General features: G+C 32.3%; 12 protein-coding genes, 2 long non-coding RNA genes and 1 other non-coding gene across 35 annotated transcripts; 5 read left to right on the top strand and 10 right to left on the bottom strand.

Moving 5' to 3' along the window:
- Window positions 1-5,433: 5,433 nt before the first annotated feature.
- On the bottom strand, window positions 5,434-6,732 carry LOC127904351 (uncharacterized). The gene is made up of 2 exons (XR_008057418.1): window positions 6,598-6,732; window positions 5,434-6,508 (listed from the first exon to the last, which is right to left on the bottom strand). It is a non-coding gene; the product is annotated as an uncharacterized LOC127904351 (long non-coding RNA).
- On the top strand, window positions 5,547-7,305 carry LOC7481816 (NAC domain-containing protein 7). 2 transcript variants are annotated; one of them, XM_024586351.2, is made up of 3 exons: window positions 5,547-5,706; window positions 5,806-6,077; window positions 6,206-7,305. In XM_024586351.2, exons 1-3 carry the CDS (start codon window positions 5,547-5,549, stop codon window positions 6,863-6,865), a joined length of 1,092 nt encoding a protein of 363 aa, XP_024442119.1. In that variant the 3' UTR covers window positions 6,866-7,305. The 2 variants fall into 2 exon arrangements, with proteins under 2 accessions (XP_024442119.1, XP_052303392.1); XM_052447432.1 differs by having other exon boundaries at window positions 5,806-6,081; window positions 6,210-7,305.
- A 3,804-nt stretch (window positions 7,306-11,109) lies between these two features.
- LOC7481815 (monocopper oxidase-like protein SKS1) lies at window positions 11,110-16,001 on the bottom strand. The gene is made up of 9 exons (XM_002321796.3): window positions 15,634-16,001; window positions 14,694-14,803; window positions 14,304-14,574; window positions 14,066-14,204; window positions 13,315-13,681; window positions 12,208-12,573; window positions 12,046-12,124; window positions 11,595-11,794; window positions 11,110-11,510 (listed from the first exon to the last, which is right to left on the bottom strand). Exons 1-9 carry the CDS (start codon window positions 15,781-15,783, stop codon window positions 11,405-11,407), a joined length of 1,788 nt encoding a protein of 595 aa, XP_002321832.1. The 5' UTR covers window positions 15,784-16,001; the 3' UTR covers window positions 11,110-11,404.
- A 6,964-nt stretch (window positions 16,002-22,965) lies between these two features.
- Window positions 22,966-27,821, bottom strand: LOC7476741 (acid beta-fructofuranosidase 1, vacuolar). 2 transcript variants are annotated; one of them, XM_024586006.2, is made up of 7 exons: window positions 27,159-27,821; window positions 26,945-26,953; window positions 24,351-25,210; window positions 24,066-24,227; window positions 23,750-23,967; window positions 23,459-23,546; window positions 22,966-23,353 (listed from the first exon to the last, which is right to left on the bottom strand). In XM_024586006.2, exons 1-7 carry the CDS (start codon window positions 27,538-27,540, stop codon window positions 23,153-23,155), a joined length of 1,920 nt encoding a protein of 639 aa, XP_024441774.1. In that variant the 5' UTR covers window positions 27,541-27,821; the 3' UTR covers window positions 22,966-23,152. The 2 variants fall into 2 exon arrangements, with proteins under 2 accessions (XP_024441774.1, XP_052303647.1); XM_052447687.1 differs by lacking the exon at window positions 26,945-26,953.
- Window positions 27,822-32,603: 4,782 nt separating this feature from the next.
- Window positions 32,604-34,166, top strand: LOC7481814 (stemmadenine O-acetyltransferase). Its single transcript, XM_002322361.4, has one exon. It carries the CDS (start codon window positions 32,676-32,678, stop codon window positions 33,981-33,983), a length of 1,308 nt encoding a protein of 435 aa, XP_002322397.3. The 5' UTR covers window positions 32,604-32,675; the 3' UTR covers window positions 33,984-34,166.
- A 428-nt stretch (window positions 34,167-34,594) lies between these two features.
- On the bottom strand, window positions 34,595-39,947 carry LOC7481813 (trehalose-phosphate phosphatase A). 3 transcript variants are annotated; one of them, XM_024586060.2, is made up of 14 exons: window positions 39,792-39,947; window positions 39,566-39,631; window positions 37,580-37,678; window positions 36,982-37,495; window positions 36,741-36,881; window positions 36,562-36,633; window positions 36,325-36,450; window positions 36,170-36,226; window positions 35,988-36,089; window positions 35,794-35,871; window positions 35,605-35,674; window positions 35,439-35,509; window positions 35,236-35,328; window positions 34,595-35,066 (listed from the first exon to the last, which is right to left on the bottom strand). In XM_024586060.2, the coding sequence occupies exons 4-14, from the start codon at window positions 37,276-37,278 to the stop codon at window positions 35,013-35,015; spliced, it is 1,161 nt and encodes a 386-aa protein (XP_024441828.2). In that variant the 5' UTR covers window positions 37,279-37,495; window positions 37,580-37,678; window positions 39,566-39,631; window positions 39,792-39,947; the 3' UTR covers window positions 34,595-35,012. The 3 variants fall into 3 exon arrangements, with proteins under 3 accessions (XP_024441828.2, XP_024441830.2, XP_024441829.2); XM_024586062.2 differs by having other exon boundaries at window positions 36,982-37,365; XM_024586061.2 differs by having other exon boundaries at window positions 39,566-39,627; window positions 39,792-39,935.
- Window positions 39,948-52,610: 12,663 nt separating this feature from the next.
- On the bottom strand, window positions 52,611-57,055 carry LOC7481812 (BAG family molecular chaperone regulator 7). The gene is made up of 3 exons (XM_002321793.3): window positions 56,252-57,055; window positions 55,847-56,137; window positions 52,611-53,109 (listed from the first exon to the last, which is right to left on the bottom strand). The coding sequence occupies exons 1-3, from the start codon at window positions 56,948-56,950 to the stop codon at window positions 52,879-52,881; spliced, it is 1,221 nt and encodes a 406-aa protein (XP_002321829.1). The 5' UTR covers window positions 56,951-57,055; the 3' UTR covers window positions 52,611-52,878.
- Window positions 57,056-62,636: 5,581 nt separating this feature from the next.
- LOC7481810 (acetyl-CoA-benzylalcohol acetyltransferase) lies at window positions 62,637-63,929 on the bottom strand. Its single transcript, XM_002321791.4, has one exon. The coding sequence runs from the start codon at window positions 63,927-63,929 to the stop codon at window positions 62,637-62,639; it is 1,293 nt and encodes a 430-aa protein (XP_002321827.4).
- A 1,771-nt stretch (window positions 63,930-65,700) lies between these two features.
- Window positions 65,701-73,259, bottom strand: LOC18105924 (uncharacterized). The gene is made up of 3 exons (XM_006374599.3): window positions 73,096-73,259; window positions 72,421-72,597; window positions 65,701-66,293 (listed from the first exon to the last, which is right to left on the bottom strand). Exons 1-3 carry the CDS (start codon window positions 73,121-73,123, stop codon window positions 65,914-65,916), a joined length of 585 nt encoding a protein of 194 aa, XP_006374661.2. The 5' UTR covers window positions 73,124-73,259; the 3' UTR covers window positions 65,701-65,913.
- Window positions 73,260-78,424: 5,165 nt separating this feature from the next.
- Window positions 78,425-86,472, top strand: LOC18105927 (uncharacterized). 17 transcript variants are annotated; one of them, XM_052447480.1, is made up of 18 exons: window positions 78,427-78,752; window positions 78,983-79,048; window positions 79,167-79,232; window positions 79,351-79,416; window positions 79,535-79,600; window positions 79,731-79,926; window positions 80,019-80,133; window positions 80,218-80,268; window positions 80,450-80,526; window positions 80,674-80,785; window positions 83,690-83,758; window positions 83,994-84,082; window positions 84,190-84,277; window positions 85,021-85,143; window positions 85,221-85,343; window positions 85,421-85,543; window positions 85,621-85,791; window positions 85,899-86,472. In XM_052447480.1, the coding sequence occupies exons 1-18, from the start codon at window positions 78,734-78,736 to the stop codon at window positions 86,316-86,318; spliced, it is 2,040 nt and encodes a 679-aa protein (XP_052303440.1). In that variant the 5' UTR covers window positions 78,427-78,733; the 3' UTR covers window positions 86,319-86,472. The 17 variants fall into 17 exon arrangements, with proteins under 17 accessions (XP_052303445.1, XP_052303446.1, XP_052303455.1 ...); XM_052447485.1 differs by lacking the exon at window positions 85,221-85,343 and having other exon boundaries at window positions 78,425-78,752; XM_052447486.1 differs by lacking the exon at window positions 85,421-85,543 and having other exon boundaries at window positions 78,425-78,752.
- Window positions 86,473-88,809: 2,337 nt separating this feature from the next.
- Window positions 88,810-90,186, bottom strand: LOC7481808 (uncharacterized). Its single transcript, XM_002321789.4, has one exon. It carries the CDS (start codon window positions 89,992-89,994, stop codon window positions 89,038-89,040), a length of 957 nt encoding a protein of 318 aa, XP_002321825.1. The 5' UTR covers window positions 89,995-90,186; the 3' UTR covers window positions 88,810-89,037.
- A 587-nt stretch (window positions 90,187-90,773) lies between these two features.
- LOC112324390 (U1 spliceosomal RNA) lies at window positions 90,774-90,933 on the bottom strand. The gene has a single exon (XR_002978248.2). It is a non-coding gene; the product is annotated as a U1 spliceosomal RNA (small nuclear RNA).
- Window positions 90,934-95,201: 4,268 nt separating this feature from the next.
- On the top strand, window positions 95,202-96,380 carry LOC127904405 (uncharacterized). The gene is made up of 3 exons (XR_008057545.1): window positions 95,202-95,503; window positions 95,585-95,637; window positions 96,277-96,380. It is a non-coding gene; the product is annotated as an uncharacterized LOC127904405 (long non-coding RNA).
- Window positions 96,381-105,093: 8,713 nt separating this feature from the next.
- On the top strand, window positions 105,094-110,527 carry LOC7481806 (coatomer subunit delta). The gene is made up of 12 exons (XM_002322358.4): window positions 105,094-105,268; window positions 105,591-105,622; window positions 105,711-105,750; window positions 106,217-106,440; window positions 106,740-106,982; window positions 107,077-107,248; window positions 107,555-107,862; window positions 108,523-108,718; window positions 108,810-108,963; window positions 109,506-109,568; window positions 109,679-109,775; window positions 110,218-110,527. The coding sequence occupies exons 2-12, from the start codon at window positions 105,620-105,622 to the stop codon at window positions 110,305-110,307; spliced, it is 1,590 nt and encodes a 529-aa protein (XP_002322394.3). The 5' UTR covers window positions 105,094-105,268; window positions 105,591-105,619; the 3' UTR covers window positions 110,308-110,527.
- Window positions 110,528-110,660: 133 nt separating this feature from the next.
- LOC7476737 (uncharacterized) lies at window positions 110,661-111,997 on the bottom strand. The gene is made up of 2 exons (XM_002321786.3): window positions 111,781-111,997; window positions 110,661-111,212 (listed from the first exon to the last, which is right to left on the bottom strand). Exons 1-2 carry the CDS (start codon window positions 111,832-111,834, stop codon window positions 110,895-110,897), a joined length of 372 nt encoding a protein of 123 aa, XP_002321822.1. The 5' UTR covers window positions 111,835-111,997; the 3' UTR covers window positions 110,661-110,894.
- Between the last annotated feature and the right edge of the window lie 2,060 nt (window positions 111,998-114,057).

Raw genomic sequence — 114,057 nt, 5'->3', positions numbered from 1 at the left:
TGAAGAGAATATTGATTTGAGTCCTATCTATTTATTGATGAATTTTATATAAAAAAACACAAAAATGAATAAACTTTCGCTAAAGAATTTATTTTAAATTGGATTTTTGTTGGTTATAGACTAGAACTAGAACTATGGTTTATTTATGTTCCAAAAAAATTCTCTTTTCATTTTTTTATATCAAATCATGAATTCAATTGAAAACACAATAGAAGAACTAAATCTTAAAATATCCAAATTAGACATAATAATAAAATGAAAGTTTGAGTTCAAGAACTAATTAGGTATCGAACATGAAAAAACTATGGTTAAAAAAACCCATTGAGAGACAAGAAAAGAAAATAACAAACCAACCAAATCCAGCCACCTATGACACTACTTGCCTAGTTAATTGCCAAAAACACTCTGAAACCAAAACGGAACGGGGTAAAAGGACTGGCTGGAACTTGAACGGGGCTTGAGCTCCCGTGGCAAGACACCAAGCTGAAAGACTATTTTATACGTTAAAAAAAAAAAGTAAAAGTAAAAGACATTATGATTGTGAGCATGGAAACGTATCGGTCACAAGCAAAACCGGTACGTTAAATAATATTAAATTATAATGTAAAAGGGACTAAACTACTCCTTAGCATAGATATAAAACTTAAACCCGTCCAGCATGTCAAGACCTAGATTCTTGCTGATTTCTAGTTGGGGTTGAAAAAAATAATAAAGAAAAAAAAATTATTTGGTTCAATAAAAAAAAAATATGAGTTAATTTGGTGACTTAATGGAATCATGCTTGATCTAGTTAAAATTCAGATTTTTTTTTAAAAAGTTATTAAAATAATATTATTTTAATATATTTATTTTAAAAAAAACTTTTTTAATTAACCTGTAACCTAAGTTTTATCCTGGTTTAAGTTTTATACAACTATGCTTCTTAGTATGTCAGCAAATTAATTTGCATTATACAGTAGAGTTATGATTTTTCACATAATAAAAAATAAAAAATTACGTGAAGTTCTATTACGGTATAGTTTTATTAAAATGGTGTTTTAGTATCTTTGAGATTTGATTTTTATAACGGTGAAGTTAGAAACTTTTAGTTGGAGGAGATGACGATGAGTGCGTGCTCAAATAAGAACTTCATTCGTACATCCAAAAGGATTGATGGATACAATAAAATTAACACTAAAAGCTAGGCTAAAAAATAGTTGAAAATTCTCAACAGTTCTTACAGCAGGGGGGACTCTTATAGTAGTTTCCTTGAGGGCTGTGGCATGCCTTCATTCCCATATATACTTTATTAAAAATCGATCGAATTCTTATTAACTTAGTAATTTTTTAAATATATAAATAACTTTACCAAAAGGAACGGTATTTAATTTTTTTTACGTAAATCATTAGAGTTAAGATTTATATTAGGATGGAAAAACAAGTTATAAATTAAACAAATTAGCATTCAAAATTCAAGGGATTGGTATAGTTTGAGCACCGGCTACTTCAGCCAGAACACCAGTAAATTAAACCTCATAAATAGCTAAAAAACAGCACGACTCCTATAGACATCCTAGCATTCAATGAAGTAAAATGAAATCTCCTTTCATGTAAAAAAAAAAAAAAGGAAAAAGCTTGAGGTTACCATTTGGTATGTGACTAGCAATACTTAGTGCCTAGCTAGGAATTGGATAGGAATTGAAATCTGCTCATAGAGGTCATAATTCAGCAATTCCAAATAGATCATATTTAATGAAATTAACCATAATGTATAGACAAATTGGATGGTTCAATCTTATAGAAAAAAAAAACATTTGCATCACATAAAGAAATTAAATATCCATATCTTGCCCAGACTAAGAATTATCACGGTGATGATAAAACTCACCAATCTATTTACCCCTAAGTTTAAAGAAAAAGAGTAGCCAATTCTATGGCCACACCTATTGGTGCCGGACCACAATACTGTGATAGAGAGACCATGGTAGATCCAACATCATCATTCTGGTTTTATCACAGTTAAGACTTCTAAGAAATGGTAGGGACTAGGAATGGATTTTAGGGCTAGCAAGGGCCACCATGCCACTTTCATGGAAAAATAAAAGAAATAGAGAGTGATGATATGTAGTTTGTGTGTAACTTTTTGGCTGGTGGCTGTTCCATTACGTCACCACCAATATCATCACCATTTTTTTTCTTCTCTTTTTGGGGCCTTCTAGCTACTCTTTTAAGCTTTCTTGATTGGTCTGTTCAGTGAGTTTATCCCTTGACAATTCCACCATTTAATCACCCCTCTATATATCTCTCTCTCTCTCTATTTCTTCGTGTGTGCTGGATTCTCTTCTCAGTAGGGTCTCTATCAGTTGCGGGTAGAGGAAGAAGTAGAGAGATCAAGAGAGGAGGCGTTTGGGGGTTACCTAGCTAGCTAACCTTCTATTTTTGCCACCTTTTTCCCGCCCAAATCTTGTCCACCAATCTAGCTCAATTCGATAACGAGAGCTTATGATGTTGAATAACATTTATGAATCATTGATGATAACAATATTTGGCCTTTAGGGTTTTCTCTTTTCTTGGTCGACTCTCTCTCTCTTATTTAACCCTACTCGTTATCCCTTCTTCCATTCCTCTCTTCCTCAGCTTTTTTTCCTTGTATAGAGTGTGTGCTGTTCTTTATTTGACTTCCTTGGGATCCAATCCGACAACTAGACAAGCACATTTTTTTGGCTGGAGTAAAAAAGGGGGTTCAATTTCCAAGGAGAAGTTATAAAGTGCTTTTGTTGTCTTGTTTCCTTGTCTGATTTTAGGAGCTTCCTCTATAGTTGGAGTGAAGTTGAGAGCTAGAACAGCCAAAAGTTTCTGTCTTATCCTTCTACTTTTGGAGAAAAAAGGGTTTTGCTTTGTTGAATTCAAGGAAGTTTCAGTCAACAATACAGATCTCTGCGGGTTACAAGGACTAGAGATCGATCTTGGTTTTTTGATCCGTGAGCTCTCTCTTCTCTTGATTTTTTTTTTTTTGCTTATGCATGGAATATTATAATCCGAGGATCATTTCTAAACAAAATCAATGATATTTCATGTTTGAGACTTGATGAAAATGAAATTTGGAAAAAGGATTGATGAAAAAATCAATAAGGTGGATGTTCATACAGATCTTAATAATCTGAGAAATATTTTTTTCTTGAAAATTAAAAAGAAAAGGATATATATATATATAGCTAAAAAGGATTTTGTCATGATCTTGAAATACCTAGTGCATTTTATTAATCATGATTAACAGTACAATTTCATTCATCACAAATGTTTGATCTGGTATTTTATATTTTACACCTTTTTATGGGCTAGATTGCTTGTTTTTCTCTTGTTCCATATAATGGAATGTCCATAATTCTGCATCACAAAAATTATCATCACATGTGTGTTCATTGAAGAGGAAAGTTAATTTTTCCTATGCCAGAAGATCTCAGCATATTCAGTGGCTAAATCTTCTTTAGAAATATTTCATGTGCTGAGACTTTTTTAATTTTGTGTTGAAATATTACAGCAGTTTTTTTTGTTCGCCTTACTGCAATCATTTTTGGTATGATAAAAATGGAGCTAGAAAAAATAAACTTTTGGTCTCTGTATATATAGTACTAAATAAGAAAACCTAAATTCCGTACTTAATTCATTCAACCAGTTGAATATTATTCATGATTACATTATCCTTTTTCATAATTACACTGAAAAAATTGATATTCCCTTCCAATCTTGCCTTAATTTTCCATTTTGATAAGAACCCTTAATCCAATAATCATTTGTACAAAAACGTGTTTTCATATCATTTGACCTCAAGAAGAAAGAAAAATAGAAAAAGTTGGAGATATTTTGATTTAATTGGTCTTAACATATGCACACGCGCGGTAAAAGTAGTGTTTTCCTTTTACTCGGTTCAATATTTTTTAAGCGCGAGTTTACTATTTTTTTTTTATTGGTTACACACGGTAAAATGATAGAAAAAAAAAAAGAAAAAAAAAAAAAGATGGTACTTTATATAAAAATGGGAGCAACATGATTTTTTTTCCTTCTTGATCTGCATTAAAGATCTTCTACATGTGTGTGTGTGTTTTTGTTTGTGTGAATAAAAGTTTATATATGTTTCTACTATCAATGACCAATAAATTTCATTTAGTCGTCGTTTATTTTAATAGCATTTAATTACTATTTTGAAATAGAAAAAACAGGAAAATAGAGCAAATGAGATATGATTTTTTATATTTTTATTTTAAAAATACATAAATTCATTCCAATATTATATCATAAATATGTAAATGATTGTTTTGCCTCTATGTATTGAAACAAATATGTTTCTATCTTTTTTATATCTATATTTTCAATTCTTGGGCCAAAAATATTGTGTTTTGGATAGTTCTTGAAGTTTCTTATGTTTTCATATTATTTGTAAATGATTGTTTTTGTTTCTATGCCAAAATTATCTTTTAATATAGAAAAATAGTTTACGTTATACAATATCTCCCCAGCTAGCTTGCCCTTTACAAGAGAAGTGACCAAGAAAATAATGCTTCTATGGCCAGAAAAGATTGCTCAGTTTTTGGGTGTTCTAATAACATTTTTTATGATTTAATCATGTGGATATATGGTAAAAATTTAAAGACTTCTTTTTTCATTTGTCAAAATTATATGGTGGTGCAGAAGAGAGAGCTGAAATAGTGAACTTCTTACATATATAATCATAAACTAATTCATTCTCCAGCATATGGCCTGAGGTTTTTCTCTCTTCATCCAAGCTTTCCAATCTAGAAATCAAGGGAACAAAAGTGTGTGGCGGCATGCATCATAGTTACCCTGATTTTTGTTTTTATAGCAAGTTCAAAAAAAAAAATTAGTTTGAGATGATCTAGTCAAAATAAATTTACAACATGAAAAATGCACTTCAATTAAAATGAATTTTGAACAATATTGAGATGTGCATATATATGATAGTTATGCAGATGGAGATGTGATCATTTCTGCCACAATATTATTGTACAAGAACTTGAAGAGAAGGATAGACTTAATTTTATATTCATTTAATGCTGCTCCTGTTAAATTTCTTCTTGGAGAATTATTGTTTTTCATTTTAAGGGAGGGAGAGTCAGCCAATTAACATGCTGGCAAGTTACACAAATTCTTGGTTTTTCATCAGGAACAATATTAAGAAAAGCTGGAAAATCTATGAAAATTAGTCCTTCAACCCAAGTATAATTTGATATTTGAAAAAAATAACTTTCTACGTCTTACAAGGAAATTGCTAGTATATATATACATTTTTCTTGGATCTTCACCCCTTTCAGAATTTCTAATAAAAAAAGGAGAAGGTTTAATTTGCAATGCTATGCATTTCAGTAACTATCAAAGATATTGAATCTTTAAAGTAAAATTAAAACCCAAAATAAGGCTTATAATTAAATCCATTAATTATGAAAATGGATTTTCTTCTTGTATAAATTTGATAATTGGATAAAAATATGCACATGCTAATGTGGCGTGATAATTGGATTGCAGGACTCAAGGCCTAGCAGGATCAGAAAATGAATTCTTTTACACACGTTCCTCCTGGTTTTCGATTCCATCCTACCGATGAAGAACTTGTCCATTACTACCTTAGAAAAAAAGTAAATTCAAGAAGGATTGACCTAGATGTCATTAAGGATGTCGAGCTTTACAAGATTGAGCCATGGGATCTTCAAGGTAGTACTGCATAAAATTCTTGTAAATACCCTATTTCAAGAATATTTGGAGACCATGAAAGTTCACTAACTATTATATGTTTCTTTTGCATATAAACAGAACTGTGCCGAATAGGAACCGAGGAGCAAAATGAATGGTACTTTTTTAGCCACAAAGATAAGAAGTATCCTACTGGGACTCGCACAAATAGAGCCACTGTTGCAGGATTTTGGAAAGCAACAGGTAGAGACAAGGCAATTTATTCGAAGCACGACTTGATCGGAATGAGGAAGACCTTAGTCTTTTATAAAGGTCGAGCTCCGAATGGACAGAAATCGGACTGGATTATGCATGAGTACAGACTTGAAACAGATGAAAATGGGACTCCACAGGCAAGTATAATCATAAAAATTTCTTCATTTAGTGTTTTCTTGCAAGCCATTAATTTTTAAGTCTTAACCATAGCTGCACAATTTTTTTCAAGTGTGAAAGTTTTTTTTTATATGTAATTTTGTTGCAGGAAGAAGGTTGGGTTGTGTGCAGGGTGTTCAAGAAGAGAATACCAACGATGCCAAAAGTGAGTGAGCATGAATCAGTTTGCTGGTATGATGATCAAGTTGCATTCATGCATGACTTGGATTCACCAAAGCAAAACTTCCAGCCTGACTTAGGTTATCAATTCCCTTACTCCTGCAAGAAAGAGCTGGATTTTCAGTACCAAATCCCTCATGATCACTTCCTCCAGCTCCCACTTCTACAAAGTCCTAAACTTCTGCAATCGGCTCCTACATTAAGTTGCAATTCCATCAATGCTGCATATGGCCTAGACATAAACCAGACAAGCACTTTTCAATCCTCAACACTCACACAAGAAGATCACGTTCAACAAACACATGAGCAAAGATTTCCCACCATCTATGGTAACAACAACAGCAATCATGAGCAAGCAGTTGATCAAGTCACAGACTGGAGAGTGCTTGACAAATTTGTTGCTTCTCAATTGAGCCACGAAGATGTGATCAAGGAAACTAACCACCCAAATGCTAGCAACAACATTTTCAACACATCATCAGTCCACGCAGCAAACATACTTGTTAGACACTTGAATAAGCAAGAAGCATCCGTGCAGGAAAACGCCTCGACGTCAACCTCCAGTTGTCAAATTGATCTATGGAAGTGATGATATCCAGCCAAAATCTATGATTCATGGCATAAACTGATCATAGGATGTTTCAGTTTGAAAGCCAAGGGAAATTATTATGATTTTAATTAAGTTCCTGTACATAATAAAACATAAAACAACATATGTAGCTTTAACTGTTGTTGTCCTAGCTATAGCACATATATAAATTAAGTTAATTAATACAACAAAACTAGACTATCGAAAACCATTATGTTTAATTTCTTGTAAGATGAAATGTTTCTTAAGTGGATTGTGGGAGCTGAGAGTTGGTGTGAGTAAAGGGGTACTTCAAGCAAGTACGTAAAGGTTTAATATTGTGTAGCCTATGGTCTAGCGGCCATGTACGTGCTGTTTATGGAATCTATGAGATTATCGATATCAAATCTGCCTGTAATTTCAACTTTGAAATATTAGAATGAAGCCTTTCTGTTCTTCTTGCCGCATTTGTGCGAGGTAGTATTTTCGTATAAGATCACTCAAGCTCGAGACATCACCTTCTTAATTATATATTGGCAGGATATGAGTAGCATTAATTAAGCCGAAGGCCCTGGCCTTAGATAAAGAAATACATTATTGGACCGACCACCTTATCTTGGAATTTCAGCTATACAAATCTATGATATAGCATGATGAAAGCATGCATTTTTACAATATATATCATGATATCATAAATTCATGATAAGTTCATGCTTTGCTGAGAAGTTTGGCAAATGCACGTATGTGAATTATATATGCTCCCTTTTTAAGCGTGGACGGCACTCAAAAAATCCAATCAGCTGGATTTTTGCATAAAATCGGTACCACTAGGAAGATATAGCTTTTGTTAGAGCTGGGATTTACTATTTATGCATGCAAGACAAGATTAATTAACAGATAATTATTGAGCAAGCTCTAACTTTACTTGGTCAATAAGAAAAATATCAACAACTTAATAAAGGTAGTGAGATGCGAAGGGACGCATGGCAGACAAGTACAATTCAAGAAGTGACTTGTCAATTTGTCACTAAATCAAATCTTGGTCTGGCCCATGTTATCGATAGACAAACCAAATCAACCTAGCTAACATAAATCAGTAAGGAGGTTGGTCTCTACTTTAGTTTTGATGACAGCTTACCTTGAAAACTTGTCGATTCGAATCCTATCCTTGATCGGGCTAATTTGTTTTTTTTAAAAAAATTATATATATATATATATATATATATAGATAGATAGATAGTTGACCAAAAGAAATTCAAATGATTTACCATTTGTTTGATAATATTTTACTGATTATTTTTTTTAAATTGTTATTTTTGAAAATGTATAGAAATAATATTTTTTAATTTTTAAAATTTATTTTAAATATTAGTATATTAAAATAATTTAAAAATACAAAACAATTATTTAAAGTAAAAAAAATTTATTTTTTTGCAAAAACTTTTTTCAACTGCAAAACAACGATGTCTTATCATTTCAAATTATGCTCCAAGTGACCCGATTGACTTAAGAAAAAATTTAAAAGAAAAACAATTAATCTTGATTAACTGTTTATTAATGAGTTGACCCATAAAACATATAACATGGCAAAGTCATGGTTAATACATGGTTTCAAAAAATTGGTTTTTGTTTCTAAACAAACCTTCAACATCATATTATGCTGAAACACGCTTGTCACTTTTATTTACAATCTTGAATTTCATGGAACTCTAAATCATGCATATCAAACGGCCAATTAGAGGTGATTTATGTGCCTCCAAGAAAAAAATTTGAATTTTTATGTATTTTTACAAAATAAATTTTGATTTGAATTCTTGTAAGTCACCTTCGAAAGCAAATAAAATCGCTTAGTACCCTAAGTAGGCATTGAGTCAAATTTTGGTTCACTGGTTCGTTCTCTTTCGAACTAGCTAGGAAACTATTTTTTTTTTAAAAAAAATATTTTTTAAATTTAATCTTTTTAATCTAGAAACCAGTTTAACATTCTCAAATGTTTGTTCCTATTTGTTAAATCTACAACACATAATTCCAAATAAATACGTTTGACTCTAGCATATGTTAAAAATTGCTAAACTTAATAATTAATACTATTATTTTTCTCTCATCTATATTACATTTAAAATAAATTCTACGAATAGAAAAACATGACAAGTCATGTTCTTTTCAAACATAAGAAACCCGAATCTAGGAAAAAATTTCATAGTTGGTTGCATGATGTGTAAGAGCAGACCATACCATCGTGCAAAAAATATTAGAACTATAACAAGAGAAGAAAACGAAAAAAACAAATTATCTATAATTAATTAAGCTAAAAAGAATTTATTATTATCACCACAAAAAGAAAGCAAAAACCAATGACTCTTAACGTCAAACTGTCAAACGAAAACTCTGTACCAACCTTAACGTGCATGAATATGGTCTCATAATTTGACAGGCTGAGAGCTGCAGGAAGCAGCAGCAGTACTGAATGTGAAAGCACGAAAGAAGAAATACTAACACTACTGTGGATTAAGCAAGAAGGCGTGGAAAATATTGGGGTGCAAGTTACAAAGGAAGATCCAAAATATTGGTTTTGAAGTAAAATCTTAGGAGTATATATAGTATTTTGCACTAATGGAAAGCTCATTTACTTGTGGAGTTCTGGTGAAGTCAAGAGCATGAATGGAATTCGAAATATAAATGGATATGTCCAAAGAACATACTTATTGTGCTATGTCTTCTCTACTGATCATAGAGCTAGTCACAAAGGGACAGAAAAAATCCTAGGAGTAGAAAAGCAAGTGAAGTGACTATGTTTTGACATGGACATTTCCTTGTTTCAACAAGCTGGACCCTTTTCTTTCTTTTTTCTTGTTCGTGGTTGCACACAATCAGTGTGTTTCCTTTGCTAGACAGAGCGGGCGCCTGCAAAGTTGAAGAAAGATTGTCCATGCGCATGCATGAAATTTGATCAGTGGCTGGCAATATTTGAGGGGTGTGAGTGAATAATTAGGGTTTTGTTAAGAATTGTTGTTTGTGAGGGAAGCTAACATCATATAATTTATGAACTGCTTGAAACAATTCCATGTGACTGCTAATTATGTTCTTCTTTCCACCCACAAATCCCCAAGCCCATGCTTTTTTTCTGCCCCACCAGTCTCTAAAGTTTTGGGCAGCAAACCTGTTTTCTGGCTAACATCAAAGCAACCGTTGGTTGATTGATGTTCCCTTCCCTTTATTGTTTCCCTTAATTCTCACATAATGATTTCATCAGAAAGTAATGGCTCAACTCTTGGGACCAAGATCCATGGTGCTTTCATCCCTTCCGCATTGACTCTCCCTTGACCAGGGTTCCTTACAAAACAAGTTGCAGTTTGGTAGCTTTGTGGGGGGTTTAGCTTAGAAAGGCCTAGCCCAACCCATCTGAAAGAAATTGGAAATTTGGTCCCCATCAACCCAAACCCTACCGAATCAAGGCTTCCATGATCTCCCACAGGCAAATGCCAGAAAAATTTATGATACCACATTTTGATGGAACATTGTAAATCTTCTATTATTTTCCTTGTGTGTTGTATAATTTTTTTTTAAAAAAAAAAGGAAGAAGAAGAAGAGCCAGAGCAAAAGGTAGGATTCCAAAACTGGAATGTTATTTGTTGCATAGTTTATCTTCTTTTTAATGTATTTTTTTTTTATCATTTGAATTACTTTTTAATATTTCTTAGTAATTCTAATGCATTGATATAAGAAATTAAAAATAATCTCAAAAAATTACTTTTAAAGAATTCTCCATCACGATCACAAACACGCGATTAATAGTCAATCAAGAATTACGGATATTTCAAGATTTTTAGATGACTGTAATCATTGCAAACAGAAACCTGTTTTACAATCCAGAAAAACAAGAAGACAGTTCTTGGTTTAACTGGTCCTACAACACTTCCTTTTAACCTACATCTTCAAGTGAAATTAAAATCCTTAAACCACCCAAGGTACCTCAAAGCATACAGGCACCCAAATGATTTAGCAAACTTGTAGTGGAATCAAGAAAGGAATATGTTCAGACAATTTGATAAAAAAAAGTCAAGATCCGCCATCATAACATAGAATTCCACTTGAGCGCACGCATTATCCTCTTCGGTGATACAGTGGACATTAATGAACAGAATAATTTCCATATGGCAAAAGGTATGATTGTGCTCTTCGTTAAGGATAAGGGGCACAATCGATTCAAGAAGCCAGATGAAACACAAAATGCTATCCAAGAAAATGGATACAATTCTTGCATGTAAAGTCAAATGATATTTAAGAAAATGGATTGATTTAATCATGTTCAGTATGTTGCTTTGAGATGAATGAAGGACAACAGATCCCCGATGACCTGAATTACATAGAAATGGGGGGCCAAGCTCCCCAAGGAATTAATAAAGAAAAAAAACAAATGAAAAATGACACCATGAAACTTTCTACTAACAAGAATGAAGTTCCATGTCTAATCTACACAGCTAAATGGGGGGTGTGCTACGAGTCCACACTGCTGACAACAAAAACAGAGTCAACTTCTAAAGCAATCAGAAGAAACCTTTAACTGAAAACCAAAACTGCGGCGCAGACCGCCATCAGCACAGTGAAAAACAGATTAGGATTGCCCTGGAGAATCGATCCTGCAGAATCTTTGTGACTTCGATCCCTGAAGATGCAAACAGAATATTAGCTGTTCATATGAGAAAAAGCAAGAGAGAGAGAGATTTATGAAATGGTTTCTGATACGTACTGCTGTTTGGAAGCAAGAGCACCACAAAATAGAACATTGTCAGGGGGGGCCATCTCTGTTTCGCCGTTTTCCTCGGGATTGGTGATTTTCATATATGTTTCTTGGCCGAGATACCATCTATCAAGATTTTCTACTCTCAGATTCCATATTCCAACATTGTCAAGGGAAGCAAGGACTGCTGTCCATCCCCCAGGGTAAACCTAAACAAAACACAAAAAAAGGGGGGCTTGCTGAAAAACTATATAAGGTTCATCCCAGAATCTCCAAAAATGAATAAGCCTCTTAGCATGCTAATCAATTAAAGCTGCTTTTACAACAGATGGATAAGCAGATAAAAGATACCCAAGGAAAGAATGTAGAAAATCTCCAGAACTAAAATAGTCCTGCAACAACATAAAAACATATGCATGCAACATATACGGTAACACATGATCCTGATAGAAAAACCAACCTCTATTGTGCTGCGAGAAATAGAATCCCACTTATTGTATGAACCTCTGCTGTTCTCTGACCAAATCCCCCAGTCCATACTGAAATTGGAACCACAAATTGTTACATGACAATTCCAAATTCCAACAGCTAGCATATTAGAAGAAAAGGAGTGCATTCTTACCCAACAACAAAAAAGGAGTAACCATTCATGTGAAAGCTCTGCATTTTGGTATCATTGTTCTGCAATATGACTTCTATAAATCCCTTATATGTAGCATTAATGACAGAGGTATCCCTCCGAAGAGGTCTGTTAAGTGGCTCACTGGGAAAATCAAGCTTGTAAGATCCCTTCACTTGGTTGAGGTCAGCAAGCCGGATTGGTGTGTCTGGATTGACAAATGATATCCCATTCAGAGTTGCACGCAGCTTCCCATCAATGGTAGATGGTGGCAAGCTCCTTAAGATATATGTGTCCGTCACATTGATTGAACCATAGTGAAAAGACCCCTGTGGATTTGGGCGAGCTCCACTTGCAGTTGTATTTTGCCTAATGCATGTGAAAACAGCAACACTTGTCTTAACTAAATAGCTAAAACCATGACTTCACTAAACCTAAATGAAAAATATGCAGAAAGAAATAAAACCAGCTGGCTCTTTATCCATATGCATCAACACACGAATGACACCTAGCCTTACGTGCTATAATGCTGGCTGTCCAAAGGGCAGAAAATCTTAATAAAGTGTTCCAATTATCGATGAGAAAATATTTTCCAACCAGTGAAATCAGAAAAATGCTAAATTGAAAGCAATCTTCTCCTCTTCTCTAAGCAGATAGTTTTCTCCTGTCCTGCTTTAAAACATTACTAGGGAGGTATCCTTTCCTTTTTTCAATTGTAAAAACAATATAAGACACATATATTTATAAACATAAAAACAAAAATTTGCATTGAAAATGCTTACTCAAAGATGTTTCTTCTTTTACACTCTTAAAACAAAATAGAACATTATCTCCTTGTTCCTTCTTCACTAAGTAGATGGTTTTTTCCTCTCTTGCTTTAAAACATTCCAGGGAGATGCTCGTTCCTCTTTTCCAAAGTCAAAACAAAAGGATAGACACACAAATTTATAAACATAAAATGCAAGAATTTACATTGGATGTGCTTGCTCAAAGATGTTTTTTCTTTTACATTTTAAAAACAAAAGCAAAATCGTATCTAGACATGACATATCTGAGACCATATATAGATGAATTGTACTAGAAAATGACCTCCTGAGTTAAAGAACTAACCTGATGGCCTTGGGCTGGTTCATGGCTGACCACTGGTTATAAATATCACTTGGTGCTTCAGGCAGAGGACCAGTTGCACTCCCTTTTGAATTTGAATATTGCAGAATTCCTACACCTGTGACTTTTTGCCAAAGTGATTCATTCACAAACCGAGCACTTGCTACAATATAGTAATCACTAGTAGCATTCTGATCCATGGTAACCAAAAAGGAACAAGACTGCCCCACATGAATATCAAAACTAGAGAAATTTTGTTGCACAGTATAATGTCCCTCTGTTTCCACAAGCAGCAGATTGTGTCCCTGGATTCTAAAGTTCAAACTAGTAGAAGTCCCAACATTATGCACACGAAATCGATAAGTCTTGCCTGCAAAACATAATACATTGCCAATTAAAACTTTGAGCAGATGAGCATATTTGACACAGTATGAACATATAACAAATAGTTGAATCAATTCAACATGTATAGTAGTTAAACGTCTAATTATGGACATGTACAAAAAGTTCTGGGCTTGAAAATGATTGTATGAAACAATATCACCAACAAAATCACCAAAATGAGAAAAATTGAAATCGAAAGAATAAAATAGCAAGTAGGCTATAACCGATTATCAAACATGAAACAATTCAATTACGCTACTAAGAAGACAGATAATCAATGGACAAGAAAGAAAACTGTTTCACGCGCAATCAAAGGCAAACAAAAATATGGTTTAATGAGCATTTCACTTTCCATTCCTGAAGAACAAACCTGGATCAACTTTGATGGTTTCATAAGGTAACCCATCAGGCACAAGAGTTGTGTTGTATCTGTAAGGCCCTTTCCCATTAATTAAAACTCCATCAGGCATTCCAAGGTCTTTTCCAGAGTCAAGATCAGCTCTCAGCGCCTGAAATCCAATGTAAAATATCACCATTAGAGAGTTCAATCCTGAAAAACATCAAAGCATGGGGAAAAAATAAAAGTAAACCTCCTAACAAATACTAACCGAATGGTTCCGTGTATACCAGTCACCAATCAGGAGTACAAAATCACCATCTGGCTGAGCGAAAGGAATTTGGATAATTGCCCTGTTATTAATAACAAATGGACCAAAGCCACCGGATGCTCTTTGAAGATTCAGAGACGGGTAGTAGAAAAAGCTCCCAATCTGATCTTTTAGTTGAAAGCTGTAAGTCCAGTCCCAATTCGGAGGGATTGGACAATTTGTGCCCAGAACACCATCCTGCCATGAATTGCGTCGCATTTGGATCCCAGGCCTGTTAAATAGTCAGCCATCAACCCAAAGTTTCAGAAAATCACTCTCCATGTGAATTATGAGGGAAGAATAGGAAACGAGACAAAATCCAAAACAAAATTCTATTGCATAAAAACCTACCATGTCATTAGGAGGTTTTCATCCAAATCATTTCGTACATTTATAACAACATTATTGTTAGTAGTAGCATTAACAAGAGGACCAGGAAACTGTCCGTTGACAGCTATAACCTGCAATTATATGTTAACAAATAAGTAAATAATGCAGCAAAATACAGAACGCAGACCATGGATTACTTGAAAAGGAGAGCACAATTTTTTATCCCCAACACATTTCCACAATATCTTAACAATTTGAATAGAATGAGCATAAGAAAAACACGTAAAGGGGGTAAAAAACAAAACACTAAAAGCATTAACCTCAAAATAACGATGACTTGAAAATAAGCTGTGTAAAGCCATATACCATAATGCCCAGTGTTTGACTATACAGCAACAAAACAGATAAACATGGTATAATTTTTTTTTTTTGGAAAATAATGCAATTTACTGCATAGAGAAAACAAGAACTAGCAAATAAGCCTACATGGAGAAATCATCTTGAGCTAGCCAAGAATCATTGTATTAATCTAGTTCAGCAACAGTAAAGAGACTGTTTGGTATTGTAATCGCGCGCCGGTAATGAAATGTACGTTTTATTTAAAAATATATCAAAATAATATTTTTTTATTTTTTAAAAATTTATTTTTAAATCAATATATCAAAACAATATAAATACACTAAAAATAATTTAAAATAAAAATCATTTTTTTCAAAAAAAAAAGGTTTTTGAAACAAAATAAACAGACTACGAGAATTCAAACTACTTCAAAGCACCTTGAAAGAAACAAACTACTTCAAAGCACCTTGAAGTAAACAAAACCCATTAACGCTAATGTCCTAAAACACCATACTGACCAGATCTCATAAGCCAAAAACAACCACTAAAAGTCCTAAAAACCCCAAGAACAAAGCTTTAAAAAATGGAAAAGATAAAGTCTACAGAGAGACTCAAGGGGAACCTTTTGAGGAACACCAAGAGGAGAGACAGTGATGTAAGAGAGCTTGAAGTCAAAAGAGACAGTTGGGTCTGCTGCAAGAGAGAGGGTTGAAAGCAGAGCAATGTGAATCAAAAGAAACAGAGAAGTTGAAGAGGACTGGAACAAAGCCATAAAAAAGCTTGAATCTTTTTCAGTGTTTTGGATTTTTAGAAAATACTGGAAGAAAGATTTTCAAGATTTTTGTGAAATGATTGTTACATGATCAAAAGAAAACAGGAACTGATTAAGGAGATGGAGAGCGGGAGTGAGTGCTCTGCTGTGGAGTAGAGGAAAGTTGAGGTTTTTTGAGGAAGAGAGAGGTGCCTCTATTTTGGTTTTGTAAGAAGAGAAGCCCCCTGAATAAATTAATAATATCATCGTTTTGGAGACTTTTCGTGGGGTTTGGGAACAGGGTACTGGCTAAGCCGGTTTTAGTGACTGTTTGGAATTATAGTTATAATGTTGGTTTAAAATGTTTTTTTTGTTTAAAAATATATTAAAATAAAATATTTTTATTTTTAAAAAATTATTTTTAAAACATCAAAACAATATAAAAATATATGCAAAGCTTAAATAACAATTAAATCCAAAATAATTTTTATAAATATGTAATATTTCATTAGAATATTTGTCTCTTTTATAGTTCCTTTAGTGTTATGATGACTACATTATATATTAAAATCTGAAGATATAAATTTCAAATATATCTATGTATTATATTTGAAAATGAATGGACAAATTAAAACATAAAATAGAAAGAATATATATTTTAAAAAAATTAACCCATCTATCTTGGCTTTTAACTATTTTATTATTATTTGAATTATAGTATAGTTATTAAATTAAACCCGTTGATCCAGCAATTCCAAACTTAATCCTAGCCGGATTTTATTTTAAACTATATTAAACATTAATCCAGTCCAGTCAAACACAAATGGTACTCGAATGATACGGTACACGCAAAATTCGAGCAACTTGTGACGTGGGCTAATTATATTACTGGATATAGCAGGTGACAAGGGAAAGTGACAGCCATTAGTCAATCCAGCAGAACGCGCAAGTACCGGCTTCTGGTGCTTTCCTTTTCAAATTATTTTCAAGAACAGCCCACGATTTTATTTTTATTTTATTTTCTATCCTTTCAAACGTTTCTCAACGTTCGGATTTTGCCACGGAAAGCGCCACACAAAACTGCATCCTCGGCCCCCACACCTTCTCTATTGTCTCACCATTATTTTAGCAAATTACACTCTGAATGGTCCCTGAAGTTATTGGGTTTGGTCGTTTTAAGCCTTATATTACAAATGTGAGCATACCGGCTTATTTTACGACTGTTGATTTGTGGTTTTTTTATAAATAAATAAATTATGATAAAAATAAGTAAAAATATTCTTAGTAAAAATGACCCAAAATAACCTTTTTAAAGAATAAACAGAAAGAGATATGTACCTATTTGCATATTTATAACATATATATATATATAGATGGATTAATTCCAACATAAATAGGTACATGGATCTTAAATTCCAAAACCATCACAAATAATTATTAGTATGAAAATCAAGCATGGCTGTGCTGGATAATCAAGCGGGTGGATTTACTTTCATTCTTAAGATTGAAGGATCCAAACCAATTTGCACAACATTTTAGTGAAAAGGTTAAAGTGATCAAAATATGAAACATTTGGGACCATATTAAACATGACCTCTCAATTTCTATACACCGTGGACGGTCCTCGTGGCCCCATCACTAGCTAGTCCGGCTCATTATACACTCCACGCGGTGGTGCTTTTGCCCATTTTCTGGTTCCTTGAACACGTAGAACAACATAAATTTCTTAGTTGGAAAGGTTAATAAATGACTTTTAGCTGGCAAGAATTATTTGGATCCATTTTCCTAGTTCGTGTTGGGTAATCAAGCATCGCATGTAATGTGAAAAACTTTGATTAATCCATCAATCCCTTGATTTTTGCATGATTGGGAAGACTTTTAATGTAGTTTGAGATGGTTGACTCGAATCCCAATTGGGTTGATTGACTAATTGAAATACATGGGATTTGAATTGCAATTTAATTTGATAACGCCTCTTTTCTTAAACATAATTTAGTGCTAATGTTTTTTAGTTTAACGTGGGTGTCCGGGCCAGCTTGCGTGCACCTCAACTAATCCCACGGGCCTTGAAGTTAACAACTATGTAAGCCTGCAGTGGCCATTATATGAGCAACTACAGGGCTCAAACTTGAAACCACAGAAGGAACAAACCTTTTAATCTCAAATTTTTATCACTGAACCACTATATAGATAGTTAATTTAGTGCTACTTTGCTATCCCAAGAAGATGAGAGAATAGAGGTTTTAAGATTAATTAGCTCTCAAAATTAGCAATGAATTAATTTAATTTCGCGATGTCTTGTATTACAAACATGATATGGAACCCAAAAGGAAATAGCATAGAGCTTCTTGTACACCATCGAGTGATATAAAGAAGGCTAAAAAATCAAGGTTGACATTTCTTAGTTTAGTTGATTGATCAATGATTAAAATACTCTTACTTTTCTAAAAAAAACTACATTTTTTATTGTTATTAAATATAATTTAGTACAATATGTGGAATGTAAATTGGATAAGTTAGTTCAAATTTATCTGAATAAATAAATAAAATTAAAATCATATTATTTTATAAAATACAATAAAAAAATCAACTTTGATTTTAAGCTCTAAATTAATTTTTTTAACATCTAACATGCAACAAGAGACTAAAAATATTAAAAAAAATTTCCTATCTATCATAATAAAGATAACTTTCAACTCCCAATCACTTCATTCAAATCCCAATTCAGAATATTTTTTTAATGTGGTACTTTTTTAAGCTATGCGTTTGACATGCCGAAACTTCTTCTTAGTCTAGGATTTTTGTTATGCTCTCCGTGTTAATGCTATAAGTATCTATTAGTTATAACTTTTATATATATATATATTAAAAATTCAATATTTAAAAGGTCAAAAGTATGGTATTAACTCAATGTACTTAAACTTGGTAAAATATCATATCAAGATAAGATAGATCTACTTGCTTCTAAGCCTAACACTTTTGAGTTCAATAACGTGTTGAGTCCAATTACATGTGGGTCTGACATCCACATCCTTAAGTTTAGTATCGTGTTAAGCTCAAATCCATGTAAGTCTAACGAAATGTCAAACCCAACACCCCTAGTTTTAACCACGCATTGAACCCAATTACATGTGAGTATGACGAGATCCAGATCCAATATTATTAGGTTTAGTTACGTGTTGAGTTCAAATGTATTTAAATCTGATACGCTATCAAACTCAATATCATTAGGTTCAGCTACACAGTAAACCCAAATACATATAAGTTTGGTGAGATGTTGGACTCAATATCATCTTTAGGTTCAGCTACATATTAAGTTTAAAGCATGTGAATCTAGTAAGATATCAGATCCAATATCCATAAATTCAGTCACTTGTTAAGCTCAATCACATATAAGCTTAACAAGATGTCAAAACTAATATTTTTGGATTTAACTACGTGCTGAATTTAATTACACATGAGTCTACTAGGAGATTCAGCATTCTTGGTTTAGTAACATGGTAAGCTTAAATACTTATAAATTTAAGGATTGCAATACCCTGCGCCCTTGGCTGTAGAGTAACCCACGCAAATCATCCTTAACTTTAATTACCTTGATCATAACTTAACCATTTGGATGCCACCTTGAATCCTATCCTCCCCTTTTACAAAAACATGTGAGGAGTTTGCTTTGCAAGAATGATTTGCTGTGATTCGATATTAGACATTGGAATTTTTAAATTCCAATCTTAATGCATTTGAGATTGCTAAGCTCATAATCTTCTAATTTAGTCACAAGTCCCAATTGTACAGATATGCTACATGTACATGAAGAAAAGGTGACAGCTCCAAAATTCCATGAACATGATATTGGTTCTAGTTCTTGAAGGTCCCTCCATGTGCCGACGAAGTCATATTGCATTAGTTTATTTATTTTTAATTAATTTGGACAAGTGGAAAATCAACCACCAAATATAGAACTACCCATATGATTAAATAAGTCGCCAAGCTCGTCTTCTCTGTTGAATTTGATTTCTTGGGGGCAACAACTACCTTGCACATGGGAGTTGAGGAAACTTATCGGTGTCCCTCTATGGATCCATGCATCTTTAAATATTGTGTTTTTTAAGCGAGATATATATTAAATTTCATGTTTTTCAATGGTAATATCATTAAATGTTCACAATAAATATAAAATTATAATATTTTATTAATATTTGTTTTATATTTATGTTATTCTGTCAATATTCTTTATTTCTTATGCTAATAAGCCATTTTACCCAAGAGTTTTAACACCATCCACCTCGTAGGTGATAATAATCAATTCATTGAGATGCCGACCAAACTTTTTTAATAAAACACTTTTAGAATCATAGCAATTTATGAGGTGGTCTTTGTGAGTGTATTTTATGCTAATTTTAAAAATAGTTTTTTGTTTGAAAATATATTAAAATAAATATTTTTTAGATATTTTTTATTTTTAATATCAAAACTATAAGAGAATATTAAAATAATATTAATTTAATATTTTTTAAAATCAAAAATACTTTTAAAAAATATCTAAAAAATAAAAATAAAAATAAAAATAAAAGGTTTGCAAAAGTCGGTGAGAGCATGTTTGTAACAGCACGAAAGAAACAAAAAATGATATACTTTTGGATAAGAAGTAAATAGGATACAAAAAGACAAAAAGTGCAGAAAATCGAAAAAATAAATTAAAAAAAAATACTATTGGCACGCTTATGGCCATGGGCCAGAGGCAATATTGCCCATCAATCATGCACTAAAAGGCTGCATTAATCCTGACAAAGTGGTAAGTATTGAAATAAGTAGAAACTGCATTTTTTTTTTAATATAAAGTTCTTCAGAAATACCGAAGCCCGAAGTCGAATGGTCTGAGTGCATCCCTAATAGCTGCCAGCTCATATCTGGGTAGGATTGACTTCAAATATCGTCATGGAATTTAGCATCATTTTGTAGAAGAAACACACCCCACGTTCTGTTTATTTCGTAATTTTAATGCCTCAGCACCTTTGTGTTAGTTATGGTTTAAAATATTTTTTTCTATAATAATGTTCATTGGTTACGTGAATCAGTTATTTGTATTTCTAGCATCAACCTTTAGCTTCTGGTTATGAAGTTTCTTCAGGTGATGCGAATCCTGTGAAAATTTTATGAGTTTCCACCAAAATTTCTAGTCATTTAATCATCAATCTTAAGTTTATGGTTATGAAGTTTCTTCAGGCGATGCAGATCCTATGAACAAGTTAGCCGACTGACTGTCCAGTGAAACCCCAGAGAGTGACATCCCGGGAGATGATTGAGAAATTAAGTAGGCGGCAGCAAATTCAGGCAACGCTTGCCATTCAGAAACGGCAGCAGCAGCTTGTTCATCAAAAGTGTTCCCAAGAAAATCAAATCAAAACAGCTTCAAATCTATGCAATCTCGTAATATAATTTATGTTAAGACTCGAGTAGGTAAATCTTCTTTTGGGAAAAGAAACTAAATTAGGGCAGCCCTGGATTTTCAAAGAATGGAGAGAGGGGAGATCGTTTAGAGGCCTTTTATGTGCACAAAGTGATTCGAGATTTGGACAGTCAACGATAGAAATAGTGTTTAACTTTGGGAACAAGTCCAGTGGGAAGCATTTGAGAGAAGCCCAGCTAGCCTTTGATTTCAATTTCTCCTACATCAGTGGATGAACAACCTATTTGCTCAATTTCCTTGAGCAAGGACTCTAGGAATTGTGGAATTGATAAACATCAAGATGGGGAAACCTAGAAGGTGATTTCATCCTGTGTAGCCAACGAGAAGAATCCTCCGACTGGATACCTAGGAAATGAAGGATTTTATTTCCGATTTGGGGGTTGACATAATTAAATTTAATCGATTTAATTGAACCAATCAAATTTTAATTTGATTAATTCATAATTATTTTTTATTTTTTTCTAAAATAAAATCAATTATGGGCTCGAAACTTGGCCTAAAAAGGATTTACTTCTAATTAATTTAAGAGTTGACTTAATTAAACTTAACTGATTCAATTTAGCCAATCAAACTTAAATAAAACTTAATTTAATCAATTTTAATAATTATTTTTTTAAAATGATATTATTTTTCATGTTGATTGGTCATAGGTTTGGTCTACTAATTATAGCTACAAGAGAATAAATATGTGTAAAAACATTTCAAGATTTTCATGGTTTCTTCAAATTCTTTAATGAACAACAATTTAAATCATAAATTAAAAAATTCTTAAAATTCATATAGAATAACAGGTATATAATAAATAAATAATTACATTATATTACATTTCAGAGGGCTATCAAGGTCTTGTATCAAGAGCATTGTCCATTGGTTATAGAGTCACGCAAATGACAAAATAAATAGGTAACATACAAATCATCTTATATGAATTGAATTATTTCCTTACTCCATAATCAAGCAATGATGCATAAATTAATTCTTGGAGATCCAAATCATGTTAAGGCACTTGGATAAAAGAGAAACCTTTTATAATCCCTCGTATGTTGGCCTTACCTCGGATGATGTACAAAAGAAAAATCTTTATATTCCTTCCTCTACATGGACCAATGCCTAGGGTTTACAAATAAAATTCGGTCACGATGCTGAAGCTGATCCCCCAGCTCACAATCCACTAACGTGATCCATAAATCCAGCCCCTGGCAAGTTAAAGTCAAGGCAAGTGAATCCTCCCCGAGGCAATTGACTTTGTGGACAAAGATCACAGAAGCCGCACCTTCGACATTGGCTCAGAAGTTCCTCGAGGTATGATAAAGATGGAAATCACAAAGCTTGCTTTCCGAATAGGATTCCTGAAAATCACCCACCACCTGATTGGTGGGTTTAAGACGGTGGTTAATTTGTGGGAATACTGCAGAAATCTCTCTGGGCTTGCGTAATGGTAAAATTGTTGTCCCAAAAACATTTGAGCTCTGAATTGCCAGTGGCCGAATAGAAGATTGAGGCAGCTGGGCCACACCGGCCCAAATGAGACCCATGTTTTAGATTTGTTCTTTGATTCTGTTTCCAAGTTTGGCATCATTTAGTTCGTCAAGAAGTGAAAATCTATCAAATAAGAACAGAATTTTCATATTAATTGCATAAAAAAAAATGCTCAAGACATTATACACCATAATATCAAACACACACTAAAACTAACAAGGCTAATGATAGTCTTTAAACAAAGGGCAGGTACAAAATTTCAAAATTGTGACTTTATTCCGGGAAGAAATCCAGCTTGTGCAAACTACAAAACCAAGGGATTAAATTACATAGACAAAAACAATCTCATGTGGTTGCCTCAAGGTTTTCACATTTTTTTTACAACCAAATGAAACAATAAAAGAATATAATAAATAGGCTTAATGGAACTGAGAGCAATCCATTCTAATTTTGGTCAAATAGGAAAGGATGGATAAATGCAGAATTCAATTCCCAAATCTTGAGTGTGGCCTTAACGTTCACCCCAGTTGCATTGTTAAACAAGAACAGCCTTGCATCCCCGTAAATTGCTTTTGTTGGATAAATTCTTGATGTTATCACTCTTCTTCCTCCTTGAGCAAAACTCTCAACAATTGAATGATCAACCTGCATAAAAAATCTCATCAATCATCTTCTAAGTTTGATGTATTTTCTCATAAACCTCATTTAACTTGTTGTGTGGCAATCATGAAGAAGGTCTATCTCCCTTACCAATACCCTCATTTGAAACTTTTCGTCTGTGAACACAGGAACTGTGCTTCCATAAACTTGTTTGTAAACGTCTGAAGCTTTTGATGACCTGCATTAAGCAACTTCTATCAGTTTACAGCACAATCTTCTAGTCAGAACATTGAATTTTCATCATCATTCACCAGCCTGCCTCCCGAGGCGGCGCGACACCGAAAACCCCACAGACAAGTTCATATATTGAGTGTGCATAGATCAATCTAAAGAAATCTCTTTTCAGTAAGTGAATTCAATAAATCGATCTGAGACACAAACCTTGTTTCATCAGCACAGAAATAAGTTTCGACAATGCCCTCAGTTGTATTAACTGGCCGGAAAAATATAGGGGTAAGCTCTGAAAGTGTTTGGTCTGCTACGACTAGAAGACCAAATGGTCCCAAAGCACTCCTGTCCACAGCACCACCACTGCAACCATATTTTTCATGTTTTGTCTCTGATATTATCTCTACTTCAAACTCAGCGAATATGTCTAGCTGCCAACATTGTCAAAAGAAATTGTTGCTGAGAAGACATTAATACAACGTTACAAAAAAGATGTAATGTCCAAGTTTTAGACTAGAGGTGAACAAACCTGTGTGGCCTGTCCTATGTCAAGTGGCACAACCGAACCAGGTCCAACCACAATCTCTGTAAAATCTGTGCTCCTCAACCTCAAGCTCTCAATCTCTTCCACCGGCCATTGAAGTATATTAGTTCCAGTCTTGTTATCATACAACACCTTCCTTGGAATAGTCTGCAGAACAAACATTGTTAGAATTTTTTTTCCCTCTAAATAAATCATGCCCGTCTCCAAAATTCTATTATAAAACCAATTAAAACTCGCAATTACATCAAAATAAAATTAAATAAGGGGTACCTGAACAGAGGCCCATCCCTTGTCAAGATCATCAGTTTCAGTATCAGTTTCATTAATCCAGCCCCATAAGATCCTCCTTTGCGTGTTCTGGTCATAAAACGTTTTTGATGCATAATACCTTCCATAATCCACCTGTAACCCAATGCCCACATCCTCCTTCGGATTATCCGGGGTCCATTTATCGGTTACAGGGTCATAAACCCCAATTGCATAGTGGTCCCTCTTTGTGTCATCCAAACTAGCCTTTAGCACGTGTTTGATACCCGCTCCATAAGCCGAAGTATCCAATCCAGTTGACCCATTTATTGCAACCGGGTAAAAATCCACACATTCCCACATACCCGTACCCGGGACCGCATGCAAGACCCCTTCCAATAACTCGTAGGTTGTAAAATTGGAGGTTTGGTACACAAGCGAAATGCCAATGCTTTTATTATGTCTTGACCCGATTGTGATCCGCCATGTCCCATCGGGTCCCATCCATGCTGTTGTCGGGTCCCTAAATTCGTCAGTCTCGGTCCCGTTTGGTGGTGTTATAACCGGATTATTCGGATACTTAACCCAGTCAATAAGGAGAGGATCGGATAGATTAGCAGGGTACGCAAGATTTTGGACCTGTACTGACTCGTTAGTTGACCCGGTATAGAGCATCATGATCTGACCATCAGGAAGAAGCGTGGCAGACCCGGTCCACACGCCATTTATATCGTACCAATGATCCGGGACCATGGCGAACGGGAGGTAAAGCCAATGAATCAGGTCCGTTGATACGGCATGGCCCCATGTAATGTTGCCCCACACGGCTGAATCAGGATTGTATTGGTAGAATAGATGGTACCATCCCTTGTGAAACAACGGACCTGCAGGCAGACAATGGTTAGCCCCATCACAAAATCACATGCTAGCTTTTCTTGTTGAACCGAACCAAGTTGAGCTAACCACCGGTCAAAAGAGATAGCACCCATCACTTCACAAAAGGGTTGAAATCATGTGCAGAAATTTAATAAGACCCCATCTAAGTGATAGCGATGCTTGCTCCAATATATTATGGTGCCTTATAACTTACTTTTAATTAAAAAAAAAATATGTATGTAACTTACTTTGATTAGTTTTTTATATAAAATAATAATAATATAAATGTATTGATATTTTTAAAATATAAAAATGACAGTAAATGCGATAAATTTCGGTTTTTTTTTTAATAAAATAAGAAATGAGAAAGTTCGACCTGCTCGTGTTGATGAGCGTATGCACACACATCATCATCATCCATGAGCAGGTTCACTGGGAGACCCTACGGACCCCATCCAACATAATATATGGTCATTGTCTTAGCCAAAACTGCACCCCCTTCCTGAATGCTCGGCAACTTCTAAAAGCCACTCGTTATCATGACGAGTTTTTTTTTTTTTTTTGATAAATTTGTAATTTAGAGTCTTGAATAATTGGAATGGGAAGTTAACTTGGTTAAATCTAGTTTTATCAGCACATAATTTTTTTATTTAAAAAAATTATATTAGTTAGATAAAAAAAAATTAATTGGTCAAGCCAGCAACTCAGTAACCTAAACTTTTTTTTTTTTTTTAACCACAACCTCGAGCTCAGTTTCACAACTATTTTCAACTCCAAATATATGGCCATGGTAGCAAGTTAATGGTTGCCAAATATTTATTGTAATATATACTATTCGGACAGTATCAGCCGACCAATCTTCTTTCATTCGCTTTCTACACAATATGGACAAAATTTCCACATAAAAAAGTCGAATTATTGCAAGATATATATGGATACACTGAGCATATCATCAAATCAAAGCTGGGACATGGACTAGAAGTTGCCAACCCCCACATGTGCATTATTTCGAGCCAATAAAATAAATAATATAAAGATGGTCAATTCCTTTTTAAATGCAAAACACTTCTAAGCTTAATTTCGAGGGTCACCTAGTCTCTCGCGTGATTGCGTGTGTATTTAGTAATGTTATATAGAGTACTTTTTTAAAAATAATATTTTTAAAAGATTTTTTTGTTTTAAAATAATTTTTTAAAATTTTTAATATCAACATATTAAAATTATTAAATTTTTAAAATTTAATATTTTTTAAACAACTATTACAGTCTCAAACACACTTTAAAAAATAAATAAAAAACCTACTTTGTAGCCGGAGTTAAATCACCCGTTTAAAAAAACGCTGCCTGAGCATTCTATTCTTTTAATCAACTCTTACTTTTATAAAACACAAATCAAATGAAATATTGTCTCTTCTCTCATAATTTGTAAAGAAGAGTAACATCAAACTTGAGAGTGTAGATTGAAATTAAATTTTAATCCCATATAAAAATAAGAAATATTATTTTTTAGAGGTATTTAATTAATTATGCTGCAAAAAAAAAAAACTAAAAAAACCCTTTAACATAAGAAAAAGAAAAATCTACTAACCCTTTTTTATTTTAATGAATAATGTGTTCCATTAAAAAATACGATTCTACCCATGAAACTAAGCAAAACGCATAATAAAAACATGAGCTACTTTAACTTTGGTTATAATAATAAAAGTAAACAAAGATGTAGTGCTAGTCATGGAAAGGACGTACCATCAGGATCTGAAGCAGCAGAAACGAAGCGATCCCCCCACCAAAGACAGCAATAATGAGAGGAAGAAATGACAATAAGGATTTCATTAAAACAAAGCAACAAAACAAAGATGAAGATTTATTGAAATATCGAGAAAATAAAAAGTTCTACAATGTTACCTACCATTAATAGCTAAAAATGAAAAATGAAGTGAAGAATTAATATTGCACCTACCATTCATCCAATTCTTCTCAGGTTGAAAGTGGTAGGCAGTTCTTTGCCATGAAAACATAGCATTTGTCCAATTATAGGAGACCTTATCACTGAAAAATGATGGATTTGACTTTGGTGATACCCCTTGAGCCACTCCTCTTGGCTCTGGCTTGGAAAATGACTCTGTAGGTCTTGGCGTTGAAGGTGACCGGTTTTGGTTTTGCTCAGGTAATGACTCTTGGCTTTGGTTAATGATTAATGCGACTAAAGATAGCAAGAAAATGAGTGAGGCGAGTATCGCAGCAAAACCATTAAAGGGTCGCCGGATTCTTGCCGGAGAAGGGTTGTCTAGCAAGGGAGTGTATGGTGGGTCAGAAGAGGTATGGGAGGGGTTAGTATCCATTTCTTTTGGTGGGAGTTTCGAGGGATGCAAAAGTAAAGTGAAATGAAAATGGGCTTAAATAGAGAGAGAGAGAGAGAGAGAGAGAGAGAGCTTAAATAGAGAGAGAGGGAGAGGGAGAGGGAGACGGTGTTGTGTCAGAGACCCATTTGCTAGGTAGATCACAGTAAGGGTTGAAGTGTAGTGGAGGCTCGAGCATGATCTGGTTGTTTATGGGCGTGGATTTGTGGTTGTCCGTCCAACTTACTTGGAGAGAGAGGAAAATGGTTCTAATCAATGGAGCATGTTTATGAGTGAAAAGGGAAACAAATAATGTTTAGAACCTAAATAGTTGCTTTCGAATAATATTAATTTACAATACTCAAGATATTTACGGTATAGAAAAGAAAATAAATTTTTATTAAAACAAAGACATGAAATATACAGCGGAAATTCAAGCTTTGAATGGTAAATTTCAGGGAATTAGGAAAGTGTATAATTGGGGGTAGGTGTCATCTTAGCTTCATACCTTCTAGTCAAACTCCTTAAGCATATCTTTAGGGATTGAGATTTTTTACAAGGAATAAAGACACAGAAACACCTCACGCTACCCTACAATAACACACAGTAAAAATAGTAATTTCTGCATACCAAGATTGAATTTTTAAACTGGCTAATTATATTCATGTAGAAATTCCTGTTTTATATGGCAAGAATTTGTTCCGAAATGCGTACTGCAAGTTAACAAGCCATTGATCTGCTGCAATTCTTTGAAGAAACGTGATTATGTCAAGTGTTATTAGGAGTGGAAGGTTGTAAGGTAAGTAAAAAAACCGAAAAATTGATTAAATCGAGAAAATTAAAAAAACCAAACCGTGAAAAAAAACCGATTAGAATTTTAAAAAAACCTACCGGTTCGGTTCGGTTCGGTTTCAGTTTTATAGGCCTGAAACTGAAAAAACCGAACCGAACCCAAACCAAAAAAAATTGAAAAAAAACCCGAACCAAATTGAGCCAAACAAAAAAAACCAAGTTAAACCTGAAACTGAAACTGGTTTGGTTTTTTTTCAGTTTTTTTCGGTTTTGGTTCGGTTTCAGTTTTATAAGCCTTAAATTGAAAAAAGTGAACCGAACCCAAACCAAAAAAATAAAATAAAAACCGAACCAAACTGAACCAAATAAAAAAAAATTAAATCAAACCAAAAAAATTAAATCAAACGATTTTTTTCTAAAATGATCACCACTGGTAGGTTGGGTGATCTGAAGAGTACTTCGGCTTTGATGGGCCACGCATTCATAAATTGGATGTGGACATATGGGAATGTTTTTCTAGCATGTGTTAATTTGTATTTTACTTTAATTTAGTAAGGACCAATTACTAGCCATTTGGAAGTTCGAATACATCAAAATAAGATAAAGCGCTAGTAAACCCAGTTTTTATGTGTTGAAAATCTGCTTGATAAAAAAAGATTTCCTTTTAAAATAAAAAAAAAAACACTTCAAAATAATATTAAAAGATTAAATAAAGTTTTGATCAGACCTAAATTAATTCAACAAATTGATTAAATTTAAAAATATTAATTTCCATCAATTTAATATGAAATCCGGCCAACACCAATCTTGAATTATGTGGCCACCGGGTTGATTTGTCGGTGGGTTTAATAACATAACATTTGAGTTTTCATTTGGTTTTGTGATTTTGAATAACCGACAAGTTGTTTAAATATGTCTGGCCATAATTACTGCGAATGATATATATATTGTCGTTCAGAATAATTACAGATGGCCTTAAAAGCTGGACTTCTTAAAGAAGGAGCATATGAAGATTGATGCTCATCATCATGATTTGATTTTCAAGAGATTGGGAGATTCAGATCCAACATACATGCTGGGGTAGCTGATTAATTGGTTAGCTAATTTTGACCTAACCAAGAATTCTTTTGATGATATTTAATATTTAACATTATATTACAACTTGATTAGGTCTATTTTATCTCATTTAATTTAATATTTTGGGACCATTAGACCTCGATTTTGACAATAAATGAATAGATAGATAGATAGCTTCAAAAGCTGGCCACAAAATGTTATGAGCTATTTGGGAATATGGCCCAAATAATAATATTAAATAAAAATTTAATTTTTTTAATATTTTTAAATCGTTTTAATGTGATGATCTCAAAAATATTTTAAAAATTTTAAAAATATATATTATCTTAATAAACTTTTAAATAAAAAATATATTTTTTTAAAATAAGCATATCATATCCTCAAACAATTCTTTGGTAAGCAAGCATGTCCTTTTCAGCAAATTGCAAGAAAAGAGAGCAAAACTGGGCCTCTAATGATATATTTGAACTTTTGTATGTTAATATAAGAATTGTTGAGTAGGTTCTACAACAGTCTACACATGTGCTCCATGTGATAAGAGTAAAGTGTTAAATAATGACATGGAAATTAGAATTAACTCCAATTTCTGTGATTGATTTTGACACCTACAAAGTCAGGGGGCATTAATATAGGCTTTTTTTCCTCCTGGGAAAAAGTAATGAAGAGAGCTCCTACAACCTTGACTTTCACAGCATAAATCAATTTAAAAAAAAAAAACTTCAAATGTATTAATTATTAAAAGAAACTAAAAGGGTAGAAGATTTACTGCAGCAATAAATATTGTGGTTTTATATTTATTTGCATAGTGGATTAGAAAAATGAAATTATTATTTTGGAATTTTCAACGAAAACAAAATATTAGGAGATGTTTGGAAGTATGGTAGTAATTTTTTTTTAAAGTTTTTTTTTTCTCATAAATATATCAAAATAATATTTTTTTTTAAAAAATATTTTTGACATCAAAATGATCTAAAAATAATAATAAAAATATTAATTTGAAGTAAATAATAAAATCAAAAATTTTCAAAAATAATTTTGAAACGCAAAAACAAAGGGCTTTAAAGTACAATAAAATAACTAAATTAACCTTAAAATCAAATTATTTTTATCATTCAGGGGCTTTATCGTATTTTCATACTCTATTTTTTTCATATCAAATTTGATTATCATTTTTTTTATTGTTATTTTTTTTATTTGACAAAATTTTAAAATTGATATTTCTTTCCTATTTTATCATTCAACATTAAATTGATTGAGAATAAAGTTTTTTGATTGAATCCGGGTTTAGAATTTCTTGGGTTGCGAGTTATGAGATTAACCTAAATTTAAGAGATTTGTCTGGGTTTGCTTGATTTTTATAAGCTTTTTTTTATTTTATTTTATTCTTCAACATTTATTTGATTGGAGATTCAGCTTTAAAATTTTTTCATTTGTTTTCTATAGAATTTTTTATATTATACCACTATTTTTTTTTTCGCATTAGATGAAGATCCAAGATGTGATTTATATTATATCACTATTTTTTCCATGCTTAATTTTATTGATTTAATTACTTAGAACAAGAATGGTGATATTCAAACTCTTGATTACATAGTCATTACTCATTAAATATTCGATATCATATCAAAAAATAACATCAATCTAATAATTTAAGATACTATGAGGATATAATTAATTTATATTATACTTTACCGGAAATTAGCTTAGAAACACTCTTTATTGCAAAGTAAAGTAAAAAAAAAAAACATATATTTTGTATATATTAAATTTGATAATGGTAAATATACGTGGAATTAATTGATCAAAGACATACATACACACACAGTAAGAAACATGGGGATGCATGAACTCCCTTCGCTATCATGACAGCAATGATATAGGTTAAAGTGAGTGTCTGGTAAACATGGGAACATGTGAGATGACTAGACGTGTCCAGATTTATTGTCTCTTGTAGCCCTTTCAGCAAAACCACCATGTGAAGATGAAGCTACACCATGCATGTATCCAGATTTTGGCCACAGCATTCTTAGATCTTGAGTTGTTTGCAGCATTTGCTCGAAGAATGGTAGCTAGCTAGCCATGAATTTCAGTTAGGAGATCACATGATCTAGCTAGCTAGCTAGCTGATCATGGAATTCAATTTCTATAAAGGCCAAAACAATCCCATCCCTGGCATATATATAATTCCCGTCCTCATGAATGCCCACACAAACTCCTATGATCTTTTATCTGTCATCTCATCATCGATTCAAATACCATTTTATATTTTGAATATTCATAGCTTGAGGATATATAGCATTTCAAATAATATTTTACTTGAAAAGTTTGAGCATTCCATGCCGTAAGTGGCTGTTTCTCGCAATCAATCTGCACCTCTTGCTGGTATTGGTTTGCTTCAAATAATTAATTACTCTCTTGGTTTCATTATTAATTTAATTGGTTCATATGTACTTGATCGATATTCCTCCATTAGATCATCCATTTAAATATTGACAATCCATTTGCTGGATTATCATATGAAGAAGATGTTTGGAATCAAAAGACTCTTGTGTTACCCTTGAAATTAAGGTTGAAAATCCAGCCCACACTTCAAGATATTATTATTCTTGAGTCAAAATTTGAATTCTATGATGTTATTCAATTATTTTCAAACAAGTGTTATTTTCTTTTAATAGTGTTCACCATCCTACCATCAAACTTGTAATCAATGAAGTAATATTTATTTTTTTATATTAGAAAATAATATAAATTTTATTTTAAAATATTATCTAACCATTTTAATTTTTAAACTAAAATAATTATTTAAGATATTATAGAATTTTAATTATTAAAGGATTGTATTTGCATTTTTCAATATCTCATTTTCATTTGATGAGATATATTACAAAAAAAATATTATATAAATTATATTTAATTTAAAGCTTTAACTCATTCATCAGTTTAATTTCTTGAGTCAAGAGAAAAACTTTCACTAAATTTAATCAAATTTATTTTGTCTTCCGTTCATTCTTATCTCATATACGTTAATTTGCTTAGTTTTTTCAAGAAATGTTTCTCTTCCTTTATTAAACCTTGTGTTATTGAATACTAATATTTAATACTAACATGTTACGAATAAATTGCGTACTTGATCAGCCTTGTTGATATATATACGATCATTTACCTTCTTCCAAAAAAAAAAAAAGCTGTGGCTTGTGCAAGAACACAATTTTTAATCCTTTTTTTTTTTTTCATTCCTTGTTGATATAGACCTTGAAAAGAATTTCAATATGAACGTTCAAATCCTATCTAGAAAGCTGATAACTCCATCATCTCCAACTCCACACCATCTTCAAAACTTGAAAATATCATGGCTTGATCAGTTTCTCTCACCACATAATTATTTACCTTTCATTTTCTACTACCCATCCACTGGTGATGAAAATAACGAAGAAAGAAGCAAGCAATTACAGAACTCTTTATCAGAGATATTGACCATCTTCTACCCACTTGCTGGAAGGTACATTGATAACAATCTCATAATTGATTGTAATGACAAGGGAGTTGAATATACAGAAGCCCAGGTAAGCGGTGGCCTCTCACTGCTTCTCGAAGGAGGAGAACTTGAGACCGAGCTGCGGAACCATTTGGCTCCACATCCAGTTCAACCTGACAACAGCCCTCTAGTACTAATCCAATTCAACATGTTTGAATCCGGCGGGGTGGCCATTGGCTTGTGTGTGACACACAGGGTGGCTGATGCATATACAGTATTTACATTCGTTCGTACTTGGGCTACAGCATGTAAATTAGGGGTTGATGAAGTACTACATGCCCCAAGTTTCCAATTACCTTCCTTCTTCCCATCAAGAGATACAATATCTTCTCCTAATCGATTCATCGGCCGCAACCATCACAAGATTGTGGTTATGAAGAGGTTTGTGTTTACTGGTGCAGCCTTGTCGAAACTGAAGGCTGTTGTTAGTGCCAGTGTCAATGGATCACACCAGCCGACACGAGTCGAGGTCGTGACAGCAGTTATATGGAAGACACTAACAATGGTGGCTCAAGCGAAACATGGTCGGTTAAGGCCTTCCCTCTTATCGCATACGTTTAACATGAGAGGGAAGATAGCAATGCCTATACCTGATAATTCTTGTGGGAACTTCATAAATGTGGCACTTTCACACTTTACAGCAGATGATGAGACCAAGGTGCAACTTCATGACTTTGTAGATAGAGTTTACAACGGAATAAAGAATATGGTATCAGATTGTGCAAGAGTTTCAAGTGATGACGAGTTATTTGTTATGGCGGAGAAGATCAGGATCGAGACGATAAAAGCATTTACCAGAAGCGAAAATATGGATCTCTATATGTTCAATAGCTGGTGTCGGATGCCAGTTTATCAAGCAGATTTTGGCTGGGGAAAGCCTGGTTGGGTTAGTGGACTGTATGTGCCTGGTGTTGAGATGGTTTTTCTTGTAGACACTAAAGATGGTGATGGAATTGAGGCATGGGTGAGCTTGGAAGAAGATACTATGCTGCTTTTTCAAGAAAATCCTGACATTAAGGCATTTACTGGCCAAGAATTATAGTACCATCAGTACTGAACAGAGTCTTGATTGCGTACCTCATGATAGCTTTAAGAGTTTGGATTTTATCGGATCATGTCCCCGAAGAGACTACTCAAAGGGAATTGACTTCGAGAATAAAATTATATGATACTAACAAATTTCAAATAATATGAGTGGAATAAACTTGGGGTGTTAAAAGTTTTGCATGAGTATGGCTTCAACAAGAAATGGAGCCCTTGCATATTGGTGCAAGAGCATTACACAAGTAGTGTCCTCCCAAATCTTTTAGTTGTATTAATTTTATTACAAACATTTTTATTACCCCAACTTGCATTCTCCGTTAGTGGTGGTTAATAGATCCGTCAAGTATGCATGCGTTTGCCATCCCCTTGGCATGTTAGTGCGCACGAAACGAAACCCCAATTTGGAATTGAAAATAAATTATACCTTATAATTTGGATATTCCAAGAACCTTCTATCGGAATTATGCTGGTTCAGGTAGCTAGTAGCCTTCGTTAGTATTCTCTCTACAATTTTTTTTTAAAAAAAATGCTCCGAAAACTTGAATAACATCGTAAATGATGAACATTGCATGGCATTGACTGACTCTACCTAAATATTTAGGATTGAAATGCACAAAACAAGAACAATAACTTAAATATTAGGTTTAAAACTAGGAGGTACAAGAGCATGTATTTCTATATTTAAAAGAATTAACAAATATTTAGGATTGACTGACTCTACCTAGAGGGTAAACCGACCAAAACTGAAGAACGAAGGGAGAGGGGGGGTTTAATATACTCAAGACATGATGGCATTTTTCTGAAGATCATTAAAGAAGGGGATTTACAATTAAGACAAGAAGATTCGAGCAGAAATAGTTATGTAGGATGATGATGGTCCTCAGGTCTCTAATGGAAGTCTTCTCTTCTTTGCACCTCTGCTTCAAAACCACTTGCGAGTATTTCCTAGAAAAAAACATATAAAGTCTTTCATGTTGTATGTGTATATTAGAGTATTCTCCTCTTCCTTGTGTATTCCTTGTAGCATTTATTGAGCACTCGACTTCTTCCACATCACAAGGGACTTGAGAAACTCCATGACCTAAGATAATGACAAGCACATTAAATTGCTGGGGACTACAGATCATTTCTAACGTAGCGCAAAGGCAGAAAAGAAACCTCATGGGGACACAGAATTAAGAGATCCACGAGACATGTTTCACGAAGCATTTCTAAAGTTAAAAAGTAATTCGAATAAAAATAAATTGTACCTCGGATGGGTCCCTGAGAGAGTAATATGCATTGCTTTCCTTGGGTGATTTTGATACCAGAATCCCATAACCACAGTTCCTCTCTCTCAAAATCTATTGGATGTGCATCAAAGTAATTCAGCAGATAACTAAAGAACATGTCATAAAAAATTCAGCAGCATATACTAAAAAGAAGATGTCGGGGTATTTTATCCATAGATTACCTTAAATGCATCTTCATCTGTCCGGTCATCTCCAACATAAATAGGGAGCACATCATCACAATTGCTGAGACCTAAAACATATTTTTGTTGCAACTCAGTATAAAGCAAAGCTTAATATTCTATAAATCATTTGTAACAAACAGTTCAGGAGTAAGAAGTTGCTCACCTAGTGATTCAAGTAGAAACACAAGAGCTTTCCCCTTGTCCCAATTGATCGTGGGACGAATTTCTAAAACCTAATCATTATGAAAATAACAGAACATAAATAATAAATTCTTTAAACCAAAAGGTGCGGAGATTATCGAAACTAAAAATGTAAGTACAGATGATTTTATATGATGGATCTAAAATTTACCTTCCTCCCAAAAGTCAATCGCAGGCGAGGGTACTTCTTAATGACATCTTCGACACACTCCCAAACTGCTTTCCATTTCTGAAAACAAATTCAACAAAGAATGATTAAAACAGGAATAGCTCCTTTGGGTGGCAAATAACACAAGAGAAGTGGATTGAAAATTCAAGATTTAAATGCTCAAAAAAGAAACATACATCTTCATCAACATTTCGGTAATGTACAGAGACACAGAATTTATTGTTCTCAACTGTTGCACCTTTAATTTCTTCGGTACTCTTGAGAAGGGAGCTAAAAACCTGCAAGTAAGAAATCAAGAATAAGCAAAAACAAACAAAAGCACATCAAAATTGGCATTAAAGAGAAGATGTTCCCAGACCTCGTCGATCATAGGTAAAAATTCTCTAGCTGGCTGGAATAAATTAACTTCATTTCCCTACATTCAGAAAAATCAAATGAAAAACTCAATTTAGAAAATTATGGGCAGATGTGAAGACACTGCAAAGAGATGTCAAGATTTTCATGGAGGTTTACCTGCATGTCCGTAGACTCGATACAATTTGGGTGATCATCAGATGTGGAGTGCCTAACAGGGCCCACAATATCCATTCCATGGCTACCCGCATAATAGAGTTCTGTGAGTCCTACAAACTCGTATACCTGAACAACAAACCCACCAAGGATGAATGAAAACATGAACCAAGGAAAATAAATGCTGACAAAGTCATCAAAAAGTGTTTTCATTTATTTTAAAACAAGTTTGTTAGTTACCTTGTCACGGCTTCTTCCACTAATTATTGCTGTGGGGAAATATTTTGCCACTTTCTTTACAGCAGAACGCATCTATAAAAAAAATGCAGGACTTCAGTGATGACGGTAAAAAAGAACAGGATAGGAAGTGAATCTCAACAGTAAATTTTCCATATATGCCATTCAGAAACTATTCTTACAACATCAGACATGAGGGCATTGTCGGGATTTTCTACAATCGGCGATAGAGTACCATCATAATCCAGGAACAAGGCGATTCTCTTGCCTTTTGCAAAGTTTGCAATTTGCTCAAAAGATGCAAGAGCAGATGGATATTTAAGCTGCATGATGGAGAAAGATGCACAAGATCATAAAAATTAATCATCTACCAATATAACAATAATATAAAACATATAAATGAACTTGAAGGAAAAGAATTACAAGCCAAGTGCGGTAGGCAGCTTCCGGATCAGGCGAGGAAAGCTCCATGTTAATATCCTTGTTAAACTTCTTGTGAGGAGGAGATGATGATTTCATTGCGTCCAGCCAACCAATGGAGCGAACATCATCAAGAACTCCAGTTTTCTTCTTAGGAATAGATAACCATAGATTCGGCGAAAAAGCTGCACCGCCTGAGGGTGAGCATGGGAACAAACCATGATGCCCACCTAGTCTTGACTTGCCTAGGGGTGCAGAATCAGTGAGCACAGGAGCACTGTGATTTGATTTGAGGTCCATCGGATCCAGATGATCCAGATTCGTAAGATAATTTATAACGTCCAAAGAAAGCAAATGCTAACAGTAGATTGTCCTTGCAAATTGAACCTACAACAGATTTTATTGGATGTCAGGTATCTCTTCACCCAACCCTTTTATCGAGGAAGAACCACCTCTTCAGAGTTAACTTGTCACTGCTGCTTGGCAAGCAGTCCATCAAGCACTGGGCTCCTGAATGCTAATGGCCATAACAAATGCTCATAAAAATATAAACAAGTACAATGTCAAGTTTCTCTTCAAAGAAAACCAATATCCAATTTACCTATAGGTTTTCATCGCCTTAAGCACGATGGGCCAAAAAAGGGCTTGAAAATGCTGTTAATATTTTTGCTTTCACGTTCCACAGGAAATCTTCAATCCTCTGCAAAGCATGGAGAAACAACTAAGTGATGCAAGAGACACCAAAATAAAGCAGTTTTAGTAAATCCTAAAATAATCTACTGTATGTAGCAGAGATGTTCAAGTTGAATGTGCAAATGATTGTGCAAAACGAAACAATCATTAAAAGAAAAGGAATAAAACCCACAAAGCAGTTCCCAAGTAGGCTTGAAAAACTTTGGTGTGGCAAACAGAACATTCTCAAAAAATAATGGACTCGGTAATTTGCAAATCACTACCAAACCACAGAATTCAACACGCATGAGAACTGCCACTAGACAGAACAGAAATATATCTTACAATGAGTTATCTATTCTGTATCCATGTTAACTAGAAAGCCAAAACATTTTCAACTGGTTGTTAAGACTCTGATTGTCAAGCATTCACAATTTCCTAATATAGAATCCGTTTCCATAAGCCATAAATCTTCCAATAAAGGACTCTAGTTTTACAGGAAACAACTCCAGATAAAATCAGCAGTGCGGCATCCATCAACGAATTCAAAACGCCAAGATTAAACTATTTTAATCATTCTCCCTAAATAGTGTACTAATAACATTATTAACCTAAATAGTAGGTGAACATCATGGAAAAAGAACACTAAAGCAAATCCATGTAACCCGACAAACATTAAAAAAAAAAAAAAAACAGTGTTCACTGTTCAGCATTTAAAAACTGGCCCACAAAGATGATATCTGGTAAGAGAAAAATATGAGCAAATGGTAGTTGTGTACAATAAAAAGCTGTCAATACTCATTTATCCCCACATGGTAGAGATTGAAGCATACCATATGCAACCACACATAATGGGCCTTTACAAACACGGAATCATTAAAACACATGGGCCCGGAAGATTTATCAACTGATGTAAATATATATCATAAATGCAAATTAAAAATTAAAAGAAAATCATTTATTTTCAATAACAAAGATATCTCCATACTTTTGTTGCTATTGCTATCACATTCTTCTACTCTAAACTCAACAACCCAACAGCAACAGCAACAACAACACCAAGTTCCCTCAAAAAAGAAAACCAGTCATACACAAAGTACTCAAAAACCCATATAACAAAACCACTCAAAAAACCAATTTTTTAAAAAAAGAAAGAAAAATAGAAAATCCCAGAAAATAAAACCACTCAAAAAAACTCTTTTTTTTCAAAAAGATAAATCCCAGATAGTAAAACCACTTAAAAACTTATATTTCTTTAACGTGGAGGAGGAGAATCTGTGTGGATTTATTATGGTCAATATTCCAGCAAGGGAAAAATAAGGATTCATGAACACGATTTTAACGCAAAAAAGAAAAGAAAAGAAAAAAAGAAATTGACATTTGACGACGACCATTTAGCGAATAAAAATTCGGAGAGATAAGAACAAAGGCTTCGATCACCATTGTCATTATTGCTTTATCAAACACACAGCTTTGAAAAATGTCGTTTTTGCCGTTACGAAACAAAAACTGAAAAAACTGAAAATAATTTTAATTTTAATTTTAATTTTAATTTTGACCAAAGAAAAAAGACACAATAACAAACTAATAAAACTAACACCAAAACTTAAATCAGATTCAATTAATTAATTATTTTTTTTTAAAAAAAAAGAGAGAGATGCAATCAATGAAACAAGCAGCAGAAATCAATTTTTTCCCTCCAAGCAAAAAAAAAATGACCGAAACGTTTCTCGCGTAAGTAAGAATATAAAAAGAATCAATAACACAGACATGGAGAATTTGACGACAGAAAACGCTGTCGTTTATAAAACAAACAGCATTCCAGCTTGCAAGACAGCAGAGAAAGATGAGAAACTAAGGAAGATTGGACAGACACGCCGTCGTTTTATACAGAGATATAAGAAAATTAACGTACCTAACAGAATCTCCAATACGAAATGAAAACGTACGCTAAGGAAATCTTTAAAATGCAGTCGCCTTCCTTCAAGAATAAAACGCAAGGAATCAGATGAAACGAAACCGTTTAGATATTTTACAGTCGTCGTAACGAAATGAAACGAAGAAAGCCAGCCCCAGCCCCCAACAACAGAAAATAGATTTCCTTCGGAAGAGAAAGAGAAGAAGAAAAAATGGGAAAATACCTTTTTTTTCTGAAGAATCGCAGAGAACGAGAATCAAGCGATAGAAAGATTTCTCTCTCTTTGACGCAAAACAAGGAGGAGCTAGAGATAGGGAGGGAGGGAGGAGAGAGGAGAGAAGAACGTTGGTGAGGAGAGCAGGTATTTATAAACAAGAATATAGTTTTTTATTATTTTTATTTTTATTTTATAAATGAATGTGTTTTATAAGCCTAATTTCACGGTATTTAAATTAGAAAAGTAGAAAACCTCTCAACTGTCAAACTGTTGAAATAGTAATTTTTAGCAAAAAACTATAAACATCAGTTGGCGCGTTATTATTACGCGTACGTTCGATGACTTTTGAGAGTGGTCGTGGTGATGGAGGTTCGTTTGTCAGGCAGCGATGCTGGAAATTTGATTCGATAGAAATGAAAAATCTCTCTTTAAATGAAAAAAATACTAAAAATAACTTATTTTAATAATGCAAAAAATAAAACCTTGGTTTGGTGGTTTTCTCACGTGTCAAGAGAAGAATTTTGTTTTACATTTATCTTAAGATTTAATTGGTAGGTGAAATTTAGTTAAAAATATTGTAATTCTATTCTAAAAATAATATTTTCTTTTAATTTCATTGATTTTTTTAATGTAACTTATTATCTTGATATCATAAAACTTATAGTAATAATCCCGGTGAATTAAGAATATGACTTTAAAATATATGTTTTTAATTAATAATAACAGAAAATTTTATTCTTTTTAATGAAAATAATTTGAAAATATCATTTATAAAAAATAACTTATCATAGTTCCAAACAATATTAGAATAATCAAACAATTAATTAAATTTATTAGTAAATATTAGAGGTTACATCACACACGGTATCTAAGTATTAATCTTCATCTCTTTTAAGTGTTACTCAATTTTTTTTTTTTATCAATCTCTATTAACTTTTCACAAAAAATCAGAAACATAATTAATATGATGTTACAATATTACAATATTATATTTTACTTTTTTTATAAATATAAAAAACATAATATATATATAATTTAACAAGATATATAATAAAAAAACCTCAATAATTTGTAGTATATCTAGACAAGTAGTTTAAAATACATAAAAATAAAAATACAAAACAATTATGCATGTTTAGAGTGGTTGTATAGAGTATTTTTTGAAAATATTTTTACTTAAAAATATATTAAAATATTTTTTATGTTAACATATTAAAATTTTAAAAAATTATAAATTAATTTAATATTTTTTCTATAAATACATGTTTTAAAAACACTTTTAAAAAATATACTTACAAAACTCCAAAAACAAGTTTTTAATCCTTCTTAATTTTTTTTAATTTTTTTTAATTTTTATTTTTAGTTTAACGTGGATGTCCAGACCAGCTTGCGCGCACCTCGACTAATCTCACGGGCCCTGAAGTTAACTACTATGTAAGCCTCTAGTGACCATCATATGAGCAACCACAGGGCTTGAACCTGAGATCATAAAAAGAGCAAATCTCTTGGTCTCAAACTCTTATCATTGGGTCGCCACCTACTTAATTTTGTTTATTCATTTGGTGATTATTAAAAAAAAAAAATGTTTAACCAACGCTGGGTCCAGGGGGATCTTAGAGGGTAGACAACACGTGAGAGCACCTATAAGTGAGTCGATTCTGACGTGGTCACGTTTCAGCGCGGGTCCTATTATAAACTCGTTTGCTCCGTTTTAAACTTTTTTTTTAAGTATTTTTTATTTAAAAATTTTAATTTTTATATCACATATCAAGCGATTTAAAAATATTTAAAAAATTAGTTTAAAATTAAAGAAATCATTTTTAATTTTTTTAAAATGTAAAAATAAACGGGTTATAAAAAAAAAGTGGGGCAACCGAAACGTGCCGTCGCTTTCGGTATCAGAGTAACAGCTGGTGATGGTCATCGGTGACGGTCGTTTAATGTATAAGGTCCCACGTGGCAGGAATTGCGGATAGTGGGCCTAAGATGCTCTAAGTAACTGTTGCCACGCGATGATGTGAGGTGGCAGGAGATGGGGTAATGATGTGGGGTCCAGTAATTTTAAGGTCCAGTTAATGTTAACCACGTAAATAACTAAAGGAGGCGTAGATGACTGAAATGGCACCATAAACCTTTTTTTTAAAAAAAAACATCTGCCTCGTTATCATACTCGGCTGTTTGTTTTAAAATGTTTTTTATTTTAGATTATGTTAAAATAATATTTTTTATTTTAAAAAATTATTTTTAATATCAGCACATTAAAATAATTTAAAAATATCAAAAATATATTAATTTAAAGTAAAAATATAAATAACAAATTTTCAAATTTTTTCAAAAACACTTTCAAAATACAATGTGAAACACACTGTCTAAATTAAACCTAACCTGCGGTTCAATTCGAAACAAGCTCGATCAATTTGCGCCGAGTTTTAAAAATATAGTCTAAAGCTGATTTATTAATCCAATTAAATTAACTTTTTTAATTAAAAATATAAAATGAATTTGTTTTAAATTTTATTTTTTTTTATGATAATTTATCTAACTTTTAACGTGAATTTTGCATCAACTCAACCCATGATTCTAGTTTTATATCTATATTAAATCGACCTTGAGACTAGTGTAACAACTATAATTTTTATTGCTGTTTATAAATTTTTGGCGCGCTGCTTTTTGTAAGAGAAAATATTCCATTTTATTTTTCTATGTACAATAATTAGGTGTGAAGAGGTTTATTCTATGACCATACTGTGTATTGCTTCTTTATGGTATTTTTCAAATAATTTACATTAAATAAAATTTATTTTTCAAGTAGTCTTAATGGTATATTTTTCAAATTAGTATAGCATATTATTTCATATATAATCATGAATATTTTAAAAGATTATAGTATAATCTATATTGGAGTAAATTAATTGAATATAGACACGGCAAGTGTTTAAAATATATATTTTTTTAACAATAAAAAAGAAGTGATTAAGATATTGAATGTGATTTTTTAAGGAATCAATGTTCAATAGAAAATGTATTTGGAATAAACTAATCGAATATATATACAAAATTTCTTAAAATACATCATGTCCCAGACAATTTTGAAGAAGTTATTATTTATTAAGGTATATAATAAGTTTTTTTTCCCCTTTTCTATGGATGGGAGCACATGTTTGATAGAAAAATGGAGACCATGCACGTAAAAGGAAAAAGTTGCACACGAAGTTTCATGCTGACAATTAAACTATGAACAAGGCTACAAGTCAAAACTTGTGCCATTACTTGCGGTAAAGAAAGTTCCAGGTTTCAAATTTGTATATTTAATATTTCTATCGAGAGAAAGTTTTGATTTCCACGGATCTCACCAAACAAATTAATCTCGATAACATATAGTTTTATTGCCACGAGGTTTGACCAAACAGGTTAATCTAATAACATATAGTTAAGACCAGGATAATTTACTTGTGCTACTTCATGGGTCAAATTAATTTTTTTTTAAATGTAAAAAAAATATCCAAATATTGCTAAATATTTTTTTCCTAACAGAAAATAAATAAATCGTGTGATGGTTTACCCAATGTAACTCGGTTGACTTTACTGGTATAAAAACAACTTATACAACTCATAAAAACAAATTTTAACTAAACAAAATTTTAAGATAATATATTTTTTAATATTAAAATAACAATATATTAGATTGATTTTAGACAACTCGGGTTAATATATCAAATTCATAACTCAGGTTATGAGATTATGATAACTTTATAGTAAATAGATCAAAATAAAGTATTAGATCTATAGAAAATAGATCAAAATAAATTAATTCTAAAAAAATTGGACTTGGAGTCTAACCTAAATTAAATTTTTTTAATGAATAAAATAAAATATTAATCTAGTAAAATTTAATTAGACTTTTAGTATTACAATTAATATGGTTTCTCAAATTTATTTTAAACTTGATTAGGTAAATATGAAGAAAAAATCGGTTTTATACCTTTTTTTTAATAAAAATAGTTAAACCAATAATTATCAAGCAAGATCCTTTTCAAGTCAATTCTTTTTAAATTAGATTTGATTATAACCACAATCGTGGAGAAAAACTCCCCCGTCGATGTCGATAACAATAATGTTCATTGCTGAATCTTTGTAGGCGGCAATGAAAAGGCATGTGATGGGACATGACCCGCTAGCTACTCAATTTTTCAAAATAATATTTCTTTATTGGTAAATTTGTTTAGGTGTTTTAAAAGCATTTATAAAGATTATTTTTTTTATTTTAAATTAGTTTTTTATGTTTTTGTAAATTATAAAAAATAAAAAAATTTATTTAATATATTTTTAATAAAAAATAATTTAAAAAATAACCACTACATCAATTTTCTTACTAGTATTAACTTCTCCGTTCTCCAAAATAAAATAAAATAAGAATTAATTATGGTACCAAAAGTTATAGACACGTCATTTAGATTTAAGCACTTACTGAATTTTCTTAAATAATCTTCAAGCCTGAGTTGGAAAAGTAGATGCAATGAAAGGGAATTTTAGAGAATATTTTGAATTATAATAGCTTGTGTTTATTTTTCCAATTACAAAGAAAAATATTGTCCCGTAAGTTAAATAATTTATGTTTTTTTTATTAGACTCCATATATAATTGTATTTTAAATCTTGATTTTATAAAAGTTAAAATAACATGTATTTTTATTTATTTTACATGTAAAAGTTCATCTTAGATAAGTTTTAATCAGATATATATTTTTAAATTTTTTTTAAAAAAAAATATCAAAAACAATAATAATATAATAACAGAAATTTCACACACACACACATATATATATATATATATATATATATATTCATGCCATGTTATTGTATTTTATTTAATTATAAGAATAAAACTTGAGTATTTGAAAGTGTGATAGCCTGGTTTTTAAAAGTGTGTTCTACTTTAAAAAAAAATTAAATTTTTTTTTAATGTTTTTAATAAATTGATAATAAAAAAATTATTATATTTTTTCAAAAAAATAATTTTTAATTTAATATAAACACACAGGCGCAGACGCACATGATAGGAAAACGCACAAAAGCAAATCTCTCGAGGCTCACACTTAAAAAAGAGGCTCCTATGTGTAGTGGACCGCACATTTTACTTCTCTTCGTACGTGCTGGACACTTCTCAGCCACCGTCTAACAAAAGTTCAGTTTTTTGTTTTTTTAAACTGTCCGCTTGTTTTTGTATTTAAAAAGTTTTTTAAAAATATTTATTTTTTTATTATTTTAAAATAATTTTTTATATTTTCATATTATTTTCACGTGCTAATATTGAAAGTAATTTTTTAAAAGTAAAAAATATTATTTTAAATAAAAAAATAACTTAAAAACTATTCATGACACGCAATGCTGACTGGAATCTTAACTCTACACCATGGACTTTTAGGCTACAGTGTGGAATAAAGAAGGTGGAGGGGGGGGGGGGGGGGGGGTGGCTGCTCCGTTGAATAGCAAAACAATGGGGGGCTGTGTACGGTCATTGGAAGCTGGCAAACATACAAAAGGCTAGTTCTTCAAAAAGAACAGAAGAGGGTCAAAGACGCTGACAAGAGAAAAACGGAAGGAAGTAACCAGGAAAGGAAAACCAATAATATTTGTACATTGAAAAGTGAAAAAGCAACTTAGATTTTTGCACTTTTCAACTCTCTCTCCCGTGCTCGGGGGGCCATGATCTGTGGTAGGTTACCGAACCTTCTTCTTCGATGCCGTAGGTTGTGGTGAGATGGACCTCCTCTTAATAAATTTATGCATTAAATAATCTTGCTTGCTTTCTTTTTCTTCTAGGTTTTTTGACATTGACATGCCCTGAATATTTCAAAGATTCATCGAGGAAATATACGAGTAAAATTATGAGAGGGGAGGTGGAAGTAGCAGGAGTGTATTACTCCTGTTTTTCACTGAGGCCAACTCATTTATGGACGTAGTAGTAGGTTAATTCAAGTTTTGTTTTTTTATAAAAAAAATTAAATAATATTATTTTAATTAAAAAAAATTGTTTTTAAAGTGACCTTGTCTAAATCAAATCTGACGGCAGCGACTCGTCGGATTGACCGCCAGGCCAATATTATTACGAGGATTCTAAAGCTTACTCTAGACTTTATTTTTTCAATTTTTTTTTCATTTTAAATTTGAGGTTAGAGTTTATATTATTTAGGTTTGGTATAAATGAGGCAGCTAGCACCTAGATTTAACACCAAACCCTTTATTGATGCTGGAGTAGTTGATAATTAGGAAGGAATTAATCTTGACAGTGAGATACATTGATTATCTGAGAAAAACCACTCTTAATCCAGGAGGAAATGAAAAGAGGCAGCACCCATAGTTTTGCTTCGGCATTTAAGATTATTTTAGATTAACTTGTTCGTTAGTATAAGATCCTAGCTAGGTATTTTATTAACACATGAATTCTTTTGAGAAATTTTATATTAATTTCACGATGTAATTATTAGATACTTTCATCACGGAAAAGAAAAAAGGAGAAAAAAAAATTGAAAAGGAAATTTTTTTGTCACATTTTGGTGGCCACATGATATAATTTTCTATTGTCATTTTGTGTTAATATTTTGAATGTTATAGGTATATTTAGTAATTATAGTACGATCGAATACTATAAAATTTTCAAAGAAATATAAAATTTTCATCTCAATTTTCTCAATTCTTTTGCATTCAATTTTTTTTATAGACTTTTCAAATTCAAATATAAAGTGATAGTATTAAATTTTTTTATTAAAAAGCTCTTATAGTTTGATTGTGTTTTTATTTTCGAGTTGTATTTTGAAAAAATACACTTTACTTCTTGAATAGAACAATTTTTTTAAAAAAGTCAAAAGATAAAATTATCCTCGTATATAATTTTTATAGTATATAATATACTATAAAAAACTATATTGAACTTTAAACTTACATAGATTCACACTACCTTATACTATTAATTAGAAGAGAGAGGATGGTGAGACTAAAACTTGTAATCGTTTAGTCATCAAAACTATAATATCATGTTAAATAATCAATTCAATCCAATAGTTTAATTTATTAGGTGAGACTCCAATATATAATTTATATTATTTTTAAATGATATGTATATAAATATTGAGAAATTGTAGTTGGTTTTCAAACTGTTTAATAAAAGTTATGAGATATTTTTAAATTTTTAACAAAGTTGTAATATTAGTATTGCAAGAGCTTAATTAAATATAAAATAATAGTAATCTTATAAAAAATAATATTTTTTTGTTGATTTTTTTAGAAAGATGTTAAGTATTGACGCCCTTGTAAATTCAGGATATAAATGTAATTTTTTAAAGCACAACAAAAAAGTAAAAACATAAATAGATTTCAGGATATTTCTTGTAATTATTTAAAAAAATAAAAAAAAAATGTCTTGTGGAGCACTAGAAAACCAATACCTTTGATTTTTTCCTCAGCATCATAGAGATGCTTTTGAGAAATAAAGTTCATATTTTTTACATGATGGCGTGATCAAATTATGAGGAATTAAAAAAATAATATTGACATCTGTGCCACGCGCGCCTGAATTCTAGCGTGAAAAATGTTGCCATGTGATGTCATCAACTTAACCATAATCTGGCTGGTTGTTTTTTTCAATTCACAATCATCATTTAATAATTGTTGAATTTATAATTATTTAATAGTCGTTCACCCAACATTTTCTTGTGCCTTTTCGTAAATGTCGGTGAAGTGACATTGACCCAATTGTATACTAATGATTTTAAGTCCATGATTTCAATGTTTTCACCATTGAAATCATGACAAGAGAAACAGTTGTGATTTATTAGGGATTTTTTTTATTAAAAAAATCACTACAGTAAATATAAAAAATTTACAGAATAATTTTTATTTTAAAAATATTTGATAAAATATCATAGTTTAACTATATTATACTTTAAAAATACAATATTCAGTAAATATTGTTATTAAAAAGCGTCAAAGTCAAATATCAATGCTTGAGAAACACAATATTAATTAAAATTTAAACTTTTCATATAAAAAAAGAATAACATGCTAATGATGTTTTTGTCTTAAAAAAAACATTGATGCACTCAATTTCTTTCTAAAAAAACCTATTAAACACTTAGATTTTGCCCTTGAAATACAGAAAATTAAACTTGTCAAATTAAACTTGTCTTACTGGCTAAGCATCCTTGGATGTTTTTGTGGTAAATCTTAGATTAACAAAAGCTACGGTTTTATGAACTTCTTAAGGATCAAAACACTGTTTTTTTTTTTCAAAACTGGACAGTAACCAAAATAGTCCACCAATTCATGTTGCGGTTCTCAACCGCGACATTTAATCAAATTGTGCTAATTCACAAAAAAAACATTTTTATCTTATATTAACTCGCCACTTATTTGTATTTCGTGTGTTAATAATCCAATTCATCTATTTATTATTGTCTTGGAATAGAAAATATAAAGACATTAAAGTTATACTTGTGTTTTTTATTTTAAAAATATAAAAATTTATTTTAAAAAAATATCAACCAACCTAATCAATGTTATATTCCTTTACCAGGGATAATTAAAAAACCTACCAACTATTTTTAAAAATAATAATAAATGGACTCCTCCTCCAATTCAGATTTAAGAAAACTCTTATTGAATAAGGTAATAAAAAACACAAATAAATTGTTTGGAATTCAATCACAGAATTATTAATTAGAGAACACTTGAACGTGAAAGGACAATTATAATAGTTCTTAATTCAGAAGAAATATGGCTATTTGACTTGGACTTGGTTGCCAGTATTTGCCACGTTAACTAGAATCTGAATCTTGCAAGGTAGCTAATAAAAAAACATAGAAAGCTGAATTAAAATATTATGGCAGTGATACAGATGCCTTTAAACATAAGGCAATGACATAGTCGATGAGGTCGCGATAAAAAACATGTTGTTTCCTTGGGAAAGAAGCTAAATCGAAAAGATTTGGCCATGGCAGCGGGGAATGATGGCCACAAAGATTAAAAAAAAAAAAAAAAAACTAGCAATATGGCTTTTCGAGTGAACTCTAGGTGGGCATGAGAGGGCACTACAGGGACCAGCTGGGAGCGAGGGCTCATGTGACCATGTCAAGCCATGAACAAATTTGATATTTCATGTTAGAAGAAGCACAGATGACAATATATGCATCTAATCAGTAAAAAGATTGCCCTTGTCGAGAAGTTCATTGAATTTGGACTGCCTGGAGTGGAGATTTCTTTCCTAATCTCTCTTATTTTGCAGGGAATTATAAGAAATCTGAACCTAATGTAACAAGAGATTAGGGCCACAAATTACACACAAGTTAGGTTTAGCTAACCAATCTCTCGTGCTCTTTCTCTAGTCTGGAAGATGGAAAAATACCAAACTAATTAAAAAATGAAAAGCAAAGAGATGTTTATAAGACTCGTTTTGCATTGCTTCTTAACCTACTTTTTATATATATATAAAAATAAAACATGTTCGAAAGAAATACTCATTTGACATTGCGTTTCAAACTAATCTTTTATATATATATATATAAAATACTTTTCCTATACAAGCTGCAATCTAAACTGTAATCCTAAAATTTTATTTGTTTTTTATATTATTTTAATATATTTTTAAATAAAAATCATTTTAAAAAATAATTATTATCAACACAAAATAAAAATGCTTTTTTTAACACAATCCATAATTTTATCCATGATTTCAAACAAAACATGGAGGTGGATACAACTTTTTTCTGTACTCATCTTTTTTATATCAATGTAAATATAGTATAAATAACTAATAATGAGAGTTATGAGTTTGAATTTTTTTAAAATCATTAAAAATTTATATAATTATTAATTTTAATGTTTGTAAAATTAATTAAGATATAAACTAGCATATAAATCTATATTTAAAAAAATTTAACTAAATGTTGAGTATCATATATAATTTTCGCACGATGTCAGAATTATTTTTATTGTCAACAAAATGCTGTGAAATTGTTGAAAAAAGTTTTTTATTTTCGCATGTCTTGCCTCCGATCCTGTCTTTCAAAGCATCTGTTTCTGACCCGCTGCAATAAATTCAGGCAAGGGGTGACAGATGTGAGGGCACATCAGTTGGTAACCCAGGCACAGCTTTCAAGAACTCATTTATTACCATAAATGAGGCTGCACTTCTTCTTTTTTCCTTTACGTCTCATGCCTGGCAACAACAGTTTCCCTGTCACATGGAGGTTGGAAAAGTACCCATAGATAGCAGTCAGATTAAAACGTTCAAACTTCGAAGTTTCCACTCTTGACCCAAATAGATTCTCGGCAGAGTTAGGAGACTTGGAAACTGCATTCTATGCTTCTCCATTAAGGAATTCACCCTCGAGAGGGTACACAGTTAGATGCTAATTTTCCTTTGGGATATTCTGTCTCGAAATGAAAGCAGCTGTTCTTTCTAGATGGATCGGACATATCATACCCCCATAGTTATTGAACTCGCTTGCGGTTGATATGTCTACCCGAAGTCCAGCAAGAGCTTAGTTTGTTTTTTTTTTTTTTTAATTGTTTTGATAATTGAATTTCATCTTATTTAGTGGTTGACCTGATTAAATTATTATGAGATTCAATTGGGTTAATTTAATTTTTTTTTAAAAAAACTAAAATTTTAAATATTTTCTAAAAAAATTAAAAAAATATTATTTTAAAATAAATATAGATTAACTTATGGATACATAAATTAACTTGAAAAATACATAATTCGAGCCGTTTCGAGAACTATGTTCCCACTCACAACATCGGGAATGAAACTTACAATATCTCGGTTTATGGAAACACAATATAAAATTTTTGGTGGTTGCCAACTTGAACCCAAAGTCATTCCTTATGAACAAGATGGTTGCTTATAAATTTATTAGGCCTGGTTCCATGTCAATTTTCTCTTGTTTTGAAGAAACAACTTTCTACGGGTGCCTCCAGAGAACTAAAGCCAAGTCTTTGTCAAACAAGAGGCCGCATTTGAATTTTAAAAAAGGCCCCTTTCTGAATTGGTTTAAACCTAGGGCTTCTTTCTTTGACTTGGACAAAGTATCCCTATAAAGGCGACCTCCATGAACATGGAGCACTGTCCGGCTTCTGAAACATACAGTAGACTATGATTAGAATACCCGTTAGTTCAAACTTCAAAGTAAATTATAAAGGGCACTTGAGGGTATAGTTCAGTGGTCAACATGTGAGAGGCTTGCTTTGTCTCTCGTCTCGAGTTCGATCCTTCATGTGTATGTCTGTCACCCCCGCGGTATCTTACTTGTCTACTAGGCTTGCAGGATGTTCAGTAGACCCGAGAAATAGTCATGGTGCCCGCAAGCTGGCCCGGACACCCGGGTTATATATATAAAAAAGTAAATTATAAAGGTTTTTATTTTAAAAAAAAAGTGGACAACACTTTCTTGTTTGAGGTAACAAGGTAATTTTATTTTTTCTTTTTAAATGTAGTTTTTATTCTTAATTATACATCTGAATATTTTTTTTAAAAAATTATTTTTAACATCAGCACATCAAAATGATATAAACATATAAAAAATAATACAATACCAAACAGAGCAATAACTTTTCTTTAGAGCATAGTTATTAAACCCAGATCAGCCTTACGGGTCGACTCAGGACCCAATAGCTAGACCGGTACGAGTAAGTCAAAAGACCGGGATGAGAAAAAACCAGCAAAACCTGGTTGACCTGCTAGGTTGACTCGACCTGGTTGAGATCTAATTTTTTTTTCAAATGTGTTTTTTCTCCTAGCCAAAGACCATTATAGTTGATTATTAATCCTTTTCAAAGTTTACTATATAAATATTAGAAAAATATTTTATTTTTTTAATGTGAATTTGAAATCTTTTAGTATATATACTCTATGTTTACAAGAAAAAAAATATTTTTTTAATGTGAAATTTGAAACTCTTTAGTATATATACTTTATGTTCATAAGAAAAAACTTATGTTTTTTCAATGTGGGATAAAAAACCTTTTTAATTTAAATACTTCAACTTAAAAGGATAACATACTAACATCGTATCTTTTCGATGTGAGATAAAAAACCTTTTGAAATAATACTTTAAATTTTATTATTTATAACATGTATAACTTATATTCACATTGTTTAATTTTTTCATATGAAATATTAAAACTTTAATTTTTTTAAAAATTTTCTGGGTCAACTAGGATTAACTTGTATAACTTGGAATCCATTTTCTTGTTCGGGTCAATCCTCAAGTAGACTTTGCTTTAAGTGGAAAATGCCAATGGGCTTTCTTGTGGTGGGGATAGATAGAGAGCCTATTTTGGTCAATCTTGGCGCCTAGAGGGGCAGAAAATGGCTCGAATCATTCAAATCAAGCAAGCCCCACATTCGTTGAATCGCAACTCACTACAAGTCCCTGTCCAGTTACAGAGGTCTCCATCGCTTGCGCGGCCCCGTCAAAATCCACTTTGAGTTCTACTCTTGCGAATGAACTCACTTCCCCAGCTTAACTCGTCCGCTACAGCACTGCACGAACGAGTCAATATACACAGCCTAACATCCATCCTTTATGCCCAATGCCACTGGCGTATCTAATCTAATCCCATTCGCTCCCTCTACCGCAACCGTATTCTACCCTCGCAGTTTCCATCGCTTGTATTCTGAACCCTGGGATTTGACTTAACAGACACGGATTAGTCCGAAAATGACCCATGACAGACACATTAAGAGAGATAAAAGGCGAAGAGGCCAGATCCACCGCGAGTAATGAAAATGCATGCAAGTAATGCACAAGAATTAAGAGACATGATCTAATTTTTAACCGTGAAAAATTAACTGGAATTTCTAGTTTGAGAAAATAAAGAAACTTGAAACACCAAAGACACGTTTGGAAGAGCATTAGTGTACACAATCCTCGTAAAAAATAGAACATCAAGCTAGCTAGGACAACCTCATCAAACATAGCATGACAAGTTAGCTTTCAAATTCTGTTCCATATTTTACAGCAACAAAATAAGCATTTGGACACCCAAAACCCCAGGAGGTGAATGGGTTTATTTTATTAAATTTAAACACGTCCTTACAAACATGCCTCAAAGGTGTTGGTGCCATTCTCTTCATTGTCAAGCATTTGGACAACCTGGGCCACACTTTCTGCAATTTCCTTATGAATGACACCATCAGGCATATCAAATGTCCGTCTTCTCATGGAAAGTGATCTACCGGCAGGTTGGGGGTCGACCACATCCAGCATTGCCTCCAGCTCATCCACCATTGACCTCTTTGCAGATCGAACCATTAGCTCAGCTCCCTAAACAGTGCAATGCATCAGAGCCCATTCAAGAACCAATACAAGTGATGCCATGTTAGACAGAAAGGCAGGTGCTTAGCTGCCATGGCCGCTCCCTCCAAAACCAACATACTCTCACAATTGAAAGCAAACATCCTAGTACTCTACATCAACTAGCCTAACAATGAGATCTAAGATATCTAGCCACTGTACTTTTCCCCCTTTAAACATGGAGTTTTTTTTCAAAGTAGCAAAGTCCCAATTTTTTTTTTGGGAAAACAGTAGAAATTTATTTGGAAAAATAACACCTTTTTTTATAAAAAAATCGCAACAATGCCAACGCCACAACAATTAAATTTCAAAGGCTGAAATTTCAAAAACTTGAAAGGCTAAGGTAATGTCAATGCCACAACCTTTGAAATTTAAAGGCAGTGCTATTTTCAAGCATATAAACCACAGATTTATTATCATATGCAACCTCCAATAAAGCTTTAAAATAAATTTATGTGGTTTGTATGCTTGAAAATAACATTGTCTTTAAATTTCAAAGGTCGTGGCAGTGTTAATGCCGCAACCTTTAAATTTCAAAAAAAATAAAAATTTAAATGTTGTGGCATTTCCATTGCCACAACTAAAAAAAATACAATGCTATTTTCCCAAATAAATTTCCTATTGTGCTATTTTCCCAAAAAGTTTTGGAACCGTGCTCTTTTTTTTTTATATAAAAAAACCTCTTTAAACATGGTCACCAAGGAACTCATTTTTTTTTTCTTTTATTCATATGTCAATAGGACTGCAACATGAGATGATTCATGTTAAGGTTATAAAAATGTGTGGTGATGAAACTTGTGAAAACAGACCAGCTATATAAGCAAAGTTCATCACCATTAGAGTGACACTTCTAACGTCTAACTCAATAACACCTCAATGATTTGTGGATGAGACAACAAAACAACATGGTCACACCTCTCTTATGGTTCATCAAATGTAAAGCATTTCATTTATTTTTCTTAGACAAGTCTTCTACATGGAAACCGACCGAATTAGACAAGGAAATATTACTTGTCATGAAATTCTGAGTTAAAAGTGAGATAGTTAGCACCTCAAATGTATAGGAATATTTTTGTTAGATAAATGAAATGCAAGGGATTTTTATAACATAGAAGTTCAATTCTTAACATCAAGATTTAACACTCCATAACAATCATCATCAGTTTTGTGAAGCAGAGACATAAAAAAGGTATCGAATTGGTTAAGTTTATCAATCAACTAGACTCAGCCATTGTGCCTTAACTTGAGCGATAAAAGTATGGCGTGAGTCTTTGCCTTTGTTTGATAGTATGGTGGGAGTAGCTACAGCCACAAACCCAATTATTTGGTACCATTACAAAAGCATCAAGATCATACTTTTGCAATTAGTACATTTAACTATTATAACAGAAGGAGCTAGTCCAACCACACTACCAACCACAGGACTATATTCAAACCCTAAAGCTGAAAAATAAAATTTGTGCAAAGTTAGATTGTAGATGCAGAATCATACATGGTGCTCTTAGAGGATCTATAGCAACTAGCAGACTTCATATATAGTTTAGCTAGGAAAATAAAAATAAGAAAATTGTTTAAAGAAGCATTTCTAATTAAATTATTATCATGTGAACTTGAGAAATAAAAATTGATTAATGATAAAAGATAGTACAAAGTTGTATCATTTGTCTAATCCTTGTACAAAATAAATGTAGGAGGTTAAACAATGCACCACATTATACCTATTTGCTAATAGCATTATATTATCATTCACACCCTCCAAGTTCATTAATTTTTATTCCAAAATGAGCAACCAATTAACAAGCTGAATTTTAATTTGAGGACAGTGAACAATTCAAAAGCTATTAGGTGGACCAGGTCAAGCACCCGGTCATGGACTAAGTGAATGAGAGCAAAACATGTAAAAATAAATCACTGTTACAAAAAACAAAAGTATGATTGTGCAAGGAACCTACAGTTGAGGAAAACAAAGCTAACTAGCATGTTGGAGCCTCTTTCATTAATTTGTAGCTGCTTAAACAAAGCTATAAAGCAAGTTCATTTGGCTGTTACAGAACATACAAGTACACTTGTCAAGTGAACAGCCAGTATTGAAATCATTGGTGGGTCTTGGTGAGTTGATACAATGATGGTTGGTGTTCAATCTTTGCACAACAGAACATTTGTACAGAGTTTAAGGAGCAGATCTCACATTTTCTGAAACACGTCCTCTCCCACATTTTGATAGATTTTATCAACACAAATAAACACACTCTATAAATTTTTCATTTAACATACTCTTTTAGTACTAATCTTAATAGTCAAACATAGAAAGGTAGCGAAATCCAGTGTGAGAACGGGTGCAATTGAAAAAGATTGTTGTAATAACTGATGTGAAGGTATATGTTGATAAAATTCACTATGAAGTTTGTCTCCCCTCATTCTGTAAAACACAATGAAGCATGGGATCTATGCACCTCGTAACTAAAGGAAAAATCTTCCATGGAACCCATTCAGGTATTTAATCAAGCAATCACTCATTATTACAAGCAACCATTACACTAAAAACCAGTTGAAAGTACAATAATCAAACACTAACATCAAGCAAATATTAAATGCAATGTCTCAGGAGGCCTAATATGCAACAATCAATAGCAGCTATTATCTTGTACTAGCATCTCAAGCAAAATCACAGAGCACACAATTTCAAACAAAAAAAAACACGATTTACCTCAATGGCATCAACAGTGAGCAGCAGCACAATAATTTTCTCTGAAAACCTCTGCCTCTCCTCAGCATCACGAGCAAGATGACGCCTATACGAAAAGTTATTAAACAAAGCTCTAAGCTCCTTCAACTTTGCTTTCGCAATCGCCAACTCTCTAAGTGCACGAAGCGCCTGCGATCTCCTAATCAAGTAAGTCCTAAATGTCACCTGAATCAACAATGCTGCATCTTGCGGAGACAATTCCTTCTTCTTTCCCTTTCTCTTCTCCACCACTCCAGCCCTCTTCGCAAATGCCTAAGAGAAAAAAAAAATGCCAGTAAGAAAACTTAATGTACTCTCCATTGAGCACATTTACTCTCCATTGAGCACTTTTAACTAACTTAAATCCCGCAATCCGTCCTGGATTACCTTTCGTAAAACAACAGCTCCATGATCAGGGTAATCTTCTATTTCAACAAGTCGCGTGGCGCACGCTCCTTTCTTCTCTTTCTTACCCTCTTTCTTCTTCTCATTCTCCTTCTTCTCTTCTTTGCTACCCTCACCTGCAAATCCACTTGATGTTTCAAAAGTATACTTCCGTGACATCGGAATCTCTTCCTCCCCCTTTCCTTTAATCTCAGCCGTCCATTTATAATTCTTAACCTGCTCTTCTTTCTTCTTCTTCTTCTTCTCCTCCTCTCCTCCTTTGATCTCCGCCGTCCATTTATACTTCCTCTCCGTCACCGGTCCTTTAATCTCCGCAGTCCACGTGTATTTCCTCTCAGCACCACTTCCGCCGTTGATCTTCGCGTTGACAAGGCGGTCAAACTGTGACTCGAGCTCACTGACGCGGTCAGAAAGAGTCTGCAAGCGCAAGTCAGTCTCAAATCGGTCAAGAACACTCTTGGAAGGGCAAAACAACGGCGTCTTAACCAGATCCGTCGCCGTATAAAAACACTCGAGAGAGCTAGGTTTTAAGTGCAAGAGATCGAGGGCAGCAAAAGATAGTTCCGCAGGTTCTTCAAAGGAGGGGAAAGCGAGTGTTTTCGAAGTGAACACGGAGGCTTCTCTGAGGAACACAGGAGCATAGTGAGGCTCAAAGATTTCGATTCTTCTAAATCGGCTCATGACTCCGGCGAGTTTTGAAGGCTGGCTCGGAGAGTTGGGTGGGGATTATCGGGCGAGTTGAGATGATTTTGATGATATGATTATGATAGATGGTGATGGTGAGATATTGAAGGATATGTTTGAGTTCGTTAAGAGGACAGGGACCCGAGGAGAGCCAGATGTGGATAACAGGGTAAAATGGGAATTTTGTTTGTTGATAGCGATGTTTGTCTGGATTTGATAGCGTGTGAAGTTTCATTAGCGGTGTCAATTACATGTTCAACTGTGTTTATGAGAACAGCGTAATTTTTTTTTAAAGTGTTATATATATATTAAGAATTGTTTTTAATATAATATTTCAAACCAATTTAAAAATAAAATATAATTTTAAATTTTAAAAAGTATAATTTCAAATGTATTTTCAAACAGCATATTAATATTTATTTTTTAAAATAATAAATGAGATAGCTCTTTGTATGTATAAAATATATATATATATATATATATATATATATAATGAATAATTTTAGTTTAACGTGTAAATTTTATAATTTATTTTATATTGAATTTTTATATTGATTTGAAAATAAACTTGGTCAGATTCAATTAATTTAGTGAAATCTAGATAAAATTTGGTTGAGTTAATTACAATTTTTTAAAAATATTTTATTTAAAATGATAGATTCACCTATAAAATAAAAATAAAATCATTTTAGGTTTAACTCGGTAACCCAATAATTAATCCCTTAATTGATTCAGATCTTGAACCATATCTAATACCTATGCTTATATATAATACTCAAAATTAATTTTGATGCATGATAAGTATTTTTAAAAAAGTGATCATAATGTCTCATGACACCTCACACTATATGGAATTCTAATAATTAGAATTATTTTTGACCCATTGATTATTTTTTTATTAATTATAAATATGTCATTTCCTTTTTTTTTATTTATTTATGCCCATAGAAAAAAAATCAAGATAAACAATCACCTTCTGTCACAAAAATGGAGCAAGTGGCTGGTAGAATTTGAACCAGCCAACTGGCTAACGTTCGAAACAAGGGTCGCCGCATAATTAAGGAAGAGGAAAGTACAGAAATGTCCATGACATTATAAAACATTACGGGGACATGAGAATCTGATAGTGCGATGACAGCACGTGGGGTCTGAAATCCGTGTCAGCTGGTAGCACGTGATTTAAGGGATTGATCTGGGCTTCTTTTATTAAGGGCCGGGACCAGATTCTGCTCTAGATAGGTTGGGTCCACACTGCATTTTGGATGGGCTAATTAATACATTGGTATTGGTTCAGGGACGAGTAAAAAAACTTAAAAATCAAGTAAATTGAAAAAAATAATTAAAAAAATCAAATCATAAAAAAAATCTAATTAAATTGATTAAAATTTTTAAAAAACCGACCAGTTCGGTTTTGGTTTTATAAGTTTAAAGTTGAAAAAACCGAACCAAATCAAAACCGAAAAAAATCAGAAAAAAACCGAGCCAAATAAAAAAAACTGAGCCAAACTGGTTTGAACTGGTTTTTTCCCTAAAAAACCAAACCAAAACCGATCGATTTGAACCGATTTCGGTTTTTTTTAAAAAAATTTGATTTGATTAATTTTTTTGATAAAAACCAAATAAAAAATGATCATGGATGGATGCATCAGGTCTGTATTATTAGTTTTTTAATTTTATTCTTAAACTATCATATTATTGATAAATATTATATTTTTGTTTGATTTGATTGTTACATTAATGGATAAAACTTTGAGTTTTAATCGAAATTCATTCTAATTTTTTTTTATTTTAATATTTTAATTGAATTTTTTCCTCATGAAAATTCAATTCACTTTTATAAATAATTTCAAGATTTTTTGAAGTTGGAAACTATTCTTTTAAGCTTATAAGAAAATATAAATTTAATAAATTATGAAAATTATAAAATAATCTAGAATTATCTCGAGATTTTATCGGAAGTGTTTTAAGAATCACAAGAAAAATAAGCAGATAAAATGCTTACGATTTTTTTAGGTCTCCAAGAAAACACCAAATTAATTTCTATTTTTTATAATTTTTATAGATATTCAATGCTTAAGGAAAATTCTTAGCCTCAAAGTTTTTTGAAATTATCTTTGCAAATAGAATGCATTTTATTGGCATATATGAAAAAGTTCAGCTCAAAATATAAAAAAATTAAATTTTCTTTTATAAGAGTTTTTGATAAATAATAACGATTAAATCAAATAGAGAGACAATGTTCACCCAAATTATGATAAATTTAGAATAAAATTAAGAGCACAAACCTCAATTAAACTCACATATCTCCATCACAAATTCATACAATTATCATGTTAATAAAACATTCTTTTCAAGAATGAATTAAGATGAGATATCAAAATTTAATTAAATATTATGTATTCATGATAAAATTCGTTTTCATTCTAATATATTTGTTTCTTCACACTAAGTAAATTATATATTTTTATTTTTATATTATATAAAATAAACCATATAACTATGGATTATGGATTAACGCAACACAATATTTTTACAAGTGATTAAAATATCTTTTATTTTTGTATATAAATATGTTTCAAAATCAGTTCAGCTTGAAAAAAATATCAAATTAATATTTTTTTAATAGTTTTAATATTCTATGTTAAAAATAAAATAAAAATAAAAAAATATATTGATTTATTTTTAAATTTATTGCCAGAAAATATTTTTCAAAGAGAAATAAATAATAATTCACCATTAAAAAATAACAGTTGGATAATCAAACATATTGATCAATATAAAAAGAAATCCACACTCTTTTTTTTTTTTTGAGAAATAACAAATCCATACAACTTTAGCAGCAAATTAAAAGAAGACATATTGCATTACTTTGCAATTCCAGGATGTATACTTTTTTAAATAAGAAGAAAACATAAGTACCATTCAATCAATTTGACTTTTTTAAAAATTTATTAAACTAGATGACTTTTTTTTTTCCTTCAAAACCATGTGATTCTAATTTTTTTTTAAATTAAAATTAAGTTATTTTATTTTCATCTAGATGAACACACAATCCATGTCTTAAACCGGTTTAATAATTCCAAATGATCAGAGGTTAAATTCTCTAAAACACAGGTACCATTCCATCAATCAATTTTCATTTCGGAAAATCTCAAGATACGTGAAATAAACAAATTGAATCAAGAATTACATACAATAGTCACAAAAATCACATGGCAAAACACAAATTTATAGTAGTAATTAGGTAGGAGGAAGACACACACTATGTTTCAGATGAGGGAAGATTCCACTTGAACTTTCTGTCATAAATCCCATTAAAGCCATACCAATCACCACCCCACTAGCCATGCCCCAAAAAACCCTCCCCGATCTCTTCTTTACAAGAACCTTAACCATCTCTGTCTTCATCGATGGTGTCTTCTCTTCGATCGAACTCTGAAAAGCATTCTCTGCCTCCTCAAATTCAAACGAACCCGTTTCCTCAGAGGTCTGATCTCCATCTTCATCAAGACAAGACTCATCTAACTGGTCTTGGGTTGTCACTGTCAATGGTGTCGCCTCTTTCATCAAACTCTGAAAAGCATTCCCCGACTCCTCAAATTCACACAAGCCCGTTTCGTTAGAGGTCTGATCTCCATCACCATCAAGACAAGACGCGGAGCATGAAACATTCTCTAACTGAACTTGTGTTGTCGCTGTTCTATTATTGTTGTTCCTGTCATAGAATGCAGTTTCAAGGTCTGATAACCTCTTGCCTATTTGTTGCAAGCGGTACTGCGGCCTTTTAGAGCTTGATGTTGTTTCTGCCGACAAGAGATTTTTCAGAAAGAAGAATCTTTGCTCGACGTCTTGAATATATAGTTCAGACAATTGAGTCTCAGCAGGAAGAGAGAATACTTTGTTGATGAGTTCATGTTCAAGTTCTTGCAGTTTTTTCTGCAACATTGAGGATTGTTTTGCCATGGTTTTGAGGGGTTCTTCCTCTCCTTGTTTATGGCTTGTTTTTTGTGATGAGGATGCAACAAATTGGTGGGGATTTCAGTTATCTTGGAAGGTTTCTTTATGGTGGCTAGTGGCATCGGACACGTTAAGGGAACGGTTATCGTGTCGTGGGAAGATTTGTGTCCATACCATGCGACGGTTGAGACCTGAGACTAGCTTTTTAGGTTTTCATCTATCATCAAACTTAAAAAAGTGTTTGAAAATGCGGTAATATTTATTTTTTAAAGTAATTTTTTATTTAAAAATGTATTAAAGTAATATTTTTTAATTTTTTAAAAATTAATTATTTTTAATATTAGTATATTACAACAATAAAAAAAAATTCAAACAAAAGAAAATAAATTTTGATAAAAAACTGTTTGGAACTGCGTTCTTGAGGGCACCTGGGTGCTATTAATCCAATTAATTAAGTGCTATAAAAATAAAAAATAAAAAAACTTCGGGAATTGATCAAAGAAGATTTCATCAATTTTTTCTTTCCTCTGTTTTATCAATTTACCTAAACAAATTTGCAATACAACCAATGATCAGACACAACGAGAAGAAACATACCATGTGGCTAAAACACACAACCAACCAACCAAATTGATATATCTCCTCTACCCGAAGACAGAAACTTGATCTGTTCTTGGAACTCGGATTATTGGAATTTGAATCCTTTCCGAGACTTGAAATTGAAACTTGAAACAAGGAATTAGTAATCATCCTGAGCTTAGTCAAGAGAGGCTTGTTCAGTTATGATGCTGTAATTCTTGGCTAGAGAAAGCGCCCTAATGTCAGGATTTTCTTGGAAAAGAAGCATGCTATTTCTTCCAAGCTCACCCATGCCTCAGTTTCCATCACCTTTTATGTTCAGTGTCTACAAGAAAAGCCATCTCAACACCAGGGACATACATTCCACTAACCCATCAGATCACATAGAACTCCATTGAACTTCTTAATTACCAGAAGATTTAACTTTCCATCAGATCACAAATGAAGAGTAGTTTCTACTTCCTATAATTGAAATGATTCTGTTTTAAGAAAAATAAAAACATCAATAATGCCTCAGCCTAATTTAGAAGTCTGTTCTGCTAGACTTACATTGGTTATTTTTACTACCATATCGTGGTTTGGAAGTCCAGCAGTCACTCAACTCCAATAAATACAATGGTGCTTTTTGTACTAAGCAACCCAGAAGACACAAACGGATGATGTTCTAAAAAACAAGAAAGGATGGAAATCAACTGTTCATACTTCCTTGGGGTAAATTACAAAATTTTGAAAAATAAATAAATAAGACCATGTTAATTGACAAGAATATCTTATAATAACGTGATTTCCAAAAAAAAAAATGGCTGGAAATTTGATTTTGCAATCAACAGCCGGGGATGCTAATTCCAGCCTTCAAATTTTGCATTTGCAACCGCATTCGGGGTTGCAAATCAAGCAACTTGTAACAATTTTGCAATCAAATTTCGGTTGCAAATTATATTTTAAAATTAAAAAATATTTAATTCCAAATAAAATCAACAAATTCAAAATTAATATAAATTATATATTCAATTATTTAAAATAACAACACAAGAAATTAATTATACCCACAAATATATGAGCATATATAAACTCAATCTTCGAAATAATAAACTTAACTATATTATTATTACTATTCTTAGCTAAGACTTTGTTTAGGATGATGATGTTATTCTTGGCCCGTGAATGCCTTAATGTCAGGATTTTCTTGGAAAAGCAGCATGTCATCTTCTTCCAAGCTCACCCATGCCTCAATTCCATCACCATCTTTAGTGTCCATGAAATGAAACATATTATGACCAGGGACAACCACTGCACTAAACCAACCAGGATTTCCCCAGCCAAAATCTACTTCATACACCGGCATCCGACACCAGCTATTAAACATATAGAAATCTGCATCGCTTCTGTGAAATGCTTCGATCATCTCAGTCTTGGTGTTGACCACCGAAGAAAACAAGTCATCATCACTTGAAATCTTTGCCGAATCTGTTACCCTCTTCCTTATTCCATCGTGAACTCGATCTACAAAGTGATGAAGTTCCACTTTGTTCTCATCATCATCTATTGTGAAACGTGCAAGTGCCGGGTTTGTAAAGTTCCCACAAGAATTATCTGGTACAGGCATTGCAGTCTTCCCTCGCAAGTTGAATGAATGTACCAAGAGGGAAGGCCTTAACCGACCATCTTTCGCTCGAGCCACCATTGTAAGAGCCTTCCACATAAGTGCTGTCACGACCTCCACTCGTGTCGGCTGGCGCGATCCATTAATATTGGCACTCGCAACAGCCTTCAGTTTCGATATGGCTGCACTATTAAACACAAACCTCTTCTGAATCTCAACCTTTTTCTCTCCAAAGTTTGGGGTAAAAGTAGGTATATCTCTTGGTGGGAAAAAGGAAGCTAACTGGAAACTTGGGGTACGTACTTTATCAACCCCTAATCTAGCTGCAGTAGCCCAAGCATTAATGAATGCAAATACTGAAGTGGCATCGGCCGCCCTGTGTTTGATGCATACACCAATGGCCACCGCACCACATTCAAACATGTTGAACTGAACTAATACTATAGGGCCGTCTGCAGGTCGATGTGGAATTGGAGCCAAACGATTCCGAAGCTCGGTCTCAAGTTCTCCTCCTTCAAGAAGTTGTGAGAGGAAGCCACTTACTTGGGTTTCCACATATTCAGCTCCCTCGTCATTACAATCAATTATGAGACTGTTATCAATGTATCTTCCAGCAAAGGGGTAAAAGATTGTTAAGGCCTCCGATAATGATTTTTGCAATTGCTTGCTTCTTTCAATGTTGTCTCCACCAGTACTGGATGGGTAGTAGAAAATGTTAGGTAAATATAGAAGAGGTGACTGAAACATACTTAGCCATGAAACTTTGTAGTTTCGAAGGTGGGAAGGAGTTGGAGATGATGGAGTTATCAACTTTTTAGATAGGATTTGAACGTTCATATTGGAATTATTTTCAAGGTCTATATCAAAACAAGAAATGATCAGAAAAGAAAAGAAGAAAGGTTAAAAAATATTCGCAACTTAATTTATCTGGCGGAAGTAGAGGGATTATATATATATATATATTTGAAATCCTTTCACCCCAAATACACAATTTACTGTAACATCTCAATATTAAATATCAATTAATGTTCAATAATGTAAATTAATTCGTCTTGGTTTTTTTTTATTTAATTTTCAGTTGAGATTATATTATTACATACGTCAGTTTATTTATAAAAGGCAAGAAACTGAATAACCGAATCTATGCAATGCCGCTAGAGAATTTCCCAAGTTGTTTACGCATAACTGCCTATATAAAAAGACCAATGACTGGGACGGAAAGAGAGTGGACTGTATCGATAAGGAACGTCAGTGATGCAGTCGCCATTTAAGCAAGAGATTCCAGGAGCATTGGCCCGACCTCATAAACAATTCAGGTTATTGGATTATCAAATTAATTCAAAAATTTAATTCTTAAAAAAAAAAATATTATTTTATATTTTTAAATTAATTTTATCAGGTGAGTTTAAATCAATTTTGACTAGGTAATTAATTAATTTATTATGTAACTCAAGTTTGATTAGATTAATGTTAAAATTAATTTAAATTGAAATCTTATTGAATCAGGTTTTAAATTATAAATTTACTGAATTTATATATGAAGCTGAAACCGAGTCTAATAACTATAATTAAGAGAAAGAAAGTGACTTTGTTTATAGAGACAAGTCAAGAATTGGGTATGAAAGGGGTGTTTGAGAGTTTAGTAGCGGTTATTTTTCAAAGTGTTTTTCGCTCAGAAATATATCAAAGTAATATTTTTTTAAAAAAAATTTATTTTTGACTTCAGCATATTAAAATGATAAAAAAACATCAAAAAATATTAATTTAAAACAAAATAAATAAATTTAATTTTTTTTAAATATATATTTTTTTTAAATCCAAAATATTACAACAACTCGGCAAACATGCATCCACTGCTATCATTGTCCTGTATATGGTTTATAAAAGAAAAGAAGAGAAAAATAAACTTGTGGTAGAAGTTGAAAAGTGCACGACAAAATTTGACACTAACCCGATTAATCATTAGTATGATTAGTGATCTAGTCACATGACAACTAAGAGCGCACTCTGGCTTTTTGGCTCTTTCTTAAAAAAAAAAAATGAAAAAAGGGTTTGGTAAAACTTTAAAAGTTATTTTGAAAAAACAAAAGTAGAAAAATACTAAACGAAGCTCTTGAGTTTTTGAATATTCTATAAAATAAAAGCATTTTTTATACTTATACCACACGCGATGTGTTTCCATAATGAATTCCTTCCAATCTAAAAAAAGGTGAGTTTTTTTTAGAAAATTAAATATATTTTTTATTTTTTTTCTATTATTTATTATGATATTTTTCTAGTTTCTATTTTTCATTAGAAAATATTTTTCTTAATTTATTTTTTTCCATTCAATGTTATTAGAGATTTATAGTCTTTCCTATATTAAGAATTATAATAATTATGAAGACATGAATGAATAAAATCAAATATTTTGAGTCTGGTGTTTTAAATCTTTAAGAATTTTAACATATAACGAATCTTTATAGAGACATTAATAAATAAAATCAAATATTTTAAGCCTGGTTTTTTTTTTTTTAAGAATTTTAACATGTAACAAATCTCTTCATCATTTGTTTTCTTCAGCATAAAAATACACCATGTTCTAATATTTTTACACTTCACTATCAAATTGTACATCAAACAAAATCAGACTTGCATTTTTTCTTGAAAGATTTACTTGAGAGAGTCAAGGCCACACTTCAAAGAAGATTACTCTGCAGAATGCATACTTGTGCAGGAGATAAACATGACAACCATAGCAATATGTTTAGCGAAAGAAAAATAAAAAAACACGGGCAATATGCACAACTGAGCTGCTCATGCTAGGCAGCAGAAAAGAAGCTCAAGCTGGCAAGGTAGCCAAAACATTGAAAAGCTTTCTGGACACTGAAATGCTGTATTGGCCTTCATTCGTTCCATTATTTTGCTGAGATATTGTTACGGTATCACCTACCTTGACACCTTTATCCTTCACAAAACTAAGCCACTGCCCAGCGATAACAGGTTTAGGAGGTCCTTCAGAGCGACAGGATAGCTTAAAGGTCCACAGTTTCCCAAGAGTGTCGATTGCTTGGAACTCAATTTCTCTTACACCTTCAGGCATTGGGAAAAAGTGTAGACAACTTGCAGGAACGCTCAGTCTTTCCTCTATGTCAGTCCGAGACAAACTTTTTGAGATGACCTTAATTGATGGTTCCCTAATTGATGGTTCCGCTGTTGTGTCTGAAAGAGAATAATGCCGGTGACAAGTAGACAAGTTATGCCAAATTTCGGGAAGTTAAACTAGAATTGGAAGTTGAAAAATGCAAGATGAAACATTGTTTTTTTTTTTTAAAAAAAAAATCAAGATATTCCTGAGCATTACATTACCTGAAAAATGCCTATTTTTAATATAAAAAAAACATTTTTAACCATTCATTTTCCACCAATGAAAAAGAAAAGAAAAAAAGAAAGAGAAGCCAATAGACTTTAACATCACATTGATATTAGGACTTTCATTTCGTTGTGATAAGAACAGAAGTTCTGCACAAACAAGAATTATAGGAGAATGAGGTCTGATTAAGCTTGGCTCTAGTGATTAAATTGGTATCTCTACACGTGCATTTAGGGGGTGCTTAAATGTTATCTGACTCAACTCAACCTAATAAATATGGATATTACAAATAAAAAAAAATTAAGAATTGAATACGATGTGCGGTGAGTCGAGATTTTTTAAACCCGATCAATCCGACCCAATACATATACCCTATATTTCTTTTGTATTTATATTTAATAGTTTGTGGATTGAATAATTATTTTTATTTTATTTAGAAATGTTTCGCCTTAAAAGTTTTTATTAGTGGACTTCCTATTAGATTTCTTTAGCGTAACAAAAATGAGCTTGTTTCTTTGTTGGAGAGGAAGGTAGAGATAACTAGAATTTAATGGTGGTGTAAAGTATGAAAATTAAAACTAACATTAAGGGTGTCATGACATCTATATTTTATGCTGTAAGTCCACTTCTAAATACGAACTAATAAAAATTAATAATATAAGCTCAACTTGTAAATATATGTAATATTCACAAGAAATTTACCCTAATGCAATATATCCAACCCACCCGGTTCCAAAACAAAACTAAATTAGTCGGGTTTAGAATTTATAAAATATAAAAAATCAGATTGGATATAATTATAAACTCAAATCCGAACTAATTATATTCCAATACACTCAAATACCATGCCAAAATTCCTCATGTGTCTTGTTAAACTATTTATCTAAAAAGAAATGAGAATAAAATTTATGTTCTAACTTCTAACACGTGATTTTAACTCAATATTGAGTAGTTTGTCACTTTAACTCAAAATGACATGTAGTTTAGTGGGTTAATAAGATTGAAAGCCCACCATGCAGCTCCACCGCTTCCCTTTTCCCACATGACAGATGACAACAAGAGGTGTCTGTAGGGATAATAACCAAATCTTATGCAAGTATGTCTTCAATTATTCAAATAAAAATGAGCATGGAGCCACTTTTTTATTCATGGAGATGGAGGTAAGTATAGGTGGATTAAATTGTTTTACTTTTAGTGTATAATAATGAATATGGTATCATTTGAATTATATATTTATTGAAAAAAAATGAATTAATTCACTTTTAAGAGATAAATGACTTACTAGCTAGATATATCGTTGTGATCAATTCAGCACAAACAAGAATTATAGGAGAATGGCCAAAACTTGCATAGAGTGAAAGCTGAAACAATAAACTCAGAATGCCGACGGGTACCCATGGATTAGGTTTCATCATATCCATTCCCAACCCATTATACAACAGTAGGAAATTTAGATATTCATACCTTATACCTTATCCATTGAGTTTCAAGCATCTAGATGAATATCTATTATTTAAGTATAATTTATTGCTTAACATAAAATAAGTGTGTGTACTATGTCAATATTAAAATATCTAAATATTATATTGTATTACGAAAATATAAATGTTCTACATGTGTGTGTGTGTATCTCGGGTTAGGTTTATGTTAGGTTTGGATCGGGTTTAATAATATCAATTACTAATCGGATAAGATAACTATCCACAAAAACTTAAACCGTTTAAAAAGACACTCCCTCTTTTGTAACCTCGGAATAAATTAAAAATAATAATATAATAGAAATTATGGTGTAATGAAATGAAAAGAATAAATTGGAGAAAAGCGGGTTAAAAAAGTAAAAGAAGAAGAGTTCATAGCTGAAAATGTGTATTTTTCCAAACCAAAAACGATCTAGCTGTTTTAAGAAACGAGTAAACTAATTTAATAAAACGGTCAAACCATTTCTCAAAATAGTGAGACTGTTTTGGCTATTGTCCCTATTATAACCCAACGATGTGCAGGAAGAGAAAGAATATCATTTTCATTTCTTCTTCCTTTCTTTCACCTTGAAAGGCTAGAAAATAAGCTTTAGGAGTGAAAAGAGAGGGTTTTGAAAGATAAAAAAACACATCATAAAAGAAAGGGAAAATTAAGATAGATAGATAGAGAGAGAGTGTGAAGAAAGAAGAGGAAAAAGAGAGAAGCCTTGGAAAATTTCAACTGGTTGATTTTCGAAATACATCTTGTAACCAAGTAAGATGTTTGGAACCCCTCTATATCAATTTGAACAAGAGTTAATTGATTTTGAGTAAAACCTAGCAAAAAATTGAATTAGGGTTCTTGAGATGAAATTGGAGGGAAAAATGGATTTCTTAGAAGTTGAGTTTCTAGGATTCTTGTAGGATATAGTAAGAGTGAAAACATGTTAGAATAACAAAGAAATTTTGATAGGTAGGGAAGCCATAGGGGTCGTCCATAAAGAGAACAAAAGGGGGAAGTTTCACATTTATGATATTGATCACGTGAATAATAATTTTGATTGAGTTGAATTAATGAAATGATGAAATATTGAATAATTGAATGGTTGGGCCTAAAAGGATGAAATTAAAAATTGTTAGAGAAAATTGTAAATTTTATGGAATTGTGTAAAATTAATCAAAGTTGAAGGAATCCTAAATTTGTTTGTAATTAATGATTAGAATGTATTGATGAAAAACCTGAATATAATAGAATTATAAAGAATAATACGATAAATAAGGAGTATGTTGTTATATGATAATAATACTTAATTGAAAAACATGTCGATGTAGAGGAGACCGTTGAGGTGATTCAAAGAGCTGGTGGAGCCACTTATAGTCAGACTGCAGGTAAGTACTTCGTACCTTATGGTACTTTTCCTTATAATTTTCCAAAAATTTTACTTATGAATTAGTTATCCATGAAAATGTGAATAGCGATATTGATAGTGTATATGGAAAGAAAGATATGTAAGTTGAGAGAATTATTTGGTATTCATTAAGGAATACTGGATTATTGGCTTCTGAATAAAAATGCTAGAATGATTGGCAATCAAGGTGGATTTGCCGGAGAAACTGGTATTCATGAGGAATATCGAATTATTGTTTTTCAAATGTGAATGCCGGATCGATTGACAATTAAGATGGATATGTTGAAATAATGAGTTCTCAAGAGAGTATTGAATTGTTGGCTTCAATAAGGAAATGTTGGAACAATTATTTGAGTTATAATATTACAAGATTTGTTTAGGGTTGATTAAATTTATGTAAAGAGAAAATTGGATGATAATAAAGAATGAATTAAAATATTGTCTAGATAAAAAGTTGATTATTTCATTTTTATGTGTTGAATGAGATATTAACTTGTGACTTAGTAAAACTTATTGACTTTGTTACAGGTAACTCAGAAGTTCGCCAGAGTAATGATTAGTTGTTGCTTTTGTGTAGATTTAGGAAATTGTGGATTATTAGTTGTAATGTGGATTGTAATTTTGGATCCTCTATTTTGAAATGTAATTTACATATCCTCAAATTAAACTACCAATTATCATTATCGTCGACTAATTAAGGTGATATAATGTATTTGTTATTTAAAACCTATATATGCTAAGGTCTTGCATGATTATTATATTTGTCATTGTAATTTGAGTAGTAACTATTTATATGTACTTAATCAAGTGTTTGTTGATGTGGAGTTTATTGTAAATGTTTTGATGTTTTTGTTATTATGATGGATGTGAAATTAATAAATGCCTTAGTGACATGAATTGAAGAGAACAAATTATGAAATGATGGATACGAAGAGATGAGATCCAGGGTAAATGAATCAGAAATGGGGTGATGAGTTTGTGGTGTTTGTGATTATAAAGAGTTATTATATGTGATATGATTTTGATATCGATACTTGGGATGACCCAAATACAAAAGAGACTCCGCTGAAATTTTAGTAGAATCTTAATCAGTTAGAAATATGGATAACTTCAGATTGATCTGGTCGACCGATTGAACTATCAAATAAACCAGTCGACCGTTTCATCAACCAGTAAAAAAAAATTACATTGTTTTCAGACTTAATATAAAGGAATTTGTACCCAAATATTGAGGATGTTACATCTTTAATCAAGAAATCAATATTTGATAGCAAAGAACCCTTTCAAATTGCAAAATTCGCACATGTTTCTAGAAAAAGAGGCCGCACAAATATATATAGAATTTATTATCAACAATAAAAGAAGAAAAAAAAAGTGGAATATTTATGTGAAAGTTGAATAGGAATCTCTTTGGTTAATCAACCTAATGAAATACCGGATTAATAAAATAAACAAATGACTTTTATTCGGACAAATCATGAACTAACAGGAAACCGGGCCAGGAAGTGGTTGCATTCAAATATGAAAATTCTCTTGAGTAACCCAAATAAGCTGCAAACAACTGACCGCTTGATAGCTTCTACAACATTTCTAGTACTGCAAGAACTCTCAACACGGGGTTCAATTTGAGAATCTAAGTCAGCATCCAAAATTACTGGATTTGATGTGAAAAGCTTCCACGGATGGTGACGCATTATGCTTTTTTTTGACAAGGAGTTGGAATTTAGGGTCGAGGTTGTCTTCTACAATGCAATGGAGGATTTGAGGACACTTTCCAATTAATTGTACTACGCGGGATGCGGCTGCCCCAGTGTTGTAAGATTTATTAAAGTACTGCATTTGGTTTGAAATGCAAATAGTCTTGCCACCGATAGGAATAGTATGTGTTGTGCAAAACCCAAGCAAACCAAATAGTAACACAAATAAAAGGGACACGAAATATAACATTGTTCGGCAAAGCCTATTCCACAAAACTTCACTATCAAAATAGAGATCGGCAAAGCCTATTCCACAAAACTTCATTATCAAAATAGAGATTACACTCACATACTTGACTACCCAAAACCCGGTTAGATCCAAGCAATCTCCACTACATGTCTGCTAGGCCTTGTAAACTTGTAAACTACTATTGTGTAAAACTAGACGAGAGGGCAACCCTTTCACAAAACCCCCCATGGGGAGCGCCAAAGAATTCTCCTATCAGGATTTGTGGTTGCCACTACACACCATAAATATTGGAGGCACACATAAACTACCCACAACACATTCTATTTATACTAGCAATAAAGCCCTTGTTTCATTAGAAAACATACTTCAAGTCCAACTTTAACAAGAAAAGTCCTTATCCTAAACAAAATATATCAACACATTACATTCTTGTTTAGGACACCACACCATGCAATTACCAATCCATCCTAAACCAACTCACCAATTTAAGCCACAACTCAAGAGTAAGATATGAGTTTAGCATAAAATTTATGACATTACTGATAACAAGGTACATAATTAAAACCCATCAGATGAAGTGTTTCAACGCAATTAAACAAATCACATGTTATACTTGCATAATGTTTGGCTGAAAATCAATATCATAGCTTGATCAACATGTCTGGTGGGAATTTTGGAAGACCATCCAGGTCTTAGAAGGTATTAAGAGTCATTGATGCATACTTAAAAAGATGATGTTGTCATAGTTCTTGCAATATATACTTATTACTTATACTTTATACCTCTATAACATAAGTAGATTGGTTGATAAAACCAGAACGTGAAGAACTCAGCTACGATTATCATCCTTTCTAAAGTTGGGTACATAGGTCACTGAAGGTTCTCTATTGTTTTCTGGCTTTCAGTCTAACAATGACTTCTAGCAGGCAAGGGGTACTAGTTTTTATTTTGTCCATTGGGCTGAGTTTGAGAATTTTGATTTGGGAGATTTACGCTTCTAATGGCTGGTATTTGTGGCTAACCTTTCGGGGCAGATGGTGCAATTCGGGATTCAATAGCATGTTGCCTCTAGTATGAATGCAAAACGATTTGGTTCAGAATAGCATTCAGTAAAATACTCTACAGCCAATTCATTTCAACACGTGCACAACTGAAAACATTACCTATGTTATGACGTGGCTCACGAACATGATTTACAGGATTGAGACTATTCAAAGAGTGCTCCTTATTCCCGGTATGCATTTGTTCTTCCTGGATTCTATCATCAAAACCCACAACTTCACCAATCAATCCCATAGATCCAGAGTCCTCTTCCATCTTGTCATCACCATGAAACGTTGCTGTCCAGAAGGGCAACCAGAATAGGGTAAATAAAACAGCTCTTAACTTTTAAGATAGCATATTCACATGTATCTAAAAGAACATCAAGTTGTGCACCATTTCATGGAATTAGAATCAAATTCAACAGGAAAATGATGACAAAGAACCTCTCGAACCAAGATTAAACACACATCATCCTTAAATTCACTAGAAGGAGCAATTACTGCAAATCAAGATCTGCTATAAACTCATCAAAATCTCTCATCTAACTGCCTAACCCAGAACTCCCAACTTGGCATCTAAGACTACAAAACTCATGCAACCCCCAGGACTGACAAAAAACCTCTTATGAATTAGTTCATAAACATCGCTGGTATAACGAAAAGGTTACGATTAAGACCATAGTTTTTTCGATTTATACCAGGGAAGTATTTTTGTAAGTCTATAATAGATAGGAACCCTAAAACAGCTTATAGAATTAACATATTCTGAATTTTTGAAACGGAAAGAGAAATTACCCAGCGTGCTGTTCTGAGAATCCGACATATCGGCAGTCTCCGATTCTTATCAGCTGGTTCTCCAATTCTGAGGTTTTTGATGTAATGATTTTGCCATTCATCTTTCCCAGTTTTAAAAATTATTTAACTTTTTTCCAAAGTGATTCCATTGTCTTTTTATGACATCATTAAAAATTGTTTTATCCAACGTGGACCTATGAATAGCTGGGAGGAAAAAAAACCGAAAAATAATAGAACTGAAAAAATAAAATAAAAAATTAACTGCAAATTTAAACTAAAAAAAACTGAATTAGCCTAAAAGAAAAAAAAAGATATAATTTATTTTTATTTTAAAAGTTTAAAATTAATTGAACTAAGTTAAATAGTTCAAATAAATTTAAACCAAGTTAAAAATCATGAATATAAATATTAAAATTTTTTCTATCCTTATAATTGAATCAACCGCACCCCAGCTTTTTTTTTTATGAATGATTAATATTGTGATAATAATTAATTTTTAAAATATTTTTTATTTTAAAATTTATTAAAATAATATTTTTTGTTTTATAATTTTTTTTTAATCAATACAATGAACAAAATAATCTAAGGCAAAATAATCCATATTTTTTAAAAAACACGGTCACATCATGACCAAACCAAACAATATCTCAATTTCCCTATCTCTCGTCTCTTCATGTAAGAAATCGGAGGTTCTAATCTTATGGCTATATTTATCATTACAGTCAATCATACTTAAAAAAAAATAGTTTTAAATTATTTTTTTATTTTTTTAAATTTTTTTAATATATTAATATTAAAAATATATTTTATAAAATAAAAAACATATTATTTTAATATTTTTTAATTGAAAATCATTTTAAAAAGATACCCTAAAACTATGGCAGAGAAAACAGATCTTTTACGTAGTGTTTGATATTATGATATCGATTGTTTTTTAAAATATTTTTTTATTTGGAAATATATTAAAATAATATAATTTATAAAAGTTTTTGTTACATCAAAATAATTAAAAAAATATATTTTTTTTTGCTAATTTGTATAAATTGCAATAAATAAAAGAAAGTGATAAATTGCAAAAAACAACTTGCAAAGAAATTGTATATATAGGCAACCCTTGTTTTTAGCGGCTAATTTGCTAAAAAACACATAACAAACAACTATTGTTCTGAATTAAACTATACATGACTGTTTATTTGTAGTATAAACATACCTTCATATCAATCTTTCTCGGAGCTTATGGTTTTACATGCACTACAAGTAATAAGTAGAAGCTCGAAAAGGATGGTATCTTTCCATCTTTCTTAGAATTTTTCTCTTGTATCTAATGATTAATTATTTTTTAAAAATTATTTTTAATATTAAAACATTAAAATATCTAAAAACATCAAAAACATATTAATTTGAAGAAAAAAATAAAAAAATTAATTTTTTTAAAATATAAAAACAAATAGGTTGGAAAATTTTGTTTAGATTGAAATTGCATCCTTGCATGTCCTCACAACTTTGGAATAAGATGGGAATTAAAAAGAATATCAGCTTCCTTTGGGTTTGTGGTAAACTGAGGAGCGCCAGCAGAAAAGGTAAAGGTACTACCTAGTTGAGGTCGGTGTAATTTTATGCTTTATGTGCTGTCATTCGTGGAGGTATTATATGTAAAAGGAATCATTTTACAGGTGTCACAGCTAACGTGGTTCAATACTTTGGCTTTTCTATTTGGAGAGGAAAGCATGTGGAAAAGAAAATCATGGATGCACAATTCATGGCAGACTGGTGATCTTTTGATTCGGGGTTCAGCAACAATAATGAAATGGATGGGTGATGGTTTCTATAAACTAATCTCATTTAAAAGCCAACATATGAAAGTAACAATTCAAAATAAAATTATATCTTTTTCGGTGTGAAATTCTAAGTGGAGCATGAGCATGACTGCACTCAACTCCCTGTTAGGCAAGGATGTGCCCGCGCACAATCCCATATTGGGCGAGGAATGCATCCACACCCTATCCCATGTTGAGCTTGGACATGTCCGGGCTCCATTCTATATTGGGTTAGGGATGCGACCACACCCAGCTCCATGTTGGGCTGTGGCACAGCCGTCCCTGACCATTCTTGGGTGCAGTCACAAGCTGGACCCGATTCCTTCTGGGCTCAGGGTGTGAGTTGAACCCAACGTCTCTCAAGTTAAGTGCGCGACTGAAGGGTCACTTTACACTAATCTTCCCATATCCTGAGTTTGTGTTAATAATTATGATGGCCATCATAATCCTATTAATTAAATACGAACAAGCAGCTCATGTTTACATTAATTAGATGTGATAGTACGAGCAATAAGATAATATTATCTTGCTCATACGAGATTACTTTTATACCCCTCCTACGTTTCATGAGACAGTTCAAATCAGGTAATTTAAAAGATAATAGGAATATACATAAATGAGAGAGACATATTTTGGGACATAAACACATTCTCAACTTCTTCCCCCTCATATTTGGATCTTCTTCCCCAATTTTTTTTTTACCTTCATAAAAACTCATCAATATCTTCATTAATGTTATTTTTTTATACAAATATTCATAATACTGACTTGATCTTCGAAGAATCCCCTATTAATACTCCTAGGGGACTTTGTGTAGGCATTTATTCCATAAGAGTTTCGTACCCCTCTTGAGAAGACTTGTCAAAGGAGAAGTCAACATGGTCTCGAAATAGAGGTCATAAAATTCATCATAATTAATATATAAAAATTTCTAGAAACAATTCATCTTAAAATATTTTTTATGATTTTTGTAACCTTATAAAAATTAATGAATTTTAATTTTGACAACTCTCGAAATTTCCCCTTATTGTTTTGCAATTGATTGTTGCGGAAGCTTGTGTGTATGCATGACGCAATATTTAATAAAAAAATAAATAAAAACTAATTAGAAAAATAATTAAAATTTAATAATAGCATTGAGAATAATGAAAAACTAAAAAACAATGTATTATAGGCCTCATTTATGGGTATTCCCAACCTCGACCACATCAATTGCGGACAAACCTCATAGGAAGTATTAAGGCATGTTGAATATTCTAGAAAAAACTTAATCTAATCTAACTATCACATTATGATTGTTTTAGTTAGCTACCCTATTTAACACACGTCAATATTTTTTTACTAAGCTTCCATTTGTTCATCTAGTTTATAAGAGTATTTGGTGAACATTTTTCGTGAATGCATTGTGCCACTATGCTCTTATAATTTATGGACCCCTCCCTCCAATGGTGAATATTGCTTTGTTCCCCCTTGCCTCTTTTCAAAATATAGCCTTCTTCTGAAAGGAGAACTTGGAAGGCCTTGTTGGGATCTTCACATATTCTCTTCCATTATCCTTTCCATTCCTTGTCTTGTTTTTCCATGAAGATATTATTTCTTATTGCTATCAACGCATTTTTGAAGCACGCCTTACCTTTCCATATTTCTTTTATTGCCTATAACCTAAATGACGTACTGTTTTCATTGTGTATTGCTTTACTGTTCATTATTTTACATTTTATTATAGATGAATTGTGTTTTTTTTAATTTAATTCTCAAATATTTTTTTAATATATTTTTAAATAAAAATCACATTAAAAATTAAAAAGTAACCACGATCATTCTCTGACACCCACTGAGTTCGACAAAGCAGCAAATGGCAACCGGTATTGCTGACGACCGGACCGACAACAGCCAGTAACCATCTCCCTGAGGTAGAGGACACTGCCCAAAATGTATAAACACAACGCCTTATATGTGGAGTCACCGCTCACAGCCAGTAATGACCACATGACCAAAAGTTCTCTGATCAACAGGCGTGCGTCCCCATAGTCGTCTTGTTATTATTTTTTTAATTTTCAATCGGTAAAAGGCAGTCTTTTTTTACTCCTTCACGTGTTTGCTTTCGCTGTGCCAATCTTCTTGCATTCTTTTTTTCAGAAGAGACATGGATTGCTCACCTCTTTCTTTCCGTTTTGTTTATTATTTCAATTTCCTTTTTTTACTCATTGACTTGCTTTCTTGTAAATGCCCTCCACACTGTGTTAGTCTTCATGCATTATTTTTTATCTATCAAATTTGATTTTTATTTTTTATATTGTTATTTATTTTATTTAAAATAATTTATAAAATTGTAATTATTATTATTTTAATTTCATCATCTTTCAATTTTTTTTATCTGTTAGATTTGATTTTTTTTAGAGAATCTCTTTTAAATAATAAATATTTTTTTGGTTATGCATTTAAATTTTGAAGAATTGTTTTTAATTTATCTATAATTTTTTTTATCTTTTGTATAGAATTTTTAAAAATATAAAAATTTTCTTTTCAGCTAATATTTCTAATATGTGCAAACATAACCACATAAATGTCCCGTTTTGTGAGATTAAATATATTTATTTACGTCTGTCTTTTATTTTTTTAATTTTATTTTTAGTTATTATTTATGGTTTTTTTATTTATTAATACAAATAGTTCTTGATTTATTTGATTATATATATAAAAAAAAATTTATTTTTACTGAAAATTTTTTAATTTTAAAAATATATTGAAAAAACTCGTGGATATATATATACAGTGGCAGAGGCAGGGGGAGGCTGGCAGGGGCCCCGGGCCCTGCAAGGAAATTTTTCCCAGCCTCTCCCTTTGTAAAATATTTAAAATTTTAATCTTTTTAAAATATTTATTTTAATTTAGCCACCCTTACTTTTTTCTTCTTGCTCCGCCTCCGTGTGTGTGTATATATATATATATATATATATAAATCTAATCCGCAGCAAAACAGTCAAATATTTAGCATATGTCTTGCGTGACAAAGCAGCAATCATAAACACCACGCATTATATGTGTAGTCACCGCTCTGTGACCACATGACCAAAAGTTCTCTGATCAACAGGCGTGCGTCCCCTCGTCGTCTTGTTATTATTCTTCAATTTTCAATCGGTAAAAGGCAGTCTTTTTTTACACGTGTTTGCTTTTAGTCGGCAGTCTTCTTTTACACGTGTTTGCTTTTACTCGTCCTTCACTGTGTCAGTCTTCTTGCATTCTTCTTTCTTTTTATTATTTTTTTTAATTGTAAATATCAACGTTATTTACGTGTCTCGATTAACTTTTTAAAGTACTAAAATTAATAATTATATAAATTTTTAATTATTCTAAAATTTATAAAATTTAAACTAATAATTTTAAAAAAATAAACCCTAAACCTAACTAATTAAACTATATATCCCACGATCAACTCTTTCTTTCCGTTTTGTTTATTATTTCAATTTCGGGCTGGTTAAAGTCCAGTCTTTTTTTTATTCATTGACTTGCTTTCTTGTAATTGTCCTCCACTGTGTTAGTCTTCTTGCATTATTTTTTTTCTTCATAAGGGACATGAATTGCTCGACTCTTTCCTTTTGTTTTGATTATTTTTTCACTATTTGGTCCGTGAAAGGCCTGTCCTTTTTTTTACTTTGAAGGGCTCGTAAAATTTTCTATGGTTACGCGTTCTTTCGCAGCTCTTTCCTTCTGCATTATTTATTTTTGGGTGGTAAAAGTTGAGCCTTCATAATAAACTGGGTCGGCATTACTCCTAACATTCCAAAAGTTTAGGTTGCTAAGGGAAGAGAAAAGAAGACATGGAGAGCGTTGCATCTGGTTCTTTCCTTTCCATTTCAAATAAGATTCAGATTCTCAAATAAAGAAAAATATGATGATGTCTTGGCTGTTTTCTGCTTTCCTGTTGGCGATGGATCCAGCTACCTCAATACGTTTTTGGCAACGACGGGCTATATATTATCCAAATAACACACACACACACACACAGTTTTGACAATTTTTGTTATATCTAGCTTATATCCATTTATTGTTGATTTCTGATGATGCAGAAACTGTAGACAGTACTTTAATCGTCAATGGTACAAGCAGCTCCCAAGAAAAAGCAGAAATTAGTGGTAAATTCTTCGTTTATGTATTTTACTTTTAAGAAAATCAGCTACACACACATGTAGTTTTGACAATTTTTGTTATATCTAGCTTATATCCATTTATTGTTGATTTCTGATGATGCAGAAACTGTAGACAGTACTTTAATCGTCAATGGTACAAGCAGCTCCCAAGAAAAAGCAGAAATTAGCGGTAAATTCTTCGTTTATGTATTTTACTTTTAAGAAAATCAGCTACACACACATGTAGTTTTGACAATTTTTGTTATATCTAGCTTATATCCATTTATTGTTGATTTCTGATGATGCAGAAACTGTAGACAGTACTTTAATCGTCAATGGTACAAGCAGCTCCCAAGAAAAAGCAGAAATTAGCGGTAAATTCTTCGTTTATGTATTTTACTTTTAAGAAAATCAGCTACACACACATGTAGTTTTGACAATTTTTGTTATATCTAGCTTATATCCATTTATTGTTGATTTCTGATGATGCAGAAACTGTAGACAGTACTTTAATCGTCAATGGTACAAGCAGCTCCCAAGAAAAAGCAGAAATTAGCGGTAAATTCTTCGTTTATGTATTTTACTTTGAAGAAAATCAGCTACACACACATTTGCCAAATAATTTTTATTAGCGGTAAATTCAATTGTCTACAAAAAGCATAACGGGCACTACTACTCTCTAAAACAGCGACTTATTCCTGGAGCCACAGCCCTGAAAGAGATCACGCCGCCGCAACTATTCAAAAATACTATAAAGGTTTTCGGGCCAGACGAATCCTAGCAGTCATGAGTGAAGCTGCCGCAATTAGGATTCAAAAACACTACAGAGGTTTTCGGACCAGACGAAACCTAGCAGACAGTATAATTGCGGCTGAGTTACTATGGTTTGTGTCATGTAGATATGATCCATGTTCTCTTGTGATTGTTCTGTGAGATGCGAGTTCTTTTATTCACTTGAAGTGTGAACTTTTTGCAGGCAAACGACCCTGTCTGATACCCAAAAAGTGGGTAAACTTGCAATAACTGTAAACATCGAGAGTGAAAAACATATCGTGTCACTCTTGAAATGGTTAGATACAAGATTTAACAAGGTACTTGATTTGCTCTCCACTGTTTAAAAATGGAGTTTGGTCTGTAAAACAAGTACTTACAAAATACTTTTCTTGAGCTTCCAGTATGGTAAGCTATCCAGCGATCAACTAGCCCTACTACATTGTTGGGAAACTGTAAGCCAACATGCAAACTTCTATGTTTCAATACATTTATATATTCAGCACTGTACGTGTTATTCTCAATTCGTCAATTTAATCCTTGTGTTAATTAAACCTCGTACTTATTAAATTATTGGATCAAATAAGATTAATTGATCAACTACTTTACAGATTAACTCAATGTTTTTTTTTACAGATTGATCCACGACTTCGTTATTCTTGGAATTCACATTTTTTTTATCTGATCTGGGGCGATCAATGTTTCTTGGGGAGGTAACATGCATCATAAAAACCAGAAATATATTTATGCATTAAAATTAAGTGATATAAATAAATTAATTTACCTTCTTTCAATACTATAATCTCAAGCTTGAATTTTTATCTGGAAGTTCCATTCATTTGAGATTTTGGTGCTTGTAGTTCGAAGTTTGACTCATATAAAATTGGTGATCTAAAGAGAAGAGAATCATTATTCACCACTGGAAAGCCAACATCTGTTCAACTAAGAATGAATACGGCATCATCAACTCAGGTTTTTTTTTTTCTTCTCTTTTTTGGATAAGTTATGTATATTTAAAAAATGAATGAGAAGACTCGTTATTGAGCCTATAATTGTAATTAAATAACAACGAAAAAAAGGAGATAAAATTTGAAAGATTAAAAAATCAAAATGTAAAATATTTATAATTTCATACATTATTTATAAATTAAAAAAATCATAGAGGGTAAAATTAAAAAAAAAACTCATAGGAGGCAAACCCAAAAAATAAGAAAACAAAAACCAAAAAACAAAAAGATAATAATAAAAAAACATAAACTTAAAAAATGAGAATAAAAATCAGACAAATTCAAACAAATCTCTTAAACTTGATTTAATCTTTAAGACCAGCCACTTAAGAAATCTTGAACCTGGGTTCAATAAAAAAACTTAACTCTCAACAAATTTAATTTTGAAGGGTGAAATAAAAAAAATATTAATAAAAAATAATAACTAAAAAACTAAGGATAAAAATAGACATGAAAAAAACAAGAAGATGAAACTTGAAAAAAAAATGATCCCAAACAAAATAAATTGTAATTAAAATAATTAAGATCAAACTTTAAAGATTAAGAAATTATAAGGGGTGAAATTTAAAATCATTTGAAATATAATAGATTATTTATAGATTAAAAAATAGTACAGGTGAAATAAAAAAAATAGAGGGCTAACCCAATAGAATCAAACTAAAAAAAATAACATAAAAAAGTTTTTTTTATAAAAAAAGGATAAAAAATAAGAAAAAATCAATTTATAAAAAGGAAAAAAAACCAAGCAAACCCAACAAATCTTCTAAACCTAATCTAATCTCTAAAAGTCACATCCCATAAAAAATTTTACCCAGTTTCAATCAAGAAGTATTCTAGTTCTCAAATAGTTTAATTTTGAATGATGAGATCAATAAAAAAAACTAAAAATAAAAAAGTACAAAAAGAATAAAGATAAAATTTAATAGAAAAAAATTTAAAGGAGGATACAATTTAATGAAAAAAACAAGATCTCAAATAAAATAAATAGAAATTAAAGTAATAAGAACTAGATTTTAAATACTAAAAAAATCATATGAGTTGAAAATGAAAAAAACATATGTAAAAACCAAGGGAACTCAAGCAAACATTCTAAACCTGGTCAATTCTTAAAAACTCACAACCCGTGAAACCTTAGGTCCGGGTCCAATCAAGAAATTTATTGTGAGCCAATTTAAAAATAAAAATTTTAAAAACTTGTCAAAGCAAAAAAATCAACAATCAAAAGAATATGGATTAAATTTAATGGAAAAAAAAAGTAAGGTGAAATCATAAAAAAAAACCAATTTAAAAAATGATCCCAAATAAAAACTTTTCAATGCAGAAAAATTAGCAATCGAAAGAACATAAATTAAATTTGATAAGAGAAAAAAAGCAAAGAAGGGTGAAATCGCAAAATAAAGTCAATTTAAAAAATAAATCGAAACAAAAAAATAACAATCGAAAGAAGAAAAACTAAATTTGAAAGATAAGAAAAATTAAGAGGTGAAATTGAAGAGGCTCACCAATTTATAGATCATTCAAGATTAAAAAATAGTAATAAAAAGAAAAGGGATCAACTATGAAGAACCAACAAATTAAAGGGTTATTCTTGAATTTTTAAAAGGTCAACACGAAAATCTAGGTAGGGAGAGAGAAGAAGAGGGGAAAAGAAATGGTTGTCAACGCTAAACTGTCGTGAATAGTGTGACACAGGTTGCCTTATTAGGTCGTGGACGCTAAGACCTTTCAAATACCTTCTCAGAATGCGGCGTTAGGTGGCAATATAGCCCCTTACATGCCGCCAGAATTTCGTGGCACTGCCAAGTTTTCCTTTTTAAATTATATTTAATAAATATAATTTACAACAATGCCCTTTAATACCTTTGAAATTTATAATAAAAACAAAGTAAAATGAAAAAAAAAAACATTGAGTGAGAGTTTAATTGGTTATGTCTTTTAAGGATATTACAGTAATTACATTATTTCTATAAAAAATAAAAATACAAAAATGTTCTTGAGTAGGAGGCATTTAATTATTTTATTTAAGGGTTAAATAAATATTTTTACCGTGTATTAAAAAACACAATTATCAGTATGACCTCATATAATTTTTAAAAAACATTTATATCATAATAAAAAAAACTATATTACCCCATGAACCAAGTTAAAAGATTAAATGAAAGATTAAATGATGGAGGGGGAATATAGTAATTATAGTAAAATATATGTTGGAGTACATGACTTCACTAATGGTATTAGATTTTTTTTAGTAATGTATTTTTTGTTTAAAAGAGTCTTATCTTTACACTTGATCATTCTTGTTATTTATAGATATTTTAGAATTAGAAAAAAAAGTAAGGTAGTTTGTTGTTGCAAAGGAGCAAATTGTCTCTAATGATTATATTTTAAAATATTTTTTGTTTAAAAATATATTAAAAATATATTTTTAAAATTTTTTAAAATTTATTTTTTATATTAATATATTAACATAATATAAAAACAAAAAAAATTAATTCAAAACAAAAAAATAAAATAAAAATTGAATTTTTTTAAAAATTATTTTTAAAATATAAAAACAAAAATAAATCATAATTAGACCGGACGTGATGTTAAAGATAAGTGATGACAAGCGATGATATAGTGGTCACGTCGGCTTGCACCGGAGATTAGGATGATAAGGCTAGGAAATTTGGCTGGATGGCAGCCCAACCGAGGCTGCACATGACAGCCTCTGCTGCGCGTCCATATATATATATATATATATATATATAAATTCCTGCACCATCACCCTCCTTGTCGCGCTACGCTTTACTCTAGCATTGTGTAAAGGTGCTTTTGCTAGGATATTTTTTATTTACTTTCATTTATTGTTCTTGTGTTGGCTTTGCAGCATTGGATATCTGAGCTTACGAAGGCTTGGAAGACCTGGAAAGGAGCCTTGCAACGTTGGCTGGAAGTTGTGAGTTCATACATTCTTGTGGAAAACCTTAATTATTCTACTAAAGTTAACTGTTTTCAATGACAAGTACCCTTTCTTTCCTTGTGTTTTCACGAGTAAATTAAATTGATCTGGCTAAATCAACTTATAGGAAGCACGAAAAGCTTCTTCTTTCAACCTCATGAAATTTTAAATTTATAAGTAAAATCATGGAGTTTTTGGTTAAGACCATTTATGAAACAATGTTATTTTACAGATTGATCCACGCCATCGGGTTGGACGCAATTTAAACTTTTACTTTCAGATGTGGATGACTAGCAGTGGTGGCCAACCTTTCTTCTACTGGTAACAAGTGCTAATGAATTCTATAATCCTTGTTTATTAAACCTGTGCATAAATGCCTTCGTTTCTCGTTCTTCTTCTACACTTCAAATTTCCCTTTGGAATTGGAGGTTGGACGTTGGCGATGGAAAAACAGTAGAGCATCTGGAATGCTCAAGGGAAAAGCTGCGTCACGAACGCAATACATATCTTGAACTAGTATGTCCTATTTACCCTCTCCTGAAGAATTATATATACTCCTCCATCCCCTTGCCTGCAAAAACCCTGTTCTCATGCCGATCCAATTCATGTATATTGATATGCTTTGTTTGGCCTATATAGTTGTTATTTTCAGCATGTAGCGTTCCTATGTGCTTGCTTGAAAAGAGCATACTGGGATGAAATGGACAAAGGCACGTCAGATCTTAGGACTAGGAGGTGCCAGTGGGAGCCTCTCAAATATCGAAATGATCCCTCGGATTTAGTGATTTTTTCATATAAGTCTTAATATTCTATATATAACGGTCCATTTTGAATGGAAACAAAGGCTATATTGTAGTCCATATTCTATGACTTATGTGTATATTTTTTTGAATGTGTAAACAATTTTGGCATTTCAATATATTCTTCCATTAGAGAGATCTTAGCACGAACCTGAACAAAAAAGATAAAAAACCTTTGTTTTTGTCCAAATTAGCTTCTCTGAAAGGATTCAAAGCCTTTTTTAGGATACAAAACTCTAATGAATAAGAGCTCGAAACAACAACCCTGATCTAGATAATCCAAACCTAAAACTAGGTTTCTCAAAGATGTCAAGTGCACATGAATTTGTGATTTGGTTTCGAGATTTAGCAGACCTTGATAATGATTCCATTTGTATTGGATCTCTATACCGTTGTTGGGGCCTTTTCTTTTAACATTAACGTTAACATGCTAAATCAATGTGTTGGTGCATTCATCAGGTAAGCAAATCGGAGGCAGTTCAATCCCTTATGTCCCTTGTGCTCAGGAGTGAGAGCAACACCGAGAAAGATATAAATAACAATCAACGAGAACATGACCGGGCATATGGATTCAATCAACAGGTTAAAACTACCATCTCGAAATTGTTTTTTAACATTAAATTTGGCATGCCCAATCAATGAGTTGGTGCATTCACCAGGCAAGCAATTCGGAGGCAGTTGAGTCCCATGTGTCCTTAATGCCCAGGAGTGAGAGGGACACCGAGGAAGATATAAATAACGATCAACGAGAACATGACCAGGCAGATGGATTCGATCGACAGGTTAAAACTACCATCTCGAAATTGTTTTTTAACATTAAATTTGGCATGCCCAATCAATGTGTTGGTGCATTCACCAGGCAAGCAATTCGGAGGCAGTTGAGTCCCCTGCGTCCTTGGTGCCCAGGAGTGAGAGCAACACCGAGGACGATATAAATAACAATCAACGAGAACATGACCAGGTGGATGGATTCGATCGACAGGTTAAAACTAGCATCTCGAAATTGTTTTTTAACATTAACGTTGGCATTCCCAATCAACGTGTTGGTGCATTCACCAGGCAAGCAATTCGGATGTAGTTGAACCCCCTGCGTCCTTGGTGCCATCTAAAGGTCAAAATCACCAGACAGTATTACAAATTGAAGGTCAAAATCACCAGACAGTATTACAGATTGATTTAAAAAACTATAAACGAACACACAACGGGCCGGCAGATGGATTCAATCAAAAGGTCAAAATCTACCATCTCAATAATGCTTCATATAGCTATGTATATTACAATTAAAGAAAAATACAAATCTTCATTTTTAGTAATTAAATAATACCCTCCCGGAGCAGGATCTATTGAGAAGAATCTTCTATGCTATGAACCTTCTGTTTGAGATTGCAACTGCGGTTCTTGATTACTTGTCTTCTCAGCAGCGTCAACCCCGGTATGCGCTATGTGGTATGATACTGTCAATCACTGTCATGGCCATCTCCTTAATTCAGCTTGCTTACACCGGTGGAAAGGAAGAGGTTAGTTGGCAGTGGAAGGGCTGGATACCTTGGTTTTATCATCGAGCTCCACCTCACAAGCTTTTCGGAAATCCTGTTCACATTCTTGAATTGCTTTTCTCCGTCTCTCAATGTGTTTTTGCAATAATTGCCTACCACTATTTGTCTCGAGACCAAAACAATCCTACACAGTTTTCTATTTATCCTATAGCCTTTGCTTTTTGTTTGTTGTGTCTCAGTTTTAGACGACGCGAGCCATGAGTTTCATCCTAGTTAAGGTTTCGGAGAAAAGCTGATAATGTGGACATTTGTATGCGCTGTGAAGAAGGGCCGTGTAATGTGCATTCCTTATTTACGTGATGTCTTTCATCTGTGTATTCCACTAATTATTTTAATCTAAAAACACCTTTATATATATATAGCAAACTGCATATGCGCTTATCACCTGCAAACTACATGTGTCATGACATGGTCTTTGTGATTTGCCATATACAAAGCTCCAACTATATGATATAATCGAGTAGAAAAAAAAGAAGACAAACACGACAAGACATAAGTCTTTTTTTTAACAAAAAAAAAACAGAAATCAAAGAGAATTTCATTAGGTGACGCCCTTATCACCTGCTTGCCTCCCTGCACAGTCGCTCGTCTAGGTAGCGCCTCTTCAAACTCCAACACCTTAGCCTAAGAAAGGTGTCTTGGCCTCATCTCCCCTCCAGCGCCTGAGTACCCGGATGCCTTGTGATAACACCAATTAATGAAAATAATAATAATTATCTTCAATGTTATTGTTAATATGATAATAGTAATATATTTTATTTTTGTTGAATCTTTAAATTTGAACAAATAAAAACTAAATCACTTTAGTTTTGTCAAATAAATGAACAAAATAAAACGAGCATTTGGTTGGAATTTTAAATGAAAAATCTGGAATAATCTTAAGATGTTGAACGAGATGAAATTTATTTTAATTTTTTGAAATGATATAAAATTTACAAAAGTACAATTGTGATTCAAAATGGGAAACCAAAACATTAGGCAGAAAATACATTAAAATCATGCAAAGTAAACACTAAATTGTAGCGTTTGGTAGGTACCTCAAAGAATGTGTTTAGGAGATTTGAAATCAAAAGATCAAGAAGTCAAGTTTCATAAAATTCATTAAAATAATTATAAAAGATAATATATTGATTGTAGTTATATAAAAAAAAAAAAAAAACACGTCAGCCTTTCAAGTAACAAGAAACAATGAACAGCAGTAAGAAACAAGATTGAATGAGATACTACTAATACATTGTCATACCACTGAATAATAGTATTTGAGAATCATAAATCAATTGTTGTGGTTTTATCATCCTCATTTTATATTTGGGAGATAGAAGACATTTAAATCTCTTACACCTTAGGATGAATCACCAAGATATCTAGAGAACGAGTGTTCTAACAAATCCTTTTACTCTAACAATGACAGACTGAGGGGAAGAATTATGAGAAGAAGACTTTTTCTGAATCATGAATTTGATCGGCCAGGTTAGGAAAAGGAACGATTTTGCACGAGTTTGTGAAGCACAAGCTAGAAAAGGGAGTTCAAAGATGTTGTAGAGAAATAGAGATAGCGGCAAACATAGAAGCCTAAGAGGCAAACGCAATAGAATTAGCATCCCTGTTTATGTTTCCTTCACTTGCTAGAAAAAAAGGAACATGCATATTTTCATACTGTCCACAAGAAGGGATTTGACTCCCCAAGAAGTAGGTGACATGCAAAGAAAATAACAAAATCATTTACTAGGCATAAAAACAAATGAGAGTACAAGGGATGATCAGATTTTGATAATCCAAACCCAAAGAGGCATATTGAACAGACAAGTGCTCAAGAATTAGCAGACCTGTGTCTAGCCTCCCAAAAACCACACAGTAGTAAAAATCACCACCCTTTGATGATCAACTAGACAGTCTTAGAACACACATTTTCCATCCACTACATTAGTCAAAAAGAAAACTAGGATGGAACTCGAAGGAATGACTTGCCCTACTAAGCTACTATCTACTAAATTGATGTTTCTTTGAGATGCCAAGCTCAGTCGTGAAAGGAAAACCAACATGTCACTGAGAAACATGCATGAATTCAAAACAAAGAAATAGGATATCAGAACATGACGTTCCCCAAAGAGAGAGCACTATATTAGTTCAGGTATGTTAAGTCAACTATTCATAATGCCACATAAGACCGAAGATGCATGTTAGCATGTACCTTCAATACACAAGAGGACAGAAGCAAGCTTATATATCTTGGCTCGTGAGAGAAAACATTTAAAAGACTCCAATTCCAAACACTAAACGTTTGTCTAACAGTCATCAATCAGCTTTCAAGCCACAAAACTATTGAAGCAATCAAAGCTTAATTCTGTCTTTATAGTCATAACCCATAATACTGACATCTACAAACAATGAAAAAGAGCATGACAAAATATTTGCAAAGTCTTTCAGCTTCGTCGCGTCCAAGAATATAAAATTATCATTAATCATCAACAAGCCAATCACGAGAGTGTCAACAAGTCGAGCTAGTGTAAAACTTCTTATTGAAGAAATCCAAAAGATGGAAATTTCAACATGAAAAGAGACAAGCATAACCTGTTTCTTATTAAGACTATAATCTGAACACAAATGATTAACCCAAACACTGAAATATAAGCCACAAAGTATCAACTAAAGCAATGTCAACCATTAAATACACAATTCAAGAGGAACTATGTTAAGCAATGACAACCAGTAGATTTAACAACATAGAATCATTGTTAAATTGACAGTTTAATTACAAACAACTAGAAAAAAAAAAGTACTTCTCCAGTTTTATTACAAGAGAAGAAGACAAATTTAAAAAAGTTGATTACAAACATAACTTACACATGATGCCAACTCTTTCCATACATAACAACTTACTCATGATACCAATTCTCTCTTTCTCTCTGTTTCCACCACCTCAAGCATCCAAATTCTCCATCTGAATGCTGGATTTCAAAGGCACATACTCTCCAAGATACCCACCAAGATGCTCATGTAAGGCAGTCTTATCAATCCCTTGATGATGATAGCTCTTGCAAACGTAATAAAACACACTTTGCACCAACAATCCCACCAAATTCACAATCACCAAAACCCCAACTAAAAACCCACCAACAATAATCCTTGTAAACACTCCATGATTATCTCCACCATGAACCACAACAGTCGAAAAAATCACAGACACCAATCCACAAATAGACAAGTACCCGAAAACAAGAACACCAGCCACACGAATCTTCCCTTTCAACAACTCATAACTCTTTTTCATAGCAGCAAATCCATAAATTGGCTCTAAAACAGAAACCACACTAGCCAAATGCCAAAGTCCAGTAATATAAACATGAACAACCAAGAAAAGCACACCAATCACCACCAAAGAGAACAAAACCAAAAGGGCATTCTGAATATCAATACCGATAATCAAAATCACCAAGAACAGAAAGAAAACAGAATAATAAACCAACATTAACAGAGAAACCCACAAGAACGTCATAAACAAACGCTTAAAAACCCGAGGGATGGCAGACATTGTAGAGGAAAAAGAAACAGGCTTTGAAGTGTAAAGAGAAGCAACAGTGAAAACAACAGCAGCAGTTGATAAAAGAGAGAAGGCAAATAAAAAGATTAGATAGAAGAATTGAAAAACTAAAAGAAGGGTCCATTGATGAGTGTGTTGCCTTGATGGGTGATCTTGAATTTGTGAAAAAAGAGGATGAGTAAAAAGAGAGTGAGCCAAGATTGCAAAAGATAAAGGAAAGATTAAAGCAAGGGTGATTAGCTTAAAAGTTTTTGGTGATTGTTTTGGGATTGAAATGGATTCTTTCAAGATTTCTGGTATGGTAAAGAATTGTAGCTCTTCTGTTTCAAGATCCATGGTGGGTTTTTGCTGTGTGTTCCTGAAAATGAAAAATCAAAGCTTCTTAGAGAGAGAAACAGAGGAGCTTGGAGAGAGGTAGGGGTGGATTCTGGAAATTTTAAGGAAGACAGGAGGCAGCTGGATATTTATTGATTTATTGGATTTGATGAGTTTGGGTTTTTTGTTTTTTATTCTCCTGATTATTTGGTATAAAAGATGTGGTTTTTGTTGCATTATTTGTATTTGCTGTATCAAATACTTCCCATAATATATTCAGTAGTACTTTCCTTTTTAACTAAAATTATAATATTATTTTTATTAAAATAATTAATTCAACTCATGGTTTAACCTAATAATTTAAATCTTTTTGAGGATTAATCTCCCAACAGGTTTGATAATTATAATATACTTTCATTTTACTGTATATTGAATAAGTACATGAAAAAATGACTCCTGTTGAGATTTAAAAATAGTTGCTTGAGCTTGTGGAGTACTTCCTACTTAACTACATCATCGACGCCAAGATTTATTTCTATTTTTTCATGATTAGTTTTCAGATCTGAATATATTAAGAATAAATTTTATTAAGTTTCTAGTTTGAGGTTGTGTCTATTTCCTACAAAATTAGAAGCAGTAAAGCGATAAATTTATCCAAATAGTATAAAGTTTGAGGTTGTGTTGTAATTTTTTATTTTTATGATTGTATCGTGTTTTTGTAAATGTTTTAGTTTTATACTACTTTTTATATTTATTTATTGTCATATCAAAAATTAAGAAAATTTTGAACTAAGTTAGGATAGGGGCCGCGACTCGCGCAGCCCCCTCTGCCACAAATTTTGACGTAGGCTCTCCCTCTTGGGGAGACCTTAAGCCAGCACCCCTCCTGTGTGCAATGGAGGTCACAGACCTAGACCATGGGCCTTCGGGATCACCCATTGATCCCGTCCAGGTAAGTATGTTCAACAATTCTGAGGCCTTCTATTTTATACCCGCTTGCCTTATGTCCCTTCTCGCTTTTCCTCGATGTGGGATTCTAGACTACCTCGCGACTTTCTTGTATAGATACTAAGTTTATTTATATCATATTATACAATATTTTCGTTATTTACCAAATGCTTAAATATGTTTTGCTAAAATTGATGAACAGGTAATTGGTACTATAATATAATAAATAAAGCTTAAAAACTAACTGAATAAGCATAGATAAAAGGATGCTCACACTATATTAGCTTCAGTTTATTTTTGTATTTTTTTAAAAAAAATATTTTTTTTAAATTAATATTTTTTTGGTGTTTTTAAATCATTTTGATGTGCTAATGTCAAAATAATTTTTTTAAAATAAAAAAAAATATTATTTTAATACATTTTCAAATAAAAATCATTTTGAAAACAACCGCAACCGCAATCATATTCCCAAACATCCTTAATACTAGATGAAACCAACTTTTAATTAGTCATGAAATAAAAGACAAAATTTAAAAGGAAATAATTCATAGTTATAAAATCTTATCTAACTTATAACTTAAATTAAAACTCGAGTTATAAGTTGAACGAGTTAACCAGATCAATCCAAAATAATATTATTTTAAGATTATTTTTTTAAAAATAAAATGTTATTATTTTAATTCTTTTTAAAAATCAAATCAAATCAAATCTCACTCAAGTTTTAACCACGTTAATTAAGAACTAACCCACTTATCATGTTAGATCATCCTTGGTTTAACATAAAATATGACCACAATGCTCTTCGATTTACAAGTTACCGGCCGACAACTACAAAATGATCTTAATAACTTTAAAACAACTGAATCAAAATAAAAAATATAGATCATTTTTTATTATAAAAAGACAAGAATTAATTTCTAGTGAGACCTCATTATTTAATAAAAAATAGTTTTGTATTTTTATTTATTTTAAACTCTATTTTTTAGTTGTAAAATATTTTTTATTAACTATTCATGCAAATAGTTAAGATGTCCAAAGCAATTGGTGAGCTAAATTTACTTAGCGCTCAGTCGCTTGTGGCTTGTGCTTGTGCTTGTGCAACTAATTCCCTGTTGGACCAATGGAGTGATGCTCCTCCGATGGGTCCATTGCTAGGGGGTGCAACCCACTGTAATAAATATGAGCCCCTTTTTTTCCCCTCAAATATTATTTTGTCTAATAACTGCTAGTTTTGACAAGGAAAAAAAATAGTTTGTCTAATAATTTTTTCAGCTAAAGCAATTCCCCAGGAGGTAATGTCAAATTAATGCCAGAACTGCACCGGCGGTCCGGTGCCCCATCGGAACTCAATGATGAAGAGCCAAAGCAAAAGAACGTGTACTATTAGAACCCCAAACCCAATCCAGGCAAGTGCATTAGCCTTGCTTTGTGCCTGAAGGAACTTTTGGGTAGGGAAACTGGCAATGCTAATGGAATAGGCTAGTGCATGCATTGTGTTGCCACATGTAATTGGAGGGATCAGGGATGGAGAGACTGGAATCTTGAAGGTTGGGCTGTGTAGGCTGGACACGGCAAGGTTGGAACTGTGGAGGGAGAGGAGCAAGCTGTAGCAGATTACTGATAGGCTGTTCATCACCAAAAAACTGGAATTCCTCGAGCATTCTCTGCTGTTCCTCTGGCTTCACCGTTGCTACAGCTGCATGTTGCTGCTCCAATGTTGCGACTTGATGCTGCATCCAATGCCAAAAGAAAGCAATGTATGTGATGAAAGATATTAGATCAATGAAACAAATATGGATGGAAGACAATGTGTTTAGGCCGCCTTGTAATTAACCTAAAGGAAAAAACCATTTACGTACAAGATGGTACTGTATTTGTTGATTTTCCACATCCAGCATTTTCTCCTGGCAGAAGAATAAAATAAATTATAATTAATACAAGAAAATAACAAATTGCAGAGATAGATGACAAATGATTTACCTTTCTTCGCAGATTGTCCACCTGCTGTTGCAGAAGCTCAAACTGCATCCCAAACAGTAATAGCTCAATAGATTTGGGAAATCGAGTTGCATAATAATTTTCAGTATCCATCAGTTTTTATGTTATTATTTTTATTTGTTTAGGGATTCTGAATTTTTTTTTTCTTTTTGTAAAAGTCGAACTAAAACCAATTAAAAAAATTATAATCACGAGTTTTTTAGGAAAACAATTAGAGAGAAAATTATTTAGTAATAAAGTTATGATTAGGGTTCTTGTTGTTGAGATTATTTTCTAAAATTCTGTATTCCCTGTTCTTTGAATCTTAATTATCTTAGGTTCGGCAGCATCACTTTTGCATATTCTCGATTTAATATATGTTGTTATTGCTTAACAAAGCATTGAAAATGCCTTTAATTCTGTGCTCAATTAAGAGATCAACAAAAATATTTATTCATAAAACGAAGCATTACCTTCCGAGCTCGAACCTTGTTCACTGAGCACTCCAGCTGCTTTTCAAGCTCAACCAGATCCTCATAGTGCAAGGAACTCAAGCTTTCGCCTTTGTAGCATCGCATACTCAACTGAAGATCATCTGTCTCTTTCCTGATTCTTTTCAACTCCTTCAGGATTTGTTCCTAAAATATTAAGATACAAAACATCAGAGCCCTCATCTAGTTAAATATATATGTATATATTTCGGTCGTGGATATGGTAAAGAGGAGGTTTGTACCGAGTCATTGCTTTCTGAAACGCGCATTCCTTTAGAAATTTCATACCTTTTGATGATGTGTGGTATGCTGCATTTGTCAAGATAAAATGGTAATGGTTTGTACCCTTTTTTTTAATTTTAAGAATGGCATGTAAAAGGCTAAAAGGCAACAACTTTCTTAGAATTCCTTAAGAAAAAAAGCTTCAAAAAATTGAGTCAATGATGGCCAAACTTTGGATCTTGCAGAGGCTAAAGGAGCTAAGAAATCTTATCAATGGAGACAAATGACTATCAACTTTGGAAGAGGACTTACAGGGTTAAAAGACAACAAGAAGTGATCAAAACATATGATTAAAACATGATAAAATTGTAAACATACTTACAGAAAATATTAATCATCTCATTGTAAAATTAGTTGTATCATCAAAGAACTCATTTTTCCTCCAAGAAAACATTAGCTGACTACTTGAAATCCATCAGTGATTTAGACAGATACAAATTAGACCATTTGTAGCATCATGGTCTTTTTTTTGTTTTTTTTTTTTTACCTGGACGACTCACTGCAGAATTCAGAAAGATTCCCATTGCTTGAGAAGACGATGAGTCCTATTTCAGCATCACAGAGCACAGAGAGCTCATGGGTCTTCTTGAAAAGCCCTACCCTGCGTTTGGAAAAGGTGACTTGCCTGGCTGTTCGGTTCTCAATCCTAGTTATCGCTATCTTTCCTCTGGCCATTTTTCAAAGCGCCTTCTTCTCTTGGAAGGAAAATGCTATGAAAAGGGAATCCTGCCTTCTTTTGGTGCACCTCACTTAATTTCCTGGTAATGTCAAGAGAGGAAAAAACACAGCAATTTAGCACTGCTAGAAATTGAAAACTGCTTGATGGCACCGATATAATAAATAGGTTATGATTAAGTGAAATAAATGTTAACTAGGATCCATGCTATAAGCACAGTACTTTTATGAAGATGGAAAAATATTAATGAAGGACAATGAGTATATTTGGGAGTAGATGGTAGAGATCAGAAAATGAGAGTATGGTAGGAGGAGAAAAGGTCTTGTATCTTTGTTTTCCCAACCTTTACTCTCTTGTCTGCTTGTTCAACTTCAAGTTTGATAAATATATATAATATTGACTGTGGAGGCCATGTTAGAACCTTCCTAGTCATGCAATTTACCAAAGTGCATGCCTCTATTGTTTTAACTCAATTATTACCTCTGCAGAAGAGAAAAAAAAAAAAAAGAGAGAGAAACCTCATATGTCACTACTAAAAAAATGGGGTATTAGCATCTGAATTTAGCAACGGATAATTCCGTTGCTAAATTCAGTAACGGATTGCATATATATTAATTTTTTAATGTCAGCAACGGATTTTAGCAACGGATAATCCGTTGCAAAATTTACATTGAATTTAGCAACGGATTTTCCGTTGCTAATTAAAAAATAATTATTTAAATTTTAATATAAAACCAAAATTACGAACACCGTTGATTACATTTACAAGAATTAAATCTCAACCGTTGAGTGTTTGCTGGCTTTGGTAAATATACACCAGTGCTCGATCTCCCCTCACACCGAAAGCCAAACAGAGATAATGAAATGAACAAAACCAAAATTAATGATCTTCCACTCTTCCAGTCTCCTTCGTCCCTAACAACCTCGATCCATAGCTGTAGAAAAATAACCCTCTCTTCATCAATGTGATTTTCCTTTATCCCAAACATTTCATCTTCTTCGCGTCTTCAGCACCCATAATTTCTTTTCTTCATCTTCTTCTCCTTCATCTGAACAAAATCGAACCACACCCATCATTATCACCATCGAACATGCTGATTTAAGGTATCTCCTTGTAAACGGGTTGGGTGTTTAACGGTTTTCTTCAATAGTTCAGGTAAGTAATTAAGGGTTTTTGTTTTTGTTTGTTGCAATTTAACTTGCACTAAAAATTTTTCACCTAACTTTCCCAATCCAGGTTTCTTTCTGTCCTGTAGAACAATCTCGGTCACCTGTAACTCAAGAACACAGGTAATTTTTTTTTCAATACTTTGAATAATTGTTTTAGGCTATTAATTCGATAATATAGGGGTTTATGAAATGTTTTTACCATGATCTATAAACTAATTATGCATGTCTAATTGAAAATTTATCAAAACCCCCAATTTAATTTTTAGGGTTACGGTTCAATTTTTTTTTGATGTTCGTAAATTTTTTGATCTATAACCTAAAATAGCTGTCACTGGATATAAAGGGAACATAATGATAAGTTAAGGTACAGGAATTAATTTTTGATTAGAGGTTGTTTATGTTTATGTTCATGATGTTGAGTTTAATTTCCACACATACCTTATCATTACTATCACAGTTGTAAAGAGGGCATAGATGCTTTTGATATCATATACTATGAATCGTTTTAGGATAAACAAATTGATGTAGTACTGAACAAAAAGCCTAGGGTGATTATTCTGCTTTTTTTAAGCAATTTTTGTAATACCTGTGTTTGATCTCCAACTGTGATAATCAACACATCTTTATCTGGGCAGAAAGACACCCAGCCTTTCTTGGAGTAAACATGAAATTTCGATGACCCATGACATATATGCCTTCCTTTTTTACTGTAAATAAATATGTTGTTATAACATGTATATGATTGGGTTTTGAATGCAGGACCAGGATTTTGGGAGAAACAGGCAAGGTGATACATGGGAAAAGGTTGGCCAAATTCGAGATAAATTTGAATATGACAGAGAGAAAAGAATGAGGGAGAAGGGTATGTTCAATGCATATAATTTACTAAATGTGTGGTCACTTATATTTCTCGGGAAAAATTGGTCAAGGGGTCATTCTTGTAGATATAAGTAGCTGATATGCTCAATAATAACTTCAAGTTGATTTCTTTTATCAGATTGTTTGTCTGTTAGGCAGTCCATGATTAAATCTTTGTGTTTAGCATGCTCGTTATAAATTGCAGAGCTGGAGTTTGAGCATCCATAAGCTTGGTTTTGATTGACTAACAAACATATGTATGTAGACAAGCACCTATATGTATTTACATATACACATGTATACATATATGTTACACAATATATATATATATAACATATAATCCATTAATATATAATCCATTATTGTTTTATTGGTCCATTTAGCTAGCCCATTTGTTATATACAGAAGGAGAGAGGTAAGGACATTGTTAGTCATTTTCTTCATTCTCTCTTACGGGGAATGTTCTTCCTTCTCCCTCTTACTGCAAATATTCCCCCACAATCCTAAACCACCAATTGACCATATAACTCCCTTGTTTTGAGTAGGTTTACTTCAACTTTATCTAAGTGTTTATAATATTGTTTTAGGTTTATTTCTTTATATAAGCTTGTTGAATTCTAGGCCTTATATGATATTATTTGATGTGATTTGGATTTATTTGAGTTAATTTGTGTGTGGGTAGTAATAAGTGTATCTAAGTGTATAGAAATAATCGTATTGAAATTATGGAAAATATGATTTTGTCCCTAAATTCTAAAAAACAATTATAGTTTGGTCACTGGTTGTAAATAACAATTTTTAAAATATTTTTTGATAAATATTGATGATTTATTATTAATTTTTATTGTTATAATTTAAATTTAAAATTAATTATATTTTGTATTTAAATGTGTTTCGTTTCTTTGGAAACTGCATGCTAGAGTCTTTCAATATATTAAAAGGGCTAACTAGAAGGTAAAATAATGATCAGTTTTAGTTAGCTCCTGCAGGACTTTGCATTCTATAATTTATGCTATGCAATATTTTGTCCTAGAACCCTTGGCCCTCTAAATTACCCGAAAAGGACAATACTTGAGCTTGGTGATCTACGAGCACAAGTTGTACAGTTCTCAATCGAATTTTAGCAAAATCAAGGATCCAAGAATTGGCCTCTGTAACATGGTTTGGATTCTGAGCCAATCTGGGCTAGGATTTGGAACAAAAGTAGCTATTTTTTCACCTTTAATTATTAAAAAATAATATTCATGGATTAATTTTCGTATAATTTAAGAAAGTAAGTCCTTTAATCAAATTTTAGAGTGACCATCCTCAATGCGTTAAAAGTAAATGTTAATTACCACTCCTAAAGGAACGCAAAAAGACATTCCCTTTCTTGATGTTTTTCAAACTTCCAATACAGAGAGAAATAAAAATAAAAAGGAAAAGGAAAAGGAAACAACCCCCATCTTGCTTGTGCGCTTTCCCTTCTTGACATGGCTTCCTCGATCGATGTAAAAAAGCAAACGCCCCATTTGATTTTCAAGCAGTATGAGTGAGAAAGAAAGAGAGGACAAGGGGGTCCTCTCTCTCTCTTTCCTTGCTTTTTTTAACCCAGCAGTTGTTGCCACCAAATTCCTTCCTCAATATTTACCAGTACTACACATGTATACATATATAAGATTAAATGACTCCATCTTATAATAATTAAAATATTTGAGTAATTTAGATATTCACAGTCCATTTTTTCCAAAAGCAGAAACTGCATTTAGTACTAAGCAATCTGGTAGCTTTGTCGACAACAAGTCTAAAAAAGTGGTTGTATGTATTTTTATTTGATTATTTCTTAATATAACTTAAGTATTATTCAACATTCAAATTAATTTATTGTTGCATGTATTTTATTTGTAGGAAAATTATAAAATGGAGATGATTTCAAAGTATGGAACTGATCGGGAAAATCATCCTTCATTTGATGGAGCAGCTTGGTGTGTGGCTTCAGGAGGAGTTACAAAGGGTAGGGTATATGGTGCACCTCGTATGCCAAAATCAAAAGTTAGTACAAGCTCGTCATCACATTCTTACTCGGTGGAGTCATCATATCCCAGTTCATCGTATCAAGCATTGCAAAAGGAGATAAAGGATAAAGAAGAGGAGATAAAGAAAAAAGATGATTTTATTCTTGAAATGAAACGGCAGATGGATTCCATGAAAGAATATCTTGTGAACAATCTTGGATACCATGGTGGGACATCAAATATTGATCAAGGTATGCCACCACCTTTGACTCCATCAATACCGCCACCTATGGCTCCTCAGATAATGACACCTATGGGTCCTGCATTTCAACCAATTTTTCGACCTACACCTCAACCTTTATATCCTGCTCAATCTTCTGTTGATCCACAATATCATGGTTCGTCTTCGCAACCTGCACCATGATTGTATCTTTTGTTGTTTTTTTTATTGTATTTGAACTTAATTGTATTAATGCAAGTTTAACTAAATTTTTATAATATGAATATTATTTTTATTTTGTTTTTTATTAATGATATAATTATTTTTAATATTAATTAATTTATGTTGGTTATATATATTCTACAACTTTAAAATTATCCATAAATAATTAAATAAATAAATTAAAAGTGATTTTAATAAATAAATAAAAATTAATTTAATAAAAAAAACAAATGCAATCACCAACGGATCCTCCGTTAGTGATTGCAACTTATGCATGAATCAGCAACGGAGAATCCGTTGCTGATTCACAAAATTAGCAACGGATTTGTCCGTTGCTGATTTGGCAGCAACGGATAATCCGTTGCTAGTTTTGCAACGGATTATCCGTTGCTAAATTTCAGCAACGGATTTTCCGTTGCTGCCAAATCAGCAACGGACAAATCCGTTGCAAAATAATCAGCAACGACAAATCTGCATCCGATTTGTGCCGTTGCTGATTCCGTTGCTAAATTGTTTTAGCAACGGATGTTAGCTTTATTTGCAACGGAATCGTCCGTTGCTAATTACTCTATTTTTTAGTAGTGTGCATGCGCTTCACATGCATGATATTTGAAATTTTAGTGTAAAAACGACATCTAATTAATTATGCAATTTACCAAGTTAATTGTGAGTTAATCCAAGAAATTTCAATAAATTTGCAATCCAAAACTTGATTATGTGATTCAACAAAATTAACTTATAACTTGGATAACGTAGCTAAACTTGAGCGAATAACATGGTTATCCTGATTTTTTTAATCAAATTATAATTTTAATATAAAAAAACCCAAATCAAGTGATAGCTTTTCCATATATCCCAATGTTCAAATTTGTGTGTGTTATTAGATCTTAGTACATGGTGTGTGTGTGTGTATATTTTTTGGTGAAAATCAGGGCTTTTTTTTTTTTGCTGGTGCTGTTGACACAAAACAGAAATAAATTTTGATTGCTTTGCTATTAATTTCATATCTCCTAGCCTCCCAGACAAAGGAAAGAAACTAGAAAAGTTCTCCCAAGAAAAAAAAAAGGAAAGGAAGAAAATAGTTATTCAAGTTTATGACTTCTAATTCTAGTTTCTAGCAACATTCTTGATTCACTGGTAACCATTGGAGGAGTCCATCAGTCTCCATGTTACATAAAGCATGATGCCATGATTCTGATTCTTCCGTTGTCTTCACATGGACTGGCACAGAAGAACACAAAAACTCTTCGTTCAAAAGCGAAAAAAGGAACAAAATTATTACGCCATGTTGTGACTTGTGACTGTTAACCACTACTGCCTGTCATGCATGCAAGCTTGCCTCTGTGAAATTTGCCAAATTAGGGAAGGTCCAAGGTTTGAACGAACAAAGATGGTAACTATGCAGGGAAACCCAGAAAGAGGTTGAGCCCAATTCCCTATGGAAAAGACGAAGTGCATGCATCCATGGTAAAAGCATGTCAAAATCAGAGCACTCATGCTCATCACTTGGCCATCGGCTCATTGCACATAGTAGCCTTTTATTAAATTTCTAGGGAATTACTCAGTGCATATGCTTTGCATCGGTCCAGTGTTGATAATCATTACATTTATTAAATTTTTTATTTTGTATAAATCCAACCATTTTGAAACTCATCAGCATGCATATGGATTTTAACCTAATCTTTGACTTTAGGCACAAAACTTGCTTAGCAACCCAGTTTCTTGTGGGTGTGGTTAATTAGTAAAGATAATCCTAATGAGCTTTTTTGTTACAATTAGATAACTACAAGTCTCTAATTAGTCATTAATCCACTTACCATTAAAGGATAAGTACAAGAGGAAAGAATTGAGACGTCAATGTGTTCAGTCAAATTGGACTAAATTATTTCATAAACTAAAATCCTCATAAAAATTAATCTAACTAGAAGATCTATAAATTAAATTGGATTTATTCGATTTTTATTAATATAAAACCAAATTGGATCGAACTTAACTGATTGATTCGGTTTGGTTCCAAAATTTCAAGAAAAAATTAGTTCATTTTGATTATTTTTTAAACTAGACTAAACCGTTTGAAATGATTTTAACCTCTACTTGTACTTTGGAGCACAGTGAAAATGTTATAGAAAAGTGATAAAAAAGCAAAAATGTTAAAGCTAATAGTGTAAGAGTTTAGGAATTTGGAAACGCATGTCAATTCGTGGTTTTTAAAAATTTAAATTTATTTTTTTGTGGAAAAATAATTTTTTTTATATGTTTTGAATCATTTTGATGCGCTGATTTTAAAAATAATTTTAAAAAAATAAAAAAATATCATTTTAATGCATTTCGACATGAAAAACACTTTGAAAAGCAACCACAACCACATTTTCAAAAATTAATTTTTTATATATGTTTTGAATTATTTTGATATGTTGATTTCAAAAATAATTTTTAAAAAATAAAAAAAAACATCATTTTGATACATTTCAATATGAAAAACACTTTAAAAATCAATCACAACCACACTTTTAAACTAATAAACTAATAAGCATGCTTTGACTGTTTGATCAAATTCTAAAATAAAATATATGAAAATTAAAACACCTTAATCATGAAGTTCTGTACGCAAGTGATTGACATCTAGGTTTGATTTTTCTTCGTCAATATCCATCCTCGTTTCAATTAATTTACAATATTGTCATAGACTTCATTGAAATTTCTGCAGTGGGAATTTTAAAGATTTTCATTAATATTGATTTACTAGCACCAAGACCTAGAAAATACAAATTAATTTCCTTTGATATTTTTGCGGTGGGAATTTTAAAAATTTTCATTAATTTCCCATTCATTTAATTTGGATTCTCTAGAACACATTAACTTCTTTTCCAAGATCCAGCTTGACATGAGACTTGGGTATTTAATTAACTTGAAAATTTAGGTTTGAAATATATATATATATATACACACACTTTTATTGGGGGTCTAAAATTTTAAATAATAAATTAGCGGTAAGATGTAGTCCATATATATGAATGAGATAATGTGCTATTAAGTGATTTAATAACAATATTAATACTAAAACCCTATTTATTAATTTGAAAATATAATCTTCTATTTAATATCTTTATTCGATCAATGTACATATGTTTAATATATAAAGAGACTATTAAAAACACTGATTATCTCTATGTATTAATAAACATACATGAAAATAATTAGAAATATAATTTTCTTCATAAATTTAATTACATTAAAGGTTTTTTCCTCTTAAAACACTTGCAATGAAGAAGATATACTCTTCCTTTAAATAATTATTTGAATGGAAAAACATGAATTACTAAACCTAAATCTCTCATACTAATTATAAACAATTTGAACAATCAAATATAAGATATAATGTCCAATGATGCTTGCTAATTTTCTTATATAATTAAATTAATTTATATTAAAGCCAGTAAGCACATGGAAAACTGCTTTAAAACCATCATTGTTCGAATCAGACCGTCCAGGGAAAAGAATAACATGAACATATTGTTGGTCTACAATTAGAAGCAGTTTTACGTCCACTTCAACCTTATTCACTCCAGTGTTGATCACATGGTCCTCGCAGCCAACAGCAAAACTTGGGCTGCCAGTCATATATATATATATATATATATATATAAAAGAAGATGTTAAAGTTTAGGTAGATAGAGATCGAGTGGAAAATCAAGGGAAAATATTGAAAAAAAACACGCACCCTCTCTCGTCATTCATGCTGATTCTCAATTCTATAATTCGAAGATCTGTGTGATTCACCAAATAATTGTTGATGTGGTGTAGCGTATTTGTGATTGTTGTTGTGATTGTTTTTTATTTAGAAATATATTAAAATAATATTTTTTTTGTTTTTTAAAAATTATTTTTAATATTAGCGTATCAAAATGATCTAAACATATAAAAAATATTTAAAATAAAAAAAATATTTTTAATTTTTTTAAAAATATTTTTAAAACATAAAAATAAACAGTGTAATAATCTTGTCGTAATGGCACATATATTCTGTTAGTTTTCTTTGCGTTTTTTCTATAAAAAAAAAAAAAAGAAGAAGAAATTTTAATAAGCTGTCCTCATCAAGGCCATGCCAACATCGAGCGAGTCAAATATTTATGTTATTAAACATTGAAGGCTTGCACTTAGCGAGAAACTTGCAAAACAAAAAAAAAAATTGTTAAATTGCATGGGAAGAAAATTAAATAATCATGTAGAGATGATAAATGAAGTTGTAAATAAAACTGTAAAGAAGACGAATAAATTACGTAATGAAAAAAGCATATCAAAGTTAAAAACAATAAACTTATAAAGAATAAATTGAAAGAAAGATATGTATTGCATAAGATTTGAGAAAGTTTATATTAAAATTATTACATCAAAGTAGTTTAAAAGAGTGTTTGAAAACGTGATTGTACCCGTGTTTTTAAAAAAATTAAATTTTTTTACTAAAAATTACTTTTTTTATATGTTTTGGATAATTTTGATGAGCTGATTTCAAAAATATTTTTTAAAAAATAAAAAAAATATATCATTTTGATGTATTTAGCTTGAAAAATATTTTGAAAATCAACCACAACCACACTCCACAACATACCTTATAAATAAAACCTAGGACTTACTTATAAGAAAAATTGGTTAAGTTAAAAGATATTAACGAAGACGAACATTAATATCCAAATCAAAGAAGGAAACAAAAATCCTAAACAAATAAAACTTTGAATTCCTTACAACGACTTAACAGGAAAATTTAAAAATAAAAAAATCGTAAACTCTTCTAAAATAATCTCCGTCATAAAATATTCCAAGTCAAGTAAATTGTCCTCCTTTAAACAACATTTTTACACATTTATCTATAATTTAAATGTTTGTTTTGAGCATAATTAGAAGCCCATTAACCCTCCTAAGAGCCCATATATTCTCAATAAACAGAACAGAAAATAGGTCAGGCCTGACTATGAAATCAACAAGCCTGTATATCTGGGCCTCCAATAACATCAACCTATGATAAGGTAGAACTAATTCCAATTACATTATTGCCTGTTTGTTTGCTAGAAAATAATAAAGTGAATTTTAAAAAAATAAATTATTTTTTGATGTTTGATAATATAATAAAAAATAAGTTGGGAAAAACTTTCAAGTGTTTGATTATGTCATGAAAAATGAGCTGGAAAATAACTTATTAATATTTTATTTTTTTCAAGTTTATTAAAATAACGAGAAACAAATCTTACAAATTAAAGAGTTGAATGAGAATGAAGTTGAAAAAAATATAATTTCATAAATTATCTCAAATAAAATAAATAATAATCAAAATAATAGAGATTAAATCTAAAAAATTAAAAAATTAAAAGATGAAGAAATTAAAATAATAATAATTAACTTTTCATGAATTATTTCAAATAAAATAAGTAACAATCAAAAGAATGAGGATCAAATTTGATAGATAAAAAATTTTAATTAAAAAATGATAAGAGAAAAGCAAATAACAATTATAAAAATGAGGACCAAAGTTAATATAAAAATTAAATTCTAAGGGATGAAATTGAAAAAAAAATATTTAAAACAAAATATATATATATAGCAATCAAAAGTTTGAGGACCAAATTTGATATAATCAGCAAATAATATGACATTTCTAATTTTTTCACAACTTCTGGAAAGTGTTTTCCGCCCAAAATAAAAGCGAAACACTTTCCTAGAAACCAAGCCAATTTTTTTTTTACTGGAAAGTGTTTTTCGTTAACCAACTTTTTAAATAACAAATAAATACAGGAAAGTTTGGAAAGTGGTTTCTCAAAAACCACTTTCCAGAAAACAAACGCAACCTAGAACTCTCTTCTTAAGAAAATATCCGTAATCAAATAAAACTCATCCCCTACCACCCACCACCCATTGTAAAATAAAATCCATCCCGGTAAAATAAAACTCAATTTAGATCTGGTTTGTTTTTACGTTTCAAAAATATTTTAATATTTTTTATTTTTTTATTTTAAATTATTATTTTTTAATGTTTTTAGATCATTTTGATACGTTGATATCAAAAATAATTTTTTTAAAATAAAAAAATATTTTTTGATACATTTCTAGTGAAAAGCACTTAAAAAAACAACCGCAACTACACTCCCAAACATACTTTTAATCATAAGGGGTGTAGCTTAATCGGTCAGACCCTAAGTTTGTTTTTTAGAGATCACTAATTCAAGTCCCATAAATCTTAAGGTCAATGGAGGTTTATATTATCATTAACTTCAAGGTCGGTAAGATTGGTCGAGTGCGCACAAGCTGTCCGACAACTGCATTAATAATAATAAAAAAATAAAAAAAATAAAACCCAATTCCTCGTCTCCTTCCTCGTCTTCCTCACATTCGCCCGGTCACTCTCTTATTCACAGCACGAACACCCCGTTTCTCTCGCACAACACTCTCTCCGCTTCCAATTCAGGTAACTAAATTTCCTCCTTCTCAAGTCTCCACCGTCGGATCTCTCTCACTCAAAATCAAATTTCAGCCATTGATCCATCGAATTTCAATCCGCGATCTCATGATTTTGTTATTACTATCCCACTTGTGCTTGCCTGTCAGATCTGATATTTTAAATCGTTGAATGAATTCGTAATTTTCCTTGGTTTTCTCAGAAACCAAACATGCCCATTTCGTGATCTCGCTGTTTAGTTAGATCTGAATTTACCTCTTCGTAGATCCGTGCAATTTATATTTTGATTAGATAAATTTTTTATTTAATTTCTTTTGGTTCTGTTCTGTAGGTGTTAATTTCTGTGCCATTTACATCAGGATGGTAAGATTTTTTTCCTCCTCTTTTGCTTGTTTTTATTGAATTAAAATAATTTATTTCGGTGGTAAAATCTAGTTTTGATTCAATGTAGGTTGTGCTTGCGGCTTCTATAGTGAGCAAGAATGGTAAAGGTGAGTTTCTTGCGTTTAATATTTTTGCTGTTAATTTTTTTCCCCGTAAATTTCGAATGCAATAAGTTAATAATGTTTAGTGTGTTTTATTTTAATCTGAATTAACATTCATTGTTTTAATTGCACGTAAATCTGTAAAGCACCGCACCCCTTATTAATGATTTTTATTAATGGTTATAAACTAGGTGTGCAAATCTTGAGAATTACCATTATAGATATATGTTTTGCTCAGATTTGAGCATCGTGGGTCCTGGGTGTATCGGGAGGCATTTTCTGTGGTTCCCATAAATGTTGAGATTTGAGCAGGTGTATGGTGCAATGTTAGTGCTGGAGGTTCTTTCATTTGTTGAGCTAGTTAACCGTGGATTTGATTTGGGATTAATATTAGTAACTGTGTTGTTGTAGTGAGGCTTTTTTGTCTTGTGTGTTGCTCTGCTTGATATTTTTTGGGTTGGTTCACTTGCAGTGCTTGTTTCGAGGCAGTTTGTGGACATGTCTCGGATAAGAATTGAAGGTCTCCTTGCTGCTTTTCCCAAGTTGATAGGGTCTGGAAAGCAGCATACTTATGTTGAGACTGAGAATGTGCGTTATGTTTACCAGCCAATAGAGGCTATGTACTTGCTGCTTGTTACGAATAAACAGAGCAACATTCTTGAAGATTTGGACACTCTGAGGCTGCTCTCTAAACTGGTATCTTTCTTTCATTTGCCTATGTTTTTTAGCAGCTTCATGTTCTTAAAATGGGACATTAAAATGTTTTATGCTCTACATTGGATGCTAAGGAGTTGAGTTGGCTCCTGGCTACCCCCTTTTTTTCACATGCTTGTGCTCATGTTTGCAATGTTTCTTTATCTTTTTTATGTTTGATGGCTCCTTGTACTATTCTTACTAGATTTTAAAAGCTTTGAAACATGATTTTTTTTCTATGATATTCATTTCATTAATGTACATATAAAGGCTTTAAGTTGATTCCTTAAGTTTGCTTCTAGGTACCTGAGTATACCATGTCTCTTGACGAAGAGGGTATTTGTCAAACAGCTTTTGAGCTGATCTTTGCTTTTGATGAGGTTATCTCTCTTGGGCACAAGGAAAATGTTACTGTTGCCCAGGTTAAGCAGTACTGTGAGATGGAGAGTCATGAAGAGAAATTGCACAAGCTGGTATTGCAGAATAAGATTGATGAGACCAAGCGTAGAATGAAGGAAGAAGCTAGTAAGATTGACCAAATGAAGGTATCTATTTATTATAGCTCCACAAATAATACCTGCAGATTTATGTCCTGTACACAGCACTATTAATATTTCTCATTTTTTTTTCTTCTTGTAGATTGAAAAGAATAGAGGTAATAAAGGAGGTTTTATGTCTTCAATGGGCTCTGGAAGAATTGAGAGCAGCTTTAATGATATGAGCATTTCCAGTGGCGGAGGAGGTGGTTTTGGAAGTGGATCTGGGTTTGGATTGACCAGTGATGTTGACTCATTTTCCAGCAAGCCTAAAGGTTTGTTTCTGCTTTTCTGGGCCAACTATAGACGTTGGTTCTGATTTTGATAACTAGCAGATTAGATTTGTCTGGTAGATGTAAGTATGATTTGTAATAACTCTTAAAAGTTTCTAAGAAAAAATGTTTTACACTTGAACTTCTTGACTGTTTGAAATTTTTTAACAACAAGGTTATAAATCCTCATCTAATTAATTCTGTTTGCTGCAACCTATTTTTGAACATTATTATTTTAATTGTCTCTGGAAAATATGGTTCCAATTATTGGGGAGTTTACTTTTGATTGAATATATCTGGCATCACCAGTTCGTCAACCTTCATCTGCCACTGCTCCTCCCAAAGGCCTTGGCATGAAGCTCGGCAAAACCCAAAGGACAAACCAGTTTTTGGAATCCTTGAAAGCAGAAGGTGAAATGATCGTTGAAGATGTGCAGCCATCAAAGTCAACCCAGTATACATCAGCTGCTCAAAAACTAACTGATCCTGTCACTTTGACTGCTGAGGAGAAACTCAATGTCACTCTAAAACGGGATGGTGGAATGAGTCACTTTGATGTTCAAGGGCATTTATCACTTCAAATTCTTAACCAAGAAGACGGGCTCATCCAAGTTCAGGTCTGTCATCTATCTCTTTCTCTCTTGCAATCTGTCTTTGTGCCCACACACATGATTTAGGTAACAAAAAAATTGAAAAGAAAAACCATTACATGATTATGAAAAGAAATATTTTATGTCTCATCAAGTGAGAGATGACTAGGCATCCACGACTTTAAACTATGAGAACTTTTAAGTTTGCACTGGGAAATTTCTTTACCATCATCTCATATTTGTGAGCAAAAGGGTTTCTACCATTTTCCTAGTTTTGCTATTGTGTCTTAGCTGAATGCTCATCTTTCCACATCAGCCACATCACTTTATTACTGTTCTTTTTTACCTAACTTGAATTTACCTAAACATTTGAAATGCTTAAACTTAATCGAACTAGGTTGGCTTCCTAATTTGATCTATATCATCTGCGGCCATGGTGGGATGTTGCTGAAGGGTTGGATCATTTATAGTAAATCACACTGTCCCCTCTGATGAATAAACTGCTTTTAAATAGTTTGTTTCTATGTCTACTAGTGGCTGCTTAACATTTACAGATAACTAGATTTTGATTTGGCAAGAGCATCAAGCATTGAGTAGCATGTATTTACATGGCTTTGGTTTTGAAGTTATTGTGGTAGCTTCTTTGCTAGTTCTTATTGACATTATTATTTCTGCTTTGTTTTGCAGATTGAAACTGGGGGGAATCCAGGTGTCATTTTCAAGACACATCCTAACGTGAACAAAGAATTATTTGCTAATGAAAACATTTTGGGCTTGAGGGATCCCAGCAGACCTTTCCCCGCTTGTCAAACTGGGGATGCAGGTGTTGGTCTTTTGAAGTGGAGAATGCAAAGTGTTGATGAGTCAATGGTGCCCTTGACAAGTGGGTACAAATCTGAAGCAGCAGTTTATCTGATCACTCTACACTTTCTGCTGTTTGCTCTAATGTTATGTTTAATTCGTGCATATTGCAGTCAATTGCTGGCCATCTGAGTCTGGAAATGAAACATATGTCAGCATCGAGTATGAAGCGTCATCCATGTTTGATCTACGAAATGTTGTGATCGCAGTTCCTCTACCAGCCCTTCGAGAGGCACCAAATGTTAGGCAGATTGATGGGGAATGGAAGTAAGAATTTTGCTCCATTATATTCTCTTTCATTGGTGTATCAGGTTGAAGTGAGTTTGGTGGAGATCCATATGTTGGGGCAAATAGAAATTTTATCTGATTCTGATGTTATTCTTTCCTTTCTGAACATTTGGCTTTTACTAAAGTGAGATGAAATGCATGAAATTGTTAATCTAGAAATTTGATTTGGAAATGTCTGTTAAAGTTCCTTAAAATTATATTTCAACACCAAGTAAATTAAAAGCCAGAAGGATTGCCATTCAGGCACATGGGGGGTAAATGCGAGAAGCCCTTAGGTGGAGGAATCATATGATATTTTCACCTTAGCTGTAAGTGTTTTGTGCTAGGATTCTGCATGCCCCTAGGAATTCTTTGAAATCACGTGATTTTTCTGGAAGATTCTTTTGATGTTGTTGATGCATGCTATTTTATATCTACTGATAACCAATGTGTGCCATCCTCTTCATCTCCTACTTTTCACGGTATACATCATATCAGTCGAAGTGGCCATTCAATATTATTCATTATTTTCAATCCTGCAGGTACGACGCAAGAAATTCCATCCTAGAATGGTCCATTCTTCTCATTGATAACTCAAACCGCAGGTAAGCAAATGTTACGAGTATTTTTTATCACTTCAGACCCTGTGCTTGATATTTGAAAAATACACCTGGTTCTAGGGTTTCTTATAACGTGCCATAATCTTTGTGGACAGTGGATCAATGGAGTTTGTTGTGCCATCAGGAGACTCATCGGCATTCTTCCCCATTACTGTTCAGTTTTCAGCCACTAGCACATACAGTGAGCTAAAGGTTTGCTCTTGTCTAAAATCTGTTTGATTTTGTTAGCACAACTATTAATAAATGAACTTGTACCTGTATAGAAAATGGTTGCATTTCCAATTTGTGAACTATCTTCCTCTGTTGGCCTTTTTTTAATGATTAAAGTTGATTCAAACCCATTTGAAGATCTTCACATGTAAAACTTGCATGTGATTGATAAAATTCGCATGTAATACAAAATAAAGCTGTATAGTCAACATTACCGCCCACAGCTCATAAAGATGAATTGTGCTATCATCATTGCACGAAATCATAAAGTTACAGTCACTGCTAGTTGTTGCAGTTTGTTATTCTTGTTCCTCTCCACTGTGTAGTGGGTAATATCAGGGATTCAAGCTGATTAAAAGCTTGGTTCTTTTAGACTTTCTTCCAATTATCTTTACCTCGAGCTTCATTTTTTCTCTTTTTGCAGGTTGCCAATATCCTGCCCCTGAAAGGTGGAGCTCCTCCAAAGTTTTCCCAGAGGACTCAATTGATCACAGAGAATTACCAAGTAGTCTGAGTGATAGATACTTCGCTTGAATGCACCGAAGTATGAATTATCTCCGAACTATTTAGTGTTTGTTATAAAATTTGATGAGTACGTTCGCAATTTCGAAATTATTGATCTGGCATCTAATGCACTTAATTCTGTCTAGTTTCTTTTTCTTATTGTTAGTGTAAATAACCTCCATGGAAACTGGCTACTTTCTCTTTTCTTATTGTTATTTCTATTATTTGTAGATGATAAAGAATATATACAAGTGAGTGTGCGTGTGTTTTTTTTATGCATGATAGATACTCGGAAGTATCCCAAATGAAAAGAAAAAAAACAGGATGTAATAATGAAAATTAAAGGAAATATAACACCCCACATGCTCTTCTCACTCAAATGTTGAAGCTTATATTAGTCACTACGAAATTATCATTTGATGACAATAATCAGCATGTTAAATCTTATTACATGTATTTTTTAAATACAAATTACTATAACTGATAATGACCCAACATATACTTGTTTACACGTATATAGATGAGCACAAGTAACTCTACATACATGAGCTGCTATGTTGGTTCCATTGGAGGTCCAATAAGCTTTAGGCTACAAAACTAATTTAATCCCGATGGAGTACGGTTTTCTCCCTGAGATGGACGTGCTCCAAGTATGTCTTCTTCTGGATACCATAGTCTGCTCTGTGGGTTCTGTGGCATATTCATATTCTTAAGCCTTCGAATTTCCTGATTCTTATCACTAAGGGCTCTCTTATAGTACTGTATTTCCTTGTCTTTGTGAGCTACTTGTTCCTCAAGGCCATTCATTTCCTTCATACAACGTTGGCATGTTAGGTCTCCATGGGGATTTCTTTCTAGTAAAGCTTCTTGATCCTCTCTCAAAAAATCATCAGGCCTAGTTTGCCGTTCAACAACCTGGAAAAACAATATATATATATAAATGTAAGAAACAATTCAACAACATGCAATGGCTTGAATGATAACAAAAGCCATAGTTGGATTGGTCCTCTGTGTTGGCTACAGTTCACAATAGTTTCAAGTTGAATTTTGATAACACTATAGTCTTTGATAATACATCCAAACCCCTCTTCATACAAACTGTGTAAGAGGTTCTGGAAAGCACCTTCTTTTGAGCTCTACTAACCAGTTATGTAGATAATTTTGAAAAACCAAATGAATCTCGTCCCGGTCAAGCTCGCATCACATGTAGGTTAAATTAACCTAAATTAATTCATATTAATAAAAAGAATATCATTTTGATTTTTTTTTTAAGTTAGGCTGCAGGCTGACTTGTTGGGTTGGCCGGGTCAAACCGAATCAATTCTAAGTTAACTTTTCTTGAATACCTAGCTTAGAATAAAAACGGATCAATCAGTCAGGTCTTGAATCAACCCATAAGTCCGAACCATGCTATAATGATGGAACTCTTTGATAGAAAACAAAATAAGAAACCATGCATCAAAGTAATTCATTACACACTCACCTTTTTATTCAGCAACTTCCGGAACATCTTTTTAATCCACTGAATAATCTTCATTGGATTCTATAAGAGATCAAAACTGTTCTCTATATATGATCAAAACTGTTCTATATAAGAAGCAAGCAAACTCGTGGATATTAAAAGCAATATTCACCTAGGGCTTGTGTTTTTCAAGCCGGCTGGGTGCATGAGAGAACCACTTTTTTTTTCTGTTGTTGATAATATTGGTGAGAGAACACTCGAACGCTCCTCCTATATATACTGTTTTCAGCGATCACAGACGAACAATGACAGCTTTTTACGTATCTGAAGAAATTTCCGTAAAAGCGTGTAGTCAAGGACTGCATATGTCAAGAAATCGAAAGGACCAGGCATATGTATTGACCATGTCAAGAGAATGACTTGATCGTTGTTTTCTTTTAATGATCTACATAGGATTAAAAACAATGACATTTTCTTCCACTGGGTAAGTTGGTGGATTCACTACTTAATCATTTTGCATGGTAATTAATCAACTGATCATCCAATCTCTTCTCATATATAGATTTTGTACTTCCGATTGTTGCTTTTCCAGTTTTTTTTATATGTATTAATATTAGAAATAATTTTTTATTTATTTATAAATTTATAATATTTATTTATTATTTTAATGCGGTGATGTTATAAATAAATTTTAAAAAATAAAAAATATATTATTTTAATATATTTTTAAATAAAAAATATATTTTTTTAAAAAACTGTTCACATGCTCTTAATCCTTAATTATTAAAAGAAAAAAACCCGGCTAATTGTCAACGGGCACGGGCACGGGCACTGAGATATGTAACCAAGTCCATTCGCAAGTCAATAATTCAAAGTTTCTAAAATCATACTGTTCGTATTTTTACTCTTCCGTATGGAATTTGCTGTTGAATTTTAGAAGGCTCCCTTGCACAGTAGTTCGACCCATTCACATCCCACGTTTAAAAATCACTATGCCTACTCCCGGAGTTATTGAACCTCACCTGGGTGGCAAGGTTTGGATTACTAAGGTGAATAGATTAACCAGGATTGATAGTTTCAAGATTTATATAAAAATAAATTAAATTAGCATTATTTTTGTAAAAAAAAGGAGTTAAATCAGGTTTTAAAAATATTGGTTATAATTGTTAATTGACTTCAGTAATTGACAGGGTAAACACTCACCGTATTTAGTATAAACCAAAATCAGATTAGGTAGCGGGCATAATTTCACAATAAGGAACTGGTAAGACAATAATCAGCGAAACCCATCTCTGGATGCAAATGGTTAAGCCAGCGGTCCTAAACAAACAACGATTTTTCATGATATCGACAATTTTTAAGTATGAGATGGAGACCCATCTGGATTTTTCAATTCCAAAGGCAAAAACTTCTCTCTCTTCTGGAGTGATAGGTTTTTGTTTTTTTGTGGCTTTTCACATCTATCCTAGCAGGGTATGTTGTCATGCCTTTTTTAATGTTGACCCATCTGGAATTTGAACCTGCCATTGTAGTTCTCGCTTCTAAACTTCCACTTGTTTCTAGCGTTAGTTCATCCGCCGCACTCTCTCTATGTTGCATTCTCTGCAGCTCTTTTTTGCTTGCTCAAACTCCGTGAACGTGGATGTGAAACAACAAGGGTGGTTGATCTGGGGGGGATGTGAGCTTAAATTGTTGCACAAATGGGCTTTTGAAGATGAAAAGTTAATTCACGGAAAGCCATCTGTGACTGACAACACTGTTAGCACATATAGTAGGTAAAAGTTCATCTTCTTGCACTGTTGTGTCTTCTGCATCGTAGTGACTACTGACTAGGTTCTGCAGTTAAGCATCGCTTGGATAAAATATATTCTTTTACATCTGGGTTTTTCAATTCTTTGCTGAAATATTCTTCTGGGTTTTTCAAATCAACAAAATTGTTTCAACTGGCAATCCATCATCCCAAAATCCATATGAATATTGGCAAAACAAAACAGACGGTCTTATGACATGGAATTCGGAAATTGATTCTTCTTTTGAATTTTACTCTTCATTCATGACTGCGAGATTTTATCCGTGGCTTATTGATTGGGATTAAGGGTTGGCTGGTGAAGTTCCATAAGTGGGTTTGATAGAAATTGGTATTGGAAAGATGGCGGCGGCGACAAAGAGGAAATGCTGTAGAAAATGGCTAGTTATCGTCTTCAATAAAATAAAAAATAATGTAAAAGCTCGTTTTCACAAGTATTTTTAGATCTTCTAGATTCAATACATTAATGTAGTTATCAAAGTGGCGAACTC

Source organism: Populus trichocarpa, chromosome 15 (genome assembly GCF_000002775.5).
Source record: "Populus trichocarpa isolate Nisqually-1 chromosome 15, P.trichocarpa_v4.1, whole genome shotgun sequence".
In the NCBI taxonomy this organism is placed as follows: Eukaryota; Viridiplantae; Streptophyta; class Magnoliopsida; order Malpighiales; family Salicaceae; genus Populus; species Populus trichocarpa.
The sequence above is the reverse complement of the archived record's forward strand: the minus strand, read 5'-3'. Positions and strand labels throughout refer to the sequence as shown.

What these genes read in the sequence shown, in the direction of transcription:
- LOC7481812 (XM_002321793.3), bottom strand. Translation starts at nt 56,950, where the DNA reads ATGAGCCGATTTAGAAGAATCGAAATCTTTGAGCCTCACTATGCTCCT. An exon ending in GAGCTGTTGTTTTACGAAAG is followed by an intron (nt 56,138 to 56,251) that starts GTAATCCAGGAC and finishes TTTTTCTCTTAG; the next exon opens with GCATTTGCGAAGAGGGCTGG. An exon ending in TCACTGTTGATGCCATTGAG is followed by an intron (nt 53,110 to 55,846) that starts GTAAATCGTGTT and finishes TGCACTGTTTAG; the next exon opens with GGAGCTGAGCTAATGGTTCG.
- LOC7481806 (XM_002322358.4), top strand. An exon ending in CAGATTGATGGGGAATGGAA is followed by an intron (nt 108,964 to 109,505) that starts GTAAGAATTTTG and finishes TCAATCCTGCAG; the next exon opens with GTACGACGCAAGAAATTCCA. An exon ending in GCACATACAGTGAGCTAAAG is followed by an intron (nt 109,776 to 110,217) that starts GTTTGCTCTTGT and finishes CTCTTTTTGCAG; the next exon opens with GTTGCCAATATCCTGCCCCT.
- LOC7481816 (XM_024586351.2), top strand. Translation starts at nt 5,547, where the DNA reads ATGAATTCTTTTACACACGTTCCTCCTGGTTTTCGATTCCATCCTACC. An exon ending in TGAGCCATGGGATCTTCAAG is followed by an intron (nt 5,707 to 5,805) that starts GTAGTACTGCAT and finishes GCATATAAACAG; the next exon opens with AACTGTGCCGAATAGGAACC. An exon ending in ATGAAAATGGGACTCCACAG is followed by an intron (nt 6,078 to 6,205) that starts GCAAGTATAATC and finishes ATTTTGTTGCAG; the next exon opens with GAAGAAGGTTGGGTTGTGTG.
- LOC7481814 (XM_002322361.4), top strand. Translation starts at nt 32,676, where the DNA reads ATGAACGTTCAAATCCTATCTAGAAAGCTGATAACTCCATCATCTCCA.
- LOC7476737 (XM_002321786.3), bottom strand. Translation starts at nt 111,834, where the DNA reads ATGAAGATTATTCAGTGGATTAAAAAGATGTTCCGGAAGTTGCTGAAT. An exon ending in GGAAGTTGCTGAATAAAAAG is followed by an intron (nt 111,213 to 111,780) that starts GTGAGTGTGTAA and finishes TTGTTTTTCCAG; the next exon opens with GTTGTTGAACGGCAAACTAG.
- LOC7476741 (XM_024586006.2), bottom strand. Translation starts at nt 27,540, where the DNA reads ATGGATACTAACCCCTCCCATACCTCTTCTGACCCACCATACACTCCC. An exon ending in AGGGATGGGCCTCTGTTCAG is followed by an intron (nt 24,228 to 24,350) that starts GTACCCCTTATT and finishes TTTGTTCTGCAG; the next exon opens with ACTATTCCAAGGAAGGTGTT. An exon ending in AGTTTCAAATGAGGGTATTG is followed by an intron (nt 23,354 to 23,458) that starts GTAAGGGAGATA and finishes TTTTTTATGCAG; the next exon opens with GTTGATCATTCAATTGTTGA.
- LOC18105924 (XM_006374599.3), bottom strand. Translation starts at nt 73,123, where the DNA reads ATGTCGGATTCTCAGAACAGCACGCTGG. An exon ending in TTCTCAGAACAGCACGCTGG is followed by an intron (nt 72,598 to 73,095) that starts GTAATTTCTCTT and finishes CCTTCTGGACAG; the next exon opens with CAACGTTTCATGGTGATGAC. An exon ending in TGAGCCACGTCATAACATAG is followed by an intron (nt 66,294 to 72,420) that starts GTAATGTTTTCA and finishes ATTCTCTTTCAG; the next exon opens with ACACAACAGCGGAACCATCA.
- LOC18105927 (XM_052447480.1), top strand. An exon ending in TGCAACGTTGGCTGGAAGTT is followed by an intron (nt 83,759 to 83,993) that starts GTGAGTTCATAC and finishes GTTATTTTACAG; the next exon opens with ATTGATCCACGCCATCGGGT. An exon ending in GCAATACATATCTTGAACTA is followed by an intron (nt 84,278 to 85,020) that starts GTATGTCCTATT and finishes TGCATTCATCAG; the next exon opens with GTAAGCAAATCGGAGGCAGT.
- LOC7481808 (XM_002321789.4), bottom strand. Translation starts at nt 89,994, where the DNA reads ATGGATCTTGAAACAGAAGAGCTACAATTCTTTACCATACCAGAAATC.
- LOC7481813 (XM_024586060.2), bottom strand. Translation starts at nt 37,278, where the DNA reads ATGGACCTCAAATCAAATCACAGTGCTCCTGTGCTCACTGATTCTGCA. An exon ending in CTGCCTACCGCACTTGGCTT is followed by an intron (nt 36,882 to 36,981) that starts GTAATTCTTTTC and finishes TCCATCATGCAG; the next exon opens with CTTAAATATCCATCTGCTCT. An exon ending in TCGAGTCTACGGACATGCAG is followed by an intron (nt 36,227 to 36,324) that starts GTAAACCTCCAT and finishes TTCTGAATGTAG; the next exon opens with GGAAATGAAGTTAATTTATT.
- LOC7481815 (XM_002321796.3), bottom strand. Translation starts at nt 15,783, where the DNA reads ATGGCTTTGTTCCAGTCCTCTTCAACTTCTCTGTTTCTTTTGATTCAC. An exon ending in AACCAGCCCAAGGCCATCAG is followed by an intron (nt 12,574 to 13,314) that starts GTTAGTTCTTTA and finishes CACATGCATTAG; the next exon opens with GCAAAATACAACTGCAAGTG. An exon ending in TACTCCTTTTTTGTTGTTGG is followed by an intron (nt 12,125 to 12,207) that starts GTAAGAATGCAC and finishes TTCCAATTTCAG; the next exon opens with TATGGACTGGGGGATTTGGT.
- LOC7481810 (XM_002321791.4), bottom strand. Translation starts at nt 63,929, where the DNA reads ATGAACGTTCAAATCCTATCTAAAAAGTTGATAACTCCATCATCTCCA.